General features: G+C 29.0%; 2 protein-coding genes across 2 annotated transcripts; one reads left to right on the top strand and one right to left on the bottom strand.

Moving 5' to 3' along the window:
- Nucleotides 1-10,366: 10,366 nt before the first annotated feature.
- Nucleotides 10,367-70,840, bottom strand: LOC129975702 (trafficking protein particle complex subunit 11-like). Its single transcript, XM_056088855.1, has 31 exons — nucleotides 70,621-70,840; nucleotides 63,176-63,379; nucleotides 60,556-60,725; nucleotides 60,253-60,323; nucleotides 58,598-58,712; nucleotides 57,901-58,000; nucleotides 56,501-56,574; nucleotides 53,389-53,485; nucleotides 53,173-53,306; nucleotides 51,856-51,997; nucleotides 51,684-51,774; nucleotides 43,168-43,250; nucleotides 42,975-43,053; nucleotides 42,116-42,170; nucleotides 39,511-39,656; nucleotides 38,935-38,996; nucleotides 38,069-38,204; nucleotides 37,105-37,177; nucleotides 36,250-36,307; nucleotides 34,088-34,243; nucleotides 28,501-28,673; nucleotides 26,110-26,285; nucleotides 25,494-25,582; nucleotides 25,021-25,080; nucleotides 21,654-21,779; nucleotides 20,871-20,978; nucleotides 19,725-19,776; nucleotides 18,046-18,151; nucleotides 16,542-16,767; nucleotides 14,012-14,188; nucleotides 10,367-10,575 (listed from the first exon to the last, which is right to left on the bottom strand). Exons 2-31 carry the CDS (start codon nucleotides 63,377-63,379, stop codon nucleotides 10,531-10,533), a joined length of 3,384 nt encoding a protein of 1,127 aa, XP_055944830.1. The 5' UTR covers nucleotides 70,621-70,840; the 3' UTR covers nucleotides 10,367-10,530.
- On the top strand, nucleotides 68,606-88,825 carry LOC129974974 (hepatoma-derived growth factor-related protein 2-like). The gene is made up of 3 exons (XM_056087808.1): nucleotides 68,606-68,617; nucleotides 71,418-73,232; nucleotides 88,509-88,825. Exons 1-2 carry the CDS (start codon nucleotides 68,606-68,608, stop codon nucleotides 73,218-73,220), a joined length of 1,815 nt encoding a protein of 604 aa, XP_055943783.1. The 3' UTR covers nucleotides 73,221-73,232; nucleotides 88,509-88,825.
- The last annotated feature ends 32,830 nt before the right edge of the window (nucleotides 88,826-121,655 follow it).

Here is a 121,655-nt window from a genome sequence, read left to right as displayed (position 1 = left end):
AAAGAAAGAACTCGGGCTTTAATAACTATTAAGAAAAATCTGAGAAACTTCAATTTAAACTTTTAGTTAAAATTCTTGCATTGAATGCAAAGCAAGATTGAGCTAAACCGATCAACAAATTGGAATGCATGTACTTGCACCATCAATAAAGGTTCCAATCCTGATGTAACAGTCCCTTCTTTCTGCTTTTTAAGCACCTTTTAATAGCATTATCATGCCATGGCATCAGAACGCCAAGGCAGCACAGCGAATCGATACTCAACTATCACATGGGTTTCAACACCAGAAATTTCAAGCAAAAACAAATAGCTAAGCCAATTTAAAAGCTAGATTAAAACAAGACATGAAATACAGCGAAACTTGGTTAATTCTGACATTTTTAATTTGATTTTATCGGGATTTGCATTTTTTGTCAGGCTCCTCAAATTTCTTAATGAAAATTTTAACCTCGCTAAAATGATGCCAATAATTTAAATTTATTTAGCTTATTTCAAAATCTGAACTAAAAATTGTCTTGTTATCCATAAGATCATATTCTTGCATCTTGTTGTACACAACAAAATTATATCCAGTTATCTCGAACCTAATGATTTCTAAATTGACGTTAATTTTGCTTAATTGTCTCTAGAGTGTTTTTTTAATAATGCATATCCTTAGCATTTAATTTGTAACTGCAAACGCTGTACAGAGTTTAGTTATTGGGAAATAGAGTAAAAAGAAAGCCTGCGGCTTGATACACTAGTCATGTACAGAAAGTCTATTAATCATCATGATGTTAGTTTTGTTCCGTGAGTGTGAAAGACTTTAATCCTTAGGAAAAAAAAAAGCAAGTGGGAATATTCTGATTTGGAATCAACAAGATGACTTGTGCCACAGAGTAACAATATTACTCTAGTGCCAGAAAAACCAATAGAACCAGGTTGCACATCATTGGCCGGTATTCCTTATCAGATAAAGGTACAGAGAAATTTTAATTTAAAAGAGAAGGTGAATAAGAACTAAACTTATTCAAACTCAGCATTTCTCTGAAGAACAGCACATTAATTTGATACAAGAACCTAGAGTAAAGGGCGAAAGGTCTGCCAAACACTAATGTTAGAATAATATTATTAGAGCCAGGGGACATAAAAATTTTACATATTTTATTCAAACTAATGAACTCGTAGAACAATAGCAAAAGAAAAAGTAAACACTGATTTTTTATCCGCGAAATATTTTATTTCAAATACATTATTCACATGTAATAAATACTAAATAAAATTGCATGATTAAATAATCATTAGAAAAGAGTTTAATCCCTTACAAATATTGAATAAAATGTAATCATCAGAAGAAATCATTCTCTTAATCAAAAAATTAAGAGAATTAGATTTAACCAACTTTACCCGTCAAATAAAGTAAATACTGGAAAATCTTCGCTTACAATTTTCTTCAATTTCACAAATACCGCCACTTTTTTTCTTTCAGAATTAAAAAAAATAATTTGAATTCGAAATGTGCATTTTGTTTTAGCTAATAAATGAAAGATGATTATCATCAGTATACAAATATTACTTGAAATGAGAAAAATAATAATATATTCGATGGAAAAAAGAAACTTATTTTGTGAAATAACAGAAATTGATCAAAGGAGACATTACGCTGTCATGAAAATCATTCATAAAGACACTAAGTGCAAACAAATACAGAATATTCAGAAAAAAAAGACTTACTGATACAGAAGTAAAAAATATTGCAGAAGAAATCAAAGCAAATCCAAATGAAATTACTTTAACATCTAACAAACGTCAGAAAAGTTGGAAAGTACAAGTATTATCAGAAAATGCTTAATGAAATGGGATATACGACAGGAATCGAAGAAACCATTCATATTTCAAACAAAACCAGAAGGAGCATTTGCAACTTATCAGAAGAAATTGGAAATTCTTTTAATTACATGAAAAGGATTTAAATTTTGGAAATAAAATTTTACTTTATTTGTTTAAATCAAATTTTTTTACTAAAGGAACTGCCAAAAAGATTGAAAAAATTAATTTAGCCAAAGTATGAAGTTGGTTACCTTACAATTTTGAATGAAGATATTGCCCCTAATATTGAGAAATTGAATTTCGCTGGAAATTCTATATTCTAAGATAATAACTATCTAAAATACATTTAAAAATATCGCGAATAAATGATTATCTCGGTATCTGATACTTCGGATCTTTCCCCACAATCCTCAAAACCTTAATCCCATTAAACATTTGTAGTCATATCTAGATGATTAAATAAGCCAAAGAATCATTAAAATAAGGAAAAGTCGTAAAATATTGTCATGAGAAAAATAGCAAAAATACCTAGCATGAATTCAGAAAAGGTTAAGGCATATATGCCTAGAAGATAAAGGCTCTGACAAAATCCAAAGAAAAGCAAGTGAAATAGTTATTGCTATTTTTTTCTTTTCATTTTTGTTGTATTTGTTTACTTTTTTGACACACAAAATATGCCGCTTAAAATAAATTAATATTGTTGCACTTTACTTTTAACTGAATGTTTGCAAGTTATTAAATTCTATACAAACATGTTCTTAATCCTTTGCATTTACATTATATTGAAAGTCAATTATATGTTTAAAATAAAAAGTTTAATAAATGAAAAATGGGTAAAGTATTTTAACTCTTAATGTATATTCCACCAATGCTTCTCGGCTTCTTTTTTCCATGAGAATATAACAGGAACTAGAGGATAGGGACATTTACAAACAATCCAACCAGAAGTTTGAAACATGTTTACTTGCACAAAGACCATCAATACTGTTAGCAATCCAATGTTATTGCTGGTAATGATCATCAGTGTTTTTCCTTGCCAATCACTCTTTCTGCAAAATTTGTAAAAAATAAAAAAAATGGAAATACTGATGAAAGAATAAAAATGAACTTTACTATATCTTCTATAAAGATCGTCATTTGTCCAGTCGTATTGGCATTGTTCAGAGATGGGCAATCTATTGGGTTAAAAAAAGAGGAGCAGCCCTCTTTGATTTGTTTGGAAGTAAAAATTCCTATATTTGTTGAAATAATGAAAACGATTTGAATTTCTAAACATTAATATAATCTATTGTAAAAAATAAGTCAAAAAATATTTTTGTTTTTTAATTGTCAAAATTCCCCAAAAGAATTTCCCCAGGTAGCACAGCTTATTGGACAATATTGTTCGATATTATATAATATTAATCGATATTCCACAATATTATACAATATTGTGAATATTGATCAGCATCATACAATATTTTACAATATTTGTGTGCTACTAGGGTCCAGGACTATTAAACTGAGATCATTAAAAAAACAATGTTTTAAATTTTACGACCGTAAGCATACCATCTTTCGTGATAATATTTTCAGATGATATTTCGTAATAATATTTTGTTTAATTTTTAATTCATTAAAAATCTTAACAAAATTTCAAGCAAATTTGCCCCTAGGTGCTCGTTTTAACTGCTGAAAACACATGTGGGTCAAATTTGGCAGCTCCGAATCCAACAATCTAGCCTTTAGAGCTCAAATACACTAACTTGTCTTATTAGTATAGAAGGTGACGATGATTCTGTAGAATCAATATTCATCGTTAAAATTTAACAATAAAATTTATCGCTAATTCTTGGCACAGTTTATTGTGGGCCTCATTTAACAGAATTACTCTCTGCTTACATACGACCATATTCCACATTACATTCCCCAAATACTGAAAATTGAAGCACAACAGTGCCATTCGATATGATCAAAAGACCATAAATTGACATTCAAATGAAATAAACTTTTGATCACAAGAATTAATTATCGAATGTTTAATAATCAAATTTACTGAAGAAACAGTTGAAATATGTGTTAATTTCATACCGTGAAAATAAAATAGTAAGAATTCTTGTGACTAAAATAGGAACAATTTCTGCCATATCATTTATGCAACTTTTACGACTATTCACATATAAAGCATATTTTGTCAAAAGGACGATTAAAATCCACATAGAAACACGAAAAATATCCAGTTTCAATATGGTTTTCGAAGAACGATTTATTTTCAATTCGGGTTTGGCATATCATTCCGGCAACGTAAATATAGGAAGAGAACAATTGCTTAACATATTATACAATATTGATCAACCGTAAAAGCTACATTGCTTCAACACGCTGTCCATCCGATACACTAGATTTAAATATCAGTACTTGCTTTAGGAGAGCGTCTTCTAAGTGCCTATATATCGATTATCATTTATTTGAAAGATAGGTAGATAAATGAGATTTAATGGCGCAAGATCTAGGTATACATATGCTGTGCCAAACATACTATTGGGCTTACTTTACTTGTTTTCCAAATTTTGATAGAATTTTCAACTTTCAGTTGCTTACACTATGTTCAGACAGCTCCAATTGATCAAACGACATAAACTGATAACACCACATGCTATCAATTTTTTCTATTTTAAAATCCATAGAATTTAACTCTCATTTAAACACGTTTTTATCCTTTTTATAATAACTTTACTTTAGACATCACTGTTATTAATCAATCATTTTCAAAATTTTTTATCTGTTTCGAACCGTTTGGTTTAAATTATATTTTTAATTGAAAAGTCTGGCACGGTATAGTCGAAAAAGGACTCTTGCACCTATAAATCACAAACTTAACCAGTGTATAATGAGAACTTTTACATTATATTTGTAACCAAGAACACATCTATAAAAAAATATTCCATGATAAAAGTGAAATCTTCAAATACTGAACAACAAGTTATGATTTTATAAGGATTTATTTCGTCAAAGATTCGTTATACACTAAAGTTTCTGTTAAAATCAAGCTGATGTTATTTAAGACTTGAGTTACAGCCACCACATCATATCTATTTCGGTACCTTGTTTTTATTTTTTGTTTTCAATTTCTTGTGCATCAGTTTTTTCTTCAAGAATACTTCCAGGACATAAAACTCGAATCCATTTTTGCTTCGGTTTGTCTCTGAATGCTCCTTTGCTGGATTTTCCCTTTTCAACATTCACTGAACAAAGCGGCAAATCCATGGAGACGTCGATTACTTGGTTTTCCTCGTGTCTTGTCTCCATCACAACTCTCGGATCAATTCTAGCTACATTTTCTCCCGGATCTTTTTCCTTCTTGAATGTATTTCCTTTTTCAATGCAGTTCATATCGCTCGCTCTATTGTTAGCGACATCCGGTATCTTTCTATCAGAATTAAGTTGATTTATTTCTTTTGGAGTTTTTTCTTCGTTCTGAAATGTAGATAATGCTGATTTTGCAATGATCATAGGTGGAGGAGAATGGAGTGGCGTTCTGAATTTCGGTCCATTTCTGAATCCTGTGCACCTTTGGAACATCAGCTGGTTCTCGCCAGAGGTGAAACTGCTGTCTGGATATACTTTAAGAATTGGTAGCTCAGAAATATTTTTGTGATTTTCAATCTTTCTAGGCCAAGTGATATTCACGGGAGGGGCAATTTGAAGTTTAAGCTTTTCAGAGCGATTATTACATTCGATATTCCAAGAATTCTGTAGATGTTCCAGATTTAAATATTTGGCTGAATCATCTTTCACAAGATCAGGTCCTCTCTTTTTGGTAATATAACTTCTTTCAGCTTTCCAGTTATTATGCAAAAATCCACCCTGAGTTTGGCAGAAAGGAGTTGTACTCGGTTGCTCTTTAGAATGAGTATAGTTTATAGTAGAAATGGCAGGTAAAGGCCAAAACTGAAGGAAATTTAGTGATTTCTGATTATCAAATGTACCTGTACAAAAAACACAGCGACATGGCAAGTCAAAAGTGGAATTGGATACTTCAAAATATTTTTCTTTAATGCAGCATTTATATGTATCTTCAGAGTTTAAATTTCTCATTATTTCTTCAGTAGTATTCAACGATTGTATTTTTTTATCGTTTATCTCCCCTTTGGACTTAACTTCCTTTTGTTTTCCTTTTTTTGCAACATTATAACCTCCGATTGTAGAGGCTTTATCATAAGTCCAAGAATAAAAATCATACAAGTTTTCCTCGGAATAAGAGGTTTTCTTCAATAAACTGTTTCGTAGAGGGAGAATTTCATTCGAACGATTTCTGGATGTTACTTCATAGGAGGAATTCATTTCCGAGTTTGATTCTTTCGCAGTGACACAAAGTTCGTTATTCGATTTGGACTTTTTCAATTTTATATCTGTGAAATGAGGCATCTGTTTAGCTGTCATATAATTATGATCTTTCCTTTTCCAATAAATATCTCCAGTTCCATAATACATTTCGACTTTTTCAAACTTTCCATCAGACATCAATTTTTCAGTTTCACATGCTTTCCAGAAATCTCTTGCTTTCTCATCAATTCGTTTCCCTGAACTTTGCAGAAAATCCGAAGCCAATGCAGCTTTGGCACTTACTCTTAGCTTTGGATCTTTTTGAAAAATTGAAGCGAGAAAATCCTTTAAAGAGCTCACCATTTTATCAGGCAAATATGATCCAGGATTTGTTTGCCTGAGAAGTTTTGCCGTCAGTCCTTCCAAGTAATCTGTTTCCGGAACTTGACGCCATGGCAGCATGTACATAGTAAACACCTGGAGAAACATTACGCCACAGCTCCATATATCAAATTGCATGCATTCAAACTCGCAACCATCATCAGCTTCTGGAGGAAAGAGATTCTCAAACATGACTGGATAATTAGCTTTTTTGGCCGTTTTAGCGGACGTGCAGCAACTGAGATCACTGATGACTGCTTTATCGTTTTGGCGACTGATCAAAACATTCTCATCATTCAAATTCATCAAGCTCAGGGATTTTTGATGTAAATATTCCAAACCGCAAAGTACATCTTTGGCGTACGATCTTTTTCGATCAAAACACTTTGGATGAAATTTGAAATTTGCATCTTTGACAGCAGTCCTGATTGTTTTCTCAAAGAGCGTGAATATGAAAATAGTTTTTTGGTAGCTCAATGGCACCATGTCCAGAAGCAAAATGACATTTTCATGGCGCAGGTGTGGCCACTGAATAAACTCTCCCTCGTTGTAATCACCTACGATTTTGCCAAGGACGTCCTCTTTTAGGACGTTATCTTGCAGTAGCAGGGCTGCTCTAAAATGTCCAATATCTATAAATCTCTTCAGAGAATAGTTATAACTTCCTTCAAATTTTAAAAAAGATTTTAATTCCGAGGGCTTCATTGGCAGCTGATCACTCATTTTAGAAAAATAATCTGAAATCTCGTTGCTGTGAATTTTAAAACTGCCTGCTTATTTACATACTGAAATTTCTAATTTTACCTTGTAGTTTGTAAACAGAATTGCAAAGTTAACAACGGTTGCGAATAATTAGAAATAGTTTAAACATCTCGTGGTTGATGGAATAAATAAAATGACTCATAGGCTTCTTCAAAAAGCAAATACTAATACAAAAACCTGATTTCATATCTATTTGGTAAAATTTAAAAGCTTTAATAACTTCCTAAATAATTTTTCTTAAATACTAACATGTCAGAAAAGTGTTTAAAGTTGATTGCAAAGCTGTTTTAATATATTCAAGCTAATATATATATATATATATATATATTCATTAACCATTACCCTTTATTTTTATATCCATGAAAAGCGAAAAAAAAAATCACCAGTTTCTTTCTTTTTTTAACACTTTCATTTTATGGGTTTGCTGCATGTTTGTAAGGATGGAATGTATAATCGATTTTTTTTTTTTTTTCTCATTTTCTGATCTCCCACAGATTTGAAATTTTTTTATACTTGTCTGTTTTGAATGGCATTACCGTATTTTAACATTTCTCAGAATTAAATTATCAATAAAATAATGATAAAAAAAACCACATTTTCATACGCGTGGAGTCATTTGGTATTCCATCTTGAGTATCAGCGGGAATCGTCTCCCTAAAACTTTCTCGCATACTCTTACTCAATCCCACTCTTTAATCTTTCAACCTGGATAAAGCCGCGAATGCATTGGTGAACTATATGGCATTGGTGAACTATAATGGCGTTATTAAGCATTTTTGGCTTTAATTAAGCATTTTTACTGAATCCATCGTATGATTCTTGGCGATTAATTTTTGGTATGCAGGTTGAAGTACCTAAAATTGGATTTGTGCTTTAAGCCTGTTTTGATCAACTGATTGAAACTAAAATTTGGAATTTGACTATACTTGTGGTCTCAAAATCGCACACCAAATTCGATATATTTGTCATTGAATTCATATGCTTATAACAGCACTGACTGGCAAGAAATCAACCTCTTTAAAAATTTGATTCCCAATATGATAGGCATTTATACTTTAAATACTAAATCTATGTACCAAATTTTATTCATTTAGCTTCTCCGTTTATTAGTTATTGTAGACTGCTGCAAAAACCCAAATCAAAAAGTTTGATTGTCCGGATGCTTGGTATATCCGAAATAAAAATATACTTAAAGACTGAAAAATACTCCCAACTTCAAAAATATAGCAACCAAGTACTATTATATTATAGCATCAATAAAGCTGTAAAAAAAAAAAAAAAAAAAAAAAAAAACCTCATTTACAATCTGAAAACTAAACAGAATCGGACAAGCCACTGGGCAGTCCTCTAAAATTATTGTTACTCTTACTTCGACTCTTCCTCACAACCATCAGATTGATCAGTTTGATTCTAGCTGCTCATAGTTAATAACTTATTCTCACTGTTAGCAACTTCCACCATTGCATATAAAACTGAATGTCATGAAGCAATGCCTTCTTCAATTTATCAATTGAAGGAAATTGTTCCGAATATCTCATTTTAGCATTTTTTTCCCCCTGTCATTTGAAAAAATAAAGGTCGATGTGTTTGATTGTACATAAATTCGGCAGGACATTAAAAATTAGCATTTCATTGGAATAAAGAATTTGAGAAAAAAAAAAAAAATGCTCGTTTGGCATTCAAAAACATTGCCATTTTTTTTAATTTTTTTTTCTTTTGGAAATACACGAGTACAAAATTACATCGAAACTATCCAGCAATTCTTGGAGGGCTACAAAATGCTTCGTTGCAACTTCAGCATCAAATTGCGTATTTTATAAAACCATCTTGTTGATTTTTCGAAAACTCTTTTTGCAATCAGTGATGAGCACGGAGATTTTAAAGTACTATAGCAAGGCAAGTGAGATGTACATACGATGGCCTATGGTTGGTGAAGCATCAAGTAATAATCACCACAGATTAAACACTCCAAAAAAAGCTAAAAGCAATACTTTTTACCTTAATATGAATATTTACTATTTGGTAAAAAAGGAAACTTTGCTATTTGTAAGAACACAATTTAGCTTGCAATAACTGTTGAGCTTTTATATAAGTAAAACTGTGAATAGTATGTTTTGTAAGTTTTTCCTTTATATTGCATTCTGTATGAGATAAAGAAAGAGTATTCTGTAGCTTAAAAAGTTGATGTGATAGATAAAGATTGCAATTAATTTTGAATCTAGAGGGCAAACTCTAGTCAAAAACAAGTCACAGATCTAAAATAACGAAATTACTGTTTGCTCATGTCATTAGAAATTTTAACAGTGGGTCTCTAAAACTGAAAGGAGGATGAAGGACTTCATTCTGATTCCTGATCTTGCACTATTGATTTTAAATAAATACTTAGTTTAATGTGTAATAGGAAATGGTCCATTTATTGCTTATTTAAACCGTTTCTATGTATTTATGCAAGGTCAACGGTTCATTGACTATTATATTTTTGAGTGCTGATTTACCTCTAATAAACTGTTAAAAGGTTAACAAGAATAACATAATTATTGTATGAATGTATTAAAAATTTGCTTAAAATCTGATAATGTTGTGAAATGTCAAGAAAAATTTACGACTACCGCCCAGAATATGGGAACTGACTTTAGTTTTTGGCTTCTGTAACACGGCTGTTAAATTGATACTCACTGGTAAATTGTTCTGTAAATTATGCAACTCCCTTTATGTTATTTTACAATAATGATTCAATTTCATTTTTAGGATCTTGTTTTAGAAATTAAATAAAAGAAGAAGGGAAAAAAAAAAAAAAAACTACTTTCTGCCTGCTTTAAAATAGAAAGGAACACAGAATATTTCCTCACACACAGAGATAAATTTACATATACTATATTCTAAATTAATATTTTCTTATGTAATGTAATATTCCAAATATCATTATGTTATCATAAATTCTGTTGTGTATTTGTGAAGCTTCCACATCAATTTTCCTGTGCCTTCACCTTTTTCAGTAGGAGGAATCAATAAAGATGTAATAAATATAAGTAGGAATAACAAAAATTTAATGTAATGTTTAGATTAATATTTTTGCACATACATTATCGACTGATCAATGATAATGGGTTATTTTATTTCAATTTTGCATAAAGCATTTAAAAATATTTTATTCTTAATTCTTATATACAAATAATAGTTACATACATAATTTACAATCTCAAATAATTAATTAACTTTTCAACACACAGTCCAAAATTTTAGAAGTCAGACGGACATTTCGACATTCATTCACTCAGGCTATTGCAATCGGCTCACCAATGTTTTTTCTTCCATGAGGCTAGAAGAAAAAAAATACTTGTAACAATTGAAGGTTCATTGAAATAAAATTTAAATTAAGATTTGTTCATAATTTATTTAAAAACCAAAATCTGGAACAGAAGATATAAATTGAAATAATTTCTAACAAACAAAAGAAGAAACTATTAATCTTTCGATTACAAGTCAAATGAAATTTCTTTATCTCTTTTAAGTGGGGATTTTATAAAGAAACAGGAAATACTCTTCCTCCTTTCCAAGTTATTGGTATTCTCAATGGAAGTCAAGGAATTGGAAAACTATATTTCCTTTACACCATTTTTTTTCCTTCTTTATCATCAAGTAACCACCACACATGTGATGGTTATGCAATGAGGAGGCGAACAAAACTATGTATAGGTGATTGGAGACCTCAAAGTATAGCCATAAGGAGGAAATGGAACTAATGATTTAAGTGGTAATATCAATAGATAAATAGCGGAGGGAAATTTAAAAGTGCAATATTTTTCCCATCCATAAAAAAATATTTAAAGAAGAAAAGAAATTAAAAATAACATATCATAAAATAACATTACATTTGAAGTCACAAGAAAATGGTGAAATAAAATATCTATAATAAAAACTTACAATTTTAATGAATCTTTCATTAAAAGAATCAAATTTTGTAAAATTTGCCAATACACATATTTTGTTGCTGGCATAATACACAAGTAGTGAAAGAAAACAGTTTTTTCCGCTCTAATATCCTCAATAACACACAGTGCTTGATTTTCAAATTGAGCACCATAATTGAAGTTGTTAATTATGAAGCTAAGTTTAAATGAAAGAAATTAAGTTAGCATCTCATCATTGACTTTTCTTTCATTTCAAAATATTTTTTAGCATAAATAAAGTCTGCAATATCCTTCCAAAGTTTTTTAAATGAAATTATGTAATTTCAAAGATATATGACTTCAGTGTGGAGAGTGAAGAGCATTGCAGTTTAATTCTGATTAGATGATGAGGATGACAACCCAACACTCCAAATTTCAACTCCAATATTCAACATTATGACAATTGATCTAATAAATATTATGTTTTCTTGTGCAGATATCCGTAGCCAAGGCTTGAAAAAAATCTAATTAATTCAAAGGGCACAGAAAAGTTTTTCAATATAATGTAACAGTGAATTTCTGGAGACTGCATGTTGCTGTGTGCTGAGATATATTCACATCTGCACAGCAGGAACAGAACCCAGTCTGTGAATTCAGTTATTCATTAGCAGTGACTGTAAAATATGCTCACTATGGTAACATACTCACGAAATGAGATGCAGACAGTTTCACGGTATAACTTTGTGAACAGTTCAAATATTATCACATAAGGAAGATCTGCACACAGCCAGTGTTGCTCAGAAGTAAAGTATGTGCTTGCAAAACACAAGGTCGGGTTTCGAATCCTAGCCAAGTCACATTAAATTAAAGTTGCGACAATATAAACCAGTGCTTAGAAGAAATAAGCACTAGATGATATTTGTCAACATCACACAATTATAATCAGGTAGTAAAGAGAATTCGAAAAGAGAAATTTTACTTAAAAGATACTGAGAAGGCAGGAAGATCATGAATCTCAATTATGGATAAAACCATTATTGATGTGAGAAAAATGCTTGATGAAGAAAAGCAAGCAACTTATCAGCAGATAGAGGATATCTTAGGCCTAAATGCACCAGCAATTCATCAATTCTGCAAAATCACTTGCTCATGAACTAACTTTATTGTCACTATAAGCCACACAGGCTAACTAAAGAGCAGATGATACAATGCATGATTTGGTGAAAAGCATTGTGACAAGAGATAAGACTTGATTCCCAAGGCTCAATATAAGGTTTCGGATTTTGAAGATGAGGTTACACCCCATATTAGTCAGGAAATATATATCTGTGAAGAAGAAAATGATGGCTGCATTTTTCAAATTAAGTTAGAATTGTAGAACATGTCATTTTGGGCACACAGAGAATTGTCACAGCTAAGTGATAAGCTGAACAGAATATGCCTAAAAGCATTGAAATCTGTTAAAAATCTGCGACCAAAATTAAGAATGAACATCTAGAATGTCCATCTGGTAGTACTTTCACTGTGGCAAAGCCTGCCCAGAATATTTGACTATTACAGAGCTAAACTTCTTAAGCACACTCCTAATACTCCAAATCTTGTTCCCTGCAACTTTGCATCATTCTTCATCTGAAAATGAAACTGAAAGAGCTGTGGTTTTCCAATGATGAAGATCTTAAGAAAACTTGGGACAACAAATATGTTTTACTTCCAAGTAAAAATTGGAAGAGCTGGTTTAAAGATTGAAAGTGCATTGAATGTGGCCAAAATTAATAGGGAAAAAATTAAATAAAACTGTATTACAAAACCTTCCTAAAGCTCTTTATATTACAAAATATCACAGATTAGATTTCAATAAAACATTTGAGCAACATTTCAAAAATATAAGAAAAATCAATGTTAATAAATAATAAATAAAAATATTCATTTTGAAATAATTATTTTTGAAATTTAAAATGCTTCATGAAAAGATAAAATGAGATTCTTACCTTATCTTTGACACAAATATAGAGTAAGGTGAAAGAAAAACAAAGAAAATTTTAGCAACTAACATTCTTTTTTGCAATTCCTAATGAGTACTGACCATCCATTTAAGAAGTTCTAATCAATATCAAAATAAGAACGAAGAATGATCTGTTTAATTATGGGTGTTTCTCCAATTTTCCTCCAAAATGTTCCTTTTTTAACTTATATATAATGAAGCACTTTATAAGATTGATTAAAAGTTAAAATGTCGAAATTTTCCTTTGCTGTAAACATTTTTCTATCAAGGAATCCCAAATCCAAATTAATGTTCCATTTCTTCCCAAAATTAATCTATATAACTAAGCAAATATTTTGAGAACTATTATCGTGGAATAATATTACATTAGCATAATAAATATAAGTAATAAAAAATTGAGAGGTGGATGCAACAACACAAAAACACCAAATTTTTCTTTGTCTGAAATTCTAAAAATGTAACAATAGAAAAGATTCATTTAAGAAATATCAGAGGAACTAAAATCCTTTCTGTTTCAACATGAGATATTGTACTCTTCTTAAACATTTTTTGGACATATGTGTGTAGCTTTTGGGAGGAAAGAATATGATAAAGCATCTATAATAATATTACCAATATAATCAATGATTTTTTAAAAATCTACACCATTAAAAAATTACTTACTCTTTTATAAATCTTTCTCTTATAAAACTTAGATTTTTTAATGGAAAACATTAAAATCACTGGCAAAGTAGCACTTGTTTACATAAAATTTTGTATATTACAGTTTAACAGAACAAGAAATTACCACTCACTACCATTTTTTGTTCATACCATTTCACTGTTACTTTGCATATTTTATAGCATGTACCCCATCCACTTACCATGACAAATATATGGGATGGTGTCATTTCTTTCACTAAAGAATCTAAACAAAGTTCATTAGCCTTCTCAGCATTGAGAGTCAAGTGCATGTTGGGCAGCACAGCATAGCCAGCCACCAATGGATATAAATTGTAAGTCAGTTTGTACAAATCTCTTGGTAAGATTCGGAACTTCATCTGGAAGCATAAAGAATAATTAAATTTTACACAGATTTAAATTATATATTTCTTGAATAATATCCATTAATGCCCATGAATTAAAAGGCAAATACAAAATGCTAATTTTCATATATCAAAGTAAATTATGAGTGGCAATAAGGTACTGAAATAATAACTAATCATAGGAAAGATATAGTGCATATAATATACAAATAATTTATACTTTCTTGCTTAATATAAGAAATTATATCATTAAAAAACATCTAAATAATTTTACCTTTAAAAATACTATGGATAAATTAAACGAAGGTTGATCAATGAAAAAAAATTGTTAATGAATTCGGAATTCCTAAAAGCATTACTGGATGGTCACAGGAGAAGATTCAATTGCATTAGAACAATTATTAAGTATCAAAACTTTGTTGACAGGTTAAAATGATTGCAAATTAGTATGGTTATACAGATTACAGCCAAAAGAAATCGTCATATAACTGCAGACAAATTGTAACAAAGTTTGCAGATTCCCATTGACATCAGAAATTAATGGTGTGGTAAAAGCGTCATGTGAACTTATCAATAGTAAGGAAATGTACTGGTCACAGATAAAAGCAAAATTTTCTTTTATTATCTTATTTAAGATGCCAGTATATTTGGCAAGAATTAAGATCTGCCTAGTCTTTAGGAAAATGTCCATTGTAGAGATCTGATATAATGGCTAAAGGGCATGCACAACCTTACATCTAAGAAAACAGCACAATGAAGGCACAAACTTATTACATATGGTAAAGAACAATCTAATATTGCTTAGTAAAAAAGCTATCAAACGTATTATCAATATGCTATCCATTTAAAAGAGCATATAATCAGTTCAATTATACATTGGAAATACGACAATCTTCAGAGGAAAAAAATAGGTGATACAAGCCTTATTATACCATGCTTCACTTATGTATAATCATATAAAATACATAACTAATATAAATTATTGAGATTTTATATTTGAGCTGATATGCAAAGCATATTTATAAAAGTTATAAATATAAGATTTAAATAATTAATCATGTTTTTAAACTTTCTAGAACAGTGAAAATGAGTTTTAAAAATCTAAAATTGCAGTTCAATTTTAACTGACAAATGTAAAACTCAGAAAACTGTGTATACCACATTCCTAAACACTTGCCTAGCAGCATTTGACTATTTTAAAAGTTCTTCAGAAAATGTTATGCATTTAATAAAGATGGCAATATATTTGTTGTAATCTTTCATTTTAAACAATAATTTACTTCTTTCCAAAAATTGAAAACAAAAATATTGCATGTCACCTTGTAAGTAAAATTTCTCATTTTCTAAATTTTGCAAGATGAAGAGAGGGAAGAAATTCTCCAAACAATTATTATTATTACATACAGTCATGCAATATTCATACCAGATGTAAAGAAAAGAAATCTTAAAAAATAATCATTATTGATTGTAAGGGGATCAGAGCTGGAAAGGAAAAATTCATTATTAATTACAGACATTTTCATTCATCTACCCATTCCTCGCAAAATTTTGAAAATTGAAATAATGTTGCTTATTAAGAGATATATCCATTTCCGTGATAAGAAGAGAAATAAACAAATAAATAGTAATAAAACAGAACTATAAAAGAATTATAAAAGGTAACCATAAAATAGTATAAGTTATTTGGAGACAAACTGAAGAGATGTATTTAGCCTTATATAATCAAATTTGACCATGAAATTTCCATTTATGCAAACAAAGGAAAAACTTTCATTGTTTTCTAACAACTACTATATGGTGCATATATAGCTTGCCTAGTCAAAAAAATTGAAACCACAGAAATCATAATTTCTACTATAAATTTATTTTGACATAGTTAATACATGTGGTTAAACAAGTTTACATTGCTTACACTCAGAATACTGAAACTTGTGTGCAAATTTTCACAACTCTACAAATCAGACAAGCCAACATAAAACTGTAATATTCTTTTGAAGAACATTCAATCCAAAGAATGCATTTTTTTTTTAAATACAGCTGAATGATAATTCATTCAATGACATATACCTATAATGACAAAAGACAAAATAAAATTTATAGTGGTAACTACAGCTTTTGTAATTTTTCTGACTAACTGTTTAGGCAAATTGTGCACATGAAGTGTAAATATCATATGATGTATAATGCCATAAGTTGCAAACTGTTTTTTAATCTAATAATCTAAACCCAATAGCCAAAATAATATATAGCCCAAATTTGATTACATTTGATTGAACCGAATTTTCACAATTAAGCTCCAAATATTTTCATGTTATTTTACAGCCACCTACCTAACATATTACATTTAAAAAGCACTCAAAATTCTTACATCTTTGTTTCCAGCATACATGAAAGCATCACTGCTCTCATATGCAAGTTTCATTTCTTGAACAAAACTGGTTCGGTTGTAAATAGTATATGTAATTGTCATGGGAGTACGCACAGCACCATAAGCAGGGCAATTCAATTCTACATAGATTGGTGATTGAATAACATCAAGGAAGGGTAGATGTACAGGTGTGACGACAGAATGATGCAATTCATCTTGTGAATCCCTGTAAAACAGCATTTTACAACACAATAAAATAAGTTTTATAAAAAATACAATTTTTAATAAATAAAATAAATATTTGTTTAACAAGAATGATTTATTGACATTATCTATTTCTCCTCGTGTGCGTGCGTGTGTGTGTGTGTGTGTGTGTGTGTGTGCACCAGCAAATTACAGCAAAACTAAAAAAAATCCTTGCATTGGCAATTCAAAATTTTGAATTACACTTTCTAAACTAAAATATTTCTTAATTTTGCATATTTAATTTAGTAGAAGTGTTATAAAGTGCAAACATTTAATTTACAATAAATTCAGTACTCAAAGAAAGGGAAACATATAATAGTAAAACCAATGAATTGTTTTATCAAATTCTGAAAAGAAATCTAAATTTATAATTTTTTATAGATGTGTAATTGAATTAAATAAAAGAAAAACAGAATATTTTAAATTATGATTCATAAACTCGTAGTCTGTAATTGCCTTACAAAATTCTTCAATACCATGCAAAAATAATTTAAATAGTCATCGTCATTTAAAACATTGGGTTTAAATTCTAATTAATGTTTTTTATTAATTATAGACTTATTTATTATTTTCAATTTTCATTCCTTAGTTATATTTATATTTAATATAATGAAAATTAATAAATTGGAAGTTAATAGCTGCATAAGGAAAAAATTTAAGAAATTCTAATGTTAAACAATGTTAATACTTTATGATCATTCTGAGGAACCTAGGATTAAAACTTTTTTTGGGGGGGAATTCCTCTATTCTATTTTTCCATCAATGCATCATTGAGATTTTCCAGATATACCACAATGAAAGAAACCTTTCTAGTAAACACTTTTTGAATTTAGAGCAAAGAAAAGGAGCAAAAATTATGTATTTATTATTTATCTTAAAGTAATATCTTCCAATTAAAAAGAAAATGTGCATCTCAAGAAGAATTTTATTCCATTACTGAACTTAGAAAAAGAAAGAGTTCTTACATTATATATATATATATATATATATATATATATATATATATATATATATATATATATATATATATATATATATATATATATATATATATATATATATATATATATATTAAAACGGGTATAAGGCTTTAGTCTATTACAAATTTATGCTTATATATAATTGGTTGAGAATCATGAACATCAAGCTAAATATAAGCGATTTAATTGAAATTAAATGTTATTAACATTTCTAGTAAATAATAAAAACAGGATACCAAATACAGAGTTAACATTTGAAAGATTAACATTATTCATACCTTTTCCATTTCAATGAAAAAGTTCCAGTACTCATTCTGGCAGGGCACTCTAAAGGAGTTACTAAAACAAAGCATTCACTGGCTGCTTCACTAAAATGCAAGGATACTGAAAGGAGGCAAGAACATTTAATAGTACATTAACATTTCAAAATCTCATTATTAGAAACAAATATTTGCTTTAAAATATTACATCAGTGATTATGACTTTTTGGTATTGTTACCAAGTCCGGATGGAAATTATAAAAAAACTAAAACAATTCAATGGATATATTCTTTTTCATTCATGGTTTGAAATAAGTTGTGCTTATATATTCAATTTTTGTAAAAAAAGATATGCAAAAATGGTAATCAAAAATCTATTATAGAAGAATTCAACTTCTACTTGTAACCAAACATTAATTCCATCAAAGTCTTAAAAGGTTTCCCTCCTGATATTTTACAACTATGTAGATACTATACTAAGTAAATACTGAATTAAATGCATTATGTAAATAAAAATCAAATAGTACTTATCTCTTTCAAATTATAAGATCTTATGTCTTTTAATATAGACTAATAGAGAGCGATTAAACATACAAAAATGAAGCATTTTTAGAGAAATTTGTGGTAATGAGTTTGCTTTCCTAAAGGCTACAATTTAAAATCCATTACGTCTAGTTGAGCTAGTGATTCCTATACTTTGTATGAAATACATTTTCTGAAAATATGCAAAAAAGGAATGTCTTAAAAAAGGAAAACTCTATTCTTCTTCTTCTTCATTATTAAAGTATCTTGGGGGGTGGGGGGCTTTTAAAAGTTCTTTAATAAAGTCATGGCTGGTACACAAATGACATATTCACCACAGTGAAACTGGAAGTAAGAGAATAGTTGTGATAAAATACATTTTATTACTTTTAGGAAGTTAAGTGTTCAACAATTAATGCTATAATAATAATTTTTTTAAAAATGAAGAAAAATTCTACTACTATTCTAAAAGAAAAATTTTAAAAACTGAAGACAAATTTTCATCATATTTTACAATGTTTCAGTTCTATATAGGAGCAGAAGATATCAATCAAGTTTATTAATTTTTCATTTCATTTCATTTCTTATTATTTTACAACTTTTTCATGATATAGCAAAATGAAAAAACATTTTCATGTCAACCCTAATATATATTAAAAGCTAACTGAAAAAATCAATTAATTTTTTCAATCAGCATGACACTTAAAAGTTTGTTGAAAATGAGACCCTCTTTTTTAGTAATTATGTACCCTCTAATTAGAAATTATGTATTTCCCAGTCTCCTCCAGCTTGGTTTAAAAGGTACATTAACAAATGTAACTAATTAAAAGAAATTAAGTCTAGATTGAGTATCTTTCATCATTTTGAATAACTGAAAAAAAATTATATTGTTTAAAAGTATTTTTTTCTTGAATATACTAAAATTGAAGTAATATTTCAAATTTATAAATTAAAGTTTTTTTTTTTTTTCAATAAATCTGTTTTTCTCCCCTTAAATTCTATTCTTCCCAAAGAATAATACTTTTTAGGGTATATTTCAGAATTACAGCTTTACAAGTGTACAGATATAAATGTCTGTGACCACAATGCTTTCTTTATTTTTCTTTAATAAGGTTTATAATGATTTTTTTGTAGTGCTGTTAGGGAAAAAAAAAAAAAAAAAGCACACAACTTACAGTTCTGCAATTGTGAAGTCACTTCTTTATCCACAAAACTTAGCTGGTGAGGCTGAAATACAAGAGCTTAAGTTTAACATGATTTCTGAATTTAGCTGATACATTTAAATAATTAAATTTATACCAATATTGAAGAAAAACTAATTGATTTTCCACTACAGCATAACAATGAACTAGCAGAAAATACCACTGACAATTCAAAACATTTCAAAGCCCTTATAAGATCAATGAATTAACTTAAAATGTAAATATCAGCTGAAATACACCAATAATATTTCAGGGGAGAATAAGGTAGCTATTATGATTACAACAAAAAAATATATTATTGGTAAATAAATATTGTTTCGATGTTAGAGAAAAATTTATTTTGAACACATATTTCATGAAACGAATTTCAAATATATCATGATAATAACCTCTTTTAGAAATCTTATTATTATCTGATAACTAAATCTTGCAAAAATGCACATGACAACAATGGATTCAGTACTTTATATTTAGATTAAAAGTGCTCATAAAATTTTTTGTATGAGCTGCATTCACAAAATTAACTGCCAATTTTAAGATTTAGTATGTCATATATTGTTCCTTACATATCATGTGAACATGACAAGCATTAAAAAAAAAGATTTTTTTTTTTTATTGTCAGTGACAATTTAAGAAGACAATTAAAAGAAAGCTAAGAGTTATATGATTAAAATCAATTAAAGAGTCCTATTTATAATCTTGGTGACTTTTAAAATAACTGAGTATTTGAAAAGAATCTACTTTGACACACCAATAATGGTTCTCCTAGACAACCAAAATCTATAATAGAAATTTAATAATTTTTTTTTATAATCATAAAACAAATAAAAGTATTATATTGTGCACAGATTATGCAGTCAATTGTTTCTATTGTCATCATAAACTATTAACAGATTAATATTATTCTCTTTGCACTTTTTACAAGAATTCTTTAATCAATCACAGCATTTCTTAATTTTTCTTTAAAAATTATATGCATTCTTCTTTGCATATATTTAAATTAATTAAATGTTATAGGTAAATATTGAAATTATAAAAGAACTTAGAATTTAATACCCAATCAATGAATTTACTTTAATATAATTTTTTAGGTAGCTTCATAGTAAAAACAGGACTTACCAATTCAATCGACGAGTCTTCTAGAAGCAATGGAAGAGAAGAATAAGAATGAATATCGATTTTAAGAATAAATGGTTCTTCAGCTCGAACAGATTGCTGTTCTTCAAACTGTAAAATATATGAGTACAAATTTAGAAAGTCTTATATAATTTTGGATAAATATCCATTAATAACGATAATAAAATGTAATTAAAAGGATTTTTTACAAGACAGATTCCTTGGAGTTAATTACTTTTTTAAAAAAAATACTTTTAACAGAGTAAAAAATAAATAAGAAATAGCGACCACTTCACATAATGGAATTTATGTTTTCTACACAAGAATATATATATATATATATATATATATATATATATATATATATATATATATATATATATATATATATATATATATATATTAGATGGGGAGGTATGTACAGGAAATTTCTACTAATTTATGAATAAAATAAATAGATGCATAAATCTCAAACCAAAAAGACCTTATTTTTTTCATTTTAAAAAAACCAATAAAAATTAAGAATTAAAAAACTGCAAATAAAGAAATTTAACATTTCTAGAAGAAAAAATAATCAAAAACTAAACAGCTTAAATGTCAAAAAGAAATTATTTTCACAAGTTATTATACTTAAAACTCTGCTCAGAAGGAAAATAGAAAATTCACTGTGATTGATGTCAAAATAATGAAATATGATAAATGAAAAAATAAATGAGATGAAATAAAACAGAGATACTAAATGCAATTGTAAAAATTTTATATCTTTTGAAATTGAATAAGACATACCTTCATGCTTAAAATTTTAAAAACAAATTCAAATGGTTCCACAGTAAAAACTTCCAAGTCTTGGGTTTTGCTACAGCAACAATGTAACAATTGATCATCAATTTCCACATCTATGTCATATTTTATCTAAATGTAATAAAATAAATCCATAAAAATATATTCTTTAAAAACATTAAGGTCTTTGTACAAGGAAAAATAAATATCCTCATGTTATATCATGCTATAACAAGGAGACAAGATGAAAAGGGTGAAGTCTGGGAAATGCTCTCAGTGCATATCTATCATGACTTCTTAATAGCAATTAATATAATAAATGCCCACTAGCTTCATAACAATAAGTTAATACATCCTTCAATAGTAAACTTTACATAAACAATTCTTCGACAGAAGTTCTGCTTATGAATACAACTTCCTAATTAAAAATCACTTGTCATAATTGTGTAAAGTTAATACATGTTTTTTAAATTTTTTTTAAGTATTCTGCATTTAAATGGAATTTTGTTGGCGTAAAAGAATAAGTGAACATTGCAAAATTCATAAAAATGTTTCATCAGGGTGCAAAGACAAATTTTATCTTAAAATAAGTACTTTTTAAGCACCTTTAGAGAAAAAACAAGAACTAAACGTAGTAATTTTGATTACAGAACTATAAGTTCACTGAAATAAAAGTAAGTAGCATATTAATTAAGTGATCAACTTTATATAACTATAAACATAAAATACAAGCAAAAATTATTGAATATTTTTCATGAACATTGAAATTAAGTCATTTAAAATATCTTTTAGTCAAGTCAAAGTCATTAAAATATTAATTTTATAAAAAATAGGCAGTATTTTGAATGAGTTAATATTGCTAATATTCCCTGTTGTTTAGCGATATTTACTGAATGGATTCTGCCAGACTGCGTTAAGTGGTTACAGACTACATATCATGAAACATATATTTTTCATTCAAATTCCCACTTTTTTTTTTTTTTTTTTTTTTTAATAATGTTGAATTTTTTTTCAACAGATGATTGCTCATGAGAAAGGATAAAAATAATTTCCAAAAATCTCCATATTTCTTTCCTTATTTTAAATTATGATCTTCAAATAAAGAATTAAAAAAATCATCCAGTCTGATTTTCCTTGACATTAAAATCTCAAAATCGAATTAAGTTGATCTGACCCCCCAAAAAATTAGCTGTTAACTACATGACAATAGCATCTTCATCTTTTTACTTTTCCTGATGGAAGCACAGAACACAACATATTTCTTTTCTTCACACTTACTTACTCTCTACCAAAACAACATTTCTTAATTGTGTATAATTTACTGGAAATCTGTTCATAACACATTTCTACATTTTTAAAACAAGTTACTGGTAATCACACTTGAACAGCACATAACTTTATCAGATATTTCTTTCATGAATTTATAATAATTTGTTCCAATTTTACTTGAACTCATTTTATCAATTGCAGAATATTATGTAGCATTAAAAAATAAACAGGTATTAGAAATTTCCTGAAAGAATTTCAAATAAGAAATTTTCTTTTACAAGTTGAAAAAAAACAATCACAGTTTTATTAACTTGTGTATATCAGATGCATAAAAAAGCAAAAGTGTATCATCATGATACATTTGAAAAAATAGTCTAATAATCTCAACAATGCATGTAAAGCCAGCAGAAAAGACTTTACTGCATACTTAATAATAAATTTGTTACCACTTTTCTCTCTACCCTAAAAATTAGGGACTTTAGGCAAGGACATGAAAGCCACAATTACTGAGGTTTTTATTTTCAGAATCCTACACATGAGCGTTTTTTGCTGCACAGTATATTTAAAAAAAAATAATGTATGAATTTTTGAAGTTTTTTGGTCAGCCAATTGAATCCAAGATTTATGACATAGTTACAATTTTAAAAACAAAATATCTGGCCGAATTTTATTCATTGAAGTTGCATTTCTTTTTTTGTTATAGTGTTTACAATCATGCGAATATATAGACTGACAGTTTTTCAACTCATAAATTTATCTGGATCAAAATTTACTTTCGATATTAAAACTGTGTACCAAATTTCACCATTGTAGCTCTTTGAATTTTGAAGGCATTATGTTTAGTTGTACAGAAACAAGCATACAAAGTGGGAAAACAAATCTTTGAAATGGATTTTGTAGAAGATTTAATAGAAATCTGCGAATTTGTTATAAAGAAATTCAAACTCAAAACATTTTTGAGATATTGTGTTCATAGAACAGACAGACATACATTAGAATCAAATTACAACATTCTCTTTAAAAACTCTGTAAGCAAAAAAGTAAATTTTAATCTTATTTATTTAATTCTGGTATGTTTTGGCAAAGCTAAAATAGCCTATAAATAACTTAAAGCACCATGAACATTTTACTTTACTTTCATTTTTGGAAGCCTTGACTCACTTAGTGTATTTACTTTTAAAAATACACCTTTTTTTTTTTTTTTCATATTGTTAAAAAGTTCTAAATATTTGTTAAAAGTTCTAAATTTTTTGTTAAAAGTTCTAAATTTAGAGTAAAACTATTTGAATAATCCTTTAATGGCAATTCACAAAATGAAGTTGAAATATAAATAGCAAAAGCCCTACAAATAAGTAATCATGCACAGGAAAGAAATGGTAAGTTGATGTTATTTGTAAAAATTAAAAATGGTTTTACATTAATGAATAAAATTATTACTAAATGAAAATATTTTCCTCAAACCAAACAAGCAAAAGCAGGTGAAAGAAAAGTCAAATAGATGAAAGAGATAGATTTTCCCCATACTTTCAGTATTTCCCTAAATTGACAAAAACCTTTTAAAATGACCTCTTGATTCATTAAGCAATGAAAGATCAGACAATACAAAGAAAATACACATAATCAATGAGGCGGATCTAGCATTGTTCACTAAAATGATGAAATTTTTTTTCATAAGAAAGAAAAAAATAAACATTTGGACAACAACAACAACAACAAAAAAAAAGCACTTTTAATGCCTTATATAAGGACTAGCAAAAATAAGCAGTTTTTAAGGTCTTTTAATGATGCTACACACCCTGTTCACATAACCCACATGAAAGCAGATAACTTGATGCATATCATATAAATAATTTGATACTAACATAAATCCTTTAATTTTCTTTAGAGATCTATTTTAGTAACTTCAGTAATTTACATAAAATTCCTCCTTTAAGCAATTGTAAATGTCAAAGAATTAACATTTTGCAGCACAATTTACAGAAGAAAATTAAAGTTTCGATCTGCAATTTTCCAATAACAGTTTTTTAATGTTTAAAGATTCTTTTAGAATTTTAATGCAGTTATATATAATACATATACAAATAACATAATGTTAAAATCATACCTCAAAATTCAATTTTCGGACAGAAACTTCAGTTGCTTTCATAAAAATGCACTTTTCAGCCTATAAACAAAAATTCAATCTAAAATAAATGAATTTATATAATAATATAAAATGTATATATATGGTGCAAAAATATTAATTTCCTTTATAAATTTATAAAGAAAGATAAAAACACATATAAAAAATACATCATCAGATAACGGAGAAGAAAAAACAAATTAAGAAATATATATATTTCATTATTTAGAATAAACAATTGCTAATTTTTATTCTGCTTTACAACTCATTTCATGTACGATTAAAGTTTGTTGTAATATTTCTATGATACATAGCAAAATATCAGAATATATCTGACAATATTTTAAGAACATTTTAATGGTGTAATCACTTGAATGAAGTTGAGACAAGTGAATAAAGTTACCATTCCAAACTGATAATTGGGCAAAATTGTCATTCAAATAAATTCATTCTACCTTTTCTCCAGGATCCATATCACCAAATGAAACATTTTTCAAATATGTGACACATTTTTGAGGATGTTCAGCTTTATCTGAGAGATGAGCTAAAAATATAAGGGGAAAAAGAAAATGAAAATTTTTTTCATTGAAGAAAGAAAATGAAAGTTTTTTTTTTTTTTTTAACATATTTATACTGGGAAAAAACGAGAAAAAGAATTCAGAGAAATTTTATGCCCCCTCAATTAAAATTTTGTGAACATTTTTTGGGGGGGAGGAGTGGATTTACAATCCATCATATACAGTTGAAGATACTTAATTTTTGGTAAAGAAATAACTTTCTTTTATCTGTATTGTCAAGTTTTACAGAGAATTTTAAAAAAGATAATAATAAGCAAATATTTTTTTAGGGGAAAGTTAATTCACATTAAGTAAAATTATTTATTTAAATTAAGTAAATTTTTTACTACCTCAAAATTTATATATATTTTTGATATAATGAATATCTATTCAATATACCAATAACAGTTCAAGAATTATTTACATGCATTTGAAAAAAAATCATACTCTATTGTATGTTACGTTTAGAATGGAATTTTTAAATGGAATAATTAATTTAAAATAAAATACTTACTGCTTTCATGGACAAACTGCTCCTGTCCTTCCTTAAGACTAACATTGAGTACAACATTACTAATTTTACTAATTTCATCATTTGTGACCGATAAACGAAAGACATAAAATTCATTAATCAGAGCAGGTGGCTGGTGTTCTATATTAATAGTAATGTGAGCATTTCTTGGAAGAATGCTAAAAGAGAAATATGTACATTGATAAAACCATTAAACATATATCTAATTTTTTTAAACAGTGTTAAATATTGAAGAAATAAATAAAAGAAAAAATAAATTCATCATGAACATGCTATAGTAAAAAGAGCAATATGAAGTAAATTGATTTGAATACAATTTTGATTGCACACTTTTAAAAACTTAAATAAAATAGTAGACAGAAAATCAGTCTTCTAGTTGTATATACCATTCCATTTTAGTATCACCAAGTATGGTCTACTCAGTACAAAGATGGTGATTTTTAATGACTCTCTGAGCAAGAGAATCTGAGAACAGTACTGTGTTCTCCATTTTATGTAAATATCGCCATATTTACACAAGGGGTATTAATATTTGTACCGTAGTGTAACTAATAACTTCAAATAAAACTGGTATAAAACTTATCAAGGTGTGCAAAATTTTATCTTAAAAGGTAAGCACTTTTCAAGCATCTTTAGAGAAAAAATAAGAGCCAACATTAGTATAGTATTTTTTATTATAGAACATTTGATGAAATGAATTGAGTATTAAGTAAATAAGTATCCAATTATAAATTAATATAAAATGCCACCTGTAATTGCTAAATACCTTTCACCAATCACATATAATTGTTTTTAAAAAATTATGCAAGTTCCATTTGAAAACTCTTATTTAATCACCTCCATTGCATATTTAAAATTATTTTATTATGCAACAATTAGTAATATTAAACATTATATCACTACTTCATTAACATTCAATTGCTGAAAAAAAAAAAAGGGCAAAGAGTGTAAATAAAGAATTTTAGAATATAAAAATCATGCTAATTTTATTAAATGGTAGCTGCCTTTGGCAATTAACTGGTTCACTAAGATTGAAGATTACTAACATTTTCAATTAAATATTTTACGTAACTTTACGTGAACTTAATGACTTCTTTAGTAATACAAATGAGCTAAGATATGTGGCCAGAGTGGAAGTATCACGATTTGTTTGGCAGTAAATATATTTCCCAATCATGCAAAGCAAAAGGACATGCATGAAATGTCATTGCCATAGACCAGACAATATGTGACTAAATCACAAATACTCAGGATCTGCAATCTAATAACACATCTGATTAGAAACTTAAAAAACACTTCCTGATCTAGAATAGAGACTCTTGATTTTTTTTATGAGTATTCAGAAACCAATTTGCTTCATTATAGTAAAAAGTGGCTAATTCAATGAAAGATCTTTGTATAAATGCACTCAAATAAATATTGATAAAAATAGTTTCCCTGCCACATAAATATAATGAAATATTAAAAAGGTGGAAATACTTTAAATATAAAAGAAAAGATTATGCTTAGTTCTGAAATATATTAAAAATTTATTAAAGATTAATAGTTCAAAATAGGAAAGAATACAATATTTTTAACCCTTTTACACAATTCCAACTCCTGCCAAATCAAGTTCCGATTATTTCTTTTTAAGTACTTTGTAAACAATGAAGAAAGAAAAGGGATATTCTTAGATTCTTGTATATTTTTTATTAGGTTTGGAAAATTGCAGAACATCTCATTGCCTGTGTTTTACCAATGTGAGATTTCAACTAGAATAAGCCAACAAATTTATTGAACATGGATAATATTTTCTTTGATTTTAATGATATTATGTCTGATTTATTTTCATGCCTTCTTAAACCAAAATTAATAAAGGACTGGAAATGTAAGTATTTTATATCCATTTTCCAAGCTGCAAATAAATTGCAAGCTGCTCAGTCTGGTAGAAAAGCAAATTCTAAGTTGAAACTTTTTTAAAAAAGAGGCAACAAAATATTATTGTTATGAATTTGAAATATTGCTTTCCAGTGCATAAAAAAATTCAGTGCATTCCATCTTAAGGAAGACAATTTTATGGACAACTATGATGGATGCTAAATGGATAATAGATCTATGACTAATCAATGATATCTAAAAGAATTTGAAGCAAAAAATTGTTATTTAGTAAATTTCCATGAAATATTTTAAATAAATAAATAAAATTTTTAAAGTTTACATAGTTTGATTACAGATACCAAAGAATCTGAAGGGGGGGGGGCATGAGTTTTAGCAGCATCAGTATTTTTTAAAGGCTCCATAATTTAAAAAGTTCATGAAAACATGACAATTTTTTTTCTTCCTATACTATATTTTAAAAACTTAGTGATAATGCATAAAATTCAATGAGCTCACTTTGTATGAGAAAGTGGAATGATACTTTGGAAGGTAGGATCATCACTGAAAGATCCAGCCTTGATTGCAGTGGCACTAGGAGTGACCAAAGAGAATGTCTCAGGTGGAGTTGTCCAGTGCAAAACAGCACATAAGTAATCCTCAGAACCCATCTGAAGAGCAACTGATGTTATCTAAATAGGAAAAATACCTTTAAAATATGATTCTTACAATATCATTATAAATGAATTTTTCTTTCAAAGAAAATAAATAAAAAAGTAACAATTTATTTTCTTTTTTATTTCATTAAAGCAAAAGTGATTAAGATCTGGATACAGCCAAAATTTCAGATTATCTTCATCTTTTATCAAAAATTCTTAATTTTTGAAAGATAGAATCATTTTCAAATTTTGTTTCAGAAAACACATTTCATTCAGAGATTATGCATAAATTTAAAACTTTTAGAATACAAAGTTTGAACAAGAGGCTAAACATTTTGTATTATTTATATTACATTCTTATTAACATATAAATCATTTTCATTCAACATACATATGAAGTTGTTTTGAATCAGAAAATCACACTAAAACATTTTAGGGATCATTTATTAAATAGCTAGATAGCAAACTAAAAATTCTTCATATTCACAATTTTGCATCTTGATTACTTATTTAACTTATTTAATTCAGATCCAGATATAAATCTTGAAGAATTAAATGAAAAACCCTTACTTATATCAAAACTAGCCATGGAAAATTTTCAATTATAAGCAAAAAAAAAAAAAAAATTAAGCATAGAAATAATGGGGTGGAATATAAATTATTCTCCTTAAATTAAATTTAGATGTTTTTTAATGAATAAAATTATTTGAAAATGCCTAAGTCTGAATAAGTTGCAAAAATTTGAATTGCTGATATTGGACAAATTGAAATGTCACATAATAGGAAAGGAATAATTTATTTCATTATAAAATTTATTATATTAGGTTTTAAACTTACCATCTGTTATTATGCACAACATTTCAAAATAAAGAGAAAAGTTACAAAATTCACAACTAATCATTTTGGGTTTCTTTTAAACATAATGAGTAAAACTATAAAAAGATTTAAACCTCTAAAGTGAAACATCATAAAACAATAATATTTTAGTAATGATTTATCTGCTTTTAAATATGTTTTTTTTTTATTTTACCAAAAATAACATGAGTATAAAAAACATAGTTAATATCATTGCAGCATGTATATGTATAAATGTAGTTACTAAAACATAATAGTGTTATAAAGTATGCTTTAAAAATATTTTTAGCATTAGAGGGGTAAAAAAATTGCATGTAAATAAAATTCATTGAAAATTCTAAAAAGAAAAGAAAAGAGTAGAATAGAGTAATGAAATGATTGTGTCCAATTGAAAATTTTGATTTGAAATTTTTGAGGGGAAAATCTTCACATTCTGGTTATTTTTTAATTGTTTTGCATCTAAATTATTTTTTTAAATCTTATCTTCTTAAATTCTTTCTTTCTTAGTGAGCATCTACAATCAAAAAGTAAAAATTTTCAAATTTGGCAGCTATAAGACCAATGATTGAAGTTCACATTAAATAATTAACAGATAATATCCAGCTATACATATTGTTATATGAAAAGCAAAATAGTTTTAAAATTAATCGACCAGTAAAAGTCCCCCCCCCCCCCTTTTTCTGAATGCTTCTAATAGTCAGTAGCTTCAAAATACATCGATGTTTTCTAGTAGCTGTATATTACTGTTACACAAAACGCTTCACATACATTTATATTTGATGCTGTTTCCATGTATTTCATAGCTGCTCAATAGTAAAGAGTTAATACAATTAATCTCACTTGACTATTCTTCCAAGTTTATCCCATTTTCAAAAATTTTCATTTAGTTTGATTTGTTTCATATTTGTACAAATGGATACAGTACTCGATTTTAAACTTTCAAATCTTTATGTTAAGAGTTTTGAATTTTTGAATTCTTGTATTTCATACGAAAATTTATATAAGCAATATTTGCTTTTTTTATGCCAATAATAAGTTAATCAATTGATATAATTAAATTTTGTGCTCATGCATAAGTCATTAGTCATCCATTAGATGTAAATTTGAAGGGGGGGGGAAATAAAAGTAAATCTATACTTACAAAAGGAAGTGTCTGTGCACATATGTGTTTACAGTCTACTGCACTTACAGACATGAAATTTGGTACATAGGTAGTGGCTTAAGAAACCTTAAAAACTTAATTTTAAAATTTATCATAGAAATTGTTTTTAATTCAATTTTTCAATTTGTTCTAGATGATTTTTTGCATTTATTTGCCCATAATGTCATTTATAATGATTGTAGGAAAAAAAATTATAAAACCTACACCATTGAAGAGAGCAAACATGTTGTTGCAAACATGTTTGAAATTTATTCTCCATTTTTGATGTAATTTACTGATTTTTGATAATTTTTTTAAAAATTAGTCACTTTTCTTGACACAATTTTAATAGTTTATAAACGTTCGGTAATGGAATACAGTACTGTGCAAATTAATTGGGACAAACAGATTTTTTAAGGAAATTGTTCCTTTTTCGGGGATTTTCTGTCTCAAACCGTTTTCAACTGCATTTTCTTAGAACTTCTGACTGTCCTTGACTAGTTTAAACCGATTTGACCACGTGATCATGACATGTCGAAATTTTTTCCCTTCAGTTGCTATAAAAAGTGGTCGCTTGTGTGAATTGTCTCCTTCTGACATGTATTAAAAAATGGATATCACTCCCAGGAAAAGGACTAGAATTGTTACCCTTAGTCAGCATACTTCTAGGGCTGTGAGGGATATTGCTGCAGTAATTAGAGTTGGAAAATCCAGTGTTTCTAGGATTATTAATCAGCAAAAGACAGTGTCTCCGAAATGAAATAGTAAATGTGGATGCAAACGCAAGACTACACTTCGAACAGACAAATTTCTTGTACGAAATAGTACAATGCATCCTTACAAAACAAGTAGAGATCTTCAGAGAGAATTATTAGCTACTGATGTGAGCGTGGATTCATCGACAGTTCGATGAAGGCTTAGTGAAGCTGGGAGATTTGCAAGAAAATCAATAAAAAAAAGTTATTAACACCTGCAATGAAGAAAAAACATTTGGATAGGAAATATCAATCCTGGACTGCACAAGATTGGAAGGAGGTTGTATTTAGCGACAAAACACATTTTCTTGTGCAAGGGTTTCGACCAAGATTTGTCAGGCGAAGTAGCGGAGAACCCATCAGGGAACAACATCTTATTCAAACAATTAAGCACTCTCAGAAACAGATGTTTTATGGTTATTTTACTCCTGAAAGACCTGGCAGCTTAGTACTAGTTGAAGGGATGATGAACTCTAAGCAATACATTTCTATAATAGAAAGTAAAATTGTGCCTATGATGCAAACGTTCGCTGGTAGTGTTGGTATCTTTCAAAAAGATCTTGTCCCATGCCATCCTTCTAAGCTAACAAAGAATTTGTTTCAAAAAAAGAAAATAAAGGTTTTGGATTGGCCTGGTAATTCTCCTGATGCAAATCCCATCGAAAATTTGTAGAGTATTGTAAAGAGACATCTGAGTGAAATGGATTGCTCAACAAAAAATATAATGATTGAGAATGATATAAAAGTTTGGTTTTGTGATGACGAGATCAAAAATTTATGTTCTAATTTAGTGGAATCCATGCCAAACCATGTGCAGGATCTCATTCAAGCTAGAGGAGGACATATTTTGTACTAGATTGCTATACTGTGCATGTCAGTTAACCTATACTAATTAAACAACATTTGCAAAAAATTTTGTGTTTGTCCCAATTAATTTTCACAGTACTGTAGAACATTCTAATTCCATTATCTTTTTCAAACAGTTTGAGGAGATTATTCATATATTTCTTTTTAATTTAAAATGAACAATCAAAATATTTTTTCATTTATTATCAATCAACAATTTTAATGTCAAATTTGTTGACGAATGCTAGAATTGTGGATTTATGAGAAAAGTATAATTTTTTTGATTTGGCTATGAGGGAAACTGAGAAATTAAGAAAATTATTTGTTATTGGAAGATATGCCCTTCAAAGTTGCCTATTATCATGCTATTTATCTAAGATCTGATTGTCACAGATTAAGTAACTAATGTTGCAGTAGAAAGTTTCATACATATTGACAGAGTGCTTAGTAAATAAATAAATAAAAATATCATTTATTGTCTATTTCAGTTGTAAATATATAGTAATATTAAAATACATGCTTCGTTGCAGTGGAATCTTCTCTATCCATAAAGTTCATGAACACTCAAATAAAAAATCCTCACTAAAATCGATTTCAAACAAATAATGATCCACTAACAGAAAGAAATCACACATAACACAGGCTTGGAATAAAAAAAAATAATGAATTCCACCAAACATAAAAAGTTAGAAATAAAATAATTTTGATTAAATACACACAAAAAGTGTTAGAGATATTAAAAATAAAGTAGAATTATATATAACATAGACATAAAAAAAATTAATCAATCTTAAGAATAATAAAATTTGATGCTAAAAACACAAAAATACAAATTTTTAAAAAATTGCAATACCAATTACAAGATTAAAAATAATGCTTAAACTTAATATTACGAGGCTCAACTCATTAACTTTTACTGCTAGATTGAAAAATATGAATAAATTTACGATCTTATAATGTTTAGGAATGCTCAAATTAAAACTAATTGGTAAAATTAGATTGAAACAAATAGTAATCCACAAAAAAAAAAAAAAGAAAAAAGGCTAAATATAAAATTTTTAAAAAATTGCTGAGTAGAAGAAAAAAGTAACCATATATATATTCATCAGCACTTCTAGGTTTCATTTATTACTTGTGCACATCAAAGAACAAACAGTAAAATAGAAGTTGGCTAGAAGCCAAAAAAGCTATACAGACATTTTATGGTGATTCTAGTATAAAGAGAAAATTTAAATTCCAATAGATTTGTTTATAACAAACATACTGATTCCAATGGTTTTTCTTTTTATAGGGCATCTTTAGTTTTATTTATTCATTTCAATCATAATCATCAGCATTTACCCAGCAAAATCATTATCAAGAAGAAAAATGTGAAAAAAGCATTTTTTTTTTTCACTTCATTCCCATAACTTTATATTATTTTATTGTTATTCGAATATGTGTCATAGACTGCATGGTTTCTAATGAATTATTAAAAAAAAAAAAAAGAAAGAAAGAAAATAATTACATTAATTTTTTTTACTAATAAAAGAGTGTTTTAAATATTGACATTTTATTTTATTTTTTAAAAAGATGGATGAGGTTAAGGAAAGCTGGCTCAAGGAAAATTATCATACAACAATTATTTAAATATTGGTCTATAAAATAAATCAATAAGCATTATAAAGAATAGTCGATACAAAAAAAAACCCTGCAAGATAGTTGACTAATTTTATTTGGCCATTATTAAAAATTATTATATTACAGAAGGCATTCTAAGTCGAAAAGTCAGTTACAAAAGGAATAAGAGGATATCTTTAGTAGCAAATATGCAGCAAATCTTAATTTTTACAACTCTAACACTACAATACCTGTATCACTTTCCCAATGTCATTTAAATCTGGAATGAAGTTAAAAGTAAAGGTGTGAGTGTTTCGAGGAACTAGATAAAGTTTGTGCATGTTCTTCTCCTCAGAATGAGAGCTTTTGTCATGAGTTGGAGGCACTTCACAAAAGCCGTTATATTTCTGGTAAAAACAAAGAAAGTAAAAGAAATACAATATGTGAAATACGAACAATATATATGATTTAATACTATATATATATATACAGGGTTACTATAATTAAAGTTCGTCTATTTAGAAAACTCTAGAGCCGATTTTATGGATCCAAACGAAACAAAATTTCATTACCATGTAGTACAAGTGATGAGCTCTGTGAAAATTGGGGAAAAAAATATTAATTCAGATTTTTATAAATAAGTGGCACTGCATCAATATTTAAGGGTATTTCTGCAGACGTTTTGCAAAAAAAACATTTATTTTATAGGTTATAAAATAAAATTTTGCTAATTCAGAAAAAGGAAATAATTTCATGCATCAATAAAAATAAAACATGAGACTCAACACAGATAAAATAAAGAAAAACAGTAGTACACATGCTCAATGAACCTTCCAATATTTACAATCACACATTCCATTCTCAGAACTGTGTTTTCTACTGAAAAGAGTAAAATTCCTGTGGGATTTAGTAGATATGAAAGCTAATACTTTTCTTCAGATCAGAGATTGCCTGACATCTGTCTTTAGACAGAGTCTTTCAAATATTGCACGGTGTGAAATATGGTAATCATGTTGGTCAGATTGTTTGAAAATAATGACTTATCATACCACTTTAAGTGAAATGATGTAGTAAGAAAATCCAAATTGTCCGAGTAATGTGAGTAAGTGCATTGTCTTGCATAAAAACGATATTTGGAAAGTAGCCTCAGTGTTGCAACAAAGAAATCACAAAAGATATCAACATATTGAGATATCTTCTCCCATTTACAGGACATGTAATGGGCCCTGTAGGTATTGATTCGTCAAAAAAATAGTGCTCTATCATAAACATAGCTGTAAAACCATATCACATTGTCCGGGGCTAAGAGTCATCCACATTTATTCGAGCAAATGTTAGCTGAATTTTTGTATCAGTTGTTGCACCTTCTGGATTATATATGGATCATAGCACAAAACTTGATTTGTCACTTTTCTCATCATGGAATTTGACATTTCAACTTCATTTGCAATATTTGACACACTTGCATTATCATATGATGAATGGTTTGCTTAATCTTTGGCAGCAGTAGCTATATCTTTGATGCTAATAATGTCCTATTGTTTCTGTTTTCTGCCAGGAAGAATGTCAAGTCATCTTTTTGCCACAAATTTTGTAAATGCCACGATGTGACATTCGTTCTATATCTAACATTTTTCTGTTTATAGAATTCTCAAAGAGATGCAACTACGTTGCTTTATTTTGATAAAATAACTTTAAAAGAATAATCTTTACTTGCAAAGCTACAATTTTACAGAAATCATAGAATCTAATGCTTCTCAGAAATTATTAACTTGTTCAGTTTCAAATGAATCACAAACACACTTTGATAGCTCGTTTTAAATCATCAGTAGATTTGAAATGCATTTCAGGGTTCCAAAGTTGTGAAACCATTTCTACATAGTTCGTTGCAGATGTGAATAAAAATATTTTCTTCAAGTGTTTATTGAAATTTTGGAATTTTTTGTGTTTAGTCTGGAATTACCAAAATTGATAGAATGGATCTCGAAAAATTTATTTTTATCAATTATGAAATAATTTTTTTATTTATTTTGTTTAGATAATTAGGTAGTTATTTTGTTTAAGGAGTTAGTGACCAAAAGAAAGTAAAACATAATCTGTAAAAGAAGTTTAAATTGTTGTGAGAAAAATCATGGAAATATATTACACCTCAGAAAAGAAATATCAGTAATCAAGTAAAGTATCAAATCATAATTAGTTAATTTTTAAAAATCATTTTTATGATGAAATCATTCATTTCAATTTGATATCAAATGTTATAGCATAACAGTGGGAAAAAAAGAACGCAAACATGTGAAAAATGGAATTTTGTTAATCAAAATGCAAAAATATTAAAACATGAAACAATGCTTTTAAAAGATAAGGAATTACAGATCATAATTTCAACTAATATAAAAATTATTCATAATCTTACTTCATTGTTAAACAGAACATTCAATTTAGAAAATGAAATTGGTTGAGGGCAATTCATTCTGCAAACAAACAAAAATAAAAATATCAACAAATATAAAATTATTATAAAAATAAAATGTATTTCACTAACAGAAATATTACGAAATATATTAATTCTGATAAATTAATGCATAAAAGAAGCTTAAACATTTCTTTATTTAATTTCAATAAAAGTAGACACACTAACAATAATAATCGTAGTTATGACAAGAATTTTTTAATAGCAAAAAATATAAAATAAAAAAAGCAGTGCATAAATGTACATAAAAAATAATAATTAAATACATAAATGAGAAAATAGCATTCAAGAAGTTAAGCATATATTTTAAATTGCAATACAGTTGAACACAATCAATGAAAAACAGAGTTTCATCAAAAACTAATTATTTAATTCTGTTTTATTACCTACACCATAAATAAAGGAGAGCATGTAATTCAAGTGTATTTGTTAATGTAAATACTTTAAAAGTAAACAAGCGTAAACTGAAATATGAATGTAATTATCCTCAATGAGAACTCATTGTCCTCAGTAAAAATAATAATAAAAAAAAATTAAAAAGAATTTTAACTAAGGAATAAATTTTATCCAATTCATGTAACATTTCTTTGAGTACTTAACAGCAAACAACTTGTAAAAATATGAACTGAGATAAAATAAATATTTATTGTATACTTACAGTTAGTCGGATTATAAAATATTACATTTTAAAAACAGAAATAATGCCAGATACTGAATACAACACTAACAATAAATTGAAATCTAAAGGATAATTTGAAGCTTGTTAATTAAACTTCAATGCATAATAAAAAATTTTACCTTAAATAAACAGTAACAGTAATTCGTTGGTCGGCCATGTAATTTTCTGATACAAAACCAGCTTTACATTCAACTAAAAACAAATGGCATGTTTTCATTAAATTGGAAAATATGTACATAGAAGTATGTTTATAAAACTAAATATGTATAAAGAAGTATGTTTATAAAACTAAATATGTACATAGAAGTATGTTTATAAAACTAAGTTATTTTTCTCCAAAAAAAAATTACACATCAATCATATGAAGGTTAAATAAAAGCAACTTAAAAGAAAACAGAAATTATGAACTTATTTTAATACCATCTTAAATAAAACACTAAACAATAAAAAAAAATTTAATGCACGAAAAACATAATTTGAATTGTCCAAAATGTAATATTGTGGGCATTTTTATATTATATATATAACAGTAAGCAAAGAAGTATGGAGTGCTCTTGCATATTTAACCATACATATTTCTGTATTAATCATTATACACATTTTTAATATCAAATTACAATTTAGGTAAAACTAACTGCAGTTACTACTTAATCTGAACTATTTATTTGTTTTGTTTTTATGCCACTAATTATATGGAACTATTTTAAATACTAACTTTTAGATAAGAATCACTTTAAAGACTTTTTTTTTTCTATTATATCTAATAAATATATGAGTTGAATTTTACATCTATACTTATTAACTTCAGAAAAAAAAATGTATTCATATATGGTATTTTTTTTTACTTGGTCATTTTAAGAAATTTTTTTAAGGTGCAGTATTTTTACTATGTTCTCAGAAAATATGAAAGGGTTAGTTTCAGATATAAAAAAAAGCATTTTTAATGAAATGCATAGAATAGGAAATTATAATTTATTAAATTATAATCATTACACTTTTTAAAAAAACTAGTTGTATTACATAGCATATTAGGTAATCTACTGTCTCTCTATATATAAATAAGAAAATACAATACAAGCTTACTGAATGGTACAATAGAAGTCATTTGAATAGTGAATATAAGAGGTTCTTTATGATTCTGAATAACTTCTTGCCATAATTTATCAGCTTCTTTGTTATCTTGCTCTGAAATGCCTGGCATGGCAAATAATGGTTTTCCCTACAAGAAAGTAAAATAAAAAGTTAGAAGTTTATGAAAATATGTTCAATTCCATTTTGTAAAAGAACTAATGGGAAAAGAAAGAACTTACAAGAAGTAATCAGTTTTTATAATTACAGATTTATCAACAATATCTAAACAAATAATCTTTAAATGTCAATATTCTTATTCAAGTTATTTCAATCTATGACAGATTATAATTATTTTGGTTTCTCAATATATTATGAGATAACCATGATATATTTAGTCAATTTAAACCAAACTAAAATGGATCGTGTATCAATAAAAATATTATATTTGAAATTTTTAATAATTAATGCATTAAACTTTATTTTCATACATAATATCAAAAGTTTTAAACACACACAATATTTCTTAACACTTTTTTCTTTAACTTTTTTATTGTTTCAAAAAATATTAAAGTTGTACTCAGAACATAAGGTTGCACCAATGGAACATATCTGAAGTGGCAAGCTTATTTCTTATTAACTCTGTACAATACCAGAAATAAATATTTTAATCCCATGTACTGAGAGTAGAGATAAGAATTTCATTCCAATTAAAATCTATTCATTTAATTATAAATAATTAATTTATTTTAATTTCAATTAAATTCTTATAAATAATAGAATGGAATCAGTTTTTCTCAGAAATAAAATTAACATATTTCTAAAATTATAAAAAAGTAAAAATTAAATATCAATAATTTAGGCTTCTGAACTTATCTTACCTGTAAAACATTATTTATATTATTCTGTAAAATTGATTTTTCATCAGTGCTGCACAAAATCCCTGGATCATAATCAAGAAAAATACAAAGGAGTGATAGAAATCAACAATTACTAGGCATCAAAATCTAATTAAAAAAATCTATATTTTGAGTTAAAAATGTAATAAATATTTTATATAACATTCTTAGCTTTAGCATAACATGAAAACTACTATAAAATCTTGTAAATGTATGATTGACTTTGTATATAGTAGTTGCTTCTTCCAGATCTTATTATTTCTTTATTTAACAGCGAATTACAAGCAGTAAATTATTCTATTTATAATGTGAGTAACAATAAAAACATGTCTTTTTGACCATTAGTTTTTTGTCACTTTTTCATAATCATTAAAGCAGAAATTTGAGAAAAGTCAATAATAGATTGAAAGTATGATGCTTTAACTTAAAGAATGAAAAAATACATAATTTCTTCAGTAATATAATTATATTTGGAAGAGTTGTTTATTTGATAACTTACACCTTAACACTATCTGAATATCATACTACACCTTTATAAAATAAAGGATAAAAGGATACAATTACTAATCATTTCAATTCCAAGTGAAATGTAATCTTGGATATTGGCAGATAAATAAGCAGATCGTAAAGCTGTAGTCAATATACTCGAGACAATGGGTCTCCATTTTTCAACTCTGTAATCCCAGAGAACATGCTTCAGCAGCCTGGGAAAGAAAAGAATTCAAATAATTATAAACAAATTATTTATTTATTAAATTAATTATCAATGAATATAGGTTCATTAAAATAAATTTGTATATCAAAACCATACGCATTCATGAAAAATGCATATTCAAATTTGGAAATTCTGAACAATGCTATACAAAGGCATAATATTTTTTAAAGAATATACCTTACATTAGTATTTAGCTAAAAGGGGAATTACTTTGAAAAGAAAGGTAGAGATGAGATCATCAATACTAACAATAGAGATTTGCCCATTTTGCTATCCTTTAAACAAGTAACTACGCTTTTAATTAATAAAAATTTATTAAATTAATCCCTTTTTAGAAAAATTGAAATATATATTTATTCATATTAAAATTAGAAATCTAGGATAAAAAAAAATGGTATAATAACTGCTAAGCATATAATACTTTTAACAAAAGTTTTTTAAAAATGGATTAAAACAGCAGGATAATAGAAAAGTTTTAACTTTTAAAATACTTTCTAATAACAATACTATATCAGGGTTTATCATCCCCTGCACTTTGCATAAATCTTGCGAACCTTCAGCAAAGCCATGAACATCAAAAGTGCCAAACTTTTGTTTTCAAGATCCCATATATAAAGGTTTTGTGTTTCTTAATATAAAGAAGAAAATCAAATAATTATGGTATTTATCAAATATACCATTCCAAGCATTTTAGTTTCGAATAGCTTTTTGTCGATAGAGTGAAAGAAAAATCTAATGCAGAACTACAATTTTAATAACATGCTCACATACCAAATTTCATTTATATGAATTACTGCATTTACGTCCATGCGAATGTACATATAATCAACTCTTTGCTGGATTTACAGCTTACCTCAATATGGTTCATACTTTAAATACAAGACTATATACCAAATTTCATTCATTCAAACTGCTGTATTTTTGAATTATTGTGTTTATGACATATTCAATGTGATTAATTAGTTATTATTAATAATCAGAAGATTCATCTATCCTGTTAATAATATCTAAAATATCATTGTCATATATTAACAAATGAAAATTATGGTAGAAAATAACAAGCACACAGGCAAAATATTTTTTTAAACTTTTCTAATTATTATTTGCAATACATCTTATATGTAAATATATAATTACATTAGAAGTTTTATTTTCTTACAATAGGATCTTCACCATCTATAATATTCACAAACATACAAATCAAAATTGGAGTGAAACAATTAAACGGAGTAATCACTAAAATTGGAGTGAAAGAAATTGCAATCAACAAACAGAAGAAAAAAGATGCAACAAGGAATACAAAATAAATAAAATGCTGAAAAAAATTATTAACAAAAACCTTCAATTTGGTTCATGAAAGGAGAATATAATAAATCACCATATATTTAAAATATTACGGAATGTGGATCTCAGCTCATTGTCCTTTGTTATTTATTAATATTTAGGTATGCTTACATATTAACACATCAATCAATTTAAGCATTAAAAAAAGCCCTGTCTCAGTTGCTAGACAACAAAACAAAAGTTGCATCCAATAATTATGCAAACCAAAAGAGACAAATTTTTAACTGTGCTTAATGTTATACATAGCTTTGAATGATTATACATACTGATAACCACAATTAGTATTAATAATAACTGGTAACTATTTATAAAAACCATGCTTTAAATCAGTTATGATTAATATTAATTTTTAATACTAATGTAGCAGATTATGGCGAGCTTGAGTGGGTGAGTGGTTACTGTTGCGTCAAGTGAGTCTGAAGACTTTGGGTTGCTGCATCAAGTGAATCTGACGACTTTCGGTTGCTGTGGGTAGATGGCGGCACAACAGCTGATCGTCTGAGGTTACCAATGTAGTGAATTTGCAATGAGCAAGGATAAAACCTGGGACTTTGTGGTTCGCAGCCGAGTAACAATTGCCCATTTTCCGTAGCTGTTAACTGGCCTATAAGCTCTTCACCACACTAATAATAGCCAATTAGTCACATTAGGTAAAACATTTAAATGCACTGAAAAGTGCAAACCATCAGATGGTCAACCCTTTGAGCGATCAACATTTGAAAGGGTCATTACTTCAGATGCTAAATGTGTATTAAATTTGATTCATCTCACTTTTTACAACTTTGTAGTTATTGTGTTCATTTGCACTCAGACAGTCAAACTTCCTGTGAATGGAGTTTGCTCAAAATTTGATAGAAATCTATAAATTCGGTATAAAGCTTACATATCAATTTTCACCCATCCACTTCAAAGCATTTAAGTTATTAAACTTATAGATAGACAGATATAATTCCAAAAATATGCTTTTCAGGCTCATGAAGGCATGAGACGTGAAAATCCATCGAAATCTGAAGTTTTTAAGACTGTAAGGCTTTCTCTTTGTATATTCTATATGCAAAAAAGTAAAAATGAAGACAGTTTAGAAATTCTTCAGGATATACATACGTTAACGCTTGTCTGTAATCTTTGTAACAATAATATTCTTCTCCCATTTCCACAGCTAAAATAATAATAAAAAAATTTTCAATCATGATAAAAAAATTTCAAAAAGGAATTATAAAAATTAATAAATTGTTTTATATAATAATTAAAGAATACAAATGAAATCTACTTATCTATCATTTTGGTGTAATATTTATGGTAAATTCGTAAAAAACATGTTTTTGAAGATTTTTAGAAAATTCAGACACTAAGCAGAATAGTTTTAAGACCAATCTATAAATAAACATTATACATCTGCATCCATAATTGCAAAACTGAACATTTCAAATATATTCAGAAGTTGAAGTTCTTGTTTAATGCAATTATATTTCCCCATAAATTTTAAGAAATTCCTTTAAAAAAATAAGACATTTATATGTAATAAAATTTTTACAATTTACTTTGTTTGGAACCATATTTTTTACAGATTCCTATATTACATTTATTCTTAATTCATCTTAGTTTAGTTAGATTAGTATAATCATTTTCAAGATCATTCATTCTTTTATCGCAAATCATAATTAGTATCATAATCAGATGAAAATGCCAGAGTAAGCATATCTTTTCCATATTACATCAACTGGATATTTAAACCTCAAACAGAGTTACTATATAATAGGCCTATATGCATAGCTGAATTTTAATGGAAATGAGCTTTGAATATGGTATCCTTTACTCTTAAAGCAGAGATAATGCTACAGCATTACTGCAATCTTTGCATAATTCCATATAATACTAAATATAATAATCTTTTTAAAAGTGAGGACATAAAATGAGTTTTAAATAGTCTAACTATTCAAAGAAACATATTGAAAAAACTTACTCAATTGTCGTTTCATTCTAGGGCACTTGTACTTCTTGAATTGAGCAACAGCACTGCTTAGCAAAGGAATAATAATCATCTATAAATAATTATAAACTTTATTAAAAAGAGAAGATGGAACTATAAAATGCTTACATTTCAACAATTCTTAAAATAAGATATATTTCTAGTTGAATAATTTGCATTTACTTACTGGATGATCTACTTCATGGAACTCTTTATACTTTAAAGCCATGATACCTTTCAGCTCTTTTTGAGGATCTGGTGGTTCTAAACCTACAAACAATAATTAGAAATGACATTTTTAAATGAATAAAAACTTTTTTCATTTTTTTTAATCTAAAAATTTACATCTACACATAAAATAAAACCTAATCATAAAATTTTAAAAAGTTTGGAGCCAAAATATTTTTTAGCTGATCCTAAAAGGTATTTGCATATTTTTCTATTTTTTATCAGATTTTCTAAAGTTATTTTGTTCCAATGAAAAGTGTGCTAACCACAATTGAAATGTCATCTGTAATGTAAATAAAGGGTATGAATATTTATCTTGTGTTTCTATAGTTATCTTGTGAATCTTTATCTTATCTAGTTTTCTATTTGTGAATGGTAATAGCAAAAATTCAAATAATTTTAAGTATTTAAAGCCAAATAATAAAATACATAGAATAGATCAACAGAATATATTTTTTAATAAAAGTTTAATGGTACTTCATGCTTTTCTTCATAAAATTCTTCACTGCATCAATAGAGCTATCATTTCAATGCAGTAATTTTAGGTCTTAATTACTTCATTCTAGCATTATTAAAAAAACACAGACAATTACCACCAACACAATAGGATTTTAATATATAATATACATATAGGCAACATAATATACATTAATATATAGACAACATCCCAAACTGTTTTGTTTTTTTTAATTAGAAAATTGCAACTGTTTCTTTTTAATTAGGAAACTAACTTTTTTTTTAAAAAATATGGTCTTGTAAACTATGCCTCTTTAATCAAGTTTAAAATTTTCAAGAACCCAATAAAGGGTTAATGACTGTTAAAACTTACCATTCACTATTTCTTAATGGCTAAGCAAAATATTTTCAAACTAATAACACTGTTGACATATAATTCATATTACTTTAGAGGCCTTACAATGACTTGTTCATTGTGCTATGCAACATTTCCCACATTTTTATCTTTATACATTCAATCATATCACAGAAAAGAACAGCGGTTTTTAAAAATGGACACACTTTAAGAAATTTTCACCATTGCTACCTTGATACTGAATTTAAACCATAATTGTGCTATAGAACTTCAAACATCTTATTAAAAGCCTACTTTATATTGAAACACCTATTTAACATGAAAAAATAAACTGAATTTTCATATCCAAATCATCAACAATGGGGGTAAAAAACCAGGGTAAAATATTTAAAAAATTGAAAAACAATTTGGGTTTCACTTCAACAATGAAATTTATTGCAAAATATGTTTAAAATATTTTTAAAAATTAATTAAATATAGAAAAATGATTATATATATATATATATATATATATATATATATATATATATATATATATATATATATATATATATATATATATATACAGTGGTGGCCAAAAGTGTGGACATTTTTTGAAAGTTTCATGTTTTTCAACTTTGCGTGCTTGTAGAATATATTAATTTTCACTTAAATACAAATCTTTATATATCAAATTGAAGGTAATTTAATGTAAAATTTAATAACAAAAACAGTATTACAATATCTGTATTACAAAAAAAGTTACGCTTATTTTAGTAGAACAAACAAACACAAATCGTTTTGAATAATGACATGTTTTGTAATAAAAGCGTACTAGCCAATCACAAAACTGTTCTGAGGACCAATCAAATGTCTGTAACTATAGTTTAGATTATTTGGATGGTAAAAGAGTTATTGTTGTGGAAATATTTTGCGGAATGATGCATACCAGCACAATTAAATAGAGTACTGCTGTTTTTTAATATTTTAAGTCCTTTTTTTTAATTAAACTAATTTTAAACAACGTCACCAACAAGAAGAACTGATTGGACATCTACAAAAAGAAGCCGAATTGTCATATTGAGAGAAAATGGCCTCTCTTATGCTGAAATTGCAAGACAAGTTGGTGGTTCAGTGACTTGTTCTGGTGTACGAAAGTTCTGTTTACGTTACGAAAAAACGAAATCAGTGGGAAATAAGGCCAAATCAGACCGAAAAAAATGCACAAGTGCTACTGCCGATAGAAAAATTAAACGGCTATGCCTTCAAGATAGAAAAATTTCATCAGATGCCATTAGATGTGAAATGAGTGCAGCGGGTATTGCAGTAAGTTCAAGAACAATAAGAAGAAGGTTATCAAGATTTGGACTACAAGCTAGAATTCTAAGGAAAAAACCATATTTAAATCAAAAGCAACGCGAAAAACGAGTTAAATGGGCAAAAGAACACATTAAATGGTCAGAAAATCAATGGAAGCAAGTAATCTGGAGTGATGAGACTAAAATATCGCTCTTTGGTAGCGATGGTAGAAAATACGTGAGACGTAGAGTAGGTGAAGCGCTTCATCCTCATTGCATTGAAGCAACTATGAAAACAACAACAAATGCCATGATTTGGGCATGTAAGTCTGCAAATGGTGTGGGCCGAATTCAAGTGATTGATGGCATTCTGAATGCCAAAAAATACATCGAAACTGTCCTAGAACCAAAATTGATACCTTCCATCAGGGATTTCTTCCCCAACAAAGCACCATTTATTTTTCAGCAGGATTCAGCTCCATGCCACACAGCAAAAGTATGCAAAGCATGGTTTCAAAATAAAGGCATATATGTATTACCATGGCCAAGAAACAATCCTGATCTCAATCCAATTGAAAATTTGTGGCGACGTTTGAAAATTCTTGTACGACAAAAACGTCCATCCAATAAAAGACAACTTATTGAATCTATAATTGATTCTTGGCACCATGTTATTCCGAAAGATGAACTCCAAACACTCGTTCACTCGATGAAAATACGCTGTGAAGCTGTCTTAAAAAATAAGGGTTATCCTACTAAGTATTGATTGTGTAAGTATCACTTTAAAAAAATGCAAATCTAAGATACATCTTACTAAAATTAGCGCAACTTTGTTTATAATACAGATATTGTAATACTGTTTTTGTTATTAAATCCTACATTAAATTACCTTCAATTTGATATATAAACATTTGTATTTAAGTGAAAATTAATATATTCTACAAGCACGCAAAGTTGAAAAACATGAAACTTTCAAAAAATGTCCACACTTTTGGCCACCACTGTATGTATGTATATATATATATATATATATATATATATATATATATATATATATATATATATATATGCAGAATAAATCTGGTATTATTGAAAATATACCAAAATTTGGAACAAAGTTAATCGATGTAAAAACAAGTTAGTTTAACCAATGCTTATTGCTTCGTTTTCAATTTAATTTTACATTCCATTATCTTTATCATACATTTATGTAATGGAAAAGATTGTGTAAATAAAGAGCATAGTAAGAAATTCTTGCAAAAATTGAGCACTTTTACCATTAAATCACAAAAAAAAAAAAAAAATGGGGTGGGTGAGGGTGATAATGGTGGTGGTTGGGATTTCAAATATTGAATAAAGTCGTTGCGTCTTCATGGGGAATTGTCTTTTGAGAAATGTCTCTTTCCGGAATCTCCATACTTTCATAAGAATGTTGGTCGTCGTGTTCTTCTGGGTCATGGTATGGCTTCATGCGTAAGACGTGGACAACTTCCTTCAGTTTTCGCCTTCTAGAATTAGGATCGAAATCGGCTACTTCATAGGTGACGTCGGACAACCGCCTCAAGACTTCATAAGGGCCGAAGTACCTCTTGAGGAGCTTCTCGGAAAGCCCTTTTTTACGAACTGGAATAAAAATCTACACCAAATCCCCTGGTTCGTATGCCACCATCCGATGTTTGGAGTCATAATGCCGGCGATCTTTCTGCTGAGCCTCGAGAATTCGAGCTAATTGCCTCGATTCTTCTGCCTTGTTGATCAGATGGCTAACGTAATCGTCTTCTTGGCTGAACTCGTTGAGGCAGAGAGGAAACATCGTATCTTCTCGCCCATGTAGTAGGTAGAAGAACGTAAAACCTGTCGTGTCTTGCTTGGCAGTGTTGTAGGCGAATGTGACGAACGGCAATATCTGGTCCCAGTTCTTCCGTTCGACATCCACATACATAGAAAGCATATCTGCTAGCGTTTTGTTGAATCGCTCTGTGAGGCCATTTGATGATAGGCTGTTGTCATTCGATGAGTGATATTACACAGTCGATTAATATCGGACATCAGCTTGGACCGGAAAACTTGTCCAAGTTCTGTAATGATAACTCGTGGAGCTCCATGCTTCAGGATTATGTCCTCTAATAGGAATTTGGCGATTTGTGTAGCTTCCGCCGTCGGTAAAGCTCTGGTGACTGCGTACCGTGTCAGATAATCGGTGCATATTACAATCCATATGTTGCCGTCGTCAGATTTTGGAAATCGTCCTAGCAGGTCGATTCCGACTCGAAGGAAAGGAGCGGCAGCTGGTGGAATAGGTACGAGATGACCTGGTGGCTTCTGAGGAATAGATTTTCTCCTTTGACATTCTCGGCAGTACATCACATATCTTCGAACATTTCTGTACAAGCCTGGCCAATGAAATCGCTTTCTTATTCCATCATACGTCCTGGTGAATCCTAGATGTCCGGCGGTAGGGTCGTCATGGAGAGATTCTAGAATACTGAGCCGTAAATGCTTCGGGATCACTGGTAGAAATTTCTTTCCGGACGGATCAAAATTCTTCTTGTAGAGGACTCCTTCGACTAATTCAAAGTTTCGCAGCCTGCTTGCTTCGGTACTTTGTTGGTCTCTTATTATTCTTGCCAATTCTGGATCTTTCATCTGTTCTTCTGAGAGATTAGTGAATAAAATGGCACCTATGGAGTCCCCAGACCATGAAGCATCGACTTTTAATGGGTTTTCTGGACAGACTATCAGCATCTTTGTGTTTCCTTCCACTTTGTACACCACTGATAAGTCGTATTCTTGAAGTCGCAGCGCCCATCTAGCGAGTCTTCCAGAGGGATATTCAGTCCTGTCAGACAACACAGGGAATGATGGTTAGTGACGATCTTGAAAGCCTTTCCAAAGAGATATGGCCGAAACTTAGTTATAGCTCATATGGCCGCAAGGCATTCTCTTTCAATTGTGGAATAGTTTCTCTCAGCCTTCGCCAGAATACGCGAGGCATAAGCTATTACTTTTTCATTCCCATTTGTATTTGAACTAATACTACGCCGATTCCGTATCCCATAGTTCGGCTTTACCATTAAGGAGCGTTACTATAGTAGACGGAATAGCAACTTCCTTGTTCAAGAGGAGCATCTTATTTCCTACTACTATTACGTCGATAGCTCGAGGGTTCTTACGGCCTAAGACAGTGATCTTTCTGATAGAACGAGCAGGTACCGTATAGTCTTCCAACGTGAATAAACGGCTGGAGTCTGGAGTTTGGGATTCTTGAATGACGTCTTGAAACAAAAGCTCCGAACGGCCACAATCTATAACAGCTTGAGAAGCGCCCCAAAAGTCTCAACCAAGGATGGTATCGTGACTGCATTGCGGCAAAACAATAAATTCAAAGGCTTGAGGTCGGCCATTGATTTCGAGTCGAAGCGTACATTTTCCCACTGGTCTCACGTAATTTCCATCGGCGACATTTAAAAGAACATTGTTAGTTGTTGGAAACATAACTTTCTTCAGTAGGCGGCGATACTTCTCCGAGATAACAGAAAATGAGGCTCCAGAGTCCACAAGGGCAGGTACTGGCTCATTGCCGACGATTACTTTAATGTTGTTTCCGGACATCTTTACGGCAATCGGAGGATTTTTGTCACTAGCGGCCTCACTCCCAAGGAAGGTCGCTCCGCTTAGACTTCCTCATTTCTGCGGCTAGGAAATTGACTGGGTCTTCTATATGGCGACGGAGATCTATAGCGGCGCGTAGGCGATCGTTGTCTTGATGGGCTGGGCGACAAACTTCGGACTGCTGGTCGGCTGTATTCGTCGGCATAGCGTAACTCATTCGACGGCGGAAGGCCGAAATCGCTCCTATTAGCCCGATATGCCTCAAAAATAGCTTTCCGATCTCGGCAGTATCGAACTACATGGCCAGGGCGGCCACAATGGAAACAGACGGGTCTTCTATCAGGAGTGCACCAGACATCTGTCTTGCTCTGTGGTTGCTGTGCTACGGGCGTAGGTCGTCTGGCAACGTTAGCATAGGAAGGTTGGCATCTTGGTTTGACCTTTGTCCACTCTGGTGCTGTCTGTGACAAAGGAGCCAAAGCATTTCCACTTCCTCTCTAACAATGGCTTCAATGCCTTTGTCTTCGAATTCGGGATCGACTACTGCAGATATGAGGCGCTGGACCTCCTCTCGCACTATTTGACGTACTAGTGATACCAGATCCAGTTGTTGGCCAATTACAGCCATTGGTACGATATATGGGAGCTTTTCAAATTTCCTACCCCGGATCCTTTCTTGTTGCATCTCTTCGATCTTTCTATACCATTTAATAAAGTCCTCTGTAGTGGTTATTTCTTTCGTCACTAGTGCCTGGTAAACATCTTCGGCGACTCCTTTCATCAGATGAGACACTTTCTCTTCTTCTGACATATCTAGTTTGACTTGATGGCATAACCCTAACACGCTTTGGATGTACGACTGTGTGCTTTTGCCAGATTTTTGAGCTCTACTCTTTAGCTCCTCTTCTGCCTTCTTTACATAGTGTTGTGTTTCTCCAAATGCCTCTTTTAGCATCGATTTGAAAATATCCCAGGAAGTCACTTTCTCTTCATTATTTTCGAACCATTGCTTCGTTGTGCCGTCCAGGAAGAAGAACACATTTGCGAGACAAGTCATGTCATCCCATCTGTTGAATTCTGACACTCTGTCATATTCTTTAAGCCATTTATTTGGGTCTTGTCCCACGTCTCCTTTAAATACAAATGGATTTCTGTATTGTGGCTGTGCTGGTGTCAGGATGACCGGTTTAATTTCTTGTTCCATAGGCATTTTCCTTGTCTTTCTGGGTGGTGGATTATAAAGTCCAATTTATTATAAAGACCATTTTCTTGAAATTGACTGGCCATTACATTTTAATATTTTCATGAATGAACATTCTAAATGTATACCGTCATTATACTAAATCCCATCCTGATCTCAGATTTCAACCCCGTGACCTCCCCTTGTTAGAGGGTTAGACCTAAATTTTTCAGGCATAAGAGAACACTCTTCAACATCTAAAACAATAAGAATTAAAGAAGTTAGAACATTTTTTTTCTTTTTTTTTTGTCATAATAAGTTTGGTATAGTATGTATATCATATTGCTCCTGAGAGATAATATTCTATCTCAATATATGATGGTGTTCATTGTTGAAAAAAGAGTACAGTATCATGTGTAAGCTTAAAGTAGCCAAAGCCACTGCAAATAAAATATATTGACACCTCATGATTCCTTCCTCAAATTTTCCCCCTTTTTTTTTACATTTAGCAAACAAACACTGTGAACTAAGTTTTATATTTATTATACTCAACATCAGTAGAAGCAAAACAAAAAAATGTTACCTTTGTATTTCTCAAAAAAATTAAGCACTTTTCAAGAATCTTACAATCACAATTAAGGTGCTTGAAATAGTTTTCAAATTTAAGCACTTTTCAAGACACTACATACCCTAAGAAAAAATATTTTTTGTGCTGAAGTTAAAGAAAAACTATAAAATTTCTCTAAATTTTTAATTAATTAAAATTTTGAATAAAAAAAATCACTCTTCTTTAAAAGTGTATACTGCCAACTTTGGCAAATCTGGGTCAAATAGTTTGAGTTGTACAGTGCTTACATACACACATACACATATCCATCTTTATTACTAGCAGAGATTAAAAGTGTGACTGAAAATCTAATTCTATAGAGACATTATAAGTCGAGAGGCATAAAAAGTTTTATTCCTTTATTAGAAATATATTTCTGATGATATCATCTTTTCAACCAGAATTTTCAGGAATTATCTTTTGAACTCATTCACAAAATTTTTGTCACATGAAATATCTAAATGCTGATCTCTTTCTTAAATTGAAACATTATCTAGTACAGTATCTTAGATTATGGCCAGAGAGGCCATCATCACAAGGGTCAATTTTATAGAGTAAAATGTATCTAAAAAAGAATAAATATATATATATATATATATATATTCGAATATACCTATGCCTAAATAATAAATATTTAAAAAAAATATTAATAGTGGTTTTATTAATATTTTTGGAACATTTTATATTCCATACATTTTTTTTATAAAAATTGTACTACCAACATAATATGATATACTATTGTGGTACAAATATCATAAATAGAGAAGTACAGCAATAATGAACTGTTCCTTTCCCATTCAGCTTCAGACGGTACAATTTTTTCAAAGAAAGTAAATAAATTTTACCTCTATACAAAAAATTAATACACATTTAAGAAATTTTACACAGTGTTTTCAATATTGCTTTCTAGCCCTGCATTTTTTTTTACTAATAAACAAAATGGGGAGGGATAGAAAGTAAGAGGGAAAAGCAGGCAGTTGAAGCTTACTTTGACAGCATGCTCTCCACGGTCTTTGACCATAAAACTCCAAGGAGTCAGCCCCTTCTAATATTTCAAAATCGGGAGGCTCTTCAACAGACTATTAAGGAAAAAATTAATAAACATATAATTAATTTTACTTGAGAAATTATACACAAATAATTCAGTTTATTTTACTCACTTTGCACAGCTTATAACAAAGAGCTTTTCGATTTGATGCATGATTAGCAGCTTGCTGGTAATAGAAACCAGGATGTTGTGTTTGAATTGCATTCAAACCCTGCTGCACAGCATCTTCAAATAAATCACCAAAGTGGCTAAACCTAAAATATATGAATATATCATGTTCAGAAAAATTCAATATAAAAAGTTGATGAATTATTGCTAATAACAACCAATTTAATGAATAATCCAAAACAAAAAGTATAACAAAAGTTGTAAAAAATATGTGTGGCTCTTTTTTAAATTTATTGGTTTGAATCTAATAAAGAAAACAAAATAAAAACTTGGAACATAAAACTACTGAGCATTTTGCAATGAAAGCCTCATTTTACTTGAAGGGTTTTTAATCAAAATTATTCTTTAATGAATTTTGGCCTCCCCAGATTAGATAAAAGTAATGTACACAAATTCAAATTTATTCATTTGTTTTAAAAGTACAAACTTGAATCTCAACAAAATAAAATAATTATATGCAAAGTTTGTATTTTCATACAAGATAAAGCAGATTTTGTTTTAAACCATATTACTTTTCATAAGTAATATAAAATAAATACTTATGCATTAAAAGGAATAATATTGAAAAAATATGATTTTTCAAAAATATTAAAGATGGATGTGAAATCTTTTTCTAACTCTCATACAAAAAAAAGCACTTTCTAAAAGTTAAATGTACTAAAATTCAACAGACATTTTAAAAATTAAACGTAAAAAACTAAAATAGATCTATTAAAAAAAAATTATAAAAACTTCATCTGTCTATCACAAGTATAGACAGAAGAGTAGGTCCACTGAATCAACAATTGATTTTGATATCAACAAGTGAGAAAATTCCAAAATCACTTCTGCATTTTTTTAAAAATGCTACCAAAACCATATTATCACTCAGAAAATATATCTAAATGAAGAATACCTAAGAACAAATTACAAAATAATATAAGAAATTGCATTGAACATTTTAATAAATAAATCTTATTAATAAACAGCAATACATTATCATTAAGCTAACCTTTTGTTAATCTATTATAAAATATATATATTTGTCACATCAATTTTGAAAATTTTTTAATCTTGGTATTATAAGTACTGATATTGATTGCTCCCCCATCCCTTTTATGAAATATTTTAGTAGATGGGAATACAGGCAGTATTCATTTTTGTCATATGTCCCAAAAGTTCTTTTATAAATACAATTAGAGAAAACTTATATTTTTAAAAAAAGATCCAGTTATTTAAAATACAGCACAAAGCTACTAAATAAAAAAATATACATAATTACTGTTTTGACATCCATGCACTATGCTCAAATGCCAGTTCTGGATGACCAACTTTATTCTTGAAAATATCTACATGATTTCTAAACTGAGAAATAGCATCAAGAGGTGTACCATTTAAAAATGAAAGTCTGCACATCTGAAAAAATTATTAGTAAAAAAATTTTAAAAAATACTTAAAAACGGATTTTTAAAATTTAAAGAACTCAAACTATGCTTACTTTATAATTTATAAATCCAGCAACAGTCTTTATTTCCAACAAATTTGCATCTGAAGCTCGAACTTCCATTAAATTTGCATAGGCTTGTTTGTAGCTTCTGTAAATGTTTTCTAAAGATTAGGTACTAGTATCTGAAGGTAAAAACATTAAATACTGATTGTTATGAAAAAGTATAAATATAAAGCAACCTGTAGATGAATAAAATTCAGAACTTTAAGTAAACATTTTTTTTTAGCTCAATTTTCGCAAATGTTTGGTAATTTTCTATCATGCAGATAGATATAAAGTGTAATCACAAACTCATTTCATAGACATAAAAAAGAGAAAGAAAAAAAAATCATATCTAGAAATCAAGAAATTTATAATGAAAGAAAGCATTAGAATTTTAGAAAGTTCTAGGAAGAATATGCAGTGCACCAACAAGGCACCAGAGAGAGATAATATCTATGTCAGTAAATTTGAAAGCTGCTAACAAATTTACTCTGAATAACCTCAGTTGCTAAATAAATAAAAAAGTGGGTAGAAATTAAATATATATATATATAAATTTATAGTAAAAACAGTATCCTGATAAAAAAAAAATAACTGAAGTCTTCAAAATAACAAACGCAACTAAAAATAGTACTCCGCTATTTATGCATATTAACATAATATCTTACCATTTTTAGAACAAAATTTTAATTTCTCGAGCAATATACAGAATTAATTATCTAAATTAAGGAAAATTTATTTAGCTGGAAAAAAAAGAAAGAAAGAGAAATTTTAAATCTATGAATTGAAGATTATTTATTGCAGCAAAATATAAAAATTAAAAAATAATCATATCAAAAAAGAATAGTATTACTGCCTATTACAATTCTAGCAGTTGTCATAACAATAATAATAAGCAGTAAAGCATTAAAAAAAAAACAGAATTTTTTCTTAATTTGTAAACATTTTCATATACCTTAGCCCATATACACTCATTTCCAAAAGTTAAGCAAGAAAAAATAGACAAGTATCACTTTCATTGACAAGAAATGCTGCAAGAAAGTGGCAAAATGTTTATTCGTGAAACAAAACAAACATATGGAAATAAAAACAATATTAAATTTGCATTGATTATATACTGATGTCATATTAGCAAAATTCACAAAATTATGGCAATTTTTTTTTAACCCGACATCAGTAAGGTATTGGAGCACCCCTCATTTTCACACAGAGTGCACAGCATGTGATCATGCTTGTTACGAGTTGGTGATCAGAGTTCAGTGATCCCCATTCCTCTTTTAGAGCAATTACCAAATCTGTCAGAGTGGCTGGAAGTGGGGGAAATGAGTACACATCATTTGGCCAAGCGCAACTCAAAGATTGGATTAAGATGCAGAGAGTAAGATGGCCACTTCATACATGCAATCTCCTCTCTCCGAATAGTCATCAACGGTATCTTTATGAGGACGTGCATTGTTGTCCATGAAAATGAAAGTAGAATCAACTGCTGCATGTATAGTTTCACAACGGGGTCTAGGACTTCATCCCGATACTGTACACCCATCACAGAGTCCCATCTGGAGATGTTCAGGTCAATGCGATATCCCAATGAAATTCCTACTTAGACCAAAATGCTTTCACTATGAAATGGGTGATGTTCTGTGGCCCTCCAAAGCCTTTCTGCTTATTATTTCCACTGACTAATATTCCCTCCAAAACCTTTGACAGTTGTCATCAGGTTGAAAGTCAAATCTGGACTTATCCGAGAACATAACATTTCTCAATCAGACACAATCCAATTTAATAGTTCCCTCTGGTTGGACAGATAGAGGAATACAAACTCAAAGTACTGGGGTATACAGTCCTTTCAAATGTAGCCTTCAGTGAATAATAGTGGCAGATATTGTCTTACCAATGGCCACTGTAACCATAAACATCACACATATGGAGGTCGCTCTTCGATTTTGTTTGGCAACTATAGCAATATATTGACCTTCTGCAGGGGCTGTAACCCTTGGATGACCAACCATAGGTCATTAGATAACTGTTTGGCTGTTTTGGAATAATTTCCATAATCATAAAATGGAAACCAAAGAACAGAGCAATATCTGTGACAGATTATCTTCCTTCAATGTATCCGCCTGCACACCACCACTCAGAATCTTCCATTTGTCTTCTGAAAGCCATACAAATAAGTTTAACTTGGAAAAAAAATTAAAGAATGTTTTAAACACCTTCCATCTATACTTAAACGCAACTCCTGTAAACCTTCACAAAGCCAGTTTTTTATATAACTGCTTGATTTGCCATTATCTAACATATTTGTATACTTCTTTCTACCTCTGCAACAAGTAACAGTTTCTCCAATTCAGATTGGCTTCCTGAAATGAATATTTTCTCTCCGTGCTTAACTTTTGAAAGTGAGTTGAGCCTGCATGACTTGATATATTCAGTTTCATAAGGATTTTCAAGGAAGGACAAAGTAATCTTTAAAAGCCTTTTGTATAATCAGATTACATATTTATTTTTTAAAATCATAAATGTCTGAAGAAAGATATAATAAAGACATTCATGAAATTGCAAAATGTATTATTTGTTTTCTGTAACTTTAATTATAAACAACTGATCACTGCAACTGTTACTGGAAAAATTTTATTGTTTTTTAAATTTTCACATGCAACATTTTCTTAATGAGACTTAAATTTACTTCAGCAATATGAATTTCTTTTAACTATTCAAATAAAAGTAATTGATTTAAAATCAAATTAGCAATTTTGTTATCTCTTTGGAAAAAAATAGTTTATGTAAGTGTTCTTTGAAATACTTTTATTTCTGATCTGAAATGAAACAAAATTACTACATTTTTTATGAATTATCGAATAAATATAACATTAAAAAAATTAACATTCTTGAACTGTGTTTGAGAACATTTGGCATAGCCTGCTAAGGGATTTAAAAATTCTTCAAGATAAACATCATAGTGTGCATAGACTCATAAAAATAAGGCATTCAAAAATGTGTAAAATCCTCCTTTTCCAAAAAGTTTTAAATAAGTAATTTCACCAACATAATTTTAATAGCATTATAAATTAGTCTGAATTTCTTTTATTTTATATAAAAAAAATTAAATTAACTAACTTACTTTAAAGCAGCAGAAATATCTTGTTTTAATTCAGTCAGAAAGGCAATCTTGAACTGGTGTCTTACAAATAGAAGCTGAAAAGTGCTACATATTAGACAAATTATTAAAGGATACAGATGGTTTATCAAAGGATGCAGATGAAAATATAACTTTCAAGGGCAAACACAAATGTACACTTTCAAAGAATCACAACCTTCAAAAAATATTATTATAATTTTAAATAGAAATAGCTAAGTTGCATAAAACCATTCATACATTGAGCATAAAAGTTTCTTTTTGCTTAATATCATAACTTACTTTATTTTCTGCTTGGCTCTGAAAGTATCAGAAGTTAAAACATAACACACATATATATATATATATATATATATATATATATATATATATATATATATATATTCTTTAAAATCGGTACTATGTGATTAAAAAAGTGCTAAACGAACATTTGGAAATACTGCATAAGAGATGTACAACCATGCTAATAATCAATGGAAAAAAAATGTATAACTTATCTCATTGAAGATAATAAATATTATATAAAACTGATTCATTGGTTCTCTTTTTACATACAAAGTCAGAATATTTTTATAACTACCAAAAATTCATACTCAGAGAACTTGAAATAATGCATTGTGCCATTTGTAAATTGGACATCAAACTGAAGAATTTTTCAATTATGTGAGTTGATTATTTAATCCGTCTTAAGATTTTTTTCAATTATATGATTTGATTATTTAATCCAACTTAAGATTTTTCAATTAAAACTATGCTGACAATAAACATTTAATCACATGAAAGTGTTTTCAAATCTAAAAGTAACCAGTTGATTATTAATGAATTGTTTTTAATGGTGAATATATGAATTAGAATGCAAATTTGTACATGTTATTTATCTTTGTTTAATTCTTATTAAGTTTCAACATGACAATACATACATCACTATTTAATAAACATCTTTCATAAATATCCAAGCTATTCAGAGGGGGTTTTTTACCTCCCTCCCCTTACTACCTTAAGTGACAATCATATATAACTAATGCTCAACAAAATAAAAAATAAAAAAATTAAGATAATTATTAAATTCAAATAATTTTACCTTCAAAATTTGACTATATCAATAACTTGATAACATATAAGCATTACCATCATTTAATACCAATCAATAGCAAAAAAAAAAAAAAGAAGAAAAAAAAACTATATCTGACAATGAATTATTCATCCCCATAACATGTTTTAAACTTGAAAGAAAAAAATGGTATCAATCATTCAAGTTTATCTTATAATAAAAACTAGCTTTTAATTATTATCTAGTTATAATGCTAATTACCATAATGAAATAAAGAGGAAAAAACAAACAGAGTTTACATATGCATGCACACAAAAAAAATCAAGAGAATTACCTGATGAGTTGTTTTGTTCAAATGATCTTTATGATTCTTAATACGCCGACTTTCATGGTGGTAATAAGTTTGAGCCAACTCATAAAATGCATTCTGCAAACTGAGAAGAGATACAAAATGAGTTTTAAGAATTATACATTTTAAAAATAATAAATGCATTTAAAAATTGTCTTCACAAAGTATAACACATAAATGATATAAAATATGAAACTAATAATATGACTAATGCAAAACAAATTATTGTTTTGAAAAATCTTTTTTTTAAACAATTACATTACTATGCAAATAACAAACAATAGATTGAAAGTTGCATTTTGTGAATTAAATACTAAAGCAATAATTAAAAATAATTTCTCCAACTAAATAAATATGTTTTAATATATGAAAGTTAAAAAAGGAATGTTGAAAAAGAAAAGGAAAAAAAGTTTAAAATATTTGTGGTGAATAGCATATAATCCAGTTAACAACTATGCTGCACGGGCAATTGCTTTTGCATAATGGTTATGTTACTGGACTGCAAACCACAAGGTCCCAGGCTCTATCCTCGTGCATCTCATATCACTAAATATTCAAAATACTAAAAAATAGCAGAAATATTTACAATATAAATTAATATTGCAATAAACTGATAAGTAAAATTTTAATAACCTTAAATCATAAATTAATAGCTTGTAAAAACATTTACAAAAAAAATTACCGCAATGTGTATCCATATAAATGGTCTGAATGAGGAAGGACAAACAAGGTTTTACCAGACAAATCACAAGCACTGCATAAAGATGCAGCCCTCTCAGCTGCAATTTGGTCATCAGCTAAAAAATACAAAATATTATTTATTTCAAATTTTAAAAAATGCAGTAACATAAAAACTAGTAATTGATAACTTCCTACTATTGATTTTAATCATTGCCCCTCAAAACATTAATAATAAAAGCAATATAAGAAATTCTTCAAGTTGAGTACTAAATTTTAAATGGCTATTAAATATAAAGAAAACTATAATGATAGTGAAAAAGAATCAAAATGCATCTAAATTTCAATCAAAGCCACAAAATATAAAAGTTTATAGTTCATAAATGATGTTCACAAAGCTCAGAAAACTATTTTGAACAGACCATTACTTTCTGAATATTTTAACAGTTTTATAAGAAATTTACTATTAATACTGATATAATTATAAAAATTATTTTTAGATTTTATTTTTGTTATATTTATTTTTAACATTTTGCCTGAATTAACAAAATTAGTATCAAATAAAATAATAAAGTATTAATCAAATGGATCAAGATTAATTTCGAATTCACACCCAGACAAGACATTCAATGCATTTATTTCTTCGATGTATGTTTAAAAAAAAGAAACATTAATTATTTATAGCTATGTATTGTAAATAAGAGTTGGAATAAAAATTAAGAATTAACATTTTTTCCTACTAAATTTAGAGATTTTTATTTTTTATATCTGAAAAGAATTACTTTTAATAATATAAAAATGAAACTTCTGATTATAGCATTTGGAAGCAAAAATAAAAGACATTTCAACTACATTCAAGCCTCTTGGAAACTTATAAGAAAATAGGAGAATAAAATCTAAAGTAAATAACAGCTTTTTTTATTTATTTATTATTTTTTTTTTTACAGAATTATAATTAACTTCTGTATGTTGTGACTTATGGCATTTTACAAGCCCGCTGATAGTTATCTGTCAGTGATTTAAGCCGAGTGAGCATCTCTTGTTTTTTCAGTAGCGCCAACTAGCGACAAGAGTACGACTTAGCTACTTCATACGTCACATTCGCTTGCACAACCTCTTTTTACAGGGAGACACATACACACACCTCACAGATAGAACACAAAAGAAGAACAACCATGCCCGAACCGGGACTGCCTGATCACGAGGAAGACGTGCTACCCCCATGCCAGGACGTTGGCTAAAATTAACTTCTAAAAGTTATTTAAAAGCAAAACAGTAGTAATATGGCCACCATCAAAATGAATGGAATAATTGAGAGGGAAATTTATATTATGTCCAAAGGAAAAATATTTAATTAAAAATAAAATAAAAGAATTGTAAAATTTTAAAAAATTGGTTATTTTTTTATAAGCATAAGAATGGCAGCTAATTGGTTAATAATATAAAATCAGAATAATTAATTACATGAAGATTTTTAATTAGTCTATTATATTATAAACCATAACATCTTATGAATGAAGGATTTAGGATGCTCAACTCAGTAATAAATTTCAATAGATAATAAAATTCTAACAATAAAGGGTGAATAAATAAAAAAGAAATTGTAAATAATTCTGTGCAATAGAATATAATCTGGAAAATTGTTAGAATTTTACTTACTACCAGGCAAAGCTGCTCTCTTCTGAATTAAAACTAAAGCAACACGGGTAGATCGACCTTGCAGGCTTTCTCTATGTATAAAATGGACTATATCAATTATAATCAAATGTTATACAAAATTCAAATAATATAATTCAACTCAAACATTTATTTTATTTTAAATATTTTGAAAAATATTTCTTAATGTATTTTGCATCCAATTTTAAGAAAATTTCTAAACTTTTTAAAATTTTCTAAAATTAATACATAAATTCATTTTTATTATTAATAGATATTTTATCATTAATAAAAATTTATAATTACCTCAGCATTTCTAATTTATTTGCACATTCTAATCGCTTCTCTGCCCAAGAAGGGCTATCCCAATCCAAATCCACAAATTGCACTGCAACAGCTGGTACTTCTGTCAAATGTTTCGAAAGCCAGTTTGTTTTCAAAATCCCTTTTGGCACATACCAGTCATATGAAGTGCGCTAAAAAAAAAAAAAAAAAAAAAAAAAAACATTTATGAATAATGTGAATGAAAAAAAATTCAGCGTTTGATTGTATTTTATAACTTGTAGTTCTAAAATTTATAATGTGGCACTACATTCTTAACTATATTAATGTTTTCAATACATTCTAATTAGATTACATCATCTTGATCTTTTAGAAACATGTAAAAATTCTGGTTCAACTAGGACTCTATATAATGTATTTTCCACAATTATCATATCAAATCAAAATTACAAAAATCATTTTCGCAATTTTATTGTATTATTATATAAAAAAAAAAACATTTTTGTAGTGAGAAAACTGTATGTCTACTGATTAGAAAAATGATAATAATTAGATTGATACATAATTATATCGGTTAAGTGATTACTCAAAAATAAAGAAGCTATTTTTTTTTTTTAATTTTTATTTACTTCAGCACTTTTTAATGCAACTGTCAGATCTAAAACACCAAATTTGCAATCATCAATTATTTTTATAAACATTAAAAGATGCAGATAGATGAAAAGATACATTTCAGAGAATGAATTTTTATAATTATCTGTTTTTAAATACAATAAAACATTTGCAAAATATTCTACACAAAAAAATAAAGGTCTTAGTAATTTCTAAATCATTTTTTTTTTCAAACCAATATTTTATTTCCTTTAAAATTATGTTTTTAGCATAGTTTCAAGAAAATGATAAAACAAAGAATAGCCAATTTTCTTATATCTAGCCTAATATGTATCCTAATGTTGCAAAACATCCAATTTGTCAAAAAAAAAACTAATATTTCACTTCAAATTTTTCATAAATGATAGCAACAGTTAAGCTAATAGAAAGTGCTCAAACACTTTATAATGAGTTAATTTCCTTTCAAATATTCCTCACAAAATATACTTTTATTTAACTCTTATATGGATTTAATATATCCTTCAAAAGAAGAAATTTCAAATTAAGGTTTTATCTCTCAGTATTAAAGCATGCAAATATTGAAAAATTAGTTCTTCCATTTGGCACAGATAATAAAAATTGTCAAATGCATATACAAAAAAAAAAAAAAGTTCTGAAGAGAAACAAATACAAATTCTTAAAAAAATTAAATGAAAAGTAGTTTAGTAATTTTAAGAGATTCTGGGAATAAATAAAAATAAACTTTCAAGACAGAGTTTGTAAAACAAATAGAAAATTTCACAACATAAGATCCCAAATTTCATATGTTTTTAATTTTGTTAATCTAATGAAGAAACACAGAAAATTTTTATTCTAACCATTATGTTTAATGCTTCATAATGTTTCAAAATTATTACTATATTAGATTTTTTTTAACTTAAAAGTAGGTGTATCAACAATATTTAACTTAATACAATTCTTTATAAACCACAATACTATATAAAATTTAGATTCCAAAAATTTTTAAGCAATTATTTATTGACTGAAACAAAATAAAATATTCTTATTAATGCCATTTTAATCTTTTTGAATGTTAAGCTAAAAACTAAATATTATGATGAAGCAGTAAAATTTTTATTGAATAATTTTTTTAGATATTCCACACATTATAAATTACATATACATATACTGTAGTGCACATAAGACATTAATGCTGAATGGTTCTATTTTTCATTCTCATGTTTTTAAAAAATATGTTTGGCTTTAGCAAAAAAGCTTTTGTTTTAATTAAATTTAATTGCATCTGCTTCAATTTATAAGAAATTGAAATTCAAAGTTTAAGAAAGCTATTAGAAATATAGCGATATACAGAGTAGAATGAATGGAACAGCATAAGACTTCTATAATAGCATATGTTGTATGATTATCATAATTTAGGATTTAATTTTGTCTATAAAGATATTAAAGTTTAAAATTATTTTTATGGAGAAATTATTAAAAGACCAAATTACATAAAATATGAAATTAAAAATTTTAGAGGATATTAATCTTTATGAGTCTGATTGTTCAAGGCGTCTAAGTAAAACACCCACCTCAAAAAACACAGAAGCTAAGATATACAGTGAAATAAACTTATTTAAATAAAACTTTTATACAGTGTTTAAAATCAAAAATGCTTCTCCTCCACCCACCCATCCTCCTTACATTATGCAAAAAAAAAAAAAAAAAAAAATACTAAAAAATGACAAATCATAAGTTGCCAATATTTTGCCTATGAGATTACTACAGTCTGGACTTCTGGCTCATAAAATTTTGGTCTATAAAAGATCCTTCATTTTAAAATTAAATGTTTCAAATGAATATTTTCATTTATACCTAAGACAGAACCCAGGAAAATGTATGAAAAACAATGAATTTTGTAGGAAATTGCTTCCACGCAATTTTATAATGTAATCATATTTGACCTTACTAAGTGGATCACTCTATAAAAAATAGTGACTAATATTAAAATTTCTATAAGTTTGAAATAAGTAAATGATACAAAAATACTTACCTTAGGTTTTGCTTTTGGAAATTCATGACCAACAGGCAAAAGCTTTAGGAACAAAGGAACTCGATCTTGCCTATTGGTAGTAAAAGATTCCCATATAGTACGGTGAATAGCATTATTTTCTATGTCAAGGCCAGTAACAGCAACATAAGCCGAAGGATTAGACGTTAATTCTGAGGGAAGATCTCCAATATCTAGTGGTGCCATCTGAAATAAACAAAAGTGAGTAAACAATTACAAATAAATTATTAGAAAAATGTTTTTAAACATTATTCAAACATGACTCTTAAAACTTATTTTTATATATACTTTTAATTTGGACAGAATAATTCTTCTAATACTTCTAATTTTTTTAATAATTCAAAGAATGCATAAGCATAAAATAATGGAAAACTTAAATGTAGCATTATTAGTGAATTACTTATATACAAGTTGCTTTGGAGACTATTTTTTCATTAAGATTAAAGGTCGCTTAAAAATTTCTAACTAAAATAGTTTGTATCATGGGATCTTAAAGGCTTTCTCAGCAAAATTTTTCTTAACTTCACATTTTGACAGACATATTTTATTTTAAAAACCTAAGTTCATTGTATCATGCTTTTCCTTAATTTTCTGTCTATATCTTTATACATCTTATTACACTACAGAAAAATGCAGCATTGTTTAAAAATGGATATACTTTAAAAAAATTTCATCATTATTTGAATCTGAAGTAAATAAATGTGAGAATATTATTCTACCACCAGATCCAATTTCAAGATAAACTGTGCTATGTAGTTAGTTTTGTAATTATAAATCTTCAAAAATTATATTAAAGGTATACATTCATAGTGTCAAAGGCAAAAAAAAAAAAAAAAAAGAAATAATAATTAAACAATTTTTATTTTACATAATGCATTTTTTTCCCCTCTCTCTCTTTTCTTTTTTCATTTCTCCTTTGTCTATTATGATGCTAATGTATACTAATACTGTGAGCTTCTGTAAATAGTTTATTATTTTATATTACTTGCAAATAAAATTATTATTTTATAAACAATCAAGTTAAACATATAACATTAGCATCACATGTCTTTTACTGAAACTACTCAATATGGGAAATAAAATATGGCCAAATCTTCATACCATGATCATCAACAATGGGAAAAAAAGAAAAGCCAGGAAATATTAGTAGCAACAAAGAAAATAATGCGAGTTTTACTTCAACAATGAAATGCATTATTGTAAAATATGTTTAATATATTTTAAAAAATGATTAAAAAACAGAAAAAGATTATATGGCATGAAAAAAATTGGCATCACTAAAAAGTCATTTGAGTTACAAAATGAAGAAAAAAAATCTTTCTTGTGCCATAAAATAACTTGGAAGTTAACATAAAAAAATGCCCAAATTTTGCTAAATTTTTAATTAAAATATCAAAACAATCACACAACAATTTTACCTTCTAAAGTATATCTATGTTGAATTTGGTAATGTTCTACATGATAGTCTAATAGTTTATCATGTAGAAAATTAACGCACACATTCATCGTGATGAATAGGAGAGACAGGCATTTCAAAAATTATCTCTTAAAATGTTTTTACCAATATAATTCTAAATATTGATAACATTATCAAAGTTTAAAAGGTCTAAATAATAATATACATTTTTTCCTCTTGGGATTAGTATCCATAGTTTCAAAAATTTGGTGCAAACATGTTATAATTTACTAACCAAACATTTTTATTCCAAGTCTACTGTTATGTCACAGATAATTAATCCAGTACTTTTAATTCGAGTTTAAGCAATTATAAAATTATCTTAATTTGCTTATATTATATACATAAAAATTAACATGAATGTATGAAACTAAAATATGGAGGTGAACTGTGAATGTATAATTCTGTAAGATGAACAGTAATGCAATAAAATATTTGTTTGATATATTCTTATATTCAATATTTTATATACTATAAAAATGCTGCTTAACCCAATGTTTAACCAATAGAGAATCCATGTATTACATGGATTTGTAAGTACTTCTCAGCAAAATATGAAAAAGCTGCATTTGAAAATATGCAGGCGGGATTTTTCTACAAGCAGAGGTAAGGTGGGTTTGCTTCAATTTTTTAGGTTCTAGATGCATAAACATATTTCTGTTTTAAACAGCAGTATGAATCAAGATCAGATATAGAGGATAACACTCAAATTTATGCTCCTCATCTCCAAGCTTTCACAGCAATAGGAAGACATGCAGTGAAAGGTTATACAATATTATTACATTAAAAAAAACAGGTGGTTTTTGTTTATTTGTTTTTTCCCTGCAAACAGAACAACTACTAAAATATAATGTTGGCACTTTTTTTACTAGCTTGAGGCACTTTTTCATTAGCTTGAGAGAAGTCAAATATTTTTTGCTGCTTTATGAAGTTAATTTTTTTTTTATACTATTCAGTTAATAAGACTACAGTCATCTTACATTTTAAAACATGAGCTATAGTAAATTTAGTGTGTTTTCACTAAATTTAGACAGGTTTTGTCTGGGGATCGCTAACAACATATCAATTTTTCAATAATTCTGATGTGAAAGGATTGTGATTTTGCACTTTTTCACAGGCCTTGGTAGTAATTATATTCAGTAACATTCTCTTCTAGTATTTATGCTCAAAGACAATTGCTTTCAAATTAATGGAAAAATACGAAAAGTAGATTGAAGTGACTTTTTGAATTGCATTTCAAGACCCAAATCATGTAACAATGCTTCAAATTTTAGTACTTTGTCTTAAAACTATACCTAAAAATACTTAGAAACATAAACAAAACATATTTTTCTAAATTTTCCCATTAGATAGGCTTCAAACAAAAATTTGTTAAAGCTTAGCAATAGCTCTCATTGTTAAATTTTATAATGAATACTGTGCATAAAACAGTAACAAGCTTGGAGAAAATGGAACAGTAACAGTAACAAGCGTGGGAACTTCTTTAATGAAATAGTATTTATAATTCACCAAGGATTCTGAAGAATGCCTACATTTCAAATACGAACAAACATATACTTTGAAAAAGCAAGGTTAGAATGTAGATATTTTTCTGAACTATAAACACAGCATTAGTGTTCAGCTTGTTACTATATAAACCCATGGCAACAAGCTGATAAACAACTACAGAACCATTTATTTGATTTTTGATATACAATAGAATTTAGATATCAGATGCACAGTTTTTACTGAGAATTTCACTCTGAGTGGAAGTGTGATTAATCAAAAGGCAAAAAAAAAAGGGGGAGAATACAAAAATGAAACATGAAACAACACAAAAGAAAAATATGCAAAATATTAAATAGTCAACTTGCAGAAAAAAATAATTTTAAAAAACTACAGCCCAATTAGCTTTTATATTCATCTCAAAATATTTATAAAAATAAGAAATCTATAGCATATGTTTTCTCCAAAGGCATTTTAAGAAATATATTGTACAGATCAAATTTAAATGTATACAAACAAATATGACAAGAAAGCCATTACTTTAATATAAATGTACCTCACTAACATATTTTAATGGTACATCTTGATTTCCAAGATGATCGCTATTAAAACAACGACAGGAATAATGCCAATCCAAATTGAAACCGAAAGAGAAATTATGTATGGTTGCTCTTAGTTCAGCTACTTTTGACGAGGTTCTCCCCCCCATCATGATTTGCCTGTTTACCTCAGCAGCCTTGGAAATCAAGTTGCACCATTTTAATAAACATTTCTTTAACAGCCGGTAAATGCTTGTGGGATAACTTAAGACACATTATTGGCTTTTATTTTTTTTACAAGACTTTCGCTGACATAATTCATCTGGTGCTTCATAATTTACTTTAGAACAACAGTCATACTGCTACAACAAGCAACTTTATTTTGTGTACATGATTCAGATGTTCAGATGTGGAAGAAATTTTGAGATCTGGAACCTTTTTTCTGAATATTTTTTTGCAATTTGACAGCATTGCCAACTATTTTCCTTGCAGCTTCTTTTGACATTAGCTTTTTCCTTGTGCTTAGTTTTTTTGCCATAACTTTTTTTTTTTTTTTTTTTTTTTTTGTAAAAATGTGGTAAGTGATGAAAAATTCAACCAAAAAAAGAGAAAAAAAACATAGGATCCACAGAAGAATCAAATCTTTGTATGAATGATTTGCAATGCACCAAACTAAGGATAAAGATTCTAAGTGCACAGAGAGAAAAAAATTAAGTAAAATTTTCTGATAATAATGATGTCAATGTTAAAATTTCTGACTCTGAGAAGAAAACCCTCAAGCTTCTATCAATCAAATTGTTGATAAAGTTTTGCATCTTACAGGTGTTTTGTAAAGAACACTTTTCCATTTGAAAAAAGAAATAAAGGCATCCAGTCCTTTAAGTAAGTACCCCCGAAAAGAAGCGACCAGGCTCATTAGGAAAACATTCAAGGCCTTTAAAATATGATGATTTTACATTATGCTGTGTTCGATGCAAAAATCCATGCATTTTTTCATAGAAATGAGATCCCACTATCAGATAAATTTTTAAAGATGTGAATGATGATGGAGATATCTTTTCGAAAAACATTAGCCAAACAATGCTTTACAGAATATAGAAAGCCTTGGGATTTTCTTTTGAAAAACAATGAAATGAAATGAAATAACTTTAATGTTTTATTAAAATAATGTATCAATAATATTGAACAAAATAATGAAAATAAGAAAAGAATCAATTCTCTGATTTCAAATGATAATATAATAAATATTTACTATTTGGCAAAAAAATTGCGAGATAAAGTTTTGCCCGAAATTTGCATTTCTAGTAACTTTGTACTTTAAAGTAACCCAGTCCTCTGAGAACAACTGTGAATCGGCATGTGTAGAATATACACTATTGTCAAATTAGGTTAGAACAGAGTATAGCAAAGTATTCACAAGAATACTTTGCTTACTTTGCTTTGTTTTATAAGCTTAAAAAATTGTACTTTTTCAGCTGCTGCAAATATTTTATAGTTCTTTTAATTAAGATTGTTGGAAATAGAAAGGAAAAAAATAATTTATTTCTGATAATTTCAAACATCATTTTAAGCAGCTGCTTTTACAATATAAAAGCAGAATTATAATCAAATGAAGTAAAGAAATATTAATTCAGAGTTAAAAGGAAATATAAATACAAGGTATAAAACTTACTGCCCAGCAAACAAAATTGTATAGAAGAAAATCAATAAAATTTCAGAATTAAAATTCTTACTTCTACATAATTATTTTTTATATTTCCAATTCTATAAAATTCTTATATTCTTAATTCAATAAAATTTTATAGAATAAAGATTCTATAATATATTCTATTCTACAAATATTTATCATTAAATTTAAATTCTTAATTATGACCATTTAAATTTTTTTCTTCCTTGATTGTTTCTATAAATACAAAATTAGAATTTAACTCCATGCAAATGAAGGTAATTCAGACTCAATGGTTGATCCAGATTTTGGGGCAAATTTAAGTACTTTGGATTGTCCGAATATTATATGTTTCTATATACTTATTAATACACACCACCAATTATTTTCACTCACAAAAGGAAATAAATCTTCTATCACAGCCAGAATTACTGATATTCACTTTGGATCATTTTTGAAAATAATCATTACAGATTAGATAATTAGCAAATAAGAAGGATAGCAGAAAAGAAATGCCAAATGACAGTAAGAAAACATAGTTTCAATTGTTTGTGTTTCATATTACATAATAAAAAAAAAACTACCTTTTTTCCTTCTTAAGACAGTAAAAACCTAATTTTAGTCTATTTCATTGCATTTATTAAGGAAAATAAAATTAAACATAAAAAAATATAGATAAACAATCAGAATATTATTTATAATGAAGTTTAAAATGTTATTCATTGAACTAACTAGTTCACTAGCTGACATATTTTATTTGTTACATATCCATCATCTCAATGGTAGCCAAAAAACAACATATATTTCAAATTTAAATCATAACATTTTTTTTTTTTTTTCTGCAACAGATGCTATTAATTTGAAAAAAAAAAGAGCACCTTCATTTTAATTCTAAAAATTATGAAATTCTTTTAAAATTTAAACTTTCCATTTTTTCTTCGAAGTGTTTTTTTTCCCCTTTACCACTATAATTAATAAATTTAAGCATAAACTAACTGGTTGCTTTTTATCTTTATTAACTAGATAAAATAACATACAGTATACTCCTGAGTATCTCGTTTGTGACTATCTGGCTTCTGTACAATGCAGCTCAGTATTTTTTTAATTTAATTAAATTAGAAAGGCAACTGATATCATATTTGCATAAGTAGAGGGACAATGCATTGAAGAAGAGAGCTACAATATAGAACCAATCATTTATTAAGAACTTAAAAACTAAAAAACAGCAAGATTTGACTCTTATCTTAGAATTACCTTTTCATATCTGTGTTATCATCAATGAAAAATAAAATCAATTTTTCAATCAAATCAATCAAATTTTCTTAAGAATCTGGGCTCAGATTTACAATGTTTTGTTCATGTTTCCTGCATTTAAGTTAGGCAGTACAGAATTTATGTTAAAATGTGAATAGTTTATATCCTTTAACTTGAAAAAATTCTTGCAGTGCAGTATATAAATATAGATAAACTATCAGTGCAGATCCTTCTATTTTAACTCAACATGTTGCCTGCAACTGCTTCTATGATTCACAGGGCCACATTCACATTCTATGTGGCTTAAGATAAATGGAGGGTTTAGTACTTAATAAGAAGTGAGAAAATACCTTTTATAATAGTGAATTTTGGTATAAAAGCTTTGCCTTCTGGTAATAGTGGGGAAAGAAATGAGTTCATAGAACACCAGCCTATCCAGCTTTTCTGTTATCCAGTATGCCCTTCTGCCAGATACTCAGGAGTGTACTGTACTAATATTTGATTTTTAAAAAAAAACTGAGATCAAAGAAATAAAAAAATGATATACTTTTCCGTTAGCCGGGCGCAAGCGAAAAATCGTAAATAATGTAGAATTCCACCAAATTCGCGTTTGGTTCACAATTGGCGCCATTTTCGCCCGGCTAATGGAAAAGTACCAAAAATGAATTCTCCCAGTCATACATGCTTGCACAAAATTTTAAAAATGTAATGCAGCATTTTACAATAGTAATTAGCTAGATTATTGTTACTTTAATTCTATTTTATACTAATTCATACAAGATGTTAATTATTAAGATATATATGCATTTCTTGTTTATTAGAAACCAAACTTTTAAGAAGCTTTTGTAAATATTTAATTTATTGTACAGATGCTTAAAGTTTAGCAGCAAATGAAATATCACATTTAAAAGGAAATTAATGCAATATTTTAATAAACGCATAAATATGTAGTATTATATTCATTCTAACGTGTAAATTATATTTTAAAATAAAATTAAATAATTTTAATCATTAATTTCTGAGCTACCTTCAACAGAGTTTAACAACTTCTTGTTCTTGAATAGACTTTGTATGGATTTCGAAGCATGATAAATAAAGATTTTACAAATTATACAATGATAAACTTATCACTAAAAGATAATTCCATAGGCATGAAATGCGAAAAACTATGCTGTAAATAATTTATTCGTATAGCATTTAAAATTGCAATTGCAGACGAAACAACCGCCTGCTCCAATTGTTTATCATTTACCACTGATTAATTTCACTGTAACCGATTTTTTTTTTTTTTTTTTTTTTTTTTTGCAACAAATAAAGGCCGCCTTAAAACATAGTATATTATGCAACAGTCTTTTTAAAATGGTGATGAATTAATCCTCACCAACAATAAATCTTTAATCCTTTGTAAGAGAAAAGAAAACAACTAGTACATTAAAATTATTAAAAATATCATTTAAAAGCATAATTATGCATCAAACTGTGTTATGTTTGAAATAAAATTAAAATATTATTCTTATATTATATTTAGCACTTCAAAATGTTTGATATAAATAATATTTATTTTTCATCGAATAAAATATCAAAATTTTTTTCCTAATCATTTTTAGTGATCATCATTTTTTTAAACACAATTTTATATTTCTAAATTAAAATAAAGCAAAAACTTCTACTTTGGCTAAACAACATGAAAGTTGTACGATATTGATTTGATTATTCGTTCGTGAGTGCCGTGAGAACCGAGAAGTGTGTTTATAGAACTTGAGTAACGAAATATTTCTTTGCATTATTATCTGCATTTGTGCCTTTAGTCTGTTTAAATCGTAGGAAATTTTGATTAAGATGGCTCATTATAGACCTGGTGATTTAATATTTGGCAAAGTGCGTGGATATCCACCTTGGCCTGCTCGAATTGAACCGCCAAAACCAGGACAGAAAATACCTCCCAACAAATATCCTGTTTTCTTCTTCGGTACTTTTGAAACAGCTATAGTTCAGAGTAAAGACATTTATCCTTATGAAAAATTTAAAGAAAAATATGGTAAACCGCAAAAAAGGCGTTTTTTCAATGAAGGTTTATGGCAAATTGAAAATGATCATACAATCCAAGGTCCTTCAACCACTAATGAACAGTCTGATATCAGTGAACCAGAAGAAAGTGAAAAAGAAGCTCTTGATGAAGAAGAGGAACAGGAAGAATTAAAAGAGATAAAGAAGAAAGAAAAAGAACCTACCAAGAAAAAAGAGGAGAAAAAACCAAAAGTGAAGCCACCAAAGAAACGTAAGAGAGTTTCTGATAGTATGGAACCTCAGCGTAGCCGTAGTGGGCGAATGATTAAGAGGAAGAAGTTTAGTTCAGATAGTGAAGGTGAAGGTTCAGAGGATAATGAAGATGAAAAAGAAGAAGAAAACGAAGCTGAAGATGTTGAAACAAAGGAAAAAACTCCTGAAAGTGATGCATCATCATCAGAGAGTGAATCTGAAGAAAAAAATGATGAATCAAGCAAAGAGAAATCTGAAGATTCCGAAGAGGATGAACCTTTGGCTGTAAAAAAGAATTCTAGGAATGATAAAAAGGTTAAAGAAACTCCAAAAGTTGAAAAAAAAGTTGTCAAACCAAAAGATGAGGAAGAGGATGAAGAAGAAAAAGTTGAGAAAAAAAGCACCAAATCAAAGTCAAAGAAAAGTGAAGCTTTATCTACAGCTATTATTGAATGCAATAATGTGTCAGTCTCCTTAGTTAAACTCTCTGATAAAAAATGTGAAGAAGCAATGGCACCAAAGAAGAGTAAAGAAAAAAAAGAATTAAGTGATGAAAAAAGTTCCAAACATAGTGTGGAAAAAGAAGAAAAATCTTTAAAAACAAAGGAAGACAAAAATTCTAAAAGTAAATCAACAGAAGAGAAAGTAATTAATAAAATATCTGAAGAAAAGGAAACAGTTAAATCTAAATCTTCAGAAGATAAAAGGTCAAAAGACGATAAACCTCCTAAGAGCAAACAAAAGCGAGAAGAATCTGTGGGGGATAAAGATTCAAAAGAGAAAAAGCATGAAAATGGTATTGAAAAGCCAATAAAGAAGCAAAAATCTGAACCGATGGAAGATACGGATAAAAAGACTTCCAAAATAGTCGAAGAGGAAGAAAAATTGAAAAGAAAAGTTGAGAAGAAATTAGAAGAGAAGGAAAAGAAGAAAAAACTAAAATATGACATGAAGAAAAAGGAAAAAATAGAAAAACTGAAAATTGATTCTGAAATTAGTATGAAATTATCAGAAATAGATAGAAAAATAAAACACAGTTTGAATTATTCCAATCTGGACATTACAACTTGTCTTGAGGTTATGAATGAACTGGATAACATGTCCCTCAACATGGCAATCCTTAAAAAGAACCCAAATGTGTTTCTGACTTTGAGAAAGTGCCGTAGATTTAAGAACAGTGAACCTGTCAAACAAAAGGCAGAATATTTGTACAATAAATTTAAAATCTATTTTAGTGGCTTAGAGAAGGATGGTGCAAGTGTATCAGAAAAGGAAAATAAAAAACTTGAGCAATCTTCCAATGAACAAAAACAAGATACAGAAGGTGACAGTGTTCCCAAAGAGGAGGAAGAAAAACTGCAAACATGAGTGGGACCAAAGGTAGTATCTTTTATTCAATTTTCAGTCTTTTCCTAGCTGTAAAATGTATTAAAATGCAAGTATTATTATCATTAATAAATTAAATCGGCATAGACTTGGACAGATTGAAATAGCTTAAATTGATTTCTCAGAAGAACGAGAAGCTGCATTACATACATTTTTTTTTCCGTTTATCTTATTATTGTAGAATGAACTCCATTAAATTAAAACAGACCTTCATTGTACTGATAATTAGAATTTAAAGCTTAATTCAGTGCATTTCAAAATGTCCCTCTGTTATTTCAAGTACCTTTGCATATGATTTAGAGGATGAGATTTAGAATAGCCTATGTATTAAAAACAAGAGAAGTTATTTTTTGTTGAGTTGCTGTATCATATTCTTTAGTGTAGGCATTTGATGTCAGATCCAAATATTATGTGTGTTAATATTTCAGATTTATTTTACATTGCAGCTATGACAGGGTGTGCATGTGACCAATAAAAGCTGAATGATCATCTGAGATCCATAAAGATAAAATTAGTAATTGCTCAAATTTTCAGAATTCCATTTGTATCTACCCATTTTGCAGGGGGAAATGAATATTAACAGCAACTTATTTATCTATATTAGTAAAGCTAATGAATGAGTAATTTAGAGATAAAAATAACCCACATATATCATAATGCTACAAAAGCAAGTTATACATTGGTGGGTTGGATATAGTTTTCCATGTATAGTTAAGTTGTTCCTGGCTGTGTTTTATTTCAAAATGGTAATAGCATGTCAAGAGTTTACTCTTTTTGAATTTGTAAAATTATTTGCTTATCTATCTTTTTTTCTTAAATTACAACAGTAGTTAATTTTATGATGATTTTAGTGATGTATTTTATTTCTGTAAAATCTTTGTTGATAATTGAAGTAGCTGATATAAGAAATTTTGATTTTATAAAATTAGTTCTATTATTATTTTCTTTTTTATCATTGCAAACTATGAATGTTAAGTTAAGACTATCATGTGCTTTTTCCCCATTTCAAATTTTTTTTTAATGCTTTTCTAATAGCAGGCCTGTTACAAACTAAAAGTTATATTTCTTTTAAAAATATCATCTAGTTTCATTTTATTCTTGATATTTTCTGTTAAGTTCCTAGTAAAAGGCATTAATTTTCCTGGTCCAATTTCTTTTGTAAGTATTTCTCTACTAATTGCATTCTAAAATACATGAATTGGAAACCATTTGATTGAAGAATCAGGTGTCAAGTAAAGGACTTTTTATTTATAATTTATCTTTTCCTACTAAATTACTTAGAAAAATAGTGAAACTTAAATGCAATTCCTTAAGCTTCAAATTAATTTAGTTCAAATCAAATTAAGAAGAACACCAGGGCATGGTTTATTCCTGTCAACTGAAATTTTATTCTACAGATGTAATTTATTTACAGAGTCGATGCTGTAAAAATTAAGATAAATAAACGAAAGAAAAATTATAAAAGTTTTAGAGCATCAACTTGATTTATTGAACAATTTGAATATAAGGATTATATACATTCTGCAGTTTCTGTTCTTCAAAAAATGAGGTTATAGATAAAGGTGTATTTTTCTGTGAAAGTGTTTGGAATGGATTTCTTTTCTTTTAAAAGATTTATACTTCATTAAAAAAAATTTTATAACCATTTTATTGATAATATCTTTGAAAATCAATTATTTCTCTGAAATTTCACCTGTACTATGGACATATCAAACGAATTACTTTTAAAATGCATCGATAGCTATTTACAAAAAAAAAAAAAAACTCACTAGAAGGCTGTTTTATGTGAATAGATTATAGAAATTATTACTGGTGTGCTATTCAAATGATTGTCTACTAAAGTTAAATATTTGCATAGGTATTATGGCTTTGAAATGATCCTTATCATAATTAATTCCTTTTGATAAATATATTTCTCATATTAATGTAGGAAAATTTAGTTCACCTCACAGTTGTTGTAATCATGCGTTGGGGGAAGAAATTTTAGTACTTACATATTAACGCCACCGCAGCTACAGATTTGGCACTTTTTAAGTGTTGTCTGCGAACAACAGGATTGCTCTTTATTGGCGCATTAACGCAAAAAAATGCCAAATCTGTAGCTGCAGTGGCGTTAATACGTAAGTACTGAAATTTCCTTCATGAAGGGCTGTTGTTTGTTTACAATTTTGCGAGCAGTGTGTGTTTATATGAAATAAATTATTTTTGTTGCTTTTTCAACTTTTTAGATTTACAGACATTTAAATTTTAGTGCCTTAACACCTAGGAATCATATTGTTTCCAAAGAAAGGAAGATAGTCATGAATATTTTTAAGATGAATTTTCCCAAAACAAGTGAAGTATCCCACTTTCTCAGCCTATCAAAATAGCCACATCAGTGATTAAGTTGCAAAGCAAACAATGAATCATGTTAAGTAAGACAAGAGGAAGGCCTAATGCCATATATTGAGTTACAGGTACATATAAAAAATCACAGGCTTACCAAATAAGTTATTAACTATTTAGATGAAATGTGGATTGATCACAACTTATCACTTGGGAAGTATTGGTAATTCCACAAGATTTGAGCTGTAATGAAACTACTGGGAAGTGACTTATCGTTTTCGTGCAGGAATCAAAGGGTTATTTTATAGAAGGAGTAAATTTAGTCTGGATTAGCCAAGAAAGATTATCGTGGCCAGGTGTGCTATAACTTTACCAACTGGCTACAAGAAAAAATATTCCTACACATTGTGTGATGTGCATGGACAGCGCTTCTTGTAACACAAATGTGTTAAATCCTGTATTTTCCAAGTATTCCACAAAGAAGCTACCAGAATGGTTAGAAGTGCTTAACATTCTTTGTGTCCATGATGTTTTAAGAAATCCACTATATCATTGTGAGTTAAATACCATTGAAAAGTCATGGGCATCTACAAAGTTATGGCAGAATAGAAATGTAAAAGGCAAGCTCAATGTAACAACTCTAAAAGATCTAGCTATAAATTATTTTTCAAACGTAATGAAGGGTAAAAGGAAGAGATTTTGTGACCATGTTGAAAAGAAATGCTGGGAGATTAGCAGGTAATTTAGTTGAGAAAACTATCAAGACTGAATTAGTGTCATGGTAGGTAATGACTTGGATGATTCTGAAACAACTGAAAAATCTGATTTTGAATTTAATAGCGAGTCTACCTTAAACGGCACTGAAATGAATTGTGGGCATGCCTTTCTTTAGTGAATCAGTAATTTTGTCGGTAAGGAATACAACTAGTCAGGAATTCTTCAGAAATTTTTATTTTCTGTTTAAATTAAAACTCTTGTATCATTGTTAGTTTTTTTTATATTAATATTTAGATTTATATGCTTTGAATATTCTTTGCAACAAATTGAACATTAATCAGCTTTGTGGGTTGTGTTTTTTTTTCCCTGTATGATTTGCATCCTGATTTTCCAGAATATATAACTTTTCTTATATATGATATGCCATAAATATAGATACATAAATGGCAAATCACATGCTATATAGTTTGATGATTAAAATAGCCTAATTGGTGGGTTTTTTTTTTTTTTTTTTTTTTTTTTGTCATCACAACCGACAAGTATCAATGGTTCTTATGATGCTTAAATATTTTTGATGTTCCAATATTATATATTGTTAATGCTCAAATTAGAAAATCTTTCATATTGAAAGAATTAAGGCAAAAATATCTCTGAAAAGAAATAGATTTACTTTGAAAGCCAATGCATATTAACATAAAACCTCACCTGGCTGATATAAAATTTGTTAAATAACATTGAATTTTATTACTCAAGTATTCTTCTTCTGCCTTTTGATCTGTAAATTTATTTGTGTAAAATTTAGAATGTGGTCTTAATTCTAAATTTTTAGTTTTCTAACAATTATGAATTCATAGCAACAGCAACATCGTGATGTTTTGGAGTTCCGCAGTGTGAAAAGTGATCGTGAAACCTCCAAATCATAATTTGGGATAATTATTATAATTTGTAAGTTTAGGGAAAGATTAAAATGAATTAAAACTAACTTAGATGAGCGCCTAAAGCTTTAATGTCATGAAATTTGGTAGAATTCTTAGATTAATATTTTTGATATAATTATTAATACAAAATATTTCGATGATTTGTAGGGGAAAGAGAACTTTAATGGAATTATTTTGCATGTGCCTTTTACTATGGGGACAGATTTAACTGTTTTGATTAGTTATTTTTGAAAAAATCCTGAAATTTCATGCATGTCATCATAGCTGTCTAAGGAATAATTTTGAGAAATTTTAATTTACTAGATTGATAACAGAGCTAGTAAATTCTCAGTTTTTTTGCAAACAGAAAATTAATGCAAGACTTAACTATTGAATCTCTAGATCTTTAGTTAGTTAAGTACAGCCAAATCATATGTTGGCATTTGAAGTAACTCATTACAAATCGGGGGTAATTTTTTGAAGAACTTAATTGATGTTCTTTTAATAAATTCCAAAACAAGCTCAATTAGGAGGTCATCATGAAGTATTTTTCTTCTGATCTACCAGGGCAGATTAGTAATCTTCATCAGATGTTTATTTTGGTAAACTTGCAACTTCTTAATATTTTTTGGCGGAAGTGGCCCTCCCAAATTTGGGAGCCATGCATCAACATTCGTCAGAAGCTTCAGCCTAATTGTGAGCTTACTCCATGGAGCAATCAACCTGTTGAATTTAACAGCCATAATTGTAATTTTGGTGAAGAAAATTAGAAAATAGGGGGCTTGTACCTTTATTTGGATTGACTTTTATTTTCCAGCCAATGAGCCAGTACTCTGAAAGGCTCATGCAGGACTAGCCATCTGGGGGGTGCAGTGGATGCTATGCATCGGGACCTCGCGATTGAGGGTGCCCACAACATGATCAAGTACTAAAATAATGTTCTGAATGGTAATAGCAGGATGGAAAGAAGAGAGGAAGAAATTTAACTGGAACAATCAATGAGTTTTGAAATATATGAAGTTTACAGATATATTATAGTTTAGTGAAAGTGTGCAACATATTATAAACAAAATATGGTCGTATACTAGGTTAAATTGCATATGTTACTTTGATAATTCGTACTATAAAATACTTTATATTGTTAGATCTAATCTTGTCCATGCCTAGGAAGTATCCCTGAAGGTATCAAGACTTGGTTTCAAAAAAGAAAATTAGCAGAAAAGATAAAAGAAGAAAAGCTAAATTACAAAAAGTAGATCACAAATTCACTAGTAGATCTACTTCCTTATCTACGAAGTAATTTTGGCAATGAAATTGCTTCGACTACAGAAGTTAAAATTCAAGCTTCAACTGGAGAAGAAAGTTCTGTGCAAACTATACAATCTTGTAATAAAAATGCAGAAACTGTGAAAATCTTCGAAGAACCTATGTTAATACAAATATGATTGAACCAGAAAATAATCATGAAAATGACAATCACAAATGTGATCAAGTGCTTATACATGATTCAGGTTTGTGACCTAACATAATAACTGATAAGTTTTAAATGTTTTTTTTTTTTTTTTTTTTTTTTTTCAAAAACAGACCTGTACAACACAAAAGAATTTTTGCTAAGAATGCTGAAGGTAGATCATTTTCCACTACTTAATACACTTTTTTAAAAAAAAATGTGCCAAATGGTGAAATACAGCTTTGCAGCTGGTTGATTTATTTAAGACTAGTTATGTTGCTTTTGCTGTACATTATTTTCCAGAGGAAATTATAATTATACACGATTCATAGGTGTCTATAATAGCTGAAGAAAATTATCAACAGTAATTCAAAATCATGAGCGTTCTATCACTTAATTCGTTTATTGCTTGGAAAAAATTACTGAAACGACTAAATTTGTGTTCGGCTATTGATAAAACACATCAAGTTAACATAAATAAGGAAACAGAACGACTTAAATTACTATTTCAAAGAATTGTAGATATGATTCTATTTTTGGCATGTAATAATCTTCCACTTTGAGGAAACCATGAAATAAAAGGAATTTTTGCTAAGAATGCTGAAGGTAGATCATTTTCCACTACTTAATACACTTTTTTAAAAAAAAATGTGCCAAATGGTGAAATACAGCTTTGCAGCTGGTTGATTTATTTAAGACTAGTTATGTTGCTTTTGCTGTACATTATTTTCCAGAGGAAATTATAATTATACACGATTCATAGGTGTCTATAATAGCTGAAGAAAATTATCAACAGTAATTCAAAATCATGAGCGTTCTATCACTTAATTCGTTTATTGCTTGGAAAAAATTACTGAAACGACTAAATTTGTGTTCGGCTATTGATAAAACACATCAAGTTAACATAAATAAGGAAACAGAACGACTTAAATTACTATTTCAAAGAATTGTAGATATGATTCTATTTTTGGCATGTAATAATCTTCCACTTTGAGGAAACCATGAAATAAAAGGAAAGCCTAATAATGGAAATTGTTTAATCGAATTACTTAGTAAATACGACTCTGTGCTTGTGGATCATATAAATAGAATAAAAAATTCCAAAAAATGAATTGTGCATGATTTATCACATACACCATAAGAAAAAATTATTCCTCCATTAGAAAATGAAGTTCTTAACAAAATTAAAGAGGATACAAAAGAAACGACATATTACAGTATCCAAATGGATTCTACTTCTGGTATTTCCCATATAAAACAAACTTCAGTCTTTTTTAGGTATGTAAATCATAAAGAGAAAATATGTAGTTAAAATAAGTTATTTATAGGGTTTATGGAAATAATTGATAGCGCTTATTGCTGACTGGAGAAGGACTAGAAAAAGCTCCATTGGAAATATTAAATGCGCTTGATTTAGATATTATGATTTGTAGTGGACAGGTAAACGACAACGTTAGCAACATGAAAGAGAAATATAAGCGTGTACAATTTAGAATAATTGCTCTAAATTCTTATGCAATTTATATGCCTTACCTATGACACTCTTAATTTATTAATTTGTACTGCTGCTTCCAGCAGTATGTGCTGTAATTTTTTGGGGGATATTGCAACGTTTGTTGCTTATTTTCTACATCTACATAAAGGTGGGAAATTCTACAAAAGCATTTAAACATTACTCTTAAACCATTATATGACACTCAATGGGATAGATATAGTTAAAACTACTTTAACCAAAATAGATATGGTTAAAGTAGTGTATATACAGTTTTAACAAACTTGTAATGCTGTAGAAGAATTTATTGATGCAAATAGCAAAAATACAGCGATATCCGAAGCTAAAAGTCTATTGAATTCAATACAAGAAATGACATTTTATTTTATGTTTAAAAGTATGGTTTAAATGTTTTCTAAAATTAGCACTATCAATAAATTATTTCAAGTAAAAACAATTGTTCTCAACTAGGATTTTAATTTAGTCAGTAAAATTAAAACTAAAATTCAAAATTTAACTCATTTTTAGACAAAACAAAAGCGATAGCACGTAATCTGGATCTTTCGGAGCATTTTATTGAAAAACGAATTCGAAAAAGAGAACAATTATATTTCGAAACTGTAGAAGATAAAATTATTGCAAACCACGGTTGAGGAATTTAGAAGTTATTTTTAACTCTCTAACTGAAATTATTATTGTACAGATAGAAGATAAATTTAAAAGTATTTCAAATTAATCACTGATATAAAAACTTTAGGAAAACATGAATTAGAAACATGTTCCAAAAACTTTGTAATGTTTCATAATAATGATGTAGATGAAAACCTAATCCAAATAATTGTTTTGCTACGAGATTTGATTTTGAATGAAAGGGATGTAAATAACGCTCACTGAATATTACAATATATACTAATTAATAATTGTAATGTCTTATTTCTAAATGTATTACATGCGTTAAAACTTTTCCGGTTACGATGCCCGTTATTATAAAAAATTCTAAGCGCTATTTCAACAAATTAAAATTAATAAAGAATCATCTTTGGTCAAACGTGTGATGTCAAGCATGTTAAATGCAAGCCTTGTACTACTAAGCATCGAAAAAAAAATTGCAACAAATTGTAATTTTCCTGAAGTAATTAATAGCAAAAACAAAATCATGTGTTAAATAAACATGCAAAAATAATATGAGCTCGTATTGTCGCTTTTTTTTTTTTTTTTTTCCTTACTTTCCAAATTTTAGGGCCCCAAATGGTTTCTTGCACCCTGGTTCCTTCATAGAGAAGGTCGGCCCTGGGGTAATGTACTGTTGTAGTTATGTAGTGACAATTAATATCATTCACAGGAAGTCGAAAAATTGAGGGTGCAGTTTCCATCAAATTTCAAAACTTTTTTTAGCTCTTATATTTCAAATTGCTTAAGATTTGTTCTTGCTAACTAATTGTAAAGCTTCCTTTGAACTGTTGAGTGAATACAGCACTTATTTTGTTAAGATCATTGAGAACTTAGTAATTGGATATATTTAAATAATAAAAACAAATCAGAAATGAATACAAATTGTAATTTATACATTCAAAAAACCAAATATGTTCGAACTTTAGGTGATATTTTGAAATGATTGTAATAGGAAATACAATGAATAAATAGGAAAAAAATTAAATTACTGATTAATTTGATTTAAAAACTTTCTGATTACAAGGTGACCAGTCGACTAGGAATTTTGGGAAAGATCAGGTAAATTTATTCTGAAACTGGAAAAAACTTTTTAAATCGGTAATTTTCAACAAAAATGAAAACTCTGTGGTAATTTTTCATAAATAGAATGAAATAATCATTTACTAATAGTCAAAGACAGAGACCATTCACGTTTTTGTGCAAGCAAATGGTTTAGGAAGATTTAAATATCTGAGGGATTGTAATTTCACGTATGTAACATTATCAGTGCTTACAATTCTAATGAAAAACTCTCATGCATCTAGATTATAATGGATTCTAATTCAAATTGTGGTGGCTGTTCTATGTTTATTAACCAGATTATTATTTGCAGTATTTTTATATTCTATATACTTATTTTTTTAAAAAAAATTACTATTTTATCCTGTTTTCTTCTATTGTTTATGACATTGCAATTATAATTTGATTATATAATTTGTGTTCATCGTTTTTAGATCAGCTTGCATTTGAAGTTAGGTTTAGAATTAGCCAAAAAAGTTTAGGTACAATAAAATGGGTTAAATTAACATTTGGAACTACAATGGAAAAGGAAGATTAACCTCATATCTAATTTATTGCACATATACTATGTGAAAATATAGTATATATGCAATATATTCCTTAAAAAAACTTGTTTCCTTTTTTTTCAACACATCAAAACTTACATATATTTAATTAGGAAGTACCAGACGTTACTATTAATATTTTCTTAAAATAATTTTTTTTAAACATAATGAATACAGATCTCTTACTAAATTCTTCTTATAGATGGCATGCAATGGGCATTATTGATAATATTTTCTTCTGGCATTTTTTTAAAAATTTCTCATATATTCAATGAAATGCTCTATAATTTAAAAATAATATTAAATACAAGAAATTGATTTGTTTCAAATATTATAACTACGCATCTTTTTTAATTTTTACAATACATTTTTAAAAAGGAAAGGGTAGCCTTTCTCTAATGCATTTTGATATATATGAAACCAAATGCCACAAAAATTTTTCTCTCATGCAATCTTTTTTTTTTTTTTTTAATTGACACCTCTAAAACATTTTTTCTTTTATGCAATGAAAAAAATATATAATAAGGTCGAATTCTGTATTCATTTCTATATATTATGGGTTAAGTGATTATTTACTGTGCTGGTTATTATTTACTAATGTTGGTGGGCTAAAAGTTAATTCATTTTTCATTGAATAATTGTTTTTTGAAATAATTTTCATTTCTGTTCATAGAATTATTATTCAGTTCTGATATGTGTGTTGATGAACAGTATGGAAGGGAAGAATCCACTGGAAGAAAACAAATCATTTCATACTCAGGCACCCTGCCAATGTGCATGTATTTTTTTACTGCAACTTTCATGAGTAAAGCTAAATAAAGAGTTCTGATATATTACTAGTTCAACTCATATTACTGGCTGAAAGTTCATCTAGATGGACTTGCATCTTCTATTATTGGTTAATGTATTTACAAAAAAAAAATATAAATAAATAAATAAAATAAAAGGAAAGGTTTTACATAATTGAAGCTCATCTGTAATGCAATAATTGAAAATGGTTTTTCTTTTAAACATTAAATTTTATTTTACATTAATTTTAGTTAAAAGGATGAAACAATTTTTCGAATAAAGTAAAAAGCCTATTGTGCAATAAATAAAGAAAGGAAATCAATAGTATTTTGTGGATGTTAGATACATTTAAAAAAAAGTCAAAAATTTCTTTAAAAAAAAAACCAGGGAAATCGGGGAAAATCAAACAGCAGAAGTGCTGGCCATCCTGAATTAGCTAAATGGAATGCTTAGAATAATTTACAAGAACTGAAAAATGCCCTAGTAATTTTAACAATCTGCAGAAAATAGTATCAAAAAAATTTAATGACATAACAAATTATCAATAAGCATTCCCCATTCCATAATTGTCTTCAAGAACACTGTGCAATCTTTTCTCTTAATACCAGGATTAATATTTCATTGTATTTGTAACTTGCATTAAATATCTGTAGCCTAATTATTTGTATTTTCCAACTGAAGTTTAGTAATTGAAAATTCATCAGATTTTTCTTATTTTGATGTATTATTTTAAGCTTGCAGAAATTGAAAAATGTAATGATTTAAAGACAATAGAAATGACATTAGTGTTCTAAAAATTACTGAAACAACAGCTTTTTCATTTGATTTAATCATTTAGATAAATTTTTAGCGCATATCTTGTAAAAAAAAAATACTCCAGGAATGAAATTTCAACTTTTTTTTTTTTTTTTTAATACTGTAATTGTATTTATCAATATGCAGAATAAAATATGTTTGAATTCTCCTTCAAATATTGCCAGCTAATAATCAAAATTCCACAACTTAAAAAACTCTAAGAAGGTATCTCACCCCTTATCGCCCCTCTCCTTGTCACTTCCCTGGGGATCCTGTATAATATGTAAAACTGGATACGCAAATACCAATTATCTTGATTCATATTAGTAGTGTTGAATTCTTTAATTCAATCAAATAATAAATGATTGATTCAGCCATATAATTGTAATACTATTTCATTTACTATGACCTTTTATTTCCTCAAATATCAAATCCGATATGCTGGGGGAAAATGTTTAACAAAATTCGCTACAAACTCCCTGATAATGTGCCAACTGTGGAAGTCTTGAAACAAGAGTTGCTAAAACTCTGCTTAAAATCACTGACTTCATCAATGGGCTTGTTTATGACAAGTGCTATAAGCAGCACCAACTGCCCTCCCCATTTTCTATTAATTCTATGTTTCTAACTCTGCCACCAGGTGGCAACAATAGTGAAAGGAACTACAATAAGTTTTATTTACTTTCAGTATCTTTTTTAAAATCTACGATCAAAAGTTAGATTATAATGATATTTGAGAAAAATTTAAAAACTCTGGATAATTTTCAGAAATTTGGGCAATGAATTTTTTGTTTATCTTCCTGTTATCACTTTTTAGTATCAAATTTTCTAGTCCTGATGCTGATGTGTACCTCTATATTAAAATGCCACCTCTAGCATATGTTGGGACTTTTGTATAAACGACATGCTATTGGTAAACTTTTTGACTTAGCCACAAATCATTAGTAAATGTAGAAAATATATTAGCATGGCATGTTTGGTAATTAATTACTGATCAGTGATTAATAGAAAAACAAAATATTTTTGTTTTTTCTGTAAGTCACACTAACAACTAGTGGTTAATATACACCACTTTCTTGTGATTAATATACAAGTGTTAATTTTCCAAAACAATTTGTACATTTTCAATTTTTTTGTAGTATTATATATATATGGGAATTAAAAATGTAATATTGATCTGCAAGTAGGGCCTGATTTCATTAAAATATAAACTTTATTAATCATTATTTGGGAAGGTAGTGTAAGGCTTTCTGTGTTTTACATCGAAAAAAAAAATATTCATTTTATGAAATGTCTATATAAGCTAGCTGATTTCATAATTTGTCAAATCATTTATTATTATTTTTTTATTGAATTCTGAAAGAATATTTATATTAATTAAATAAATATACTTCACAAATAGTTTTAAAAATATATTTCTGATCAGTTTAGGTATTATTCTAGATTAACCTCTTCTTGTCTTCTAATTGATATATCTTTGAAAAAAAAAAAAAAAAACTTTATTGCACTTGTAATCACCAAACAGAACGATATAGCACATATTTTGAAGAAAAATGAGCAACCTTAAAAATTATTTCTTTGTGCTTACAAAACATTTTTAGGTTAATAAAATAATTTTTCAAATGATTTTCTGAATGTCGCCAATGTATAAGAACAAATAAGGAGTTTGAATTTTACTGAAACATTGAGGTAAGTTTTTTTAATGGTTTCTTAGCCAATAGCTGTATGTTAAATTTTAAAAAATCAAATCAATATTTAAAAAACAAATTAAGTTTTTGAGTAGAATTAAATTGAAATTAGTATGGATTTTTTATTACAAATTTAGCTTTAATACAGAAATGCTTTTATAAATTTCTAGTGCTGAAATGATGGGAGATATTGTATTTTTAATTCAGTTGATGTGTTTCTATATTTAATAGAGAATAAAATGCTATTAGAATGAATACATTAATAAGAATATACTAAGTGAAATATATTTTTATATTACCCCTGCTCAGTTAATAACATTCTATTGATTGTGATAATTCTGGATTTTAATTTTATTCTGGTTTGATAAATATTCCTGATTATCTTATTTTTCTCCTATTAGTAAATATATAAGACAGACTTAAGACTGTAAAAAGTTGACTAGATTTAATTTTTAAGTGGGACTTTGACCTTTGTAATAATATTTCACTTTTATAAATAGAATTAACTTTTTTTGTACAGAATTAAGCTTTTTAACATGTTTTGCTACTGTAATAGTTATGAGTTTATTCAGTAGGAACTATCTCTAATTTTTATAAAAAGTGTCTAAAAACTCATAGAGTGAATGACTAGTTCTTCACAAAATATGGCATCATTGCACTTCATTAATGATAGTCTCTGTGATTAAAAAGTCATCAATTTGTATCTGAATTCTTCAGAGATCTTCTATTGGAACAAGATTTATCGGGTTTAATTTATAGCAATCCAAAGTCTCTCATATTTGTGAACATTGAAGATAATGTTCCTACTTGAAATTAATTCTAATCTTTTTAACATTATCCAGAAATTACTTTTTCTTAAATTAAAGATAACTAATGTTGGCAATGAATGAATGATAGATACATAATGTATTCTTTTACCTGCTCTTATTTTCATTACTAGAATGTTGGAGGTTTGAGACCTAATTTCATAGAAAAATCTTGTGTGTAGGTCTGGTGCATGTAAAGTCTGTCAGAGATAAGATGTCTTGGTTATTGTGAAGCAATATTTGATTATTCCTTGCTTGGGATTTATTTTATAATTTAACTAAATTCCCCTAATAAATAAGCCTCGATATTATCCTAAAATATTTCAATTCTCATGTTTGAAAATATTTTTTTTAAATTCTAATAAATATTATTCTGTGCCTATTAAAACATAAATAAATACATTGTATAATAATACTGTGTTTTATTTCATAAGTGTCACTTCATGGCTTCTTCTAAAAACTCTAAGAACCATAGAAACATTCATGTCATTCATCAATGTTGTGACTACTCATAAGAGTAAAGCTTTTACTAATTGTAATTTCAAGATAATCTAATCTTTAATTGATTTTAAAAGTTATGTGCACACAACCCTCTCCCACAGGTGCATGTGTATGAAAATCCAATTTTCTAGCATTTTATAATGTTTGAAAGTAATATTTATAACTTTTTAATTTTATTAGAATAAAAAACAATAGATGGTGTAACAGTAATAAATTTAAATTCAAACTTCTCTGATATATGAATTTAACACCAACTTAAATTTTCAGCCGTGAAGTGTTCTATTGCACATTAACAATACAGAATGCCCTATCTAAGCTATAGTAATTTTGAAAGTTTCTAATATGTTATAGAAATCCTCAATTCAGTTATAAAATGGAAGTTTAAAAAGTGTTTTTAATATACAATTGTTACAGATTTCATTGTTTTGTGATTTCATTTATCATTTTTTCAAATTATTACTTTCATTTTAATACAAAGCGTAATTGAAGTATTTATTAAAACCACTAAAAATAAATGTAAAATTATTAATTAATCCTTCTTTCTTCTCCCAAATGATATTTAAAAGAATTCTGAAATGAAAAATAATATCAATAAATATTAGATTATTTTCAAAATACAATTATACAATATTATATTCAAGATACAATATAATATCAATAAGTATTATATTCTTAAATGAAAGATGACTTTTAGATGAGACAAATATGTCAAATTAAGGTGCCTCATTTGATCCACTGTAAATGATTTTACAACTCGATATTTAACTAAAATTTTAACAATTTAAAGCCATTTCGACAAAGTATTTCATTATAATTGCTCAATGATTGTTTTGAGTTTAGTTTATCTATATTATTAAAATTTAAACTTATAAACATTTTGTGCATTATAGAAACCAAGTTACTAAATAAATTTTCTGTATTTGGCACACAAATACTGTGTAACATAAGGAAGATTTTGACAAAAATTTTGTGATGATTAATTTAGTTATTTTTTTTTTATTAAAGTTGTGCCCTCATATATATAAAAGATTGCATTACTATCCTCATTATATGAGAACTTATAGATATTTTAAATCATTTTGTTCATTTACTAAAATGCCATTCCCTATGTTAAATTAAATTTAATATCCTTCTGGCTGTTTTTAAAAGTCATTTGGTTCTATTTGTTTTGATTTTTAATTAAAAAGTAAATTACAAATGATAAGTAGATTATGTTATAATATTTAATATATATTGAAGGGGAGAAAAGGCAAGGATATATTCCTTTGAAAAAAAAATTTGTATTAGGAGTAAGGTTTAGGAACAAATAATGTCCGTTAAGCGAGGTTTCATTATATTTTTGTCTTGACTGTATCCTGTAAGTATTATATAAATTTTTCTCCCCCCCCCCCCCACACACCTTTCCTAATTTTGCTATTGTGAACAAAAATAATTTGCAGTCCTGATTATGTCTTGTAATAAAAGGTATAAGAGTTTGTAAATGATTCAATCACAGTATTTTCTTTTTATTTCAGATGGGAGGCATCTATGGATCAAAATACTCTGTTTTATCCAACTTAGAGGGGAAAATGTGATGACTTTTATTGTGAAAAGCAGAAAAAAAATAAAAAGACAGATTTTATGGCACTTTCTTTTTTTTTTTTTTTTTTTTTTTTTTTTTTCGTTTGTTCATATGATTTTTCATATTGAATTATTCAGTAACTTTTTCATTACGAAACATTTTACGTGCTTTGAATTTGTTACTTTTCTTGTAAAGTAAGTGCATTTTTCTGAGTTTTATGTTCAGTTTATTCTCACATAAATTTGTAGCCACATGGCTTTCAACTTCTTTTTCATGTATTCCATAAATAAAATTATCAAAATTGTTAATGTTGTAATAAAAAAAACATTGTGAATTAATTCTGTTCATTACTTCTGAATTTACCTGTATATTATATTATGTGTAGCTAGTAAATTTATTTTTAAATTGTCTGCTAAACAAAAAAAAAACAAAAAAGTATTCACTTTCGTGTTTAATGCATTGTACCTTTAGTGTTTTTTTTTTTTTCGCCTGTTAAAAGGACAATTAAAAATTATTTCTTGTTCATTATTTATAATGTTTTTAGTCCACCATGAAGGTCTGATTTTAGTCGTTTAATATTCTGATCTGCATATAAAAGCCATGTAAGCTATTGATTAGGAAATTATATCCAAATATGAGGATAAAAAGATGATCCATATGTATAATAATAATTTGTAATTTGGACTTCACTGATCTGTTACAAGTAAGTAAACATCATATCTTCTATATTATTTCTGTTGTTGGCATATCTTTTCTCAGCTGATACAAATCCTATGGTAAGGAAAAATTTATTAACAACTAGGATTTTTTAATCAATTTTTGATAAAGTATACTCATATTATATATATATTTGTGTTAAGTTAAAAGATATATATAAGCATTAAGGTACTTGCCAAAAATCAATGTTCATTAAATGATGCTTTGTGGAGTGAAAATGAGAATAATGAAATACCAGCTTAATTATGTAAAATAAAGTTCTGCTAAAGTGAGGGGGAGAAAATATTTTGCTTGCCACATATTGTAATTTATAGTTTTATTAAGCCTATAAATATTATCCTTTAAGAAAGAAGAAAAAAATAAAAGCAATACTTTTTTGGACTAAAATATCGTAAATATATAGTATCATCTTTTAAATGTTTTGTACCAATTTTTTCCATGATTAAATAAAGAATAGCAAATCTAGGTTGGTGGTCAATGTAGTTTTAAGAGCATTAAACCTTATCTTGATATAAACATTAATTAATTAATGAACATGAACATTCAATAATTATTTTAGAATCATTTAAAGAAAATTTGTATGGAGTAAAGGGCATTTGCCTTTCATCTGGGGCATGTCAAACAAATATGGCTCTTGTGCCATTAAGCATCAACCATTCACCCAATGTAAGAACCCATGACACCTGACCTGAAAGAAGCTATTTCTGAAGCATCACAGCCTTAAATCTTAAAATACATTTGTAAATTCTTTATAAGCCTTCTTGGAATTTTGTAATTCTGTGAAAGAAAACTAGAAATCTCTTAGGATTCATTTACCTTTGTTTTAAATTCGTCAATGAAACCCCTTATATATATGTGTATGCTATGGATCACTCTTTGTGCACTTCTCGATTCCTTGTGAAGCTTTATGAAATTGCAAATGTTTAATGGGTATCCGTGATTTCTGTTAAAAATTAAACTCTATTTTAATTTAGCATAGCAGTAAAACGAATTGTGTAAAATTTGTCTGTTGAGGCATATCTTGCTACTGGTTATTTCATGGGATATTTGCAAAGAAACAATTCACAGGTTTGGACTGAATATTTTTGTTTGCTGCAAACAGTACCAAATCCTATCAGTGTTTCCAAAAAGCAAAAGAATTTACAATTTAATTTTAATCTGTGTGTAATTTGTTGTTACCCAGAACCTCCAACAAATCTGCAAACCAAGACCTGCCTGTTTATTTTCTTCTCTCATTTTTTTATTTAATTTTTTAAAAATTTCATATTTTGTAATCAAAAATTTTATGCAATACTAGTTTTATACAAAAAGAAATTATTACTTTTATACATAAAGGTCTTTTGCGGTCAACTCTTTACTTCCCTGGCTGTTCAGTTAATTCATAACATATTTAAAATTGTTCTCCTTTTTTTGCTCAGTAAAGTTGAAAATTATAAAATGAAATTTATTAGAAGTAACTTTTTTTCCTATTTTGAAATAAAGTGTTTTATACTTATTGATACTACATGGTTAAATTTAGTAGCTGAAAAATAAGGTTGCAAAATATCTGCTTCATTATATGCATTATAAATATAATTTGATAATTTAAAAAATTAATTTAAATGTCATGAAAAGAAACAAATTTCAAAACCCATATCATGGAAATATTAAAATATAATTTAAAGGTTACTGTCAGAATTTTCTAAATAAGTTTTATGAAGAATAATTTATTTTTTTTTATCAAAATGAATGAAATAATAGTATGTTGCTATGCTTTCTGAAAATCAGACTTTAAAATATCTTTTCAATTTAAATTATTTGCAAGTATTTTATATTTATATAGCAAACCTCAGCGAGTCTAATACATGTAAATGGGAGAACTATATAACTTTTTTATGATTATTATTATTAGAAGGCTTAAGCTGTAGCCTTGATCTTGTACCAGACCTAGCACTTTAGAAGTTTCTAACATTAAATCATTGCTCGTATTCTTGAAGTCTTAAAAGAACATCTGAAAAAACTATTAAACTAATTTTTTACATGACAAATTCATCCAATGCAGTAATTTTTTGATTTGTGGTTCATTTTAGAATGTTACTCTGATAACTAATTTTATTTCCTTCTATTCTTCCTATAGTGCCTTTATATAATATTACAATCCTTTTTCTGTGCATTTTTATTCTATATTTTATGTCATTAAGTTCTATTCTTTCTCATAATTCTTACTTGCATCTCAGAAATTCTGGTGTAATATACATTTTCTCTCCTCATTTAATAGTTGTAAATATTGATTTTTCTTTGATTTCGTGAGTAACCTTATAGGTCAAGAACAATGAAGGGAAAAAAATTTTATGGAAATAAAAATAATTAAGAGCAAGTGAACAATTTTGGGAATCAAATAGATACGACGTAAAATGAGTTATTTTTCAAATTAATATAAAAAAAAAGTTGAGTTTTGTGTGGTTGTTGTCTGTGTATCCTTAATGGTAAATTTATTTCTAAATTGCTTGCCCTCTTTTTTGTGTGTGTGTTTCCAATATATTATGTAGTTTATTTCTTGAGCATCGAACTGAAAATATTTTGAATGAAATTATTAGAAACAATATGAAAATAAATCAATAATTGAAAATTATAAAGGAAAGGAAGAGGGGGTATGTACAAAATGATAGTAGTAATTAATGAAGAAGTTGATGATTAAAAGATATCAAAAAAGAAAACAATTCTTTATTTTCATTTGTTTATGTTTAACTGGAAATTTATTTCCTTGAATTGTATATGTTTTTTTTTTTCTAGGAATCGTGAAATAATCTATGCTACTTTGGGCACAATATTGTAATAGAATATAATAGAATCTTTTATTAATTTTATGCTGCAGAATAGCTTCACTTGCACAATTATTTTACATCTCAAAAAATATTCGTTGGGCATTATTTTCAATTAAACTAAGGAAATATTCCGTTAATGCATACTGAATTTCTGAAATTGAAGAGTTAATTTTTTAAGACTCATTTCACAATTCTGAGTTGAAAAATAATGAAATCCTTGGAAACTCTTTTCATTCCATTTACATCAACAACCTCTGGAAATATTCTTAACAGAAGATAATGCAGTATGCAATTTATCTAGGAAAATAATAAATAGTACTGAAAAACTGCTAAACGACTCATGAATTCGTATTTTTTTTCTCTCGCTCAACTTCTGTTGTTGCTCAAAAACATGAAATATAATTTAAAATATTTCCTTCGGAATCAGAAAAAAAATTTATCAAATAAACTTTTTTCCCGACAAAATCGATGATTATATTCTATGTAAGAGAAAAGGCTGAGAAGGAGAATTTTCAGAAACTTTTTCTATAACACAAGATCTTTTTTCTATAAACTGTTTTCTTTTAAATAATAATAAAAAAAGAGCATTCATTCAAATTTAAGGAAATCTTTTCAAATCTAATGTAGGCGGAAATAAACACAACCATCAATTTGGTGATCTCATGCTAATCTGGGCATTAAAAGCTGGCTTTCTACCATTTTCCCGCCAAATAATGGCACTGGTTGGCCCTTTGGGTATTCGTTGGGAAGGGAAGACGGCAAACTCGCCTTCCGTGGCAAAAGGTGGAGTGTAACGTTAATGATCCTGCTTTAAATGTGAAAAAAGGCTCCTTCACAGACTGATTTGTGAAAGTAGATAAGAATTTTTGAAATTCCGAGTTCATTTTCTGACATTGAATTTTTGGAAAGAAAGAAAAAAAAATCGGAAATAGATTTTATTAAAAAAACATCTTATATACTAAATTATTATTTAAATGAACTTCTTTTAACAGATAAGATGAATTAAATTCTGTCAAAATAAGAAGGACGTTAATTTAATATATTTAAACTGGTTAATAATGTTCACTATTTTTTAATGCCAAAACTGTCTACAGAATTAAAAATTTTATAAGTGATAATTCAGTATGCTATTTAGGTAATTATTAAAGATTTGCTCTGTTTATATTTAAATTGCAAATGAAACTACCTGACAGTGAAGTAACCAGCAATCTTCCCCTATTTTTTAATGAAATACTAGTTGTCTTTGACGATCAATTGGTTCGCAAGAGTGAAAGTGAAATAACCAGTAATTTTCCTCCATTTTTTAATGAAATACTAGTTGTTTTTATCAGCCAATTGGTTCGCAAGTATTAATGGTTGTTAAAAAGTTCACATAAATATTTTTTGTTTCATTATGTCTTAATATTTTACTCGGGAAAATCGTTAAACTTTGACACTTATTTAACTCGTATTACGGTATGCGTCAAAATATACAGTACTGAAACTCGCGCATCTCGAACACATGGTTGCATTTGTCGAGCTACATGTGTTCGCAGTAGTGAAAAGGAAGTTGTGTTGTGCAGTTGTTGTTGGAAATGGAACTCTGGAAGGAGGAAAAAGTATTTATAGTTGAGCATTATTTCCGCTCATACGGGAGCGATCGTGAAAGTGGACACAATTATGTTGTCTATTGTTAGGAAATTTCGCCGTTCTGTAAGTGTACTTACTATCTCAACGGAAGAGGAAGTCTGGCCGACCAGTAACTGTTTCGACAAATGAAAATCATGCACGTGTTCTCCAGCAGGTGCTTCATTCGCCCCAACGAAGTCTACGACGAACGGCCTTGAAATTGAACGTCAGCGGTACGTCCGTTCGCCGATTGTTTAAGGTCATAGGTGGATTTCCGTACCGGATACAGATCGGAAAACGCTCGATAGAGCCAGGATGGTGTATTGTGGAGCATTTTTGGCCATAGTGTACGAGGACCAAGATAGATTTCTTGAATAATGTGCGCTTCTCCTACGAATGTCGCATTCACTTGAATGGCTCATCAAATGCCAGATAACTCGCTTCCTTGTATTTTGAGCTGCCAGATATCATTCAAATCGCTACATAGTGCACGTGTGACGATATGGTGTGCCATCTCCGCACACAATTTATTAGATCCCTATTTCATTGAAGATACGGAAGGCAGTGCTCTTACCGTCACCCAAGAACGCTACAGAAGTTTAGCAATTTCTTCAAGATTTGAGGAAGTTTTGTCGTGTAAGGAACATGCAGATGAATAGACAGTGGTATCAACAGGATTGGGCGACCAGCCATACCTCTCGAAAATCTCTAGCCATGCTGCAGGAAAACTTTCCAGGGCGAATCATTTCACGTGGCGCTGACTTCCCACACGCATCCCATTCCCCCCGATTGTACATCACTTGATGCCTTCTAGCGGGGAATGTTAAAGGAGAGTGTGTTCAACTGCGAAGATCCACCAAGAACTGTGCCTGCATTACGTATGAAAATCGTCTTTTTTTGCAGGAGTCTGCAACATTTTCTTTAAAGGATATGTTTGAGAATCTACTTGAACGATATGAACATAGTCTACAGCGAGGCGGTGCAATTTTAAACACTTACATTATGCATACTGTGGTAAATTAACTCGCTAAAATGTATATGTATGTATGTTAATTCCTTTTGAAGAAAATTAAACTCACAGATGGCAATATTGTAATTTTGTTCATCTTTTCGTTTCAGTACTGTATATTTTGGCGCATGTATTTTAGAAGCTTTACGTCAGTCGATTCATTATTGCCTTAATTTTCTATCGTTGAATTTATACATCCACTTATATTACAGGAAAAGACAGCAGTTGCCATTACTTGATTCTGAAGTTAAAACTTTAATTGTAAGAAAACAAAATATTATTAAATCCATATTTTATACTGAAAACTACTCAACATGGAAGTCAAACCCTGCTATCTTGTTCAGACATAATGGGGAAAAAAACCAGGGTGAAATAGTTGCAACAATGAAAAAAAAAAATTTGAATTTCACTTTAACAATGGAATTTATTGCAGCAAACACGTTTATGATACGTTTTTTTTTTAATAAAGTTTAGAATAGAAACAATTCTTTCTCTCCTCTTCCGTGAGTAGTGCAGTGAGGTTATTGATGTAGCCAAAGCCATTTTAGACACTTTTGGACAGATCTAATCCTATTGCACTACTGGACAAGACAACAACAATAGAAAAAATTATATAACAAGCAAAATTCATATCATTAAAAAGATAATGTTATGAATTTTAAAATGATGTAAAAATCATCTTTTATATCAAAATATTTTCAGGAATTATAGATGAAAAATGCTAAAATTTCGCTTTTTTTAATTAATCAAAATATCAAAAACTCATCTTGAAGTATGCATTCCTCCCCTTCCAAAATACATACGTGCCCGTTAAATAGCTCTGGATCAAACGACCCGGCCTGTAGAGTGTCAAAGGACACAAAAATCATATTTATTATTAGTAGATATAGAGATAAAAACAGAGGATCTCAGGATTTTAGTAAAATGCTGTAACATCTAAATGACGACCTTCAAATTTTTAGAAGCATTATTTATGAAAATCACTTTCAAAGAATGATTACTTTATTTTTGGCAACTATCAGAATAATTATTATTTTAATCCCACTATAGTTTTAATTTATTATTTTAAAATTTGAATTTGCGAGTGACGGTTGTGTTTCTCCATTCCTCGTGCTTTCCGTCTTTCGTTTTAGACGGCGTGTTTTTAAGTTTCTCTCTTTAATTTGTGTTGCTGACAGGTAAGGTTGTCTGTCATTATATTTAAGAAGATAACCTACTTTTCAAAACGAATTCGGGATTCATTATTGCCAATTGATGGTGCTGCAGTCATGAACAAAGTCAAATAATTGAATACAGTTCAAAATAATAATTACTATAGAGATATTAAAACCAACGAGCATGTTATGCACCTCGGACGAAATCAATACCAAAAAATAATGTTATCCTGTCGAATGCAGACAATCTGCAGAAATTGTCCCAATTAAATCCGTTTTTAGTGCAAAGTTTCATCAAAAACATTATTGATAGACATGATTCAATAGATAACATGAAATACACCCGGCAAGGTAAAATATCATTCACTACAAAAGACCCGAAATGTGATGTGCAACTATTTCACTAAATAAATTGATGGATAAAGATGTAATGTGGGAAAACTTCTTCTCGCTTGTTACTGTTTGACATGCCAACAAATGCCCGGATAGATGAACTAGCACCAGAAATACAGGATAAAAAATAACCTTGCTGTAGTTGAAATGGGGAGATTTTTAAAACAAAGGATATATCATCAGTCCTAATAACTGTTCTGGGAACAACTTTGCCAGATTCTGCCAAAATTTGGTTTATCAACCAGCGGAGCCAGCAATTTATAGACCGCCCGAGACAATACAACAAATGCTATTCTTTCAGCCATCCTACCTGTGTTTGTGGGGAAAATGACAGCTGCCATCTTTAGACCTTCTCAAGAGCCTGAAAAATGTATTAACTGCAACTGTCCTCATAATGCCAAGCATAAATCATATCCAATATATGTAAAAGAACTAAAGATACTGCAACTTAAGTGCCTTAACCCTATAGCAACTAGCGAAGCTAGCTGAATTTTCCAAGCCTAAAATATTCTGGTACTATCGAAATCATGTCGGCAATTATTGACCTACAAGATTCTTTCAATGCTAAATTAGAATCATTTTTACAGTCAATAAATGAAAGATTCGAAAAACAAACTGCCCTTTTAGTAGACATGCTTCAAAAATTCATTGATTGAATAATCCAGATTATGCGTATAGTAGTTTCACAAAGTGTCGATTGCAGTTCATCTGCGCGCAAAAAGAAAATCCTACAGAATTTGAATACCGAAATACATTAGGATGCAGGTGAAAGTAATGATCAAGAAATTATGTCAGACGACTAAACATTCCTTCCTTCCTTTTTTTTTTTTTTTTTTTTTTTTGGTCATTGTTTCCTGTTTTTTTTCAACTCGTCAATTTTGGGTTTTTGTTCTTCGTTCTTCATTTTTTTTTCCATGGCATTTTTTTTTCTTGCCACAGTTTTTTAACAGTAGTTTTCGTTCACTTTTTTTTTTCTGCAGTGGTCTTGCCGCAGCATTAAAAACAAAAAAATTTGGTTCAAGCAACCGCCATTCTCCACCTCTACTTTTTGGATTTTTCAAGAAACGCATTTGAAAGATACGGATCACTTCACTTTTCCAAACATTTTTTTTTTTCTCTCATATCCACCGATATAACCGACCAAGTTGTGGCCTCCTTATCGGTATACCAGCAAATTTGTCTCGCAGAGTTATTTTTATCAAAGAAAATGACCCGAACCTGGAAATCCTTGCTGTTGAAAACCAAGCTAGTAAGTCATATCACTGACTCTCCGACCCGCCCGAAGGCGCTCAGATAAAGAAAACTGAATGACCGGGCCGCAACAGAATCTTTGGTAGAACCCATCACCAGCAACGGTATAATCCTTCCCAAAGGAAGTACGTTTCATCATCGATGGGAGGAGCCAGATCCCCCACTTATTTATATACCCACCAGGGTGGCGTGATCCAACCACCATACCGGAACCATCTTATCCTCTTTTCGAGGTTCCCCCCGAAGGAGTTGCCTAAACCCGTAATCAAAGATTCATAATTATTAATATTTATGTTCCTTACTGGTTCAATATTAACCTGATTAAAACATTCCTTGACAGCATAAACTCGCCAACTTTCATCTTTGACAATTTTAACCTCCATCACCCTTTAAAGGGGTGCAATCCATCATTCCACGTAGTGACGATTTTTCCGAATAGCTCAATAATTCCAGTTTTATACTTCTTAACTCATCATGCCCAACTCAGATCATAAACTCAAGTACATATGCACTTCATGCTCAAGTGTTGATCTCACTTCATGCTCTGACCAACTTTTTGAAGAAACTGATTGCTGTGTTTTTGACTGCTCTTTCGAAAGTGATTATAGACCCATAGTAGTTTCATCTTCAAAAAACAATACCTCATCTAAATATCCCAAAACCAAGTGGAATTAAATCATTCAAGAAACAAACGAAATATTCACAGAAACTAATCAACCGACTATAGAAATGATTACTAGCAAAAATTTCACAAATTATAACTAAGCGTGCCTCGAAAAAAATTTTACCCAATAAAGATCATCCACCGTAGTGGAATGCTGCTTGTGACAACTTTAGCCGCTTGAAAAGTGCATGTGGAAAAAAAGCATTGAGGACCATATCTGCTCAGATTGGATTAAATATAAAAAATATAGAAGCGAACTAAAATTTCATATTAAAAGGCGAAAGATGTATATTGGGAATGCATAATTAAAATTTCTAAAAATCCTAGAACTTTTTTTTGAAAATACTAAACAAGTTATCCAGTCATACTAACCCCGATATTAAAACTAAAGGATTAATTTTCCATAACAGATATATGAGGAATTCAAAAATTCGAAGTAAACGTTTTGCAAAAAAATTTTCTTCGCATAATTATGAATTGGAGCCTAATCTGATGGACTACAGTAATGACAACCAATTTTTAACACATTCGCTGCCACTGACGCGCTGGCGTTGTACCAAGCCATCTATATTATTAGATGACACCTTCTCTGCTGCAGTTAAAAGATAGCAAAGAAGGGATCATCTAATTAGACAGAAGACCCGGATATCAGGCTTGAACCGTGGCAGTGAACGTGTTAAATAGCAGTATCAAAATCTGGGAATTCAAAAGAGCCATACAAAAGAATGAGAAATTCCACACCAGGCGCAGACAACATCCCGGCAACCTTGTTCAAAAAACTTGATTATACAGTTCTTTGCAAAATCCTCGATGTTTTCCAACAACAAATGAATTTTATCTTTACTTCCAAATGATCGGAAACATGCCATCATAGTTTCAATATCGAAACCAAACAAAGATAAAAACAAAAATAACCTCCTATACACTAATAGCTCTATTTTCAGTTGTTGTTTTTTTTTGGTAAGATTTTCGAACGCATCTTAGCCTATCGTATTACTCAATATTTAACTCGCTACAACAAAACCAACACGGTTTTATTCCATTCAGAGATAACCAAACAACAATATGTAAAATCTATTCAGCAATATCCGAAGCACATGAAAAAAAAATTGTTGGCGTTAGTCTCGATCTCAAAAGTGCCTTCTACTCAGTTCCTATAGATGACTTTATTTATAAATGTCTCCAACTTGGCATTACGGACGAGATCACTAAATGGATGCACAATTTTTTTGCAAGAAAGAATGTTTCAGATTAGATAGCGAGACACCATATCTGATCCAAATCTCCTTCATAAGGGCCTTCGGCAGAAAAGTATTCTCTCCCCGATCTTTTTTTGTCATTTTCATGAATGATTTCTTTGAAATTTTAGACACAAATTTCAAGTGTTCTTATCTTTGCTGATGATATTTTTGTTCATTGTTCTCATCCTTCAATGAATAATATTAAAAGTGAATTGCAAAATACATTGGAAAATATTTATAAATGGTGCTCTTATTATAAAATTTCCATTAGCGCTGAAAAGAGTGCTATAATTGTTCTTTCGAGAAAACGCTCACTTTTACTTCCGTATATAACGCATGACGGGTTTCCACTTACACGGAATGAATCGATCAAATATCTTGGAATTTCGTTTACTGAAACTAATCAAAATGGCAAGATTTTAAAAAATCTTAGAAATAAGGCACTTAAAAAATACAAGGTCTCAAAATCTTACGATCCAAGAGCAAAAAAAGATTCACAATCGTAAATAACAGCTTACTTAGTTTATTCTATTACAGTAGCCCCATCATTAAAAAACTCTCTGAAACACATCTCAAATTCTGTAATACAATCCAAACAATGGCACTGAGAATAGCACTTGGCGTTCCCATCTGGACCCCGCAATACCATTTTATTAAAACTTTCAGGACAAGAAATTCTTTCAGAAAAAAATGAAATGCCTTGCAATCCAATTTTTCATCAAACAAATGGCTAATTTTCCTTTCTCACTTTTAACCAACAATTCTGATAAATGTCCTATTGACTGAAAAGGATGAAGAAATGCTCAAAGCCTCGTTTCGAAACCTTAATTGTTCTCCGAAGCATCTTATAAAAATGCCGATTTTTCCCCATTCTAGCCCAGATCTTGGTGAAATCTTTCTGAACGACTTCAGTTTCCAAAACAAAGAAAGTTTCCAAAACGACTTCAGTTTCCAAACAAAGGGGGAAAGTTTTTCTGCTTTTATTGCACTTAAAAACATAAATTTCTATTCGCCTAAAATTATTCAACGTCTAACCTCAAAAATTTACACAAGAAAAAAAAAAATCTGAACCAAAAAATCTTTCTTTTATAGGATCTGAACACTATGGTATCGTATTAAATGATAAAGCAGACGTTCTTACAAAAGCAGTCAAGGAACTACGCTGTCACAAACTCCTCCCATCTTGGACTTTGGAATCCAACAGCAACGCCGCTGTTTCCAGTCAGTTGATACCGAGACCTACTGAAAACACCAATACATGGTCTTCGGGTTAGATTGTAAACTGAAATTTAAGATGCCTTTAATTCTAAGTATTATTTGTGTTTATTTATGTGAGTGAAGTGTTAATAAATGTTCCATCTTAAAGAATGTGGATTATTTGTGCAAAAGTGATATTATTACTCATATATAGTGGCTGTCCTGGAATATAAGGTAAGCCTAATTACCTTATTTGAATGGGGTCAATTCATGTGACGTAAAAGTCACATGTCATGTACCTCTTGCGCATGGCATTTAAGTTTCATCCGCGCCGATCTCGTCGATCAGTCTGCCATTAACGTTCTCCGCCAAGTATGAAGCGGATTTTTTGTTTACATTTGAAGTTATAATTTTTGAGTCATTTTGTTTCCTCTTATTATGTGTTAACAGAAGAAATACTGGTGTGCAGATGGATGCATGCTTTAATGCGAAATACAAGAGTGACTGTCATGATAAAAGGTTTTTTTATTTTCCTTTCAACAAACCTGACTTGGCTTGATAGCTTTGGTATAGATTTTTTCAAGCCTTCGAAGTCAATGATATGCTCCGATCATTTTGAAGAATTCCTTCAGTTTGTGTCCATTTATTAAATATAGCTGTTCCAGTAATTTGTTAGAAAAACTCTTCGAAGAAAAAGAAATCGGTAAGCGATTTGCCACCAAAAACAATCAAACAAAATCATGAGTGCATTTCTAATTTACTTCATTCACATTTGATGAAATTTCTGATAATTTTGAATATGCTTAGAAGGTTTTAAAATGTTTACATGAGTATTACATTGCATTTTTTTACAAAATCTTATCTAAATTTAATTAACGTAAGTAAACAAACTCCTATTGCAAAAATAACAACTGCTATAATGCTAAACTTAGGTGGAAGTGAATATTACTAGCTTTCTAATTACATTTGCAGATTTGTGATGGATTCAAAGTGAATTTATATCAAACATCTTTTCTATTGTTCAAAATGAAATGTCAATAGTTTATTGTATTTAAACTGAAATTCACTGTTATCATAATATCCTGTTATAACACTGTGCACCTCAGTGATTTCTGTTGTAATAAATAAAGGTCTTTTCATTGAAAATCAATTTCCATATCAGCATTTATTATATAATTTTTATTCCCAACTTCATTGCTACATGCATGTTTCGCTTTTTTTTTTTTTTTCTATTTCTTTAACATATCAATTTTGAATTATAAAATTCTGTGAAAGCATAAAAGTGTTTCTTTCAACTCCTCTTTATATAATATTTAACTTCTCTCTCTATATATATGTATATATATCATGACCTTATTGTTGTTTATTAAATTTACTCTATTATATGTTTTTGTTTTATTTTATGATATTCATTCAATTTAATTTTTATCAATGTAACTTTAGCATTTAAAAAGAATTTCATAAATGTTCTGCTTTAAAAGTATACTGTTCAACATTATGTTTTTATTAGTGATAAAAAAAAAACTGTTCTTTAGTATCTAGGATGTTTCTGTTGAAAAAAATTGATTTCATCATTTACATTGACATTCTTGTCATACTGTGTTTATATTATTTCTAAGTGTCTAGAAAAATAAATGTTGATAAATAGTTAATAGTTTTGTTTTGTTTTTAGTTTTTTGTATTAGTGAGTACATTGAAACATACATTGGATCATATTTTTTCAAATAATTATCACATATATTTTATATATATATTTGTAATGTGTAAATAAAAATTATGAAAGCTTGATTTTGTTTGTTTTCCTTTAATGATTTCTACAAATTAAAATGAAATTATTTATTCATAAGTTGCATAGATTTAAAAAAAAGGTATCCATACCTTTTATATTTCCTAATTTGAAATTGTAAACATAATTTATTCAATATATACTAATTTGAGTTTCATGTTCTTTCTTTTAAGCAAACTGAAAACATCAAATAACTAACTCTCAATATTTATAAAAGTAATTACATAAGAAAAAAAATACAATAATTTCATTAGTAAGCTTTAAAATATTAACTTATCTAAGAGCAATAATTATTTTTAAAAAGAACTAACTGGGGGAACTATATTCATAAAATTCAACATTCAATACTATTTAAATAATATGTAAAAAAGAACATATGTAATTTTTCAAAAACACTGCCATAGTCATTTGTCAAAATGTATCCTTCGGATGAAAAAATGGGGGTGGGGGGATATGGGAAAGGAAAGAATAAAGCGGCACCAGACGAATTAAAAAGCGATGTTAGTTAATTTTGCATAAACAATAATTCTATTGAAAATATTAATTAAAATTTTAATATAAGAAATAAAAATATATAACTAAGAAAATTTGGAGAAAATAATTCAAAATAATATCTTTAAAAAAAAATCAGAAGTTTTTAATAATTGATCGGCTAGCTTAATATTTACTAAACAATGTCAACAACAATGTAAACAGTGTCAACGTTATCGGCAGACATCACGACATGCGCAGAACGGTTGAAAATTGAACAGAAGCGGTTTGTTTGGTACCTGACACGTGACCGTGAATTGACCCCATTAGATCTTTTCTTCATTTTTGCTGATAAAATGATATGCGTCATTCATAGAGTGGATCTCCCTGGAGGATATGAGCTCCAATATGAGAAAAAAAACTACACAAATCGCCTCAAATAATTACCACAGGAGCAAATACCTGATCGGGGATTTCCCAGACATCAGCACAACCATTAATTGGACTAGCAGTAGGGTTCAAGATAAATTTATTGCAAAGATGATTTGCAAAATGATCATTACTCCAAGTCTTATTCACAGCTTCAATCTCTCAGACAACCACTTGTGCATCAAATGCAACGAAGACAACGACATTTCCCATATCTTGTTAAAATGTTCAAAAATATACAGTCTACAGAAATGCGCCCTGGAAGAAACTTAACATCGAACATTTCTTTTGCCACAAGTTCTCGCAAGCAAACATCATCTAAGCATCTTTATTCAAGCCCTCAAGTATTTTGATATTCATTAACTGTAACTTTTTCGCTCCTGTGGGATAACAGCCTCTGTCGCTGTATCTCTCACTGTTTATATTCAAGATCAATTTATTTTTTTTATTCAAACAACTCCCTGTAAAAAGTTCAGTAAAGCTTATAAACATTAAGTAGATAAAAGAAAATATTCCAAATTCCCTTGTTATTATGAAGATCATCAATAAATAAATTTCTTAGAATGTTGATTTTTTTGGTTGTTTGTTTTTAGAATTTAGACTAGATTTTGAAAATCACGAACTGCGAAGTACGCAGTTTGATTATTCAAGCAAATTTACTAAGGAATGAAACTATTTGAGACCATGACGTTTTATCAACAGAATTTGAGTGTGGAAATCATTAAGAAACGTTTATTTACATAGCGTGTATCGATTATTAACGTCAGAAAATAAAGATCCACTGTTATTAAAAATACTCTTTTTCATTTGTTTCTTTTGATGTTTCAATATTGGGAGAGAATGTGTCATAAGGTATAATAGCAATACTTTTGTTAAATGAATCGGAATCATTTGAATCTCAGAAACTTGAGGCGTAACTGCAAGAAACAGCGCTCACCCTGTACCCCTCCCACTTTTAAAAAATAGAATTCGCAAAATCCTCTCCCTCCCATCCTTTACATGAAACTTGAACTATTTTTGAATTGATGCAATTTACATTCTTCAGACTTTCATTAAATTTTTTATCTTATCCAACTATAATTTTAATTACTAAATTTGTATAATTTTGATTTTTTTTAAAAATTTTTAATTTTGTATCATTTTGAAAGTATTAGTTGCTACAAACAATCAGGAATTAATTAAGAAGTTATAAAATGAAAATATACAAAAAAAATGCATTACTATTTGAATTAAATTCCTGTACATGAAAAAAAAGAAAATGCTCGCACAATTTTCAGTTTATTAATTTAATGATTTAGCTTCACACATTTAGCTGTTAAAAAATTATCAAGATGATTTTTTTAAATGAATTTTAAATATTTGGAACAAGCATGGAATTACAATAACTGCGCATTGCATAACTAATTAAAAATATGTGTTTAATCTACATTATAGTTAAATAATGATACAAATACTTTCATCTTGAAATTAAGAAAACAGTAATATCCTAAAATACACAAATACATATATCTAGAAAATAAAAGAAGTCTTAACTACCATTTAAAGCTTTCATTTACATAAAAAAAAATACATCACATGCCAAATGTGATTCTGAAATATTATGGAAGATTTGCTCTTAGTGATTAACACAGGGAAAAAATTAACATTCATAAGATGTAAAATATCTAAAAATATTACATTTTGATGACAATTTTTTTTCTAATTTTGTAAAAAAAAAAAAAAAAAAAAAAAAAAAAAAAAAATTAAAGTGACATATGGGTCAAATGGCATGATTGACCATAATGCATTTCTTTGTTGATTAAAAATTGCACATATAAGGAAATACTATCACATTTCCGAATAACAAATTTCTAGGCTATAAAATAGGAATGGATAGTTTTTATGAAACGCATGGTTAACAATGTCATCGTTTTAGAAGTTATAAAAATATTCACGTTTTTTCTCCTAACTTCAATAAATCGATTCCTCACTTTTTCGGCCCATGGTAAGCATCTATCCGACTTCTTTGTTGAGAGGGATTACGGCTCATTGGGGCCGCAGGCCCCACCATCCGTAAATCTAAAAATGGTTAACTTTGGAGTGATATGAAACTGACCTTAGTAATTACAGTGCATCATATATGGTTTATTTTAGTTTGGAAGTATTGTTTTCTTGTGTGTGGAAAAAAAAAAAAAAAAAAAGGGTTAAGTATTATTTGTCTGCAATTTAAATTGCAAGGGCACAGCGAGGTCTGCGTTTATTACAGACTTGTCCCTTTCAAGTGATGCCATTATATGTTACTCTCAATCAATTTTATTTTCATTTTTAAAAATTCTAATTTCAATGGTGGCCCATCTATTATGAATTTTCTTCACCAAAGAATTGAAAACACTATTTAGTTTATCGAACGTCAATTCAGAAAGTTAGAAAAAAAAGTAGATTGATCTCAATTTCCAGAATTTCACTTGTATGGATGCGTTTAGTTCATTATTTGTAATATAAAAGTAGGCTTATGGAGTTTGTCAGTAAAAATCTACAAAATTTATACAGAGAAAAGCAATTCATGCTTTAAGCAGACGTAATGCTAATCAAAACTATTTGAATACACACGTCACTGTCTGAGGCGGCGGAAGAAGTTCGCAGACGGGGAAGGGGGGAGGCAAAATAAATCCGATATGGGGCGCAATTTCTCTAATTGGCTACAAAATAACTTATAAAAATTAATTTTAATATTTAATTAAAGAAAATTGAATATTATTTAGCTTTTATTGTTCAGAAGCTGATCTTTTCTCTCATTGTTGAAAATTTGCAAAGATATTTGAAAAAAAAAATAAAAAAAATATGTGTTTCTTTTATTGGTTATCAAAAGATTGTCAATCTTTGAGTCAATTTTTTTATGGATTTTTGAGATTTAACTGCACTGATATCTAATTCTGGAAAAAATACGGTTATATTTCATTCTAGAATCTAGTATATTGATAGAAAACACAGGTTGCAACACTAAATTACCTAAATTTGTTGTAGCATGTTCATGGAAATATTTAATCGAAGTTTAACAGAGTATGCGCTTTTAACTATTTTGAATTTGGTTCGAATTCGACACAGGTCTTAATCTTTTGAATCTTTTTTAATACTTATAAAATATTTCAGTTTACATAAAAAATAAGTTAATCGAACAGAATTGCAATAATTTATAAAAGCCTGATATTGGATAATGATAATGTAAGCAAAGTACTACTTCATAAAATAAAATGAGCAAATCTAAAAATTCATATAACATTTTCTTGGTTAGTTACTTTTCTTGAAAGTGAACAATGTTTTTATAATATATATTATATGAAAAGTATTAATACGTAAGATACTATCGACACAAGTGAAAACGAGAAAAAAAAATTAATTAATTGTAAGTTTATTCTAATATACTCCTTCCAATTCTGATTTTTTTATATATAGTATATATTTGACAGTGATACTTAGAAAAATATTACAGCTCCCCTTTTTTCAAGCAAGGAACTTTAGATAAAATAATTTCCCATGGATTCTTCCTTTTTTTTTCTTTTACTTCCTCTTCTACGACCGGAGCTATTTGATTTTGTTGTACTAATTCGGCATGCTTCATACTCGTGTGTCTTTTAGGGTAATCAGTGTCAAAGCATTCAACTTCGCATCGATTGCGCCAGAATGATATGGCATGCTAAACGAACAGATGTGTGCTTTTATCATGGATTTAGTTTAGTTTAATTATATTAACGTTCCGTTTTAAAGGAACATTAGGGCTATTTTTAGGACGAACCTCATAATTTTGAACCGCGGTCAGATGAAGAGCACGACACCTGAGCTGGCACCCCCCTCTCCCCCACCAGCGGGAGGACGTTTGGCCCGGACTGATTTATCGCACACCAAACCCGCTTACAAGACGGTTCTTCGGTGGAATCGGTCTCGAACCTAAAACCCTCCAGTTCCGAAATTGAGACCTTACCACCAGGCCACGACGGCTTTCTTATCATGGAAGCTATATAAAATGAATGTAGAAGCTATATATAAAACGTTTTGCAAAAGAAATTTTTCAGAAAGCTGGAATAAATAATAAAAAATATTGCATTTTTTTCACTAAAAATCGATTTTTTTTTTTTTTTTTTTTTTTTTTAAATAGTGTAGTCACCTACCAAAAATAATTTTCAAACAAGGGTTGCAATAATGGGCAGGAATGCAGAAGTCTCTGATCGAAGGCGAATAAGCTCAGGTGCACAAACAAAAATTTATTGTAATTCGGATACAAACAATATAAAATGCGGAACAGATACGATGATGTTATTGTTTCTTAAGAAGGCCGGAGAAAATATCTTGTAAATTGAAGGATAAACTTATTTTTTTATGTAATGCTTATAAAAGCATGGAAAATGTACAAATTAAACATTAAATTCTCCATACTAAGTCTGTATGCAGGATGTTGCCGAATTCGACCGAAAAATTCAGAGGGGTGATAGTAGGCATCAAGAGGATAAAGAATCACCGTACAACATGAGGTCCCAAACGACGTTTAATGGGGAAAATCGCAAAAATGAAGAGAGTCGAAAAACTGTTCGAAAAAAAAACTGTAAAAAATTATTAAAAATTAATAAATAAAAAAATAACAAATGATGTTTAAACTAGAATTTTTTTTTTAAGTGAAAGCATAATCTTAGTTTTTTTTTTTTTTTTTTTTTTTTTTTTTTTTTCATACTGGTAACATGCGAATTTGATGATCTAGGGGGTCGTAAATTACTGAAAACGAAAAAATAGTTTAGAACCAATATTTGCCAAAATATTAAAATTAAGTTAAGTTATTAAGTTATTGAAAATACAAATATCATTTAAAAAAGTCTCAATAATTCCAATACATTTTTATTATTCTAGATTAAAATAATAATAACTGTCCCAAATAGGAAATGTCATCTAATTAGGAAAAAATTGGTCCGTCAAGGGGCTTAATTTTATGTATGCATGTTCTTGAATTTCTATTCTAATCACCATTTTATCCAAAGACCATAAAAAAATTTAGAAGCCTAGAAATATATAGTTTTTTGCAGTGAAGAGTAATTAACAAAACGAAAAGTACTCAAAGATTTCTCCCTTAAAGATATAATCGCGATTTGTAATATACTCCATTTAGAATTTTTACAGATTTGGAAAAATGCTGTGACGTTATCCTTACTAATTTATGTGATCTCACATTGCTGAAAACGGAAGTTTCTGATTTGGGCAGTAACAATGACCTTGAAACGGAGCCAAAACAAAATCCCCTCCATAACGAAATTCCTGACACTTCGAAAGAACTACAATTTGAACACCGGAAATCGCCGATTGATTTAGATGGGCTGACTCAGAAGTTTCCCCTTTCCTTGAATACTTCTGAGAGTTATTCCGAAAAAACTAACAATACTTTTTCTGCTTTTGGCTTAAAAGATATTGTCGAATTAATTTTTCGTCTCGGGATAACTATAGAGTGGAAACTTTCATTTCTGATGTTGAAGATATTTTGGACTTATACCAAATAAAAAATCCAATTCATCATGTCATTTTTGTAAAGAAATGCTTAAATCGTCCTAACTCTAATAAGGTTTATTTATGGAATTAACAATTGGGAACACTTGATAGAAGACTTTTCTCAGAAAATTAATGGTCTTCAATTGCATAATTTAATGCAAATTAGACTTGAAACCTTCCGAAACTACAAGAATACTTTTTGGCCTTGAGATATTTGGCACATAATGATGAGTCGTCCTTACTTGATTGTGACATGAATGGCATTCCTGATTCTTCAAACAACAAAAATGTGGTTGCAAATCATAATTGAAAATTTACGAAAAACTTACTTCAAAAACTTTTAAACAACATGTAGATAAGAAAAATGATGATCACACACATGATGCAAGGCTTGACCACAAACGTATCACGCAACCACAACCCACTTGTTACTCATGTGGACTTAAAGGTTACAAAAGTACCTCGTGCACAAATAAAGAACGTGGTAAGAAATGTTATGGATGCAAAAACTTCTGCCCCCAAAAGTCCACCAATTCTATGTCAACATCTAATCGCAACACCTTTACCCCTTCGGATAGAACTGTTCACCCAATTTCTCAATTGTCTTAACAAATTTCTGCAAATCCTATGCATATTCCCATAACTCTTGCCAAAATTCAATTCACTGCTCTTTGTGACACCGGTTCGCAAGCCACCATAATTAAAGACAAAACATATCGAAGCATTGGATCCCCACCATTGTATCCTTCATACATAAAATTCTCAGGAATTGGCCGAGACAAACTACACAGCATTGGATTTTTTCAAGATTTCATTACAATCGAAGACAACACTCCCTGCCAAAATTTATGTTGTTAGCGACACTTCAATTCCCCTTGATGTCATTATTGGTATTGACTTTTTGCAACAGAGTTTACATTTGGTAAACAGAGCATACGCCTATGCAACAAACATACGGATGATATGTTAATTGCTATCGCTAATATCTAGGAGGATTCAACATCTGTTGTTGATCTTTCTCATATAATTAATCACAAAATTCGTGATGAAGTTAAAAATTTAGTAGATAATTGCAAACCTCACCAAATTAAAGATACAGAACTTGAAATGACCATTTTATTAAATGATGAAATCCCAGTTGCTCAACGTTCACGTAGACTCCCTTTCTCAAAACAGAAAGTTGTAGAAAACCAAATCCAGGAATGGTAGAATGACTGAATCATTAAACATAGTTGCTCTGATTATGCTTTCCCAATTGTTTTATGTAAATAGAAAAATGGAGACTATAGGCTCCATATAGACTATAGAAAAATTAACAGAAAGATGATTAAAGACAAATTTCCCTTACCGTTGATTGAAGACGTTTTAGATAAACTTGAAGCACCTAAAGTTTTCACCTCTCTATATTGTGTATATGGATGATATTTTCATTCCATCTCAAGATGAAGCCAAGATTTACAAAAACTAAAAATAGTTCTTCAAACAGTTTCGGATTATGGTCTTGAATTAAACTTTAAAAAATGTAACTTCCTGCAAAGAAAGATAGAATTCCTCGGGTATGTTATTGAGAATGTCACAGTAGAACCTTCACCCTCTAAAACACTAGCAGTTCAAAACTTTCAACAGCCTAAAACCCCTAAACAAATTCAAAGCTTTCTAGGTCTAACAAGTTACTTCAGAAAATTTATACCTAATTAAGTTCTCATCGCTAGACTTCTAAGTGACCTTCTTCGTGATAACGTAGAATTTCAATTCGGCCCAAAATAAATTACCTCTTTTCATGAACTGAAAAACATACTTTCCCAAAATCCGGTTCTTTATGTTTTTCAACAAGGTCTTCCTTTAGAACTTCATATTGATGTAAGTGCCCAAGGCTTTGGTGCTGTACTTTTCCTAAAATCTGCTGATGGACAATTCCACACTATCCATTATTTTAGTAGGAAAACTTTCATTCAACAACAAAAATTCAGTAGTTCTTGCAAGTTCTTGCAATTATTAAAGCACTTTAAAAATTTAGAAACTACTTGCTAGGTACAAAATTTAAGATAATGACAGATTGTGACGCATTCCAAAAAACAATGAATAAAAAAGATCTACCTCCAAAAATTGCTCTATGGGTGTATGGTGCTTGAAGAATTTAATTAGGAAGTTTGTCACAGGCCAGGTAAACAGATGAAACATGTGGATGCCCTTAGTCGTTATCCTATTCTTGTGATCTCTCCGAATGTTGTCACACAATAAAAATCAAAATTGCCCAAGAAAACAATGAATTTATGTCTCAAATGAAAAACATGATGAGAACCCAACCAATCGATGATTATTTTCTTAAAAATAACATTTTATACAAATTACACAAAGGTGGCGAACTTTTGGTGGTTCCACAAATGATGCAATGATGCACAATAATCAAGAATGCACACTCATAAGGTAATTTGCGTCTCAAAAAACTGAAGCAATTGTTTCTCGAGACTTTTACATCCCTAACTTTACAAAGCTTACCCAAGAAATTATTTCTAATTGTATATCTTGCATACCCTCCTCTAGAAAAAGCGGTAAACAAGAAGGACTGTTTCATCCTATTCCGAAAAATGATAAACCCCTTGATTGTTACCATTGTGAGTTTTTACGGCTCTTTCTATCCACTAAAAAGTGTAATAAATATATTTTTACTGTTATTGATGCTTTTTCAAAATTTGTATGAATTTATCCAGTTAAATCTCCTTCAACTAAAGATGCTTTGGACAAATTAATATTACATCAGACTACATTTAGAAACCCTTTGAAAATAATTACTGATAAAGGTAGTTCTTTTACTTCAATAGAATTTCAAAATTGATGTTGCTGATAGGACGTCACTTGAAGCTCGGCAACCATAGAAGGTTGGAAAGCTATCCATATTGGCTTAAAAAAAGGGTAGTCAAGCCATTGACCATTTCTCTCTTTGTCTTGCATGTAGCTGATGTAAAATAGCTATACGTGCAACTTATGTAACGCTCAATTTTATAAAAAATAATATTTAAATACCCATTTGTCTCGCGTCCATAAACAATCTGCTGAAGAACGACCCAAAAACTTTTCGTGTATTTATTGCGAGAAGAAATTTTCTTTAAAAAACACATTATCCAAACACTTGGTTACGATTCATAAAATTCGTAATGAAAGTAACTTGCCAATTCAATGCCAAGAACAAAATTGCATTGAAAGATTTAAAGATATTTCCCATTTCAGGATACATTTGTGCGAAAAGCACAATTTGGAAAGTTTCGGTAAAAGCCAAGAATTAGAATTTAAGGATAGCTCAGGTATGTACAAAAAATTTCTCCTTCTATTTGTAACCAAAATTATTGCTATATTATTCTACTAAATATAATCTTTATACTTTTGAAATATACAGCATTTGCTGAGATTGATCAAGGTTTTATCTGTTCTAATTCTTTAATACATGGTATTTAAATAGTATTGTCTTTCAGAATTCTAAAAGTGGCTGGCAGATGAGCGAAAGAAGACAGATATGAAATATGTAGTTTTATTCACAAAAAATAGCTCTTCATTTAAATCAATAATGTTCAGCTGCAACCGTAATGACAAGTACCAAAGTACATCTGAAAAGAGAAAAGGGCAATTAAAGGCTATACTTTTAAAAGATTATGGCAATCATGTAATGGTTGCTTATTTTATAAAACATTATAAGTATGGAGCTTTTTTGTGTCGCATACCAATACCTAAATGTGAAAAGGAAGTAATTGCAGTTATTTATTGTTTATTTTAGTTAAAATGTTTTTGACCTCCCGACGGTGTTCCTGCCTTGCCAGGGTGGTGCTGCTTGTGCGCACCAATGACCCGGAGGGCTAAGACGGCGGTAGCTTGCTACTGGTAGGGTCTCCCTTGCCGGGCAGGCCGAAGGGTAGCTGTCAGACGAAAAAGAACACCACCAAGAGCTAAGACAGACATCTACCTTTATGGTGCTCATATCCTTGGATTAAAAGAGGCTGCTTCTCATCTCCTCCATATGATTTCGTTGACTCAGAATCTTGATACTGTATCGTCCGTCGCGTAGCTTAATCAGGGACGCGCTTGCGGCTTAGGCAGAGGGCCACAATTGTTAAGTGAATTTCGGTATCCACACTCTTCGCAATCCTTAAAAATTCCACAGTGCAATATCAATGGCTTAACTACCCCAGAAACTAGAATTAAACTTGATCAAGTGTTTGAGATTGCATTAAAAAAGGGGGTCCAAGCGATCGCTGTACAAAAAACCAAACTTAAGAAAGCCACTACACTTAAGGTTACGGGTTTCAACATCTCTCCAGTTATAGTTCATATAAGGGTGGAGGAGGTTTAGCCTTCTTCATAAGGGACGTTAATTATCAAAGCATTGACTTCCCTTCAAATTTGACCTCTGACCTTGAAATCCAGGATATAAGAATACAACATGGAGAGGCAAACATCTTAACATAATTAATGTTTATCATCTATCTAATCAAAAACAACTTCCTACATGATTCTCTAATCTCCTTGACACAAACACCATTATATTGGGTGACCTGAACGCCAAACATCCCGTTTGGGGCTGTTCTTGCACTAATGCAAGAGGAGAGGAGGTCCTACAGTTGATGGATGATTCAGGAGCTAGGATACTAAATTACGATACCCATACCTACACTTCCTACAGCTACGGCACCTCTGAGGCACTGGACATCGCAATCACTAGCTCTGAAATTTTTCCTCAATGTTTGTGGAGTGTCTTGGACACTATTGGCAGTGATCATTCCCAGTCCTTATCGAATCAAGACAGAGAGTGCAGGTTATTAGAGAATAGTTCTGAAACTTTAAAAAGGCTAAATGGCACTAATTTAGATTCAGTTGATAACAGCATGTTGTTTTCTTCTTTTTCGGGAGACATTAAGGTCGATTGGAAAAATTTCAAGAGTGCTATCCTTACCAGTGCTAAGGTGTTTATACCTAGAGGAAATGTTAAGCGCCATGTACCTTACTTCACTCATTATGCTTCAACCTTAAAACCACTTCTTGATAGGAGAAAACTTCTGTTCAAGTCTTTAAACTATTCCAACTCTGATCTTGGGACAGAAATTAATAAAATTAATGCAGAAATAAAGATAACTTATGCAAAACAGAAGAGATTTAGATGGAAGGAAATGTGCAGCAATTTGGACTTAAGGACAAATAATTCTAGATTGTGGCGAATTGTCAAAAGTATTAACAAAGAACAAGAGCAGTACGAGGAAAGTAACTCTGTAATAGATACAAATGGTCAGGTTTTTCCTGATGATAAAGTTGTGGCAAATAGTCTTGCGACCTACTACCAGGCAATTTGCAAGTTGGTTTTCACTTGTGAGTGAGAATAAGCCTGTTTTGAGAAAAGCAAGAAACGTCATTCATGGATGTCGAAGCACTGATGTGGGCAACCGACTTATCCAAGGACCTCTCGATGCAAGAATTGCACCTTGCAATGCCCCTTCTGAACTTGACTAAATCTCCAGGACCAGAGGGAATTTTTGACCAAATGCTTGAAAGCTTCGACCACCAAGAGAAACAACGGCTACTGATATTATAAATCTCTCTAAGAAAACTGGACTTCTTCCATCTGATTGGAAAAGGGCCATTGTAATCCCTCTTAAGTAGACTGGCAAAAAATCTTGGGCTCCTAAGGACTTCAGACCAATTGCACTAACTATCACAGCTTGCAAAATTATGGAGAAAATGATTTGAAATAGAATTCAATTCTATCTGGACAGTAAGAATCTAATGCCACGTGAACAGTTTGGCTACGGAAAGTGCCATAGCACCATTGATCAAGTCCTTTTCTTTTGCCAAAACATTAGGGACGCACAAAATATCAAGCCTACCCATCACACTATTGCTGCTCTCTTAGATCACACAAAAGTGTTTGATAGAGTGTGGAAGCACAAATTGCTGATTAAACTACATGACACTTTGAACATTCCTGGCAACACCTTGGCATGGATCTCGGACATTTTACATCATAGATCCATCAGAGTAAAATTTAATAAGACCTTCTCTGATCGAGTTGAGCGTGGACAGGGCATCCCTCAGGGCTCAGTTCTTGGCCCAATGCTCTTCTCTCGTTATATAGCAGGCAATTGAGAAATTACCTCCCACTGGTGTGGGAGTTGGCTTGTTTGCAGACGGCATCATTCTCTGGTGCTCTGGTACCAATTTAACTGAAATGGAGAGTAATCTTAAGAACATTCTTTCTACATTGTCAAACTTTGCTTCAGAATTTAAACTCTGTTTCAATCCAGCCAAGTCCATTGTCACCTTTTTTACAACCAACAGAAGATTATACAATTACCAGCCAAAATTAAAGATGGACAATCAGGATCTTACTCAGCATCTTACTCAGGATTTTAGAAGCATCTTAAATACCTAGGATTTATTTTAGATCCAAAATGGACAAATAACAAGCAAATCGAACATATTGTCTCAAAGGGCAGAAAAAGAGTAAATATTCTTAAATACATTGCGGTCAAAGACTGGGGAGCTGATGCTGTTACTTTAAAAAATACATATATGACATTTATTAGGCCCGTCTTGGAGTATGGTTTTCCAGTCTATTGTTGCGCCTCAACCTCCAACTTGTATAAATTAGAGAGAGTTCAACTCAGCGCTGCTAGAATTATAACTGGACTGTGACGTAGTTGCCCCAGAAAAATTGTTATCCATGAAGCTAATTTGCAACCTCTCCAAATAGAAGAAAGGCCAACCTTATCAAATATTTTAACAAACTCTCTAGTTCTGGTCAGCACAATAAAACCTCCCTTTACCTAAATAACTGATATTCAAATCAAAGACTTAAGAAAAACAGTCCCTTCAGTCATGCCAAACTTTTGCGTTTGCCTTATGATGAGGTTGAGCCTCACTCCTTAAAATATTGTCTGAGCCCCTCAGAGGGACTCCCCAGAGTCTACTTTCACTTTGATCTTTCTATCCAGGTCACCAAAGGGGACTTTATTCCAGATCATCTTAGACAGCTGGCTTTGGAGATCATCAATGAGATCGCCGATAATGCCATAAAAATCTTTACGGATGGCAACAGACTGAATGACATGCTTTAGTGGCATCTACATTGAGAAGCCAAGGCACGAATTGTCCATCTCCATCCAAAATAGGGTTTGACGGTTTTCAAACCCGGTTTTAAAAAACCGTTTTTTTTTTTTTTAAAGTAAATTTGTCACATTTAAAAACCGGTTTTTAAATTAAGAAAACCGGTTTTAAGAATTCATATTATTATATAAAAATTAATTTTAAACTCATTTGATTTGCTATTCATTCTTTGCAACGGGCAGCAAATACATTTTTTCAACGTTACGAGTTGCGTTGGCCAGTGCTTATGCACTGCACACGTGCGCCTCGAATTCGTCAATTTATGTTTCTTCAAGAACATCCCTTTTCACTTTGTTTCCTAGGTGAAACAAAAGTTTGATAAAATTCATCTTTTGCTTCTCGTCGGATGTTTTGTCTATCGGTGTGAAGTCGGTGCTAATAGAAACGTCAGCAGTTTGACTGATACGTTTCTAAGAACGTGTGAAAGGAAAAAATAATTCCTCGTTTTCTGCTTCTTGGTCACAGTATTTAATGATATCATGTAAAATTTTCTTCGTACCACTTCTGAAAGCTTTTTTTACACCACTTGAACTAGCCATATCAATACGAAATATTCAGTTAAAATAAAATGCTGTCAAAAAGGACTTAACACTTACATACACATGAAAAAAAATAGAAATAAAAAAGTATTTAATGCGAGAAATCCAAGGTCAAATGTGCTCATCGTTCCGCGTCTCACCCCTTAATGAAATGGAATTGTCGAAATGTGGTCTCAGAATCCGATGCGTTTCGAGTCACAACAGGTTTGCTTAATATTGTGAAGGTGAAAACTGGAAACAAAAATATAAAGTTGTTATATTTGGTAAAAATAACGTTAGTATTAAGTATGTTTAATGTTTATGTTTGTATTTTCTATTTTACATTTTAAAATTTAAATTTTATTATATAAATTTCTTCTATCAAAATTTAGTGTAAAATAAGAAGTTCCGGCTTCTGTTTAATGGAATTTTAAATAAAACACAGGGTGTTAAAATATTCCATATTTTCTTTCGCAACGTTTTAACATAAATTATGTCTTTAGCAAGCTTCGGAATTACATTAAGAAGTGTTTTTTTTTTTAATTTCTAGAAAATCGTCGGTTTCTAGAAAGTCGGAAATTTAGGATAGTTTCAAAAAGTTCGGGATAGACAAAGCAATCTGCAATCATTATAATAAAATGATTGCAGATTGCCTTGTTTATCCAAAGGGCATCTACGAGCAATCCATGTAATCATTTGAAAGCAGTTCATAAAATAATTATCGGAAAGAAATCAGAAACTATCGGCGAATAAAAAATGCCCGGATATTTCTCTTCTTCAAACAAACAAACAAATATTTTGAATTTTATGAAAGTGAAAAGTAGTAGTTTAGAAGAAATCATATCAAAACTTGCAGCAATGGATGGATTTTCTATTATGGATCTAGATTTCACAAATTATAAAAATGTGTAAGTTCTTTAGAAAATCTCCAGTAAGAAATACCATTCTTCAAAATTATATCAAAAAAGAAAAAGGAAAGGAATTAAATTTAATACTTGACTGCAAAACAAGGTGGAATAGTAAGGCGGATATGATTGGAAGATCTCTGCCAGTAAAACAATGTTTTGTTTTAGCATTGAATGATATTGGTTCTTCTTATATGTGGAATGAAGCTGAATATCCTAAACTTTTAGAACTTCATCAAGTCTTGGGACCGATTCGTCTAGCAGCCGAAGGCTTAGGGCAACGAGATGCCAATTTATTAACAAGTGAAGGCATATTTGAACTTCTGTTAAATGAACTAAAATATTTAAACACTGAAATAAATTTGAAATTATTATATGCTTTAGAAGAACGAATTCAAGAAAGAAGACAAGTAGAATTAGCAATTCTGTTACTGTATTTGCAAAATCCACAAAATATATCTATTTCATCGAAGAAATCTAGTGCACTTTCTTTAGCTTCAAAAACCGAAATTATTAAGTTATTTGGAAAGATATTGTCTAGAATATGTCTAAGATATTTTCTAAGATGAAAATATCATTTATATTGTTAAAATGTTTTAAAAAGTTAAAAAAAAAATATATGAAAAGCAGTACTGATGAAAAAAAAAACTCCCTTGTTAGTATTCATCTTCTAGTTAATGCTTCATTTAGAAAACATTTCTGAAAAAGTTCTTTTTTTATATAACTCAGCTATTCTCCATGATTAGCATAGTGTAATAATGAAACTGCATTAAAACTGAATACTTCATTTATGAAATTTGAACACATTTATTTCATTATTCAAATACATCATTTACGATAATGTTTGTGACGACTATGACTTTGTTTAAAGTTGAAGTAACATTCTTATACAATCATCTGATTTTTTTTTGTTCAATTAATGACACATGCAAAATGGTAAGGTTAGCTTAAGTTCAGCCTATAGTTAGTATATAAACCTTTTGATTTTAAATTGAATGCATTTATTCTATTCATTTAGTTGTTGAAATGCTTATTTGTAAAATTTTTGAATTTCCCTACATCTTTATTGTTTAACTGTAGCATTAGTCAATTATTTGATTGTAACAATGTTTTTATTGTTATAACAAGCAGTATTACAGAATCAGTTAATCAGTGATGAGAGTAAAAACATTGTTAAAAAAATGGTGTATTCTTGAAGTTCTTCCATCTTAGTTGCACAGGTTGGTTGTATGATCTTTATCACAATAGATTATACAAATAAATTTGAAACTTTAATTGTAATATATCAGCTATTTGGGAGTTTTTATTTTATTGACCTCAATTATATTTTTTAAAAATTTTATAGGAACATATAGGGAGAGGGGCACACGTATTTTTTTTATTTATTTAATTTTTCAAAAAATATAAATTTATTACAGCAAAAAAAAATGTCCGTATACTTAAATAGTCTTTTCTTTGTTTTATGGAATTTTTAAGATTTTTTAATAAAATATTTCTTTTATATATGATATTTATAAATAATAGATTTTTTGTTTACATATACCCTTACGGAGGGATACATGTAAGTATCTAGGGCTTATATGAAAAAGATTCAAAAACCAAAACAATCATATTGAAAAGAAATAAATTTTTAATATATCAGATACACCGATTTTATTAAATTGGTTATAATCTTATGTGAATTTAAATAATACATTATTGTATAAATATAAAGTTTAATCGCATATTCAGATGTGCGGTCCACTGAAATATATATATTTTTAAATTCAGTGTACATTGTATTATTAAACCTAATTATGAAAATTTTTTATATTAATAATGAAAAAAATATTAGTGCAAGGAAAATTAAAAAAAAAACTATTTTTCTCATACAAAAAGTAAAATAAAAAAAATAGAATTATCATGTCGTCAAATGTAAGAATGTTATTATTGCTTCTGGCCAAATTGAAATTTCATCAGATTTTTAAATACTGTTTTGAGAAACCTTAAATAGCTAACTCGTTATGTCTTTTTTATAGAGAAAATCATGAATGGAGTTCAAGAAAAATGAATATTGGAAGACATCAGAAAATCAATGGACAACATTATTGAAAGAAGACACCTAATTACAAAAAAATATTTTCACGATATTAAAAAACAGTTTGGATTGTCTCTTCAAAGTGAAGGATCCATAATAGTAAATAAAGATGAAAGTAGTGTCTGTTCTTGGGTTGAAGGCTTGGAAACTGAATCATATAATCCTGTTCTTTTTTTTTTTCTTTTTTTTTTTAAATTCAAGACGTTGAAATGAAATTATTGATAAAAAAGATTTTATGTTGGTTATAATGACTGATTTTCAGAAAAATATGCTCTGTAAATTTGGTGCTGATAGAATTTGTATAGATTCTACCCATGGTGCATCTGGGTATAAATTTGAATTAGTAACTATTCCTGTTATAGATGAATATGAAGAAGGAGTTCCTTTTGCTTTTTGAATAAGTCAACAGTTGATACTAAGACGCTGGCCCACTTTTTCCAATGTGTTAAATCAACTTTAGCAAAAAATTTAAAACCAGAAATTTTTATGAGTGATGATGCTATCATGTTTGAAAATGCTTCGATTAGTGTGTTTGGCTTTTGTCAAAAATATTTATTATGTGTATGGCATATTGACGGAGCTTGGAAAAAGCATATTAAATCATTAAAGAAAGAAATACAAATTGATGTCTATAAAACGTTAAAAACGTTACTTTATGAATTAGATGTTGATAAATTTAAAGTAATGCTTAATAATTTTTGTGAAATGGTGTTGGAAGATAGTGATACAAATGACTTTTAAGAGTATTTTTCAAATTTTTATTTTAATAGAACAGAAATGTGGGCTTATTGTTTTAGGAAAAATGCGAGAATAAACACAAATATGTATATAGAGAATTTTCATAGATTATTAAAACATATTTATTTAGATGGTAAAAGAACTAAGAGAGTTGATAAAGTTATATCAGAATTAATTAAACTAGCAAAGGATAAAAATTTTGAACACTTTATTAAAGTTTTAAAATGTAAAATTACAAAAAGAGCAACTGAGAATTTTAAAGGACATAAACTAGGCAAAGAGCTAAAAGCTGACATTAATGATAGTAAAAATAATGAATGGGAAATATTTTCTTCAGGAAAAAAATACGCCATAACTAAGGTTCATACTTGTGATAATGAGTGCGTTATACACTGCGAAAAAAAAGTAGAAGGACACTTGATTTTGTGACAATAACCGAAAAATATTTTATTTTTCAGTAAAATTTTTTATTAGAAACATTTAACAAATATTTCAAAAATACAATTTTAACATTAGAATTATGATGTTCAAACATAAAATATTAATGGCAACAAAAATGGTTTCTCTTTTTTGAAACTTTGTAAAAAAAGTAGAAGGACAGCATTATAATGAATGAAAAAATAGTGACTTTAATAATTAATTGTCTTCCCATTAGCCTTTATAACTTCAAATATTCTGTTTGGAAGTGAATTGTATAGAGTTTGAATTTCAGTTTGACAAAAATTGTCCCACGAGTCATTCAATGCTTCTCGAAGCTGAGTTTGCGAATCAAATTGCCTTCCATCAGCATAAACTCGACGAACTAGCATTGCCCAGATGTTTTCCACTATATTAAGGTCAGGACTTTTGGCTGGCCATGGTAAAACATCCACATTATTTGTTAGGAACCAATTTTTGACTCCAGTCGCGGTGTGAATGGAAGCTCCGTCTTGCTGAAACTTCCACTCTTCACCCCCCATGTCAGAGGCATAAGGAAGAAGCTCGGAATTCAGCACTTGAATGCAGTCTGTATGTTTTTGCCTACCATTTAAGAAAACCAGACTTGTCCTTCCTCCGTATCCAACAGCCAACCAAACCATTAAACTCCCTCCTCCCATTTGTCGTGTTGAATAGTATTCGCCTTCAATCCCCAGACAATGCCAGTAGTGCTGATATCCGTCTGGACCGTCTAAGTTAAATTTCTTTTCATCGGAAAATATCACAGAAGTCCATTCTGTAGTCCAGGACATGTAGTCCATTCTGTAGTCCCCACGCTAAACGGTTATCAATGTGAGCTTGTTTCCCCTTAGGATGACGTTTCCGTTTTTTGAAAATGAATTTTTTAGATCTTTTAATATAGTTGTAAACTGTTTGTTTCGTCATATGATTAAGTCCTGCTTGATTTCTTGCCTTTGAAACACTTCCTCTGTTCTTCTACAGCACACGAGCAAGTTTTCTTTCATCACGTGGTGTTAACTTCTTCGGTCTACCAATCTTCTTTTTATTTC

Source organism: Argiope bruennichi, chromosome 7 (assembly GCF_947563725.1).
Source record: "Argiope bruennichi chromosome 7, qqArgBrue1.1, whole genome shotgun sequence".
NCBI lineage: Eukaryota > Metazoa > Arthropoda > Arachnida > Araneae > Araneidae > Argiope > Argiope bruennichi.
This window is presented reverse-complemented; position numbering and strand designations above follow the sequence as displayed.

Bases quoted from the DNA above. Each gene is read 5' to 3' on its own strand.
- LOC129975702 (XM_056088855.1), bottom strand. From the start codon at position 63,379: ATGGCACCACTAGATATTGGAGATCTTCCCTCAGAATTAACGTCTAAT. The intron at 53,486-56,500 runs GTAAGTTAGTTA...AAACATTTACAG, and splicing joins GATATTTCTGCTGCTTTAAA to AAGCTACAAACAAGCCTATG. The intron at 43,251-51,683 runs GTAAGCTTCAAC...TATTGTTTGTAG, and splicing joins GTGGAGAGCATGCTGTCAAA to GTTTAGAACCACCAGATCCT.